Source organism: Tinamus guttatus, unplaced genomic scaffold (assembly GCF_059628265.1).
Source record: "Tinamus guttatus ecotype Peru unplaced genomic scaffold, ASM5962826v1 Tinamus_guttatus_pri_ptg000389l, whole genome shotgun sequence".
Taxonomy (NCBI): Eukaryota; Metazoa; Chordata; class Aves; order Tinamiformes; family Tinamidae; genus Tinamus; species Tinamus guttatus.
In genome coordinates, this window is record NW_028288923.1 from 8,016,357 (window position 1) to 8,124,617 (window position 108,261).

At 39.8% G+C, this 108,261-nt stretch overlaps 1 protein-coding gene across 2 annotated transcripts; it reads right to left on the bottom strand.

Annotated features, from left to right (window-relative positions):
• Positions 1-23,730: 23,730 nt before the first annotated feature.
• On the bottom strand, positions 23,731-83,702 carry NFATC3 (nuclear factor of activated T cells 3). 2 transcript variants are annotated; one of them, XM_088530896.1, is made up of 11 exons: positions 83,513-83,701; positions 67,984-69,115; positions 58,948-59,110; positions 48,874-49,073; positions 47,473-47,645; positions 46,745-46,885; positions 44,646-44,701; positions 43,890-44,016; positions 41,357-42,409; positions 32,562-32,663; positions 23,731-24,917 (listed from the first exon to the last, which is right to left on the bottom strand). In XM_088530896.1, the coding sequence occupies exons 1-11, from the start codon at positions 83,610-83,612 to the stop codon at positions 24,793-24,795; spliced, it is 3,372 nt and encodes a 1,123-aa protein (XP_088387022.1). In that variant the 5' UTR covers positions 83,613-83,701; the 3' UTR covers positions 23,731-24,792. The 2 variants fall into 2 exon arrangements, with proteins under 2 accessions (XP_088387022.1, XP_088387023.1); XM_088530897.1 differs by lacking the exon at positions 32,562-32,663 and having other exon boundaries at positions 83,513-83,702.
• Between the last annotated feature and the right edge of the window lie 24,559 nt (positions 83,703-108,261).

The following is a 108,261-nucleotide window of genomic DNA, read 5'->3' on the forward strand; positions in this document are numbered from 1 at the left end:
CTTGCTCTCCAGCTACACAAAACATCACAGACTTGAAGCACGTGGGGGAAGAGAAAAGCAGCGAGGTGTCACATTCACCCCTTTCCTCCACTGTTCACCTCTCAGAGGCAAAATGCCTCCTCCCAGGCCTGGCTCAGCACTTCCCGCTCAGAGCGGTCCATGCTTTCAGCCCAGGCACACATCTGCCCACAACAGTTTTGGGACACTAGGCTTGGAAAAGCCACCAGCTCACAGGCCAGCAAGTACTAAACTAACCCCTGGAAAGCTGGTTTGGTACAGAGTGAGCCTCTGTAGGCTCCAGCTCCAGAAACCCAGCTTTGCTACACACGCGGTTTTCCCTTCAGCCATGGGTTTACATTCTTCAGGCTCTTCAGGAACAGCCGGGAAGTTCCTATCACAAGTACAGCAAGAGCATGTGCTGTGTTTGAGGGTTCCCACGTTAGGGAGAAGGGAGCTGCGGTGAAGCTGAAGGCCAGATCTGCCATATAAGGATGCAGCGAGGAAGGGCTGCATGGAAAGGGGTTGCTCTTCTAAAACAGACGTTTCAGTGTTTCAGTGAAAATTAGTCTTACACAATAAGAAAGGGAAGCTTTCATGTATGCTTCTGTCATTTACCATCTTCGGAAATACAGACAAGCCGCCAGGCCTCTCCTGCTTTCCAGCAAGCAGGCCAGACCTCAGTGCAAAAGAAGAAAAAAAAAAAAACAGCCTCTAAACAGCTGTCGCTATTTAAGTCCATCAAGTCCCAGTCAGCAACAACATTCCTTTGATCCTGATTTTCCATCTCATTCTTTACTAAAATACCTCATGACAGCCTTGACATTAATACCTGAGCGCATTGAATTACTGTGCTCGATCCAATATATAAAGCATGATAAAACAGAGTTCACAGCTCAAGAGAGAAGCCCCTCTTGGAAAACAAGCCTGCCCAAGCCAGTTCCACTGAGGGCTCATGGAGGCAGGACAAGGTAGCCCTGAGCCAGCTGCCGTGGGGCTTGGGAGCAGCTGAGCTGCATCAGCATCAACTGCTCCAGCTGAGCAGGACCCCGGGTAAGAACCTTGTCTGGAGCCCAGAAAGATGTTTGCCTGGTGTGGCATGGAAGTGAACTTTGGCTCTGCAGCTTACTGTGCTTTTCACTGCAGAACTCATGGCCTTGCTTAAGCCCCAGGATATCTCATGGGTTCAGCTATGTCCATATGCCCTGAACTGCAAGGTCAACACCCTGATTTACCTGCTGATTTCTAGCAAAAGCATTAGTTGTCCTTAGTGCTTAAATGGGAGGCCAGCTTTTAAGTAACAAGTTCAAAATAAAACAAAAGCTACACTAGAAGCAAAGACACATGCAGCATATGAAGATATTTCCTTCCCCCACCCTTTTACTTTAAATTCCTTTCACCCCTACCACCCCAAGTCCTGTTGCACTGATGTGCTACCCTGCTTAGGAATCTCCTTAGAGCTCTCCTGGTATGAGTATTACAGCTCTTAACTGCTCCAACAAGCAATCCCTTCCCTCATGTGCTGCTGCTGCTGTCCAGTGCCATCTCCAGCTGATGGGGACACCCTCAGTGCTCCCCAACTGCAGCTCCCCTGGGCACAGGGGTGACAGGGAAGGTGGCCCAAAGTACCAGGGAGCAACAGGGAAACAGGATGCTGGCAAGTCCTTTGGACAGAGGTAGGAAAAAAAGGATAATAATCAACCATGGGTGGAAGAAGTTTCAATGATCTCAAGGGAAAAAGAGAAAGTAACAAGCATGATAGCTCATCCCAAGCATCCTGGGAAAGAGAAACACTTTAAGGACAATATATACAAATATAGAAGCAGTGTTAGAGGTATCCTTTTATACTTCTTATATCTTACACTCTTAGCTTTTGCCCTGTATATCCTTGGACATTTCACACACTACCCACCATGCATGTCAGCAGCAAGTCTATACATAGAACAACCTCATAGTGCCAGTTGGAAAAGTCTGTTCAAAACTTTCCTTAATAAAATGACAACTACTGAGCTTGCTTCCTGTCAGGTTCCCATACTTGCCTTCAATATTTTGTTTTTTTTTTCCTCCCCACAGTCTTAAAACTTTTTTGGCAAATTCAGATTACAGAATCTAGTAATTACAAAGTGGAAGTTCTGGCTAATGCTATGTCTGCTTACCTAATGACCATTGATAAGGACTGCTTTTTCAGAAACCTTAAGTTTCTGAAATTCTTGTAACTTCAAGACGTGCCTTTGTGGCATAATTTCCTAAACACAGAACAAACCGAAAGATCCTGACAAGTACATCAGTAGCACTGTGTCAGACCACACATTATCATGCAAAGCCACCTCCCTCTTAGAAGAGCTGACCTTGGCAGAACAGCTAGCCGGGACTGTTTAACCCCAGGGTTCAGCTGGCTCCTTTGATAAGGCAGATCTCTTCCTCCTCAAAGCTCGCGGGCTGTTTTCCTGGAAGACAAACCAGAAGCCTTTGAACAGCATGTACAGACTTGAGCAAACAGCTTCCCCTGCCTCAAAACACCCTGCGGCGCCGCGCACGGGGGATCCCTGCTCCCTGTCGCGCTGCTGCTCCCGTTCAACCTGCATCCCTGCCCCAGGGCCCGTGCGAGCTGGTGCCCCCCAGCCCCTGCTCCCAACAGCCTCTTTTTCTGGCAGGGTTTTGAGCCCCTGCTCCCAACAGCCTCTTTTTCTGGCAGGGTTTTGTCCACTAACTGCTGATATTCTCATCTTGTTCAGAAGCAGCAAGCAGTTTTAAGAGGAGAGGTTTTCAAACATACACTGAATATTTCATTTTTCCTGCTGCTCACATTTTCAACGTGAAAGTTAAGAGACAGAGAGCACTTTATTTTCTTCTGATCACGGCACACCAGTGAAAGATTTTCACCAACACTCTCTGCTGAAAACACAGCCGTTCTTGAAACACTTCCTAGGTGGGAGCACAGCCTTGGCCAGGCTCACAGCCCAGAGCCGCAGCCTCTATCTAAAGGCACTCTGCCAGCCCTGGCAAAGTGACTCCAGAAGGCAGCACAGATATCTCCTAAGTTATTACATATTCTGCTGTATAGAATAGTTTAGTATAGCTACCATTCCCACAACACATGTAATTTAAGCATCAGTTCAAAACGCTTAATGAGAAAGTAGCAAATATAGTTTGCCCATGGTGATACTCGGGAAGATTTTAAGCAGCAAGCATGCCATGTACTCAGCAACATCAAACAACAAGCAGCTGCTAACAGAACCACTCCTGAGCCTCACATTATCCAAGCTCTGTGTATTTCTACAGAAATGCTTTCTTAGTAGCTACAAGAATTTCCCACTTGACATTAATCTGAAGTCACGAAGATCCAAATACAGAGAATCCTTCTGTTAAAAAATATGCAAAATATTCTTTGTACTGTAGTAAGAAGATTAATTTACCTTTAAAATTTACCTTTAAAACTAGCTAGGTAAGAAAGCCACTCAAGTACCCTGTCATTCAGAAGTGACAAGGTATGCGGTGCCCCTTTACAACAGCTCTGAACGTGATGTGGGGAACCCACACAGCTCTTCCTCATGCTGACTGAGCAGAGTGGAGAAGTCAGAGTTGACATAAGACTTACAACTTTCCCTTGTTTACCTTAAGGCTCTTTGGAGCAGGTTACCTTGTTAGGAAAATGCGGTGGAGACCAAATCCATGTTCCCCTGTGCAAGATGCAACGGCTCGAGCTTGGCACGGGACGCCCCCGGCATCAGCAGAGCCCTGAAGGATCGGCCTGCGCTCCCGCAGCTCACGTGCCACGGGCTGCCGCTCGGCAGCGAGGCCGTGGCTGCTCCTCGCGTGGGATGAGGTCTGTGAGAGCCTTCCCTGCAGGGCCTCCCGCCGGGGACCTCGCGGGGCGTGGGGTGCTCCGTGCTCCGCATCCGGTGGACGCTCCCTCTTGTGGCAGCTGCTTGTGTGACTTAGCGCCGTCCGCTCGCCAACACCAGAGGCCTTCTGCATCCTTCTGGTTGTGCAGCTTTAGGAACAGGTGCTCATCATCACTGACTAATTTAGGTTGGAAGGGATTCCTGAAGGGATTTCAACTAATCCAGTCACCTGGTCCATGGGGACCAAACTGCAGAGTCCGATCAGGTTGCTCAGGACCTTGCCCAGGGCAATGTCTGCATGTGTCCAAGAGAAGGGACATAGGGTCTCTGGGCCCTTATCCTTTTGCTGAGAAGGTTTAAACTAACTGCAGCTCCTAGTCATACAGATGTCAACAGGACACAGTGGGATGCGGTTAGGTGCTGAGACTGCTTTTTACATTAGAAAAACTTGGTCCAGTAGCAGGACAGCTTCACTACTTTCAGCAAGGTAATTCATACTTAGGTGATATCTCTAGTGTTTTTGCTACCATGGATTTAGCTGTGATGTTACTATGTTCCAAGTGATACAGCTTTGCAGATACAGACACCTATTATAGCAGCTATTTTTAACCAAAAGTTGATTTCTCTGCAATATCTTTGTACTCCACCAGCCCACAGCATCATCTTCCCTTCGTACAAGCACTCCAGCCCTTGGCACAAATAAATGTGTTTCTGTGTGTGGGTCAGTTTTAAAACCTCACAGCAGTGAAATGACCTCAGGAGAAGTTAAGAGGTTAACATAGTATTATAAATGCTGCTTAATTAGTATCCGAGCTGTTCCTTCCAAGATTGCAATCTCCCAGACTGCCAGCTGGCATCTTTTGCACACCATCACCAGTGTTATAATTAGAAACTGTAACAACATTTTAGAATGAGGAAATCCCAAGGTATCAAGATTTCTGTCTGCATAAAAATAGCAATACTGGCACCCCTGACTATTGCAAAATATATTTCACTTGTTTCCTCTACTGGTCTCAGTATTAGTTTCAGGTCCCAAAGCAAAGTGTATTCACATTTGGAAGAGCATGAAACTCTTTGACTCGGCCTTGATTTGGTGGGTGGCCGAAATTGCCACAGCTTCGTGACCCTACTCAACCAACCTCCCTTGAAAAAGTTCTGCTGATGACAAATCTCCTTGGGATACAAAAATACAGAACCACTCTCACTAATAGTAACTAATAAACACAAAAAGAAAAAAAAAAAAGAGAGAAAGGAGAGGGGGGAAAAAGTTTCTCACCACAGATTTTGGTTTTATCTTCTCCGGTTCTGGAAAGAGAAGAGTCAACACAAAACACTTGAAGACGTCACAGGAGTTTGCAGTCTTTTTCACAAAACTGGAACTAAAAGTTTCCTACAGCTGAAAGGAAGCGTCACCACAGGGAGTGCAGACACCCTACAGGGACAGCACAGAGGAGGATGACATTGGTACCTCTCATCCAACCATTTTTGATGCAAGTAGCAAAATCCTCGTGGGTTCTCCTGGTAAATACTGCACTTCCATTCAAGTGATTTCTGCAACACACCAAAAGGCCAGATGGAGCAAGCAACTGCTGGGGGAAAAAAAAATATCAGCAGTAAGCTGAATTACAAAGAGTAGAATTATGCTCATTTTAGAAAGTTATTTAAAAATCTCACTTTAAAAAGTATGAGAAATTGCTCCATTACAAAATTACTGTGTTACAAATGGTAGTGCTCAAATACTCAAGCAAACCCAAGCATCAAGTCTAGTCTCCCAGCTTTCTGATTGTTTACCATCAGCCTACAAAAGTCTGAGACCTTATGTTTTCTTTGTATATGTGTATACACGAAAATTTAGAATTCTTTCTTGTAACTTTTGTTTTTAATCATATAGTATCTTACACACACATACAGAAATGTATCTTTTTATATATATTAAAATATATAAAGTTAAATTAAGTATATATAAAGTTGCCACAAGGTGGCAGGAGCTTCCCAATAAAAAAAATAAAATAAAATAAAAAAACAGATCTTTTGACACAGATTGCCCGAGGAGGTATGTGCTAAGATATAGCAGACTGAAAACACCCCTTAGTTTCACAGGGCTTTTTTTAAAAAATCAGTTTTCCAATGAACAATAATATATATATATTTGCATCATAAAATCACAGCAATTCATTTCTCTTCAACCTGCCACTGCATTTCTGGCAAACTCTGCCAAATTAGTCATTCAAAGCCTGTCAGCTGCTTTCACGGAAATAGGACTAACTCAGATCAAAGAGGGCTGAAACGCACTGCAAGTATTAAATAAGTCAGTGGCCTCAAAAATCTGTTGTGAAACACAAGCACGTTACCTAAAACATTGAGAGTTATGTGTAAATAAGATCTTATACATGTGATATTACAATGTCTGCAGTACTGCTGTTAAGGCTTGGACACAGCCTTCATGTTAAGAGACTTTAAAGCAGTTTTTTGATGGGACAATGACTTTGATCTGACAAAATTTGTGGACTTAGAATCTGTTTTTTTCTGAGGTATTTTATCATCTGTGCAAAATATTGTGATGCTTAAGAACAAGTTTCTTCATTGAGGAATGTGGCCATCTTGCAAATAAGGCAGCTGAGAGCTGCAAACAGCTCCCCTGCAGTTATCAGAGAAAGTCACTGTGGAAACATTTCTGCTAAGGTGACATTTAAGCACAGCATGACCACTTATATCTCTCTTTTTACAACAAGCAGTGTTTTGGCAGTACAGTCTGGAAGGAGAAATTAAAAGAGCTATTTGCACAGTAAGGGACCAGGACTTACTTGGGAGAATTGTTGCAGAAATTTGTTCACACCTCCGAGCTGGCCAAGCGGCCGCCTGCATCTTGTTACAGAAGGGGAGATGTTAGAAGTTGAATGGGGCAGGAGATGCTCAGGGCAGGATAGGAGCATCCACCTGTGGCAGATCCCATCATACAGAGGCAGCCCCTTAGGCTCTGTGTGGGGATTTGAGTCTGCTGCGCATGGAGTCATACAAACATTTCACATTTGAGGACCTTAAATCCAGACTTTCTTCTTTGTGAGGCCGAAACCATGAGGTTCCCATGGAAATAATTTGTTGCCATTGCTAGAAAAGCGGAGCCCATGGGACTCTGCTGTTCACTGAGTGCCCTGCTGAAGGTGAAAGAAAAATTTCACTGAATTACAAATTTCATTTCTTTCTGTGAATAGTTCTTCACTGCAGCAAAAGTTTAGCACTGATTGTTTTAACAAAAGCTTATTCTCAAGTTATTGGGAAGTAGCAGCAATGATTCCCCAACAAAAAGAAACAGCTATTAAAGACTTCAGCCTACCAACACAAGCAGCTGAACAGCATAGAGAAGGATGCAGGATTTATGTTATTGAAACAATTGTTTTAAATTACATGATTGTTTAAATAAAAGAAAAAAAAAGATAGCTTTAAATAATATGCAATTATAAGAGACTTAATCAGTTTTGGCATTGTAATTATTGCTCAACCTTCCCTGACAGAAGGGAAGGGGAAGGAAGATTCACTGCTCAGTGAATCTCAAAAATATACCTCAGTACAAGTCTTAAATTGTCTACTTCTTCCCACTGAAGAGCTTGAAGCAGAAATAACTGAAGACAACGTTAAGCTTAAAAAGCCTTTTTTTTTCTTTCCCTTTTTATAAAGGGCACACTCAGCATACAAGTTCCTGAAACTTCAGCCATTTACCAGAACATACATTTAAAGCTTAATAGACCATAGGCTTTGGTACTTTGAGAGAAAATGCTTTATCTTAATCAATATGAAACAAAACCTCACAAGATAGAAGTGCTCCATAAAGAGATCATCACTTCATTTCACTTAGGTTGAAGCATTTGTTGTCTTTATCAGGAAACAATGCAAAGATTCTAAAGAATAATAGTATTTTTAAAGCCAAAATATTTCACATACCTCAATCCATATTGCATTTTTTGTTCCTAAATTTCAGGTTAAACACTCTGGTTTCAGAGTATCACACGCCATGTGGCTTCTCCCAGCAAGTTAGACATCACACCATCTGTTCCTAAAAGAAAAATAAAAGCGACCAACTCCTGCATCTGGGCTTTCTGGATAAAAGGAGTTGCAGAAATCAAGCTGTGTTTCAAGTTCTTCTAAAATACTGGGGAGGTAGCAGGGTGTGATGAGAAGTTCTCACAAATGCTCGTGCCACCCAAACAGCAATGCTGCTCGTGGCAAGTGCTTTGCGCCACGACAGCCGTTCTCTCCCCACTGTGTTTGGGCAGCAAATTCATGAGAACAGAATCTTTGCGAAAAATGCATCTCTTAAAGCAGTTGAAAAGCTGCAGAAAGAGAGGAAATAGGGAGGGCTTTTTAAAATAAATATATATATATTATTCAATCCTTGAATACCTCAGCAAGCCTGGTTTCAGGCTAAGTTTTCAACAAAACAGGCATGTAGCACGGCGAATGATTTCTTCTGGAGTAAAACCAGCCAGTTTCCATCTGCAGTCAGACGAGCAGCAGCACAGGTCTTTATTGAAAACAAGCTGAATTTTTGCACCCATCCTGGAACAGACCAGCACCACTTCAACCTCAGACTATTCCTGTTCTGCTTCCTATTCCTCCAGTCAAAACACTGTTACTGAATCTGAAAATATGGGAGCCCTCCAATGATGTTATTGGAGGTAAATGGAGCAAAATGCTGAAGATAGACTAAGAGCTAAGAACACTCCTTCCTCAAGGGATTTAGGAGATAGGTGTTTAGATTTGGGGGAAAAGAGATTCCAAAGTGTAAAATCTCTCTTGCCCCCTCACCAGAATTTGACTGCCCTTTATTTTCTGGGTTTCAGGTGACATACAATCTTGCCCAAGCTCTGTTCGTTCTGCAGCATTCACAGTGCCAAGCGCTCCGGCACAGCGCACGGGGCAGCCACACCACGGTGCATGGGGAGAGGTGCTGTGGGATACACAGTGCAACCTCAAATCTGGAAACGGGTGCTCATCTGTGCAGGGCACGGTCCCGCATGAGACCGCTGCGTGTAGGTACAGGTAGTATTTGCCTAAGCTTTGTTCCCTCTTATTGCTTGCAGGGTTCACAGAATCCCTTACCGAATACATGGAAACAGACCATTAAATGCAAGTTGCTTAGTGCTTTCTAAAACATACAAGCTCTTTATTCAAGCAAGTATCATGAGTAATAACTAAACCATAACTAAGCCATTAAAACTTAATAAAAACAAATAATTTTTTAAAAAACTCTATCCCTCCACAGGCAGAGAAGATTGCATCAGCTCATCAACGTACCAAGACTGAACATTTTTCTGCCCAGATGCTCCTGGCATTGCTGGGCTGAACCCAGAGCTTCTGTAGGGCCGTGTCAATGAGAACCAAGAGCTACTAAGGAATTTGGGAAGACATCCAAGAACTGGCAGGAGCCAGCTGCCAAGCCGAGGGCTTTCGGGCAAAAACACCACATCCAGACTCTTTGAGCTCTACTGCGAGCACTTTAAAGAAAAAATCCTTCTTTTCAGACAAAAAGCAAGTTTTAGCCTTTTCCCCCCTCCACACAGCTGGTAACAAAGATTTTTCTCCCAGCGCTGCACAAGTTCTCACTCCAGCAAGGGCTGTTCGATCCATGCCCTCAGATGAGAACTTGCTTTTCTGCCTCCTCTCCTCCCCACCCCACGAGCACAGGGCTGGCACAGAGCTGGCCAGAGCTCCGGTCCCGCCGAGCTCCTGCTCTGGCTGCTGCAGCTCGAGCAGAGCTGGGGAAGCAGAGGCCAGAGCTCAACAACAGGGACCCAGGTGGGAGGGCAGATGGGGATGAGGGGCATTGGGCAGCTGGGCTGCAGCCCCCTGGGCTCTGCTGCAGGCTCCCAGTGCTGCTTCATCCTCAGCCTTTCTGCCCCAGGCTCTCCTCTGTCACAAGAGCCCTTCCAACAGCATCTGCTGCTGCCAAACCTGCAGTTGTGCCTTGGAAAAGATACATTCCCCAGAACCCTTGTCCCCGGCTCCTGGGAGAACCCACTCAAGTCAACCTACAAAGGCTTGGAAGAGTTATCTGAAAGAAAGAAAGAGCTCCCCAAAGCAAAGGCACAGGCCACCAGCAGTCATCCTCTGGACACCACCAACACTGCTCTTCTAGGGAAATAATTATGTGTTTTTCACTTCAAATCAAGAAAGTGAGGTATAACTATTGAGTTAAACTAGTAAAGCTGTAAACCTTAAGTTGAAATGAGATCTAAGACTTCATCAATCAAATTTTGACTTCATTGCTTCTCTGCTGCTTGTACAGAATTCCCTTTATAAGAAGGATAGCTACCTAGTCACAAATTGCTGTATTCATTCAAATAACAGAATTCTTATATGTTCTTGACATATACGCTCCTGTCTCCAGAAAGCAGCTCTACAGCAGCACTCCCAGCAAAAAGCTTCATCCACATTGGTTGGTATCTCCTTCCTGAGGGACTGCAGACACCCCAGCTTCACCAGGAGCTCTTGTTGTCCATATTCCTCAGCCCCAGCCCTTCCCCACCAGCCAAAACAAAGCACTAAATTTCATGCCAAAGTAAGTAAAACTGTCCATAGCACCTAGCTTGCTTCCAAACCGTGACTCCCTGCAGAGCCCAGCAGCAAACACCCTCTACCCCTCTCTGACGGCTTAATGAAGTGGCTCCCATCCCTCGTTATCCTTCCTGGGCTACAGCTGTGGGGGGCATCACATCTGGGGCTGGCCAGCTGCTTCCCGGGGCTGCTTCCACCACTTAGCAGGTGACTTGAAGCATCACTGTTCTGGAAAAACATCACCTTATTTCCCAATCCACCTAGTGCTCCAGGGCTCCCATGGCAAGAGCTGTGAGGGGGTGAATTCCACTATCCCACAGCAGTGGCCTGTAGTTATTTGCAACAGCCCTAATATTCCTCGTTATTTCTGCTGTTGTGTGTAAGATGGCTAGCACTATTGCTATGCCCTCTCTTATTGTTTGAGGTTTTCTGGGCACTGACTCCATTGTCTGTAGAATTAGTGTCTGAGTTTCCTCAAAGTCAGGAAAGCTTCTTGTTCTAGGGAGAAAGGTAATTTTTTGATATCCTCATTAATACAGTCACAAATTGTCCACCTGGCAGCAGGCAGGGTTACCTGGATCATGTTCCAAAAGAGGAAGCCAAATTCCTTCTCGAGTCCTGTGGCCATTTAACACATAACCTAGTCTCTCACAGCCTGCCCAGACGGTTCTGCTCGTGCTGCTGTGTTCTGCTCTCCCGGCCTCCCCACCGCATCATCACCATGTGGGCAGAGTTGGGGGAACGACACCTCCTCAACCTTCCGCATCATCTCTCGTTGCTTGGCCTACGGCAACTCTTGCATCAATCTCATCATTTACGCCTTCCTCTCGGAGACCTTCCGCAGGGCCTGCCGGCAAGTCTGCGCCTGCAGGTGATTCCTACCACTGCTTCCTGCTGAGAGACGGGTGTGAATGCGCGTGGCGAACGTGTCCAGCGCGCGCTCGACAGCTAACGGGGAAAGCAGGCTCACGAGTGGACATACATTTCGGGAAGAAGAAGGGGAAAGAGAGATATCTGTGGAGAAGTTACACAGGTGCACTTCAGGGAGTGGGTCTTTTTTAAGAGGCACTTTCCAAAATCAAAAGCAATACAACATGTTATTGTTCATGTTTTTGCTCATTATGCAACAAGAGATGAATTTCCTTGAACAAGAGGCAAAAACACCTGCTGAATGGTCTTGGTTTTTGACACAAGATAAGTACCATTCTCACAACACTAGTTTTTTTCTACTGGTTTATGCTCAGCCTTGCTAGTCTTCTCTTGATTGCCTCTGTTATTAACCATTCGTCTGTATTTTCTGCTCCTACAACATTTTTGTTTTACTCAAATATCTCACCCTGAGGCAGAGACAGTGAGGTTTAAGTGTGTGAACTAGGCTGAAGGAATCAAGAAATGAGTCTGTGCACTGCTCTGAAAGCTGCAGCAGTCATTTTCACGGGCCCTACAGCTTCTGCAAGGAAAATGATAGGCAGGTAATTAAAAGGCCTGCGGAGAAGACCCAAGAATGGTCTCTTCTTATCCATTATTTCTGCTTGATTTTGTGGAGACATTTAACTTGAATTCAAACTGGAGTGAAAGCCTTCCTGTACAGTGTGCTTCTCTGTCATAATTCAGATATTACACAGACTACCTAGCTAAATAATGCAACTAGTTTTAATTCACACAGACTCTGGAGGTTTGTTTGGTTTGCTTGAAAGAGCTAAAACAGCCATGACAGTATAGTCTGAATTGCAGCACACCAGGTTTTAATACGACATGTATACACAACACAATAAAAAATAGTTCTTTCAGCCATATACTTGTTAAGTATGAAGTAATACGCACTTTCTAATTCACAAACCACAACCTTAAATTCAGTAGGAGCGCAATAACGTTCAGGAGCACTAAGACATTCTAATCCTCAAGTGCACAGATACAGAGCCACAAACTGCAGATATCCACATCATTGACCCTATGTCAGGTAAAGGATTTTACTGCCCAATTTACTGTCCAACACTGTAGCAAAGTTCTAAAAATGTCAGAGGCCCCCATCAAATGTACTGAGCTAAAGTAAATGTAGATCATATATGCTAAAACTCTGGCAAAACTTTTAAGAAACAAAGACATATTTAAAGACTTGGTAAATAGGCTTTTCCCAATCTGCTGTGTTTGTGCTCTCTAAATGTTGCACCACTCATAGTCCACATCCTAATGAGAGTTTCAATGTAATGAGTTGTGTGCATGTTTGCAGGGGTGTATGTGTTCATTTCCTCCTGTTATTAGAGCTTAATTTTCTGTTATGGGAGAAGAAAGCAAAGCTCATGCTGTGGGTCAGTCATCCACGTGCATTCTGTTCGAAAATAATTTAGAATGTTTGAAATTCACTTAACTGTACCTTTCGTTTGAGATGAACATGCTGAGATGAAGACTTGTTTTAAAAAGAAGTTCGGGCAAAAAGCTGCCAAGTCTTCACTGTGAATGTTTTAAAAAGAATGACATTAAAAATTTGCAAAGCAAAATGGAGCTTCTTATCACTACGTACAAAACGCCCATGACTGGAGGTGAGAGAGTTCTGTGTCAGCATGAAGCACCTCTGTCACCGAGCGTAAATGAAGGGTGACCTCTAGAGCCAGCGCACAGAATTGTTCAAGTGGGAAGGACACAGGCCCAGGAAGAGCTTTTCTTACTCCTGCATCTCGGTTGTCTTCCCTGGGAAACAGCACTTACATGGCGAGAAGAAACCACATAATATTTATATTGATATTGCTGTAAAAACACCTTGATTTGTTTCCAGTATAATTACGGCACTGGTAACAAACCAAGCACCTTGGATTTAAGATCTCTTAAATTTGTAACCATGGCTTGAGTCAGAAACTCTTTAGAAAAGCAATTACTGAATTAATGAATAATTTTTGAATTCTATTTAGCAAGCACAGCATGTCTCTCCAGAAATTCTTCTCATTCCTACATATTACTAGTAGTGATTTCAAAAATACTCAGACTCATATTAGCTACAGATAGAAAAGCTTATGAAGCTTATGGAGCTTTGTGAAGCTTATGAAAAAAATACGGTTGCTATTTAACTATACTTTACGGATCAAGCTCTACAAGCTCTTTGTGCAAGAGGACTTGCATTTTTTTTTTTTCTGAATGTTAAAACCACTGTCTCCCCCCTCCTTTCTGGCCCTGACACTTGAATGTTTTTCTCTATTGTTCAGTGAACACAGGAAAACTAAGACTCTGTGGTTTGTCATTCATTTTTCTTTTTTATCCACATAAACCATAGGATGTTTTTGAATTTTCATATTAAAAACATTCCATCCCCAAACCCCCAAATCTGGAGAGCATTGATATCTAGGGGATTAGTTGCTCAGTAACTCCTTGGTGTAAGGAAGAAATGATGCCAAACAGATCTATACTGTTTAAATGCTGAGAGCATTTTGAGTGCGCAGCCATGCTACTTGAGCAGCAACTAGTATGGAAATTTGTTTCAGTGGAACATACAGTGTTAGAGAGAATACCAATTATCCCTTCTTAAACGTCTTCTGCTAATTTCTTTGGAAATTGTAGAAGGCTTCATGCTTGCTGTCCTTGAGTTACTAGAAATTTCATAGGTTTGTAAGTATGTAACAAGAGTTGTGAATGGCAAACCCTATTTTATTTTATTTTATTTTGAAAATGAACATAGGAGTTTATACCAAGGGTAGTAAAATATCATGAAAGGAAAACTGCACTTCATATTTTAGTGTCTCACACTTCTCTGGACTGTTCTTTGTATATTCCCTATGTAGAATAGATCTCACTTCTGTGTGTTAGGGAAATTACCACCTCTGAATAGCAAGCAGTTTTATATGCGGCTATCAACAGCATGATTTTCTTGGAAATGTCTCTGAATGCACTGCACCCACATGCTAGCCCAGCCACTCATCCAAACCTACAGTTAACACTGCCTTGATTTCTTATGATAATCCCTAAATCTAAGTTTCATCATGAGAGTAGATTAGCACATTTTGGCTTTAGATGTCAATATGTTTAGGCATTAAATTAAGATTTACTTCAAAATTACCTGGGTTCACATGCTCTGTTGTCACACAGTCTCCCAGCATGGAATAAGATCACTGACTTGTGATTTCTCTCTTTGGTTGTTTTTTTTTTTCTAGTCTTCCCTTCTCCCTTTCTCCCCCATTTGTTCAGAACTTTCATTTACAAGAACAAGAAAATTGCTTTTAAAAAAGGCTGTTTTTCTAGGTGAGTACAGTAAATGAAGTCCGTTTCAAAGGCACCCAAACCACATGTATAGCCCTTTGACTCAACTGTATTGAAGATAATGTTCTGCTGATAATGCTTCATGATGGGAAAACGTTATTGTGTCTTAAGAAGTGCCTTTGCGTTTATTTTACCGTAGCCTTCACTAAAATATGGCTAATGCGGAGCTCTGGAAATAATCCTTTGTGCATTGCTGTGAGAGAGGTTTAACGGCCGCGTCTGGGCGGCCGCGCTGACGGGAAGATGTTCACAGGGGGCGTCACGGGAGGCCTCGGGCGCGCGGCGGTGCCGGGCTTGGCGCTCGGGCCGTTCCCTGGCCCCCGGTTGGTGCTGGGGAAGGTTCTGGCTGCCGTGGGCCGCTCCGGCCCACCCAGCCCGCGCCGAGGAGCCCTCGGGCTGCTGTAACCACGGCTCCAGCTGCGGGAAGCCACTGCAGCGGCCACGGAGTTGCTGGAAGGCCAAGCGAGGCCAGCCCCAATTAGGGAGACTTCTTGGAGAAACTAATTTAAATGTTCCCCACGCTGAGCAAACAAAGGCTTCCCCTTAACCCTCCTCTAGCAGGAAGGCTGCGTCCTGAAGGGTTAGAGGGTTTTTTTCCTTTCAGAATGACTCCTTTTCCTGAAAGTCCTCACTGAAGCAGGAGCCTTACCTGGGTCTGCCTCTGAATCGAGCCACTTTTGCTGAATCTCCCTTTCTTACAAAGGAGATTTCTCCATGCAAAATTTTGCACTACTTTTTAAACAAATAAGACTGTACTGGTTCTGTTGTCTCATTTTCTTTCTGACATACGTTGTGGTAAACGTTGCGATACCAGGAAATCTGTTGTGAAAGGTTTAACACCGCCGTTCAGGCACCTTCATGTGTTCTTTTCTCTAATTATGTGTTTGTTTTGCAGAAACAAGAAATTGTATAATACTATACTTCAGCTAGCCCCTTTCCTTGGTTGTTTAGCATGCTCAGAGTTTGGGTGAGTTGTTTCATGTGCGTGGATGGTTCTGTAGTGTTGTAGGCACAACAGGAGGGACATTCAATTAATTGGCTGTACATACATTATTGATTAGCTTTAAACGAATGGACTTGACAAGAGAAACAAGCATTATGAATTTGTAGGGCTTATCAACCACCATCTTAAGCGAATTTCATGGGGCATAAATAAGGTGTTAGATCAACGTAAATATTCTCTAGTAACAGCAAAATTCTTGGGCTGAAAAGGAAGACTGTGAAAGGTGCACCCTGTAACCGATAAGATTCTAGAACGCCTTGTACACGTGACTTGAAAGGTCGACCAAAAAGTATTGAGTTCTTGGAAGTAGAGCTACAGTTCTGAGCAGTGATGGAAGTCAAGCAATGATTGTTTGATAACTGCTTCAGGAAAACATATTTACCTTAGTGGACTGCACAAACTCTAGATCATTATGCAATAACCTACTTAAAAGTCATCTCTATGTCAGTTAGCTATGATATTTCTTCATTTCATGACCTCCTATGGCTAATATATATATATATATATTTCCTTTTTTTGCTTTCCATTTGAGTGGTCGTTGTCTCCTTGGTGGCTAACATGACTTTTTTTTTTTCATTTATTTGAGATATTTCGTAATGGAAAGTGACTAAAAATCAGAGTTATTGATTTTTGATTTTGGTTAGTCAAAGCTACCGTCCTCAGTGACCCTTCTGCATGTGAAGTGTCATTTTCTGTTCCTGCTCTTCATGCTTGGTGGGGGTTATCATACTGAGAATAAAGTGACTCCGAACGCACCAACTGGGAGAAATTACTAGAATTGTAAGTGACCCCAAGCATCCCTTGCGGCTGCACCAAAAAAGCTAAAGCCTTTGGAAAGCTCACAAAGCATAAGGGGCTCCAGGCACGGGCTTCACGAGCGCTCCTCCTTCGCTAGGCCAACAGCTCTCTGCAGCAGCAGAACGTTTGTAGGCTTTTTTCATAACCTTGACTTTTCTTGGAGGTAATCAGAACAGCAACAGTAAAGATGGGATCTCTAAGCAGATTAAATATTTTAGCTTTCTTTCCAAAGCTGTAATTTGCCTCTACTTGAAAAACAAACTAATCCTAAAAAGGTCAGCGTGCTGTTGAGAGGAGAAATGCGTTACTCCTGATTCTTGTATCTTCTTGTAACCATTCTTCTCAACAGGATACAAACACTGTAAGAAAGCGTGAAGGTGGTCACTCATTTAAGCAAATGTGGGGGCTTGAGAAACCCTTTCGGAACAGCTCAGCAAACTGACCCCCGCACTTCCCATAGTGTGACACTCTCAGAACAAACTAGTGAACAAGAAATGAATATTTTAATAATTTTCATGATGCATACGATATCATTTTCTGATCCTGGTTGTTTGGGCCCATCTGCAGTGGAACTCTGTTGTTTGCATAGGGCCTTCTATGGTGCATAAGCTGCTCCAAGTGCATCCTAAGATGAAAAAAAAGAGACAATGTAGCTTAAAAACCTCATCTCACAAACTGTACGGACAGAGCCTATTTGCTGTTTCAATTTAATTCTTAGCACTTCGTTTATGAAAGACTTAGTCACTTAAATGCTCAGTGTCACCCACTGTTATACTGTACTGACAGTCCTTCCAACTGAACAGGGTTTTGTTGTATTGAAAGGCCGTGTTTGTTTGTTTGTTTCCTGGCCTTTTTCCAGCTAGTCCAAATGTTGTTTGAACCATTAAGAGTTCATGTACTGGGGGGAAAATTTGAGCATAGTACAATACATGGGGCAGTGATGCAGAGTGATGAAGGAAGAGCCCTTCTGTGGGGTCCAGAATGTAGGGCAAAAATGGCAAAGAAAAACTGAGCAATAAATGTAGGAACATATCTGACTTGGCCAGTGATATGTTTAGTTCTTGCTCATCTAGGAGTTGTTCTGCACAGTTTAACTGCTATCTTGAGAAAGCATCGCTGAAGTCTTTGAGAGGTTTTTCTGCTTTCTTCCAAGCTTAGGAGTTGAGGTTAACCTTCTGTAGGAACAGAAGGCTGCAATTGCAGAAAGACCTGTTCAGGAACCAAAACCTCCCATCTTCCATGGACTGTGTGCTTCTTCCTAGCCACAGAATTCTCCCTGGTTTCAGTGTCACTTTGGCAGCTGGATTAGTTCCAAAGGGCTCAGGCAAGCAGCATTTGGGATTCTCAGTGAAACTCTGCTGACAGCCACAAACTGGGGGCCTCGCTCTGCTTCTCCAAACCACCATGTCCCTGAGCCCAGGCCTCGGCCAGGGTTGGGATGCTCCTTTCCTGCATTGCTCATGCAACTCTTCCATTACAACTTCTGCCAGTGGTCAGGTCAGATGGCAACCATGACGTTCTTGGCATAGCTCCTTTTTTCATATCCTTAAAAAATAATCCCATAGTAGCACTTAATTCAGTTTCAGCATTGCCTTATTTGTCCTATTGGCCTGATCACTTGTGTTCCTCTTCCAGCTACTGTGACTTCAGCCAGGCAAATGCCACAAGTCCATGGCATTTGCAGTTACTTGATCAAATGTTATCCTCTTGTGTTCGGATTTTTAAAGCAAGTTATTCTTCCTGGGAAGAGAAGAAGTGGTGGGAATAGGGATTTGCAGAAATTCATACATCAGACAGTTAAGTGCACCAATTAGTGCAACAAGAGACAGAAATATTTGTAAGAACTTAAAGAGGATGACACAGCACAGAACAGCAACTGTTTTGGGTAACAGGCAATGTAAGAACAGCTTATGAGCCACTAGTGCACTTAAATGTGTTTTATGTCAGTGCTTTTATATGCTGAAGTAATGTCAGTTAAGCTGGAAGGCTGCACATCTATGAACTGAAACTACAGCTCAGATTCATAAACGGTTGCATGCTTTTATGACGTACTACTTATAATGCCAGACTTTAAATCTAAAACATAATTCATGAAACTGTAGGAAACTAGTGCTCTGGTGCAGAGCTGTGCAGCAATTTTCAAGGCTTTTGTTTGAATGACAGAAATCTGGCAAAGTCTATTCTTACATCATACTTGCAGAATTTCTTACTTGAAAGGAACGACATACTGACTTTTAGAAGCTTGTCTTGTCCTTTTCCAAAACATTGCAAGAAAGACTTGGCTGACAGATAAACCTAGGAGTACTTGGAGTATTTACAAACAGCTCCTTTTACGGGAGCGAGGATGACTTCACGGTGCAGGTAAGAGAAGCGGGCAGACCCGCAGCTATTGCGTTCCACGTATTTCTTGTGGTGCTGCTGCTGGCTTGGCAGAAAGAAACCACCATGGCTTTTGTACGAAGCTGTATTAATTTAGAAGGCAACCCTGAGCTTTCCTGGCATGTCTTAACGGGTGGTTTGATACCAGAATAAAACCTGTCCTCTGCTGTTAAGGCCAGCACTCTGCCGGCTTCGCTCGTGCCAGTGCCAGCCAGGCCTGCAGAAGCCCTGGGATGCTGAGAATGTTGCTTGGGAACTTGGACGTTTGGCAGTTTGGAACTTGGAGGTTGCAGTTGTTACGGTGCAGCGTGCTCACTGCTCGTTTAAAAGTACTTGCTGCTTAGAAATAATGACTTTCCCAACTGACAGGATTTCCCACAGGGTGTTTCCTTGTGTTCCTCGCTTTGTGCCAAAGGGACCTGTCCAAGTCATTAGCATTGCTCCTTCTCCTGCTTATATGATAGCATTGGTTATGCAGCACTGCACTCCCAAACTATTTTTTTTTTTTTTTTGGAATTGCTGAGTACCTTTGGGGTGTATAAACTTGATTTCTTTTTGTAGATGGTTAAGAGTACAGAAAAGAAGAAGCTGCCAGTAGCTTTTCTTGTGTGCTAAAGGTAACAGGAAAGATTATGAGTGGGAGGATGGAACTGCAGTGATACAACCATAAACAAACCAGGAGCCTAGTTACTAAGATCACAAAAACAGCACCAGGATACAAATACTCATTGTGAATTAGCTGGTTTTAGTAGGCAGAAGCAGCTACACAGCTACCAGACAAGCCCATGCACAGAACTATACATGAATTTAAATATGGCAGATTTTGCTTTCTTTTCCATGTTTTGTACTTGATAAGACTCTTTGATCTCTCAGGTAGCTTAATGATAAAGACCACAGCAGTGGCTAGTTCCTGAACGTTATTGCTGTTATTGAATTAAAACTAAGGAAGGAAAGGGAGGAGGAGGGAATACGTGGAAAGGAACTCCACTGCAATGAATCAGGTGAGGACTGAGGAAGCTTGAGAAAGTTTCTGAAGTGAAAGCACACAGCGATACTGGAATTAGGCAGAGAGAGGGACAGAAGTCCCCAGACAAGCAGAGGGATGGACATAGCAGAAGTATCACTTGGTAACATCACAAGAAGGCAGTAGCTGCAAATAGGAGAATTGAGAGGCCTTGATTTCTTGCAACACTTCCTCCTGATTTAGATTCTAAAATAACAGTACCTTCCACTTACTCCCCTAAAGGAATTGACTTTAACAGGATATTCCTTCTTTCTATTTACCTGAAAGAAAACAACGATGCTTTACAAGCTACAAGTGGTATCTTCACAATGCCTGGAATAAAAAGACCACCGACCTTCTGTGCAGTGCACCACACGTCACTGCCAGCGCCAGCGCTTGGGGCTAACCGTGCTCAGCTCTAAATGCCTTAGGTGCGTGCCCTGTATCTGTCCTGCGTGCCCTGTATCTGTCCTGCGCTTTCAGTCTCACTCGGTCAGACTCCAGCCGAGCTGCATCTGAAAGAAAACTTGAATGGGCTGTAAAGTATCTGCAGTCAATCCATGGACTATTTTACTGGTATGTTATAGGCTAATTACATAGCTGCTAATTATACTAGAAAACACGTGGAATAGCTTCCAGACTCCTAGCGCTACATTTAGCAAACCTCACGTATAATTACTTTACATGCAATTACTGGCACTGTTGCTGCCCCTTTCTGATATATTTAGAGCTGGAAACCATCAGTGAAGGTAATCGGTCAGGACATACATTCCGAGTAAGACACTAATCCCAAAGTGGCCCCCGGTGTCCCTGCGCAACGGGAACGCAGATGGCTGTGATCTGTGTCCTTTGCCTCGCTCGGCAGGCCCAGCCTTTCCTGAGCTCTCACCTCAAATTAGAATTTGAAGCATTTGTACTGCTGACTAAACTCCAAGATTTCCCAGATATCTCAATTACAGAGTCTTCTACCTGCGAGGCAGAGAACAGTCTTTTCAGTGATCAATCACCCCAATTTCAATTTCAAGGTTTAAATTTCAAGGTCTGAACTCACACTAGTGCTCCTGAAGGCACTGCCGGATAATGTGACTGTTGGCAGGAGGAATTCTACATCTACCCCTGAAACAGTTTGATTGTGGTATGCCTGTGACTACGCCCTTTCAAGAGCTGAGATTGCTGTTTATGATGCTGTCCTGTGTAATAATAATAATTGACGCAATCGTGACAGTTCAGTTGAAACCATCTCATTTACAAACAGAAAATCAGCAGTATTGGTGCAGATCGATATTGTCGTTACTGCTTATCACTCATTAAATACGTACAGGCTTAATGCTGTTGGCTCACAGTTGAGCCCCGATCTTTTATAATATTGGTTCAAAAGCAGCACTCACAGGGCGAATCTTCAGCATCCTACATTTCATGCAGGACATTTCAGGCTGTCCTACCTCGGCAGAGCTGTTTACCACTGTATCACAATGAGCGTTTCTTCCCACTCTGCATTTGGGGCTGTACAATCAACAAACAACAACAAATTTACATTTGTTTTATTTATTTCAACACTATGATTTTAAGAGCCTAAAAATGCAAGTTCTTCCCTTTATTTCTGCAAGTAGCACTGCAATCATAACTTACAAAAAAGTTTAAAATACAAAATGTACATGAAATTACAATACAAGGCTCTGTAAACATCTAGAACTTAATCTTTATTGTCCCATATTTTTAAATATAAAACTTCAATTTGCATGATTTCCAAACCTCAAGGAATGACATCCATTGTGAGTATCAAAAATAGACTTTTCAAAGCTTTGTTTGTATCAGAACAAAATGGTCATGTTCTTTTCATTCTTTGGTTTAAAAAAGATGGCAGTTCCACTGATAACATATGAAAGCTTTACTACAGAAATTCAGATTGGTAGGTCATGGTAACTTCAGAAATTAAAACTTTTTTTTTTTCCCCGCTCCATGGATTACCATACTACCCATTAATTTTTGTTTTTAACATTGATCTTTGATCACGCCTTATAGAGGAGCTACTTCATCATTAAGGCTTTCTTTCAAGTTTAGAATCTAAATTAGTAGCAAGTTTTGGAAGAGGGCTCAGGGAGGAGAAAGAACTTAAGGGCAAGAAAGTGGATGCCAACAAAATATCAACCACCGAAGGGTCCTGTTGTTGAATTAAATTTGCATAGTCCAATAGAGATTGTGTGCTTTTTATACCACTAAAATTATACAAGATTAACAGTCTTTCACCTACATTATCACACAAGCTAAAATAAAATTAAGACCCTTGTACTGAAGCTTTTACAAGGCAAATACAAAACTGCTTTAGTATCCAAAGCTATATTTTTTTTTAATTTCATTTTTAAATAGGAAAGCATCTCTATGTCTACAGGCATCAAGGTATTTAAAGGCATCAGAAAATTTAGTGCATAGCAACTCTGGATTGTTTGGGCTCCTATATTTCAGGTACAGTATGAATTCCAGCTACTTACTTGGAGAACTTGCAAGGAGAAGTCTGTACCAGTAGGATAAGGAGCATAAATCCCATACAGTATGAACAGCTTTGAAGTTAGAATTCTCCTACAAACAACAGTTAATGCAAAAGACCTGGTACACGAATGAAAACTGGGACACACCTTGCCACCACCACACAGTCTGAAACAATTACATATCTTACAGTGCTTTTTTTTTTTTTTTTTTAAACCTTTTTTGTTTTGCCTTTTTTTTTTGTAAAGAAGTGTTTAAAAACATAAGTACATGTATTTCTGAACATGTCAACCCTTTTATAGGATAATTAATGTAAATGAGTAGAAGACAGAGTAAAGCACCATCACTAAGAGACAGTTAAAATAATCACTTTTCAGGTTACAGCCCTGCTACGCTTTTTTTTTTTTTTCTCCTTTCAAATTAACAGATTTGCACCATTGAACTGTACATTCACAAAAGGGATGCTTAGATTCCCAGCATACACATAGTGGCCTAGCATTAAATTGTTTGAAATAGGTTGCACTCTCAAAAGGAATTAATAAAATGTTCTAATTTCACCCACTTACTGTATGGCTATTTTCAAAGGCAATGATTCGACTATTACAGAAGTGTGCCTAGATCTACTTTAATGGTATTGCTTGGACTGTGACTTAAGTTTAGGTGTAACATTTTGTGTACAAGAAGCTCAAGGTAAAGCCTCCCCTGATTGTCTGCCAAAATGCCGCATAGAAATATATATTTACTTCGTTTTTTTTTCATTAATGGAACCAACTTTAAGATGTCCTGCTGTGATTTTTAAGAGTCTGTGGTATTTTTCTACAGACTAGAGGTACATCTTCCCCATGTGTTCAGCTAGTAAAATGTCCACAGTTATCTGAGCTAATCTGGATGCAACTACCCTATTCTTCGATAATTCTGAATGTGTTTGCTCTCTTGTGCTGAATGTGTTTTGAGAGAGCATCATGACTCACCCAAATGAGAGCTAAAAAAAGTCTTAAGTATTTGAGGTTCGGCGTATTTCTGATCTTACTTTGTGATTGTTGTTTTACCCTGTACGAACCATTATCAGAGAGCTTCGTAAACTACCATTTCTTTAGGGAACAGGAGGGCATTGGAGTGGTGTTGGTCGTGGGTGTTTCTGGCCTAAACGGGCAGTTTCAGATCCTCTCCTAGGTTCCTAATCATAGAGGCCTGAGATTTCTTGATAACTGTGTAAACATTATCAGATTATGTGGGAAAGGGAAATACATCCTTTAAACACAGCACAAAGTAAACTGCTGTCATGAATCCTGTGCATTTCTTTGGTAACTTCTGCCTCACGCATTTACAATTAAAAAAAAATGGGCAAATTATGCTACTTAAACATTAATTCACAGTAAATTATGTTGTATCAGACTAAAGCTTATAAACGGTTTAAATTTAAGGAACTGTAATTGTCACCTCCTTAGGACTTCAGAGTGGCATGGTTCAGGCATACAGTATGTAAGAGGGACATGACCAAATGGTTTATTGCATGGAGAATTTGAAGCCACCAAATCGGTAATTTCAAAACAGCTTTTGTAGTGATAACAGGAACACCCAGATCCTCAGCAAATATTAAATTTCTTCTGTATCTAACATGGCTTTGAATTTGCAGTTCTTTACTCTAAAATCCTAGTTCTCAAATTTGATTACAAATGTAACTTTCTAAGAAAAAGCTATTTCAAGAAGGAGCCTGTGCTAACAAAGTACAGGAAGATTATCCACAAAGTTATAAAAGTTAATTTTGGAATGTCATTTCTATCCCAACACTTCCAAGATGGAATGGTCTTTTTGCAGCCTATCAAGTAACATTTTCAGTTTATAAACAAGTGCAGATCTACATTTGGCTTTGCTTCCTATGAATCTAAGAGAGAAAACACTATAAAGTATTTGTATACACACTGACTTCCACGGCATTGGCTTCAGATGACAAGTATGATTTGCCTCTGGAAGATCTTACTAAAAAAATTTAAACAATATAAGCTTAAAGGCTTTCCAAAATGACCAAAAGGTGTTACAAATCATCAGTTACAATTATGCTATCTCTAAGGGAAAGCAGCACACTGAAGAGGTGTATTAAATCTTTCTCCACGTTCAGTACTGTGAATATTATAAGAGCAAACTAACATCTTCACACGTTTGAAGCACTTACAATATAAAAGTATTCTATTTAAATGCAAAAAAAGCAAAGCTTGTTTGCAACTTTTGAACAGTTAAAATATCTGGTGTAGATTCTGTGTGTCCATTTTAAGAAGTCACTTTACAGCATCTGAGGAACTATCATTATAAATGCTCTGTCTCTACATCAAAAATGAAACCCACTAAAAGGGCTATGCAAGGATCCACTGTTCCAGTTCATAAAGGCCACAGAGTTGGAAGCACAGTAAGTCTAAAGAGGAAGAGGATGAAGTAATATTCAGAGAAATTGTGAAGCTTTCAAGGATGCTCAGTTGTAAGCTTATCTGTTACTGGATTCCATCAGATATTCCTGTCTCCAGAGACCCAGGGCATGTTTGCGGAGACTGGCTGGCCACTGCTGTTCCATGTGACACCGAGATCTGAGACATATCTCTTCCTATGATCTCATTCACTACAAAAAAAAAAAAAGTCTGTTTTAATGCTTACCAAAATGCAGCACTTACCAATACATCTCTTTAAAATAAGTATTTTGGTGCTCAGGATGAAAAAGAAAACTAACTCCATAAGTTATGCAAGAAAAAAAACAAAATGTTCTAGCTTCTTAGTTTTGCACTTCATACTTACCATAATCCATGATGGAGGATCCCTGAAACACTTAAGGAATGCGAGCAAACAATTAAATGTACATTCATGAAACCCAGGTGACCGACAGGCACAGCACAGGCACGTTCAGCAAAGACTTCCCCAGAGAACTCGGCCATGCAGGAATGTAACGGGAACAAGCACCACTGCTGTGGGAATCTTGGCCATATCAGGCTATCACAGAACTTCCTCAACTTGGATTTGGGCTAATACAGTATTTTTGTAATACGTACCTAACTAGCTAGTCTTCTGAAAATTTGTATTTCTGAAATTGCAGTAACTTTTAAAACTCAGAATCAGAAAACTTTTTCTATCAAAAAGAATTGAGACTGACTAATGTGAGGGCTGAATTGTGTGTGCGTGTGTGTGTGTGTGTGTGTGTGTGTGAGATAATTTATCAGACGAGTCAATTATTACTACTTACAAATGGTCAATTATTGCTATTAACAAATGAGGGACACCCCCATAAATACAAGAGATTAGTGCAGAAGTCATCAACAAATGGAAGTTTCACTGTTACTCTAAAGCCTAGACAAAAATGCAAGTATTATTTAATTTGGGAGATGACAGAAATCATTTTAATGGTTGAGCTTAAGTGCACTGATGTGAATTATCCCCACTTTAAAAAGAAAGCAATGACAAGTTAACTGAGAAAAATGAATGGGTAATATTCTAGGGTGGGGAAGAAAAACATTATATTTAATATAGGAAAAAACAGACCAACAAAAACACATAGGATCCTAGACACAGCAATTATGGTAAATGTTTTTCACATAGTATCAATAAATATTGAATCTCTTAATTTTAAGACATTTGAAAATGCCAAATTATTACAATTAAGAAAACCTCTAACTCAAACTTCTTAGAGATTTTATAAGCTTTTATAAAAACTGTCTACATTTTTAACAAAAATAAATGTTTAATGCCAGAATGGTATAACCCTGTCATTCCTTACATTTTCCTTTAGAAGAACTTGGCAGCAGGGGTATACTTTTAATCTGAGGCTAGTACAGATTTACATGGCTTATATGGATTCACATTAGAAACGTGTACAATTTCTAACTGAAACATAGTGCCAATAATTCCTCCCCTTCTGTCTTTGCAACACACAAATTTAGTGCAACAATAGAACTTGTGCTCATGCTTGTGCTAGGACTGTTACATTTTAAACCAAAGCTGTAATCAGGTACCCCAGTTTTTTGGCAGGGTTGTTATAAGCAGTGTCTCAAGAAGTTCTTCCTGACAAAGATGCAAACCTGAACCCTCCTTCTGCCATGTCTCTGCCACACTGAGTGGCTTTTCACTTTCACCTCGCCCATAACCGCCTGCTCAACACATTTTATTTTATGCTTTCTAAGAGTCAAGAGTGCCCCTTTCACATAGCAGCTGTCTAAATCTAAGCAACAATTGTACAAGGGGAAGCCTGCAGAATTAGAAAGCTAAAGGACAGTATTTGAATATACAATACATCACCTTCCTCCACACAGAGTCATTACACACTAGAGCATGCAGCGGTCTGTGGTTATATCTCAATGTTTAACTCACAAACATAACCATGGATTTTTTTTCATCAATATTGCTTAGCAAAATCCAGCAAGCAATTAGATACCAGGAAAGCAAGATCTACTTAGTCAATTTAGTACAGGCACTTGTATTTTATAAAATTTCCTTTCGGCCTTCAGCACATGTTCCTTGGTGTTATGGTGGCCTAGTTAATATTTAGTACTGATTTATTACTTATTCATCACTTGAAAATTGTTTTGAGCTATCGGCAACAACTAAGCAGATAACATTAAAAGAGCCAACAAAGGTTTTATGTGCTAATAATCAAAGCTGCTAATCTTGAAGTAATGACTAGGTCAGAAGCAGGATTCATGACAAGATCAGTACTGAACAGGAATAAAATCAAAATGAGATACGTCTGGCACATGCTATAATCTCTAAAAATATGGCACATCCCTCACCCATAAAGGTGAATACAGCATTTGAAAACTTGATTGTGGGATAAGGCATGAATCAAAATGCAATGCAAATTTGTTTCTCTCCCTCTCCGTCTGTAAAACAAAAATAAATTTTTATGACTATCCTGTGTCTATTTAATTGACCTCTTTGGCAGTTATCCCAGATTTCAGAATTTCAATTCTTGCTTTCTTTGCAATAGATTCACCTTTTTCTTCCTCAGTATTTATACAAAATGTAAACTAGCAGCTAGATTTATACTAATAGTTAAAAATAGATTGTGCAGAACAGAATTTAGGTTGGTGGGAAAAAACACTTCGCTGCAGACTGAGATGGAGCTCTCAGTACTGACATTACTACTGTGTACTGCATTTTTTTCTCTCTGCACAGCATCTAACAAAACATGAAGATGATCTGGAGGGCCCTCTTTTTTTTTTTTTTTTTTTTTTTTTTAATGCTAACAAACTCTCACCAATACCAGTAGGACAGAGATGAAGATAACCAGTTCTAACTTCTGGATTTGCTGTGAGGCTTGTAAAAAGAGCAAGCACATACTTGCTCTATTCATGGACTGTTCCCACTGTTTTGACTTCACATAGTGTTCTGTTTGCTTTTAAGTCCCTGCTGACTGGCACATGAAAGACAGGGAGCTGCTGAGATGGATACAGAATATGGGCCAGAGCTCCTTAGAGGCCCGTTTTTTTTTTTTTTTTTTTTCCCCTCCTCTCTCTCTCTTTCTTTTCCTTTTAACTCTTATGCCGGGTGCTTTGCTTCCTGATCACTGAAGCCTTGCCCTGGGACAGCTGATAAAGCTGTTAGGGGCAGGAACAGCCAGATCGCTCATGAAAATTTTCAACACTGCTCTAATTTGCAATCCAGAGTTTAGGAAAAACTAAATTAGGAATAACAGCTCAGCCATCTGCGCAGTGAGACACAGAGCTAGGGATAATAATCTCATCAGCTGTTCCAGTAAACGGAACTGGTGCTTTGACACTTCAGTAAGGTGTATTTTTCCTTCCATTGCTTTGTTTTTCGTCAGGTTTACAACGGCACTCTCCGAGTGTGAGAGTAATCCATATGACTTGCCATACCTGTAGCATCTGACATATTTGCAGCAAATATTTTATATTAGACTAAAAACGCATTCAGATATAACATAAACTCTGAGGTAGATACTTGAAGTGATAACAAGAGAAGCAAATGATCTTTTTCAATCAAATGCCAACAAAATACTAGTATGTTTCTACACTAGTCCGTGCTTCGGCTCCTGCAAGTCTCTGTAAATACCAACAGAAAAACACTGGAGCATGAATTAATTCCTGATCTTTCTGGGAACAGCATTAAGCAACCTTTTTTTCCCCATGCAGAAAGCTAGTAATCTGTAATTGGCACCTATACTTTCTACAGAATAAAATGATCTCTCTCATAAGCAATTACTGAGCATTTTAAGTTTTCATAGGTGAAAAAGCACTACTTCCATGGAGGACAACAAGAAAATCAGCTTGGATTGCACCCCATTTGGTAGATGTCAGTAGATACACAGGCAAACACAGAGTGATCCTTCTGCCACGTCTGTCAGCCTCCAAAACACCTCTGGCTTAGAGAATTCCTGAGCCAGAGCTAGTGTCTTTTGGGCTAAGAGAATTTGCATTCTCTCTTTCTCCCCATGAGTCTTTTTGATCCACCCGAACTCTGGCATGCACATCACTCTGTGTTAACCTTGCTACGTAATTACTTCATTTGCTCAATGCTGCTTGTTGCCTTACTTTAAAAGGCATTTCCACTATCTCTTCCATGCCACCCATTAGTTTTATTGATCTTAGTCATATTCCTCTCCTTCATTTTCTTTTCTAGACTGAAGAGTCCTATCCCATTCAACATAATTTCCCTTCGAAACCTTAGTCAGGCTAGCTATTCTCATTGAAAACAAAATAAATAAATAAATAAAAACCCTAAACACACACAAAAAAGAACAAACCTATATGAATCTAATTCTGGTTTGACATCATCGAACAGAAGGAAGCAATAATCAAGATGTGGGCCTGGGTGTTTTGTTCTGTGCTGCTTTTCCAATTATCCTAGCATTTTATTTGCCCCTTTTTGAACAATACTGAGCTTAAGTTTTCTAAGAATTATTCCTTCAAATTCAAGATTACTCAAGATTATTTTAAATGGCAATAGTTCAGGCACTTTGTTCACCCTACGCATGGGATGAGTGTATTCTGCCCCCCTCCCCTTTCTTTATCTTCATTTCTACTTCTTTATTGTTGCTGACTACTTTTTTCTTTGCTCATTTTAAATTGTTAGGTTTTTCCTCTAGATATTTCCAGGCATTTTTTGTTATTTATTACTCTGAATAGCTGAGCAGCAGCAGTGTCACATTAACCAAGTCCTCTGCCTCCAAGTCAGATTTAAGCAAGAGGTTAGATTCTGCAGTTGATAGTTCAAATGCTTCTTATTCTTTTGGAATTCTCATACGGCACATCATCTAGTTGGGAACTGTAACTGTTTTGTTCTATTTGTTCTAAAAACTTTTTATTTATACTTAAACTTGTAACACATTCCTTTTTAAAAGAATTCCGGTAAAGGAATTTCAAGTTCCTTGACTGTGAACATCAATGCAAAAAACTTTCCAGGGTCACTTGGTCTTCTGCATCTCTTTTAGTAGCTACTATTTTGTCATTTATTGGTCCTGGCAGCACTCTGATAGGCCACAAGCCTCTAGTTTGTTGGGCCCTAAGAACTCTCCCCTGGGCCCTAAGAACTCTCCCCTGGGCCCTAAGAACTCTCCCCTGGGCCCTAAGAACTCTCCCCTGGGCCCTAAGAACTCTCCCCTGGGCCCTAAGAACTCTCCCCTGGGCCCTAAGAACTCTCCCCTGGGCCCTAAGAACTCTCCCCTGGGCCCTAAGAACTCTCCCCTGGGCCCTAAGAACTCTCCCCTGGGCCCTAAGAACTCTCCCCTGGGCCCTAAGAACTCTCCCCTGGGCCCTAAGAACTCTCCCCTGGGCCCTAAGAACTCTCCCCTGGGCCCTAAGAACTCTCCCCTGGGCCCTAAGAACTCTCCCCTGGGCCCTAAGAACTCTCCCCTGGGCCCTAAGAACTCTCCCCTGGGCCCTAAGAACTCTCCCCTGGGCCCTAAGAACTCTCCCCTGGGCCCTAAGAACTCTCCCCTGGGCCCTAAGAACTCTCCCCTGGGCCCTAAGAACTCTCCCCTGGGCCCTAAGAACTCTCCCCTGGGCCCTAAGAACTCTCCCCTGGGCCCTAAGAACTCTCCCCTGGGCCCTAAGAACTCTCCCCTGGGCCCTAAGAACTCTCCCCTGGGCCCTAAGAACTCTCCCCTGGGCCCTAAGAACTCTCCCCTGGGCCCTAAGAACTCTCCCCTGGGCCCTAAGAACTCTCCCCTGGGCCCTAAGAACTCTCCCCTGGGCCCTAAGAACTCTCCCCTGGGCCCTAAGAACTCTCCCCTGGGCCCTAAGAACTCTCCCCTGGGCCCTAAGAACTCTCCCAAGAACATCTCGATCCAGAATTTCTTGCTCTCTCTCACCAGATTTCACATTTAACCTGATTATTTTCATGTTCGTTTCAGTTTTCTACATTTAAAAGCAAGGTCTAGTCTTTGTCACTGGGAAGTTTAATTATAAGTTTAGTCTGAACCTGCACTGACCGTCTACAGGCTGTTTGCAATCATTTTACTCCCCAAAAAGTCATAAAAAGGGTAAGTCGCATTATTTTCCCATAGTTCCCCTTCTGAAGCACTACTAAAATTTACCACAGCTTGCAATGCTGAAACTGCAGAAGAACTCTTTAAAAGCAAGACGTTTGAACCAGTTCCTGTGCGTTTCTTGGGACCAAATAAAGCGATGTTTCCCCTTGTGGGTTCTTCTCATGACTTAGTGCTCCATGAAGCAGTCATGAAACTTGCCCGTTCTACAAAGGGTGACTCAGTTATTCCACTCTTGTGCTTCCTGCCTTTGCAGCTCGTCCGCTCTCCCACAGCACAGCAACAGTTGCTGTCCTGTTCTGTATTATAATCCAGACATTCTACTTCTATTTTAGGCCAGGGAGTTAACTTTTTACCACTGGTTGATATATAGATAACTTGCTGATCTGACATTAAGTGTTCTTTAAGGTATAAAACCATTTCTTTGCCTTTCCTGTGTAAACACAGGCCTTGCATTAGGTTCTTGCCAAATACCTGAAATGCTCTATTTTAAGTACTTTTTCCCCCATGTTCTCCAACCTATTTCTTAGATATTAGCATTTGTGCATAAGCATGTTTCTGTCTGCATATGGTGTTTTCTTTGAGCGCTTTTGTTATAGAGGGTCTGGTTTGCATTTCCTCAAGTCTGTCCAACCTTCTACCTGAGGGTACTGGTGTTTGGGAGGGAGGAGTTACTATTAAAATGACTCCATCATGCAAGGACTCATGCTCTTCAACAACGAGCTAAGCCATAGCCGGTATGTGTCTAATCCATATGCAGTTTCAACATACAAAAATATATGTTAATTTACCAAGTCCATTGTTCTGGTTCCAAATTACAGCTACTTACCTTACTGACATCATTTTGTTATGTAAAAGCAAAGAACAACTAACCCAAAATGTTGAAAGATGGTAAAACAGCATTGTAATTTCTTTTAAACAATTTTGTGAGCAAACTTTAATATCAGTCTACACACCAATTGTGTAAAAGTTTTAATAAGGCTTTAGTAAAGCTAGGTCACTTAACTTTGAATAATCCCAAACTCACTGTACGTAGTATTCCTGTTTAAAAATTCATGTGGAATGTAATTGTGCCTTATAAAAAAGAGACAGGATATTTCTTTGGCATCTAGGGATGTTTGTAAAAGTGAAAAACCTTTGAGAAGGAACATAACAAACAACCAACACACTGTTTTGCCAACTTCTAATATAGTTACTACTTGAGACATTTGTAATACATAATTATCTTGCTTATCTGTGAAATAAAGAAGCTGAAAGCATCTTACAGCAAACCCAGACGACATTTTTCCCCAGTTGTACAAGATACGCAGCTAGAAACCTGTTTATGAAATCCCTATTCCTGATACTTGAGATTGGTACTGCATGCCACCGCGTTCTGCCTAGTTAAATTAACATCGCTTTGTCTTTTTAAAAGCAGGAGAACCATCCCAAGTTTCTCACAGCTAACTCGCATCTGGTCACTGTGCAGCCTTGGCTGTACTTGGTTCATGATTTACAAAGCCTCTGCTATTATTTTACTAGATCCTACAGCACTCAGGAAGTTCTGTGGCAGCTATACATACGTTAAGTGGAGGTTTTTACTGAATAAGCTCACACCTGGCTCGCAGCTTCTGGATTTTCCAACTATTACAGAGTAGGCAGGTGTCCAATTATAGCAATACTTGAGTATTAAATACCACTTTTCATTTGTAGATGTTATGACTATTAAAACACTTTCCGCTTTTCTCTGTGCTCCAATTTCAAACATTGAAGCATGTCAGTAAGCAGACTCACCCTCTAGATTTTCCACATAGGAGTTGGACATGAGTGCTGAATGTTGAGTCCATTTCTCTGTTGAACCTGATGGCTGGTATTCCAGGTCAGAGATAAAACTGTCTGTGTCAGAGAAGAAGACAGACATAACTACTGGCTGGACTAAACCAAGAAGTTACAGTTCACTCAACCAGGAAGTGATTTTCAGTTTTCTTTTAATAGCACTGACTTCAAGTACCCAGTTTCATTCACCACTACTACATATTTTGATATAAGTAACTATTTATAGATTGTCAGTATGTTTCTAAAAAACAGTACCATTTAGTTCTGTTTAATTACTTTTCAGTTATCATCCAGAGCCATAAAAGAATTAAAAATTTCAGATCCTTATCTAATCATCATGAATTTTATACTATATAAATCTCATTTTAATAATTATGTTAGTTTAGAACATTCACTTGTACAATTTTCTCCAATCTGCTTTACTTAATAAGGTCAAATTATAAGTGCTCATGCCACTGGATAGCACCTCCACTGATCAAGGTAGGCAAAAGAGTGCTAGTAAATAAAACTTCTATTTTCAGTCTTCTGTCCTTTAAATAGGGCAAACTGTTGCTGTAAACAGTTAACTCCCCCTTTACTTGCTAAAATATCTGCATGTTTTCCCCAAGGTGCTGATCTGCACTAAGTCAGGCTATAGTGGAAAGCCTCAGAAAACTTAGTATGATTGTGGTATAAGCAGCTCTGTCAGACAAAGCCCATGCGAGACTACCAAGGAGGAGCTGGGAAAAAAAATATATACTCCACTGACCTGTTTCCTGGAAAGAAAAATGAAGGTGGAATATTGTATTTATTACATTAACAAGAGTATGCTTGTACAGCTGAGGACTCATTGCAAATTTAATCAACTGTGTTTTAAAAAGTTAGCAGAATTACTCTAGAAACTGGCTGATTTCTGCCTTCTGGATAGAGCTACACATGCTTTGCCAATATGATTTGCAAGGTGGCTCCTGAGAGCATGAAAAAGTCTATTCTGACTTCCTCCTGAAATTCAGATACTTCATATTACTTCTTTGGATGACCTCTTAAGATTGCTTAATGTGTAAAATTAAATGTATTTAAATTGGACATATCTGGAAAGGCAGTACCTTGGGTTTGATAAAATGTCCACTGCCACTTTGAAGGAACTAAGGAGACAAAGAAAATTCTGGTCAAATAAAAAGTGGTTAAGAAAAGAATACTATAACCACCATGATAGAGCAGGAATGACCAGCAGGAAAGTCATATTTAAGGAATCTAGGGTGATAGGCAGCAAAATATTTTGAGATGAAATAAACCAACCTTCGTGGACAATTCTCTTTCAAGCTCAGGCCTTCAAAGGAGTAGACAACATACTGACAAAGGTCAGTGGAGTTAATTCATCCTTTTAAGCAGAAGTGTCTGCACTATGAAGTCTACATAGGGTTATAATACAGTAAGGGTTATTTGTTTCTTTAGCAAAGAAATATGATTCTGATTTTTTTATTATTATTAGTTTCATATATGAAGGGATTCTGAGTTACTTGCAGTATCCTAACAAAGCTGATGACAGTGGCATGCTTTTACTTCTACACACTTCTGAAACTATGTTGTATTTAACACAGGTAACATGTCTTCTGTCACCAGCTTCTGGAATGAAGTGTGCAATTGGTTAGGACATACAGTGCTTGTCACTTGAGAAACAAAGCAAATAAAGCAGCAGTCTATTAAAGCACATAGTATAGCATAAGGATTTTGTAGTACAAGGCACAGAGAAGTTAAATAGATGAAAACAACATTTCTTTATGTGATCATTTCATACACATGTGAGAAATGTTCCTTTTTAACTTCAATTTTCTGGACCAGATTTGGGTCAAATGAGTCAGATAAAAATTAGAGTACTATTAAAAATAGACAGAATAAAGAGCTACTGGACTCCCACCATTTAGAATTAACTTGTTCTTTTGCAGCACAAGCTGCCTAAAAATTCACCTTGAACATCCTTTCATACTTAGACATAGAAAATACTAACAGAAAAAAACAAGAGGGCAATTTCCCTTATATCAGAAAATGTGCTGGTTTAAGAACAGTGGATCCCACACTGGAAAATTCTTCATTCCTTGCACATACTCCTATAGTAAGTAGTACAGGGTAGGTTGTGGGGGGCAGTTGTTTTGTTTTAGTTCTTAGCAATAGGCTGCCGAAAAGCTATGTGAATTTTCCTGTATCTGCTCTCTAGCTTGGATAGTTTTACTGTGCCTATCTAGGAATTATTGTTATTTTTTACAGGCCAGCTGACTAAATCGCTGTATTTTACAGATGCACTTAAGATTAGTAAATCTCAAAGAGCATTATGAACAGACTGCAGCACAGGCTTCTCTGGATATATGTCTTCTTTTGCCCCTCACAGAGGGAGCTCTATCAGCTGTATTTATATCAAGAATCCCTGCAGCTGCATTACGTTTGTTAGTGCAGTAAATCTAGCTTGGTTTTCAACTCCATGCAACCAGCAAGTGATGTAGGGTCAGCTTTCACCACAAAAAGGAGGCCAGGCTATAGGTGATCCTCAGCCTCCTGTGCTGGGGAGCAGCCAGCTGCACTGCAGTGGGTTGGGGTCACCAGGCACCCGGCAGCGCGGGGCTGCCACGGCCAGCGGTCGAGGACACAGGGTGCTGCTGTGCGAGGCACCTCACACCACCACTGAAGCCCTAAGACAGGCTCAGCATTAGCAATTTCAGGTTTTATGCCAACTTTACTAAAAAAGTACCTTTCAGAAAACTGTTAAAATAAACATTTGTTAAGAGTATATTTTCACTGGGCACATAATGTCTGCAGATACACAGACATGAGTGACTGTGCGTGGGCAGCACTCGTCCTGTGGGTATTGAGGGCAGTAACAAAAGTCCCTGTTCATGCCATGGCTACAGTGCATGTCCTATACTGACCTATCACGGTGGAACCAATTCATTGCTAGTCCTGTGTATACTTCTCTCTCATATACAGAAATGGCCTTAACCAAGGAAGTACTAAGTCCTGGAGCCATGGGGCACATGCTGTGCAGGGGGAAGCAGTGCAGAAGTGTCCAAGCACCTTTGGCCACGCGTTGCAATGAGGTGCCTACCTCCTCGCAGCTTTGCTCCTACTGCAAGCATCTTCACCACGACATACACAGGCCACCTGCACTCCTAGAGCACATTTCTCATCTGTTCTGGTTTTTAAATTTGAATCTTTTTGGGGTTATGTAGCTGGGTGTCCTTATTTTGAATTAGTTAAAGGGTGTTCTAAGATGAAATCCTCACAGAGCTAAATAGTAGGATTCATACATTAGCTCCTCAGATACCTGCAGATTTATCCAAAGTTCTTAAAGCATCAAAAATCTCTAAATGGCCCTCTTCTCCACAGCTGTTTTTCCAAACTTGATTGCACAAACACAATGAATGACCCCACTAGAAGATATGACCATAGGAACCATTAACTGTTGGCTATTCAAAATAGAAAAGTCTTTTCTCCTCACTGTTCCACAACCTTTTCCCATTAACCTCCTATGCAGTGTCTGGACCTTTCCGTATCTTGCTCATAATTAGTATCAATCCGTATCTAAAAAAGCAGACTCCCATTATCTTTCAAAACATTTTAGGTTCTGCCTCATCACCTCACTCAACCTCAAGCTCTCACTGCAGGTGGCCACAAATTTAAGAGAAGAATTAGAACCAAATACTGCTTTGTACTGCAGGGTTTGTACTGGTTGATATATATTTAAGTACACTGAAGACTATGAAAGGAAGAGTTTGAACACAGTTCGACTAAACAATTTAGTATTATTTTCTGCATCCTTTTAGCAAGACTATTCAGAGAGTTCAGCATACAACATTGGCTGAAGTTCTTGTGCATGGTATGACATTTTATCCCGTGCTTAGGAACAAGGTCAGAATATGGTCTGAGAGATGCTGGAAGAAGCTGCCCCTCAATACTAAAGACAGATGCCAGCATAGGTTGTGTTCCTGCAGACCCTCCCTGCTTTGTCTGGAAGAAGGCTGTGTTTAAGAATGATTTGGGAATGGCTGAAATTCTGGGTATGTAGAGAGAATACAAGGTATAGTCACTCACTTGCATTATGTACTACCATGACAGAAGCCTAAAAAAAATAAATTTCCACAAATCTTCTAACAAAGAACAGAATCATCTCTGAGTTTCAAGCTAGAGAATCTGTCCCCTAGAGAGATCACAGAACAACTAAAAATGGATACAAATGGCTCCAAACTCTACATGGAATGAGTCTGACAAAGCAGACATAGCTTTATATATACAACCTGTTAAAGGATTTCTAGTTATGATTTTACTAAATCCACACATTGGATTTTCTAATCTCCCTCTTTACTTAACACAGATGCACTGAGTAACAAAATGAAAGGGGATTAGCAGATCATCCTTATTTGCTGAATATAGCCCTTATTATATTCTTATATTCTCTCTATATATTGTACTCATATTATTTTTATATCAATATAACATTCATATAATACCTTAAAAATGGTTAAGTACAGTCATAATGTTAGAAATCTCTCCACTGTAGGAAGTCCTGAGTGCCAATGTAAACTCACTCCTAATGGCAAAATTCAAGAGCTTAAGTTTTTAAACAGATTTAAATCAAAACTTGACAGTAGGGCAGGCAAGCCACCATACTAGGATCACTTTTCAAAAACAGGGCCTTATCTTTCAAGCGAATATATCCAGTCTAACTTCGTCTAGCTCTTTTTCAAGTGGGGAAAAGCACTCTTGTTTTCTGGGCATTTCAGGCTTCCTGCTTGCTCCCCATCGCAGCCCTAAGTGTTCCCTTGGCTCTACAGGTAAATGTCAGCCTGGGGAGCTGGGCTGAGGACAGACCTGTAGGGAAGACTGTAAAGGAAAGAGAAGGTCTAAAATAGGAGACACGGGGGGAGGAAGATGAAGGGAGGGGACAAATGAAGAGGCTGTTTTTATGCAGTTCCAATCCAAACATTCAGCAGCCTGCACAGACTACCCAAAGCCCTAAGCAGAAAGAACACTGTTTTCAAATTTTCAAGTACCTTTTCCTTTTAAGGGCTATTCCACAACTTGATTTGAAATTGTGTCATGTTTCAGTAGTTTTCTGTACTATTATTCTAATTTTGTATCTATGTTCTCACACATTTTGTTTCCTTGTTTCTTCAAGGGATTTAGGAAACGTTCTTGTAGGAAGCATGGGGGGTGAGGAAGAACCAAACAAAAACCGCTCTGCTTAGTAACAGGCAAACGAATAGAAATTATGTAAAAATGATATTCTGGTCAGGGGCAAGCATATTTGTTGTTGAAGAGAAGGCATAGCTATAAATGGTGTATCTAGATGTCATGCCTTTCAAGAGATGCTGGAACAGCAGCTAGTTCCACTTGGGCCAAGATGATGCAGTTTTGTATTTCTGTATCAAATGGCAGATCTGTTTTTTTTTTTTTCCTCCTCCTCTTTTTTTTTTTTTGTTTCTTGCTCTGTTTTGTTTTTTGGTACATTTTGAAGAAAGTCTGAATGTTAGCTGAAGAGATACTAAAATTAGCTTTAAGGGTCTTGCTCAAAAGAACGCATGCCATTTGGAAACATTTCCTTTGCAGAAACAGCAGTCTGCAGTCTGCAAACTGCATTAAGAAGATTGTAAGGTTCCATGCTTTAACAAAGCAACTCTTTATACCTACATGTTATCATTACTATTTGTACCATTTGTCCTACCCAGGACTATTAACGAACTCCATAGATGACATCCATGCCAGTGAGGAACTGTCCTTGTGCCTTTACAGCTTCGGAGGGGCTTTCAGTACTGGGAGCTTGAACTAAATGGATGGTTGGGACAGTATTCATTGAAAAATGAGAATTATCGCTGCTAAGGACAGTTTAAACAGCTGCTTACAGATCACTATTCAGTGCAAGAAATATCACCTAAATTTACACAATTTGAAAGACACAAAGCTTAAACACAAATGCCCTCCCCCAATAATTTACTTACTTTATATGGACTAGACAGCATCCGGCAACATTGAAACCCCAAGCTAACCATCTGGCTAGCAAATAATAGTTCTAATTAACTTACAGGGTTTTTCTTTGGGACTGTGCATAGTGAGGGGAGGCGGGGAGGGGCAGTTATTCTAGTCCCTAGCTTATATTGTTTTGCAACACTACACAGGCTTACGGAACACAAGTTTGCAAGTTCTCCCACCCTTTTAGAAATATCACTTATATAACTTTCTGACAGTTTCTGTTTCTAGAAAGAGCTTACTTAAGTACTAGAATGACTCTTTATTAATTTTTAAGAAAGTTAACGCATTATCTGGCAGGCTAAGCAATAATTTCAGGACTAAAATTTTGTCGTGAGGAATTTCTGTATTATAGTCAAATTTTACTCAAAGGTTTTATTTTGCTGGGAAACAATGTCTACTAAGCTGATTTTGAAATAGTGCACTTTAAAAGTTTTGATGATATCAGAGTTTCTTGTTTTTGAACTGCTCACTTATATTTCAGTGGCACATGATTTATAAATCATTTAATTGGATTTGCCTTTGTATTGTTTTGAGAGAAGACTGTATTCCTTAATTGGTAACCTTTATAAAACTACTTTGCAATTAAATATAGTTTTCACCATCTACTATATTAGCTGGGAGCAATGCATCATTACTATTATAATTATGTATTTAGGCATGCAGTTATATTTGGATGTTTTAGTCTTCTTTTTTTAAATGTAGATTTGCTATTTCTGTTTAGTTCTATTTGCATGGAAACTGAAATTCAATTATATACAAAAGCTATTTTTCAAATATGCTAGATAACTAAGAGAAAAGTATTCCTGTCTAACCTCATTTGTATTAAGCAGAAAAGGATTTATTCACAGGGAGAAAATTAAACTGTTTATGGGCACTATGCCCTTCGAGATTTGTAGTACAGTAGATTCCAGCCTAGACAGCTAATTTGGATTTGCAGATTGAAGAAGCAGAAATAAGATTTCCAGATTCTCAGATTCCAAGTTTTGAATGAACCAATCATTGAATGATGGCAATATTAAACTGTAACTGAGATAATTTCTGTGCTTGCGAATGTCCAGCTGTTTACCAAGTGCTTTTTTATTGTTATCAGACTTTCTTTAAACTTCTTTAGAAAGTGTTATTTAAAAGAATTCATTATTTATAAAGCCTTTGGCAAGTGCTCCACATATTGATTATGCTTCACTATATTATTAGCAAGTGACAACTCCAAATTTTCCAATGTTGTCGTCACAGCTTTTCTTGCAATTTGAGGTATAGTGTGCACAGAAACAGCTCGGTCATTTTGTTACCTTAAGCCAAGACAACAGTTTCTAAAAACAAGTAATAGTTGTGATACAGAAAACAAACTTTGGCTTTCTTTAAACTGTGAATTCATTTTAACTTCTGAACAAGCAAAAGCAAAATGACCACCTACTCATAAATGCTGAACACTTGATTATATTACTACAATTCTGCTACAGTGCTTAGTTGTATTTGCTTATTTCTATGACTTTGTAGGTGCGGAGGGAAATGGGATGAAAAAACGATAGGGTCTAACACTACTCTCTTGAAACATTATATTTCTTACTCTCATGAGAGTGGAAAATCTTTTCCCTATTGTTGAACTGTTTTATAAAGTCTTCTCTTTCTCCCCTCACCCCCTGCACTTTGGAGGAATCAGTTTCTTTCCTCCTTTCTAGAGTAAGTAATTTGAGTTATAAACAATATTTCTAAAACACAATATTATTTAACAGGGCTGATCACGTTATTAAAAAACAACCATATTATCATTTTCACTCATTTTTAACCTAGTATGCTGTTTATTTAAAAGCATTTTTTTCTCTAAATTTTCTTACTAGTGACATGAGATGAAAACAGCACAGGTCCATTTATGATTAAAAAAGACAGTTATGGTTTCTGTAGAAAATAAGTGCAGGTCAGCTCCCCACCATCACTAGCACCCACTTCTGACATACCCGTTTAAGGCCAAGCCCTCTGTTTTTTCAGCCTTTTTCACTAGACATGCTCCTTAAATTGCTTCTCATTTATACCTCAAACACACTGACTTCATGTTGTGGTATCTCTTATTTTTCACTCAGAAGTTTCTCAAACTGCCTCTTTCCTAGTATTTTACACAGAGAACATTATAGCCTGAATTCCAAAACTCTATACCACTAGAATTTCGTCCACCATTTCCCTTGCTTTGTTTTTGTTAAATAAGGGGGTTGCTCAAAAAGCTAGCCAGAATGGCAAGGAGAAAGCGACTGATTGCTGTGAGCAGAGGTGTTGAACGATGGCAGCATTTCCAGAGAATGCCTGAGAGAAGAGCCTAAGACAGCATCAAATACAGGTGATTGGGGGGTAGTGAAAGCAAGACTAGCTTGCCCTTCAAAAGTAGGGCAACTCTAGGAAAACTCCAAAGTACATTTCTCTAATTCAGATCTATTCTTATGACTTCATATGACTTCCATTGAAACATACCAACAGAATCATAAGTTTCAAACTAATTCCTTGTAGAGAAATAAGGTGTCAGTATGGAGGAGTTAATCCTCGAGCCCTGTTCTATAACTTGTATAAACAAATCGCATCAAAATGTCTGAACTGTGTAACTATTAATTTACATCTCATTAGTTTAAGTAACTCGCTTTGGACACAAAAATGACTGCATTTTGAAGATACAAGCTTACTTCTGTAGAGAGGGTGTTCTTTAAATAAAATTCAACCCCGTGGCTTACTGTAGCTCATATCCCCGTGCTAAAAACGCTGAAAGCACTTACCATCATCAAGCGTGATGTCCTGTAGTCCTATCGTTTGAAAATTCAATTCTCCATCTTCAGGTTCTGGCTTAACGTTCACAGCTGCCCCGTCTGGTGCAAACGGAGATGAGTCGCGCACGCTGTGGCGCGCCAGGGCCGCCGCGGCCGCGCGGCCGCCCAGCGCCGGGCTGTGCGCCTGCGGGGAGTGCTGGCCCGAGCGACCCACAGCGGGCGGCGGGGGAGAGGAGGCAGGTCCTGAGCTGGGAGACTGGTAAGGCATAGGTTGGAGCTGGGGGGAAGATGGTCCAGACAGTGGGGAATGGACCAAAGGATGGGAAGCTGTAGGGGATGGGGATGAAGCAGATGCTGGGTTTGAAGAATGGTATGAGACTTGCTGCAGCTGGGGAGAAGATTGCCCAAGGGATCGACTCATTGTGGAAGAGATGGAGCCCTGCCCAGAGCTCGGGCAGTGGTATCCGATCGATGGCAGGCGAGAAGATGACTGTCCTGAATGAGCTGGGTGTCCTAACGGGTGCCCGGCTGTGCTCGATGTTGACAAAGACCCTGGATTTGACGAATGGAACTGCATTGGTGGGAGAGCTTGGCAGCTAAGATTTATCAAAGGAGGTACAGGTGCATCTTGCTGAAATGAAATACCATCAAATCCTTGGCTGGAGGCAGAGTTCATAGGAAGACCAGAGTGTCCATTATATACGTCATTAGACTGCATAGACTGGTAGGAAGGGCTCACAGGAGGTGCTGATGTTACCTGAAAAGACTGAACCACAGCAGGAGGCAAAACATGACACTCTTCACTGGGACTAAGGTTTCTACCTTGCATATGTGAGAGGTGGGACACTGCCGAGGTCACCATTGCTGTGTAAGGTGGCTGAACTGGACAAACAAGGCTCCTGGGTGATGTAGACAGCAAACCATCATGTGGATGCCCTTGATCTGGGGACGGTAATGGACTTCGGATAGAATGTAGGCCCTGAACGTTGCCTGTGTGAGGCAGGGTCAAAGATGGGACAGCAGACAAATCCACCTCATCTCTGTGCTCTTGTTTCATTATAACTAGAAAGAAACACATTACAATTCCTTATTTTGACCCTGCAGTAAATACAAATGAACTGCTGATTAATAGCCACAATAGTATTGTTAACATAAATGCTGCAATTTCCCTTTCCTTTTTACTCTGCCTTCATTTTCTTGCCTTTATTTGCCAAACTAACTGTTAAAACCCAGAAGAATCTTCCTTCAAAGACAGTTGTTTTGCCTTCTAAATAACCCTCCTAATGCACTCTTGTTTTTAAAAGAAAGTCCAGAACATCACTAAAGTATATACCTCACTAAATACAAAGGGGGTCACTAAAGTATATAGCTTATTAAATATAAAGAGGGTGTTCATTGCTGCTGGGTGACAAATGAAATTCTTAGTATTTAAACTGTCATGCCCCAATAAAAATGACAACTGAACTTCAGCAACACAATTATGCTGTTTTGATGAGTCTGTTAATTACAACAGTTGTTAACAACATTTAAGTGATGGCAACACCTCTTCTTGTAAAGTGAAGAATTATGAATTCTTCAGACCAGGCACATCTAGCAGTTATGGCAGCTGTAGTCACACTTAATCTCATGAAATTGTGCTGATTTTTAAGCATTAACATTAGAAAAATGCAAAAATTTTCAACTCAACAGTAACAACTTTACTACTCTAACATCCTTACAATCCTTCACACTTAATGTACAACAGGTAACTAGACACTTCTGTGCTTCGTTTAAGCAACGTTATACCATGTGTTATTTTAGAGTACAACAAGCAAGCAAAACCTACGTAATCAGTGTAGTTTAATGGCAGCTGATTTTCTTTTGTCAGTACACAAACTAGCTTTAAAAATATATACATATTAATATGCATATCTGTCTTTAAATGTCAAGTTCTCCAAAGAATACTAAAGAGTCAAGCTCCATCATTAATATTTCATGAAGTGTGTGCATTTTTTAATAGGAAATAGGTGGCAGGCAAAGGAGTGGGCACTGGATATCTAGTAGTATCTATTTCCTCATATCAAATAAACTTATTAATTAAAATCTGTACAGTATGTGTTTGTGGCTAAATTCCAATCTACGCTCTCTCAACATGCTGCCATGTGTCCAGAGCAAAACTATTGTTGTCCTCGTATCTAAAATTACTTTATGAGGGAAGGAAGGTAGTAGTCAGTGGGGAATAAAGTATGTAATACTCCATAATAACCATTCTTTTATGAACTTGCTGTCATCCACATCCTCATTTGTAATTCACTATCATTCCCACAGGAAGGCAAATTATTTCATAAAACATGTACCCAAAGAATACCTGGCTATGTTCATAACAGTATATATTATTCTAAAATTTAAGTTTTTTCTTTAGATAAATGTACAGATTTACTGGACAAATGTACAAATAACTCAAAGATAGTCTTACCTACCTGTCAAAGTTATAAGATCATTTGAATTACTTTTGAAAGACTATTTAAAAAAAAAAATCAGGAATTTGATATTAATTTAATACCTGGTGTGTAAGTAAAACGTTGAGACTGGCTTTTTTTCCTCTTGCCATTGCAGAGATAAAACTGCACCTGAACTGCAGCTGTAATAGTTTTGTTATGGTATGGAGGAACCTCAAGAACGATGTTTGCCTACATGAAGGTTGAAACAAAGAAAGCTTTACATATTAAATATAAGTGAAACCACTATTAATTACAGGAACATTAAAACACTTCCTGCAAGACTAAGGCAAACTGATACTTTGAAAAAGATAAGCTTCAAGTTTATGTATATATTACTTAAACAATACTACAACAAACATCTATTTGGAGACTTTTTTTTTTTTTTAAGCAAAACAAAACAAAAAACAACAACAACAAAAACCACAAGTGTTCTAGGAGTAATGCTTTTAATTAAACCAGTCTTTTAGATGCATCTATTTCCCACAGCATACATAAACTCTAGAAGTCCAAGAATTGCATTTCAAAACATTAATATTGTAAGAATAATTCTAATGCACTGGTAATTATTTCTCATCTTAGCAAAATTATCTTCATTTTTCTGCTTATAGCAGAGTGTACACTATTTGCAGTTTCTTCAAAGCATCATTTTAGTGGCTGCTTTATAGTATTAATTCAATTAAGAAGTCTCCATTTGTCTGTCTAAATTTGCCAATGATCTGCTTTGCTAAATAATATCTAAGCTTTAGAACAATAAAGATGACTAGTTTCTCACTTTAAAACATAAAGCTTTCTAAAGAAAGAAAAATTAAGTTTCTCACCCCTTGACACTTTTCCCTAATTATTTTCCCTTCTACCTCCCACTGAGGTCGTCCATCTGTTGAGAGAAATTTACAAATAAATCAGGCAAAAAGTATTTTCTGAAATACTTAAATATCTAAAACTGCATTTAATTTCAGTCATAAAGTAATAGCTGTGGGGAAAGATTCTGCATTTTAACAGATTACATACAGTTAGACTTAACTCCAGAGGAAATACCATATAGTACAAAATATTTGGATGGATTTTTTTTTTCTTTTTTTTCTCTAAGGCTACTAATACTTGTTTATTGAAACAAATATGCTGAAGATTTACAAGTCAGCAAGCAAGAGCTAACAGCTTCATGTACGGAGCTATACATTATATATTTAAACACCACCCTCCCCCTTGAATCCTGAACCCAAACACCCTGCAGCAAGTTGCAGCTGCAGTGCAAGCTGCCTGTGCTGGGAGGAAAGCGAGGTTCCCGCGCGGAGAAGCCTCTGACCTGGCGTGATCCCAAATCCAGGTTGGCTTTTGTGCAAGTTAACCCGGGAACATATTGTCTAGCTCCAGCACTTCTTCACAAGAGGGTCAAGTTACGTGTAGCAAAATATATTATATAAAAAACAATAAAGCATTTCATGGAGGAATAATGCACACATCTGCTCTACTTCAACTACTTTACACATAGCACATGTAACTAACATGGGTCATGCTGGTCAACTTGACAGTTAAGTTGCTTTGGCTATCTAAGTGGCATCTGTAATGATCTTATATTATCAACTTACTTATTCCTGTATGCAGAGAAGAGCCTTAATTTCTCACATAACCCTCTCCAGATTTTGTTTTTAATATATTCTGTCTAGGGTCTGTCTCATCTATGAGGCTTTTTGTTAAGCACTTTAAAATTTGCTTTGCTTCATTTTATAAAAGAAAAAGGTTATACACAACCAAGAAGGTTTTGGAAAAACAAGTGTAGCAAAGGCTACAAACTATTTTCATAGTTACTATAGTTTTTCATATATACTGTTGACTTCCTGTTAAAGATGTTATTGTTTAAATGAAGATTTTTACTCTTAAGCCATGTAGTTGATATCTGCTGAAACATCAGCTAATTCAAGGCAATTCAAAATTCTCAAGCTGAATTTCAAGAAAAATGGTTAAGGTAGAAATAAATGCTAAGTATTAATCAAGATACTTATCCAAAAGAGCTACAGAACTAGGAAGTAGTACTGAACAACTGAATATCTTTAAATAATACTTGAAGGGATGTGTATGTGTGTAAGCTTATTACAAAATCATGACAAAAACATATGTGCAAAACACTTGACTGGATTCAGTTATAATACATGAAAAGTTAAAAATATTTTTGGCTATTTAATTCTCCAGGGTAGAACATGACAGAAGAGAGCAAAAACACAATTTAAGGAAAATAAACAAAAATCTAAGAAGGCCAAACCCTTCTAACTGCACTTAGATTTAAAAAAAAGGCTGCTTTTGAAGTATTCAGCCAAAGTCTGCAAACTGCTTGCACACTTCTACTTCCTAGACATTAAGCTGAAAGTTTCATCTACTATCCTCCCAAAATCAAATGTTTTTCACCTCATGAGATCAGTAGGAAACAGATTCTTCTGAAAATACGAATGCAAAAAATGTCTGCTGCATACCTTAAGTGAAAGGCACCCCTGCAATTTTATATATACATATATACACACACACATATATATATATTTAAATTTTGATATAGAAGGGTGAACCTGCTGCAGTTCTTATCTATGACTGAATGACATCCAAAATACTGAAGCTGGTCAACTGGCATTCCTGATTACTTAGTGTTCGAACGCATGCATGGCTCAAAGCATGTGTTTAACTAGAATTTATTTCACTAGCTTAGGACTAAGTTGGTTCTTTTACAACACTGTCATTAGTTAACATATTAATTTTTAATTTTCCGTCAACCATAACCATCAACCAGTACACAGATCTGTGCTCACACTGAACTTTCAGACCACTACTTGCAGTATTTTCATTTTTTAAACATCTTCAAATTCATGTAGTTTTTCTTTCTGTTTGGTTGGGGTTTTTTGTTGTTTTTAAGGGAAAAAAGTAAAGTATTTACCTTGCCCTTTTTCAAAGAAGATAATTTTTGATTCTGGAAGAAAATTGGATCCTGTTACTACCATTTCATGGCCTCCATTTACTGAGCAACTGTTGATACTGTACTTCTCAATCTGAGGAAGTTCTTGAGCCGATCGCTGAGCTTTAAGAAAAAAGTTTTAAGAAAGAATAATTATTCATGATTTTAGGCCATAGTGACATGACTGGAAGAATCATATGTAAAACTAAAAGAGTCATCTATTTGCCGATATAAACCATACTTGCATGCTGATTATTTTGGGAGTTAATTTTAAAAAAGAATAACAAGAAGCCATGAAACATAGGGAGAGGAAAAAAAAAATCTTGATTTAAAAGTCACTGTACTATTTCAAAGACACAACAAGCTCTAGGAGAAGTTATTTAAGACTGTGTTTTCATTCTTTACTGCCGGTATTTAATAAACCCTGCAAATAAAATTTATTTTTCACTAAGATCTATCAGCTACGTCTCCTCATCTACAGGAAAATACAGAAGTGTTACATATTAGGTTTATTTATATTAGCTTTGTAGCCTAGAGAATTACATAGCTCCTCCCAATTTACATGTTATCACTTGGCAAGTACCAACTTGAGTTTTTTGGTAATTTAGCTTTTAACTTTTTACTTACAAAAATATTTTACAGAGACACCAGGGAAACAACATTAAAATACTACACGTCTAAATTAATATGTATAGTTAAAGCCATCTTACAGCATTCAACAGGTATGGAAGCAGTCTGAAGAGACAAGACTTTTCCACTAGGTTGTGGGATGTGAACACGAAACACCAGGCGCACTCTAGTATTCTTGCGTCCAATATCTGTCTCTCCTTTACGGAGCTCTATGTCGGAATTGCGAAGCTTCAGAATACCTGCACAATCGATACTGGCGATGGGGGAGGAAGGATGGATAAGAGGAGAGATGGGAGGGAAAAAAAAGTTATCTATAGAAGATATGCTATAAAGTCTGTCTTTGTTAAAGAAGCAAGAGCAGTCCATTCTCCTCTGTGCACTGCTATTTTAAATGTCTGAAGCCAGGAGATGTCAGCCTCAAAAATGGCAGCAACTTCTTTGCTGAAACAGTTTGCCTTGTAAACATCTAGCTGCTCCTTTTTTGAACCTTGAAAAGATTATGTATTACTGCACTTAATTACCTGCTGCTAAACATTTGGACTAAGTTAGTTAATGGAGTAAACAAAGTCCAAGAAACAAGAGATCTATATTCCGTTCTCGTTAGGATAGGCTACAGGATGTAAAAGCTGCAACTGTCAAATCTTCCCTATGATTCTGGAATGCCAGGGCCACACGGTCACAGGTTACTGGTAGAAGCCACACAAACTTTAATGAATTAACATGGACAAACTTCTGGAGTGCATGTCACTGTCAGCTTACACATTCAGGAGAACTAGCACCAAGTCTGTAACTGTAGGGAAGTCTAAACTGGCTTCATGAGAAGGTTGCAGTAGGAAATAAGTGAGCACAGTCAACTTCATAGTTATGCTTTACATGGTTTACCAGTCCCCTGGGCATAACTGAGCAGTTTCATTGTTTCTGTAGGGCACATCATACTATTTTTCAGCATATTCTATCTGGCAAAACCTAAATGTCAGAATAATGCAACTGCTGCTAAAAATAAAAAAAAAGAAAGAAAAAAAAAATCAAATAAAATGAAAAGGCTTCCTGTCAGGATGCAAGAAATGAAGACAACCACATTCAATAAAGAGTTAAGCAACAAGCAATTAAAACTACATGACTACACACACAAGTCATATGTCACTGTAAAAATGAACAAAATCCTCCCCTTAACCAGCCAGTAAAAACCCACATGGAGCTCCGGAACTGTGGCAGAAAAAGGTTTCACCCAAAGGCCTCGTCCATCCCCCTTAAGTAATAAGGGCTCCCACATCTCTCCCACAAGCTCTCCTGTGCTGTGCATTGCCCTGGACTGATTCTGAACACTGGCATGTTTAAAGGGAAGGGCCTAACATAATCCTGAGTTATACTGGGGAAAAAGCTGAAAAAAGTCAAAGTCATCAATTATCTTCATCCACATGGGAATCAAGACAGATGTCAGGGAATTAAACAGCTCATTTAAGCTTTATGTTGCAATGTACCTGGCTGACATGTTATTTTCAGGAAGAAGTGGAATTTCCAAGACTTTTGTGCTAGCAATTATTATCTCTTGACTAGCAGTAGCAACTGTTTTTCCAGTGATTCGGTGCACCTGGTAAAACGCATGAGGCCGCAAGTAGCGATCATCTGCTGTTCCAATGAACATCTGTAGGTTTACTGGCTTTTCATTGTAGCCTAGGAGCTGATGAAAAAGTAGACATAACATTAAAATATTAGCTGATTTTTACTGCACTTACATGGGCCATAATATAAACATACAACTACTGCAAGCACTGAAGAGTGAAAGAATCATATCAAATCACATCAAACTTGTCCAATTCCTTATGTTTCCTTCAAAGCTGAGGCAGAACAGGCACAGACATCTATCCTCCAAGACAGATTATCAGCAACAACATTCATCAGAACTAATCAATGTCAAAGCATCTTTATTCCTTTTGAATTTTTCATAGAGAAAAGAATCCTTCTACTCTCCGAATTTTTATGTTAAGGCTATGCTGCATTTTTATTTGTTTTGCTTCAAAGCAGACTTACCTATTTTTGTAAGTACCACCTAACTTCCAAGGTTAGTTTTTCTATTATGGCATGCCTAACTTGAGGGGTCTTGTGAATGCAAAAATATTTTGTTAGGACAAGAAAAAATTAAACTGTATCTAGAAAATCAACTACAGCTTATTTCTGGTAAAGAAAACATTTTAAGGAGGAAAAAAAAAAAAAAAAAAAACACACCCACACACACCAATAACTGTAACATTAATGCACAGAACTTTCCTTTTCTCAAGTGCATGGCTACCTAATTCCCTATGCTCAGTTTGTCTCAAAATCCCCCCAAAAAAAGAAAATCTGAGAACCTGTTGCAATACTTGAACTAACATTAAGTAGTTCTAGACATGAAACAAATCAGTATATAGGAAAACAATAAGTTTAAATAAGCTCCAGAAGGTCAGGCAAGATTTACTATGGCGCATCAGTAAGATAATTACCCAGAGAATTTAAGGAAGCAAATCTAACCAATACTAACACACACACTTCCCTTAGTCTCTGCTACATCTGAGGCCTATATAACATGAAGCATTAATTCCCCTTCCTGACATTTACAGACGAATGCATGCATACCACAAGCTATATAATCTCTAAAAGTAATGCAACAAATCTACACATCACCTGTTTTGACTTATAAGCATATAAACATTGCCTTATATTAGAACTGTAGGAAGGACCAGAAAGTCATTCCTCAAACTTTTTTTTTTTTTCTTTTTTAAATCTTGTCTTCAATATTTCTTTCACCATGTATTTGGTCACACAGCAACATTATCTAAGCTCTTCACAGAACTAATGCTTAAGGAAATAAACAAGCAAAAGCCCTGTTAAGTTTAACGAGGTTGCAAGAATAACATGAGTGGTCAAAAAGCCACCAGTCAGCTGTACAACAACTGCCCCTGTGCAAATGGGCATCAAAAGCACACCTAGATTTTGATGGAAATACGTTTTTTGTACACCAAAAGCATATCTCTTTCCCATTTTTAAGTTATGGCTCCAAGAGCACCTATCAGTCTCGCCAAGAGCAGCAGTTGGGATTCTGCCTGACGCCTTTAAAGAGCCAGGGTGCTCCCTAGGCTCTCCACTGCGCTCTGGAATTACATTTTTCCCAAAGATGCACTGCTCATGGATTTGTCTATCTAGCTACACCAACCCGGTCACACTGTCTTTCCCTTCATTTCAGGTACCGCTTTCTTCTTTCACTGCTGTTAAATGTTATTGAGAAGCAGAATAGCAAAATCACTCAAGACTATCAAAATTGAATTTGCCAAAAATAAATAAAACTTCTCCCATCATGCCTCCATATCCTACACATGGACAACTTAAAACAATTCCCAGATAAAACCTCCAGAAGAGCTGCAACTGCATAGATATAACTGTTATTGGGCACCAACCTACTTAGCTTGAACAGCTGAGACAAAACCATGCTTGATCTAATATATTGTTTCTGTTACAATTACAGCATTGGAATTCACTCCAAAATAAATCTCCCATTTTTCTACTCTTTTAGAGTAAGAAGCTCTTCGAAGTCACACAGGCATCATATTCTTGAAGTTTTTTACAGCAGTGGACTGAAAGGCAAGAAATCAGCTGTTTGCCTCTCTCTATATATATATCTTAGCATTGCCCCGTCAGTAGGGCAGCCTGCACTGCCTGTTGGGGTCCGTGACCGTGCCCAGCACTAGGCTTGCTCCAAGTGTTCCTACACCGCAATCTGCTTCTGTTGTTCTTGATTAAAGAGTAACCCTTTACACTCCCTCGTTCTAGCAAAGTCAGAGCATAACAGAGGAGAGAGGTGGCATCACCATAAAGCGTAGCTGGGTTTTAACTGCATTTCTAGATTATTGGTGGCCATGGTCTAACATTCGGATTATAAAGATATCAGCTACCGAGCTATAATTATAGCTGAGAGCTGTTTTGCATGAAAAGCATAAGTTTCCTTTTATTAAGGACTAAAAATATGACTTCTCTTTCTTATTTTTAGGCTTACAGCATGGTTCGGGAAAACACCCGGGCAATCTGCATGTGTGCTGCAGGCCAGGTGCCTCCCCCTGTCACCCCTTGCGTTCAGGAAGGACAGTCGGCTCAAAAGGCAGCTGCAAGCAAGGACCAGGGTCAGGCATGTCAACTGCTCTTCCTGCCCCAAGAGCTGGTATAAACCAAGAGTTTTTGGACTTGACTACCGCCACCAGCTTTCTAAAGGATTTTCCTGCTTTGAAGCCACAAAACAGTCTCAGCAATAAATCAGCACAGCAGAATCACCCCAATAAAGTCTTGTTTACAACACAGTGCTGCACTAGCAGCCTGCATGTGGCTCAGGCATCAGCCCTTGAAGCAGTAACTGAAGGGTGCTGCTTGAGTGCAGGTCTATTTCCACATATACCTGGCAACATTATTCCAGTAGTACATTGAGCATCTCAGAGCTGCACGCCACATTTTTAAATGATGTTTTTCTTTAAAGCAATCCCACTTTCCCAAGAGCGGCAAGCGCCGCTGCGCCCTGTCACTACTGACCTCCAGAAACCCTCCTCTGTAACAGAATCCTGACACACCACCCACTGCCTTGCAGAGGAAACTCCGCCAAGTTGTTTTTGTGTTTCTATATCGTTTCCATAGCAAAGGTCAGTGCATGCGTAAGTTAAACTAAAGCTGGAAGGCTGAAGACTGAAGGTCACTACAGGATAAGCCAGAAGAGCCGCACGCCAGGCGGTCCCAGCATTACTACAACACTAACTCGTGCACAGCAATACTGAACTTACAACTTCTACCAAGGAACTACAAAGACTCTAAGCTAATATAAAAGCATCTTGTATCAACAAGTAGATAACTTACATTACAAAAACTACATTCCCAATGAACTTATGGAAAAACCTTAAGGAAAAAAAGTTTAACACTAGAGACTCTAATTTGACTACTCAAGAGAGTGGCATTTTAACTGGGGTGTTGGTGGTGGCAATGAGAAACTTGCTTTCTTTCTCAGGAAAGGAAGTAGGTCACATTAAATAAGAGACCTTAACCTGGAAAAAAAAAGTTACTGTTTTTCCACAGGTTGCATGCAGATTTTATTGGGGCCCCATCTTGCTCACATGTCATCATTTCCACACTCTGATCTCTGATAAAGGAAGCCTTGCAACACCCGACAAGCCTCTCAGAAGGCTTTTTTTAGTCATTCATATTTAGAAGTTTTACTTCCTATTCCTTTTTTCAACTGAGAAGGTTCATGTGTGTTGCTGTATGCCAAAAATCTTTTCAAATCTAGACGGTATTTATTCACAAGATGTGATTTTGTAAGAGCTATAGCTTCAGATGAATATATAACAGGAAAACACATTTCATAGAAAATAGGTGAAATACTTATCAGAGAGTAAACATACTTTGAAGTAGCCTATTTTTCTGAAAAAACAAACAGTATGTTATAAAAGTCATTCTTTAACAATTCAGACAGTGCCAAAAAGTATTTGATTGTATTTGAAAAGTAATTTTCCTGAAAGCTTTCCAGCAATCATTAAGAAATTGCCATTTTTAAACTGGACTTTTACTTGTTTTAACATTTGCGTTTTATCTTTCATACTTTGCTGCTAACTGAAGACAAAGATTCTTCTGACACTGAAGTGCTCCTCCCTCTCCCCCACTAAGTCACTGCTACAGCAATCCCGGCCTCCTAAATTGGGCTGACCAGGGGAACAAAAAAAGGGGCTCTGACTTGAAATAAAAGACCTGTCGGAAAAAAAAAAAAAAAGTGATAACTTAAATGAGAAGACGACCAAATTAACAGTTTGGAGATTCATCAAATGCATCAGTAACCATGTGTGTGTGTGTGCGTGCAAAACTCCGTTCAGGCACAGAAAGGGAAGAAATATATAAAGACTGGAGGAATGCAAGCACTTCAAATATAGTTTTCCCACTTTTTTTTTTCTTTTTTTTTTTAATTTTTAACATTTTGACCAGAAAAGCATGTAACGACATTCCTACAGGGAAAAACAAAAAATCACTATTAAGTTTTTAGTCCACTTTTAAACAGGTCTTTAGCAAATCAACTTTTTAAATCTAACAAAAGTAATATGATAAATGAAGGAAAAAAAACCCTTTGAGGGTTTTGACACACTTTGACACACTGCAAATGTGACCCACAAACACCTAATCTTGTGCCCAAGAGGAACCTGTGCCTGGCTTTAAAGAACCCAGATTCTTTCTTCAGACATTTCTGCTGAAGTACTTGACTTCTGAGTGGTTTGCAGCGACTTTCTTACCACGTTGCAAAGAGTGTTCTTCAAAAACGTAAGGGATTGCTCCACCAAGTGGAACAGCACACCTACCACAAAGCCTGGGGGATAAAACGAGCAATATGCAAGATGTAGAGGCCTGGAGCTAGATGTAAACCGAAACAAGAAAAGCAGCACATGGTGACTAACACCAGTGTTGCAATTTACCATAAAGTAATCAGCAGGGGCAGTTTGGAAAGGGAAGCTTCAGCTAAAACAAGAAATGAGAATTCAGGGAAGTTAGAGACAGACTGACCACAGTCATCCCAATGGCTTTACTGAGGTGCAATGAGTGCTGGCCTGTGACCTCCCATGAATGAATCCAAGAGAGGCTGGAGAAATCAATGGAAGAAAACTCCCCGCAGCCCTACTGGGCTCCACAGCTTCCGTGCCTGGGATTTGCTTTTATTTCAATTCCACAAAGGTTTTAATATTACAAAATCTCAAAAACTCTAATTTAAAATAAAGATGTTAAAACAAGCAAAAAACCCCCATGTATTTCTCATCCTGAAGTGCGGTACTGTCTTTAGCCTCTCTTGATTATCTGATGCAGCTTTTCATCTTGAAATGAGAAGAAAAAGTATCTACATTACAAAGTATCCCTCCTCTTTTGCTATTAAGCTTACTGAGTAAAGTATCTTGACCATAAAATGGACCTTTGTAAATCCAAAGTAGAAACAAAAGAAGTGAAATATAAAATAAATGTTAATGAACTATTAGACACAGTGGCACAAGCCCAATTGCGAAATCCTTTTAAAGGTCATCTTGAAGACAAATAGATCCTGAAAAGGACCAAAGCAAACAAAAAATTGCCAATACCAGTGCATCACTGGTCACGATTCCATATGGTTATTCTGAGCCTGGATTTCTATTTCTGAAATCTCTCTCTCATAGCCATGCTCACTTCCTGCAGACAAATTTGAAAATTAATGCTAATTTCAGGTATATTTTAAAGAGTGCCTTAAGCTTAAAGTCCCATCTTATTCTACTCTACCCCAAAATATCAACACGTACCTAAGTTAGTACTATTCTACTCATACTGTAACTTCGGACTATTGCAGTATTGTAGGTTGTATCTAACCATCAACATATAGCATCCACTGGCAGTTTGTTCCACACTATCCAAAAGACCTTTTACTCCTGAAATCCCAAACCCTCATGGCCAGATTAAGCTGTGGACAGTTTACTGTGATTACTTTCCAGAAGACCTGTGTACGTTACCAAAAATCTAGAAATAGTTTTACTCTGCAAGAAAACCTGCCTTTTCCGCCATTTGGTGACATGATGATACAAAAAGCAAAACAGTGTCACTCCAGATTCAGTGTGCCATTTTTCTCACATCAGCTACAGCATTTTTTAGATTCCATATTTTACATGATGACATTTAATATGAGCTATACCATCTATTTTTGGCATTCTAGAGCAGAGGTTCAAATAATCAAATTGTTTCTTTACAAGATGTATTTTTAGAATCTTGTTAAAAAGCCAACATTTTGTCCCATATAGTCCATCCCTTGGCTCACATAGGCCAAGATTTACTTGAATTTACTGAAATGCCTTCAACATTTATTTGTGAATTGCTATCATCAAGCCACAATAGGCAGTGAGAGCTGACCCTGGCTGTTTTCTGTGTGAGAAGATGAACAAATTCAGCAAAAAACAAACAAACAAACAAAAAAACACTTTTTTTGTGTGTGTGTGTTGGGGGGGGAGGAATAATAGAAAGAATCATGAAACACAGAACAGACATGCTGGTCACTGCATTCAAAGAGGAACAAGGAGAACCCTGGTGTTTTATACGCGTTAAATACTTAAACAAATTGGCTGCAGGGATTACTTGGAAAAGAAGTGACAGTCACAGTATTTCAGGCCAGGAAACTGACAACCACTTAATAAACTTTCATTAATTTATTTCTCTCCGTCCATCTCTGACACTGCTCAGTCAGATCCTATCTTGTTGGTCAGAGCTTCTTGGGCCAGAACTCAAGCAGAGTTTGTCAGGTTGTTTGAAGACACAGTCCCTTTTCAGAATTTGCTAAGTAGCTCAAAATCAGCTTACTTGAAAAAGAAAATTAATTTTGAGTTTCATCCATTGCCATCATCTTCAGTCATGACATCAAGTTCTGCTATCAGCTTAAATAGAGCTGCCATTCAATCCCTCTTTCAGGGGCCTCCAAGAATCCTTCCCGCACGGGAGGTTACTGCTTGTTTGTTGATGACCAGAAGTACATAAGCTTGCAAAGAAAACAATCTTCGTTTTTATTTTTAACTGTACACTTTTCCTCATATACAGTGATTACGAGTTGTCCTTATTGATTCTATGGTGCTTCATCTTTTCTGTTACTGCAGAATCAATTACTGCAATCACTTTGCACATGGCAAACTGGTGAGTGATTCTATCCTCAGACCCTTCATATGACAAGACAACATTAAGGCCACAGGCAAATCCCTAAATCCAAAGGGTCTTACACACACAGGACGCCCTTCACAATGGGATCTATACGACGTCTGTTGTAGACGCACCACCAATTTTAAAATAAATTACCCTTTGCATGGTTCACCTCTGGAACCGAGTCCCATCGTGGTACACGGCCATGTTTGGCTGACAAATGGGTTTGGGTGCCAGAAAGTCAAAACGGTACCTTTCGCCATGCTAATAAGTTATCTTTTCATTCCCTACGAAAACTGTCAGTGTTATCTTATAGACTTTCTACCAAGGTAAAATAAATCATTTTAGATTATGCAGATTAGCTGGAACATACCCCAAAGCCAGTAGAGATTAAAAAGGCAGATATGTGCTATTTAAAAGATTTTACCATTAGAACAGCTGAAGACGAGATAATGTAATTATAGAATTTGCTTCCTTAGAGTCTGTGGACTTAAAAAACAAAGCACAATGATCAACTCATTTCATTTCCTCACATTTGGGAATAAGCTGATTAAACACACTCACAATAGATCCTGCCAAATTTGTCAGAAGCTTAGTTTCCTAGCAACAGGTACAGCACAGTATTAGCAATAGATTAATGATTTGCACTATCTTACAACCTTTAAAGAGCACATCAACTTCATAGTGAATCAACAGGGGTTTTCTAGTTCAGAAATTTATTATAAATATTCTAACTTTCTACAAATCACTGTTCAAGAACAAAATCCATTTTATCACAGACAAGGGCACACAGGCGCTCAGGCACCCAAGTCCTTTCTTAACTCTGACCCTGGTTGCCTACAGTTATTTTACCCAAGAAAAGGCTAAACGTGCATTATTGCAATGATCTCACCCGTGGAAGTAACTGGCATAAAGCCAAAAATACTGAAAAGAAAACCTCAGGACAGGTAAAAATAAAAATGCATATCCTCAACTGTGTGTGTGCAAGAAGCCTCAGCAAGTGCCTGGAAAGAGGGCACCTAGGTGAATAAGTACTTTACATTCGCTCGCAGCTATCAGAATTTTCTTTTCACTAAATTTGACCTATAGCATACTATTTCCCCTTGCAGCAAGTAAAAAGTTAATAAGAATCAATGTTTTGTTTCTTAACAACTTCCTCTCTCCCATCAAGCACAACAATTAAATTCTAATCCAGCTAGAAGAGACCAAATTGCAAAACTGAATATTGATTTGCATTTCTATTCATTTTAATTTAGTGAGGCAGGGTACGATTCCTGAGTATATACACAGGACTGGGAAACACAGACATAAACACCAACCCCCATTTTCCATAAAAAATTTTTATCATACCAAGATATTTCACAATTCTAATGTAAACACACAGCTCTTAAAACATCAGTATAATGCACATACAGATATGTTGCTTCTGATCTGCAGCTAGTAACATCTCACTCTAAGTAAAAGCAACCCTAAATTTATTTGCCAAATCTTATAAACATCAGCAAAACAAGCTCCTGTAATGCAAATACTAGGACCAGAGCAAAAAAAAAAAAAAAACCCAAAACAAACCAACAAACACACAAAATATGCTGGTAACAAACGTTTAGCAGGGTCCACCTGGCTAAAGCAACACAATGTTGCACATGAAATGTACTCCACTGACTACTTTCAGCTGCCAGCCTAACTCAGGCATCCTCACTTTTATGCTGGTGCATCTTGATTGACAGGTGTTGTGCTAAGATGGCATGTGCTTATCTTGGTAAGTGGAACAGACATTGTATTTGTTAAGAATATGGTCTGGGCTGCCCTCCTGGATGTGGAAGGAATCTATTTCATGTTCAGGTGCTAAATTCTCTGTCTAAACTCCTAGAAAGCTTTGCAGGACAAAGTAGCCATAACCGCTGCAACGTCACTGGCAGCTGGCAGTCATATGGGAGCAGTCACAGCTTGTGAACAGAAACACCCAGCCACAATAGCTGTTTACCAAACCCAAGCTTTTTTTTTTTTAATAAAAGAACCCAGCATGAGCAGGTGTTAGCGGCAGTTATCAGGAGCGAAAGCAAGCAGTACTACCACTGCTCTTAGTCAGATGAGATGCACTGCTGCATTTTCTTCAGTCCTTGAAACTGATCTAAATCTTCTGAGAGACAAAATAAAGCCCAACTGATTTTGTTAATGCAACAGAAATGATGACAAAAAAGGAGAGAAAGGAATGAGTCTTACTTTCCCTTACAGATTAACAGCCCACAGCTAAATAAACGAGGTGATGCCTCATTTTATAAGGAGATAGCTACAAATAAACTGTCAGTAATGACCTTGGGGTCTTGCTGAAGAAAGAAAAGTCAAGGTTAATTTACTTCAAATAGTTATGTTCAACACATCAATGGAAAATATTTTGCAGAAATAACCAAATAAAAAACAAATGAACAACAGCTAACAAACTCTTTCAATTGAGGCACCTATAGCGCTTAGCAGCTTACAATAAATACCAAAAGAAAGATGATAAATGGTTCAAATGAAGCTATGTCATATTCAACTATACCCACAATTAATCTATTACTGCAAGTTTATTCCCCCCATCCTCCTTTCCCATCTCAAATTCAATACATACCTAACATATTACTCAACAGCAAATTCCTTAGCAAACATAAAATGAACTGTTACATACTCTGTAATTGTAGCAAGCAGTAAATTCTTAAACATACAAATCTCAACTGCTACACTGAACAAGATATACTTAGGAGAGAAATCTTGCAGGTGGAGGAACACAGGCTCCACAGAACGTAACAATCTATAGTACTGTAAATACCAGCGAGCAGAATCAATAGTAAAATTTACCTTCTGTTCAAGAAAACCAGACTTCCTACCTTCACTACTGGGTGTCCTCCAGTAGATGCTTTTACTGCTCCTCTGCTTCCTTCTGTTTCATAGTGAGCTCTATGATGAGTTTTGGGCTGGACTTCTATCTTCAGTTCACACTGCCCATAATGGCTTGGTAAAGGCCAGTCAAGAGGTGGCAAAGAAGATGTGCTGCAATCAGGATATGCACACTATGGTTACATCAACTATGCCATTTAGCCAGAGTACAATGAATATAACTTTAAAATACACACAAATAATACTGCTTACCTACCATATGACTGTCAAATAAGAATAGTTATTAGTCTAACACAGTCGCTTGAAAATTCCAACATTTGGCTGATACATTAAAATCTTTAATTGGAATATTTCTTCTGGAGTTGTTGAGCGCTGTATTTCTTCCTTCTGATACCTGATTAAAAGGCATGACTCCATGTCCCACATTACCAGTGCTATTCCATACCTGCTCTTAGATTATTTTTTATCCTCAAGTAAACTAGCAAGCAAGTTTAAACTGTGTTAAAGGGACCAGTTAACTTCAACAGGATCTAAAGCAAGCCTGCCTGGTCTGTGAGTCATTACATTTTAACAGTCTGCATCATTATCTTAAAGTTAGCACTACATTTTGCTAAATATCATTAAACACTTTATGATGATCCACATTTTTAAAAGACTAGTAGCCCACCTAAGCATGAAGACTTTGTACACCAGGCAACAAAGTCAAAGACATCTGAAGTACTCACTTAGCTTACCCACACTATACCCTGACACAGCTCCTCTCCATGTGATGCCTCTCCATGGAAGGAGGAAAAAATGCATTACTAGCAGCAATATGGAAGAATCTCAGAAGGAAATAAGCCACACATTTTCACCAGTCTTTTTTATACCTACCCTTTGACCTGCATAAATTCAGACTTACAACTCCAGTAAGATGAACAGCCAGATTCAAGTCAGTAATTATCCAGTAGACCAAATGAATACAAAGTAAAAAAGAAGCATTTATCCTGAATGTTTATACCGCTGGGTACAGCACAAGAACATTTGCATTCCTGTAAAGTGCTTTTCAACACCATACTTAGACCAATTGGGAAAACAAGTCTGGCTTTAAGGAGGCAGCCAAATAATGGTTTGTACCATCTTCTGCAAATGCTCAAATCCATTCCTTTCCTCTTTACAGGAAGTGGAGAAAAAAAAAAAAAAACACCATCCAAAACCATGCGAATTTGCATAAACACTAGCAGCTCCCAACCCCTCACTTAAAACTGCTGGAGAATTCAATCCAGACCTGTAAAGCATGTGCACTGCTGCCACAGAATGTTAGGACTGAATGAAAAAGAAAGTCCTGCCTTTAGTGAGTATGTGGATGGGCTTGGGATCAGCCTGCAGCACCATACATAAAAATATTAAGAACAGTTTAGAAAGACAAGTAGCAAACAAGAAATTTCTAAGTCTAAAGACTCTCCCCCTGCCCCCATTTTGTCAAATATGTCAAAACAGTTTGTGTGCACAGTGACTAGTCCCTAAGAGGACTTGGTATAACATGTGAACCACAGACTAGATATTGGAAACTAAAAAGTATTACTGAATATTATATATTAAAATCATTAAAGAAAATATTTGTTGATTATGGTTACTCTCCATCAAATTTCAGAGAGGTTTACTCTTTCTGCAATCAACCATTAAAACATGGCATAAGCTATATTAGACAGCTCTATCAATTCTCATTATCTCCTATAATAATATTTGCAATACTAGAACAAACATGGAGACAGGAAAGAAACCAAGTCTCAAGATTTTTTTATTCTTTGAAAACAAATAGAAAATATCAGCAGGAGAGCAAGCACACACGCATGTGCAGATGCCTAAAATATTAAAAGTTTGGAAATATTTCAAAATGTAGTTTTCCTAACTGTTGATTTTCAGGCTGTGCTGTATTGAACTGTTACTTTCTAGATGCAGCAGGCTACAGATTTGCAGTAGTTTCCATTTAGAGGACAGGAAAAAAAAGAAAAAAAAAAAAAAGATGCTGGATATCCTGGATATCTAGGCCACAAATGTTTCTCTTTTAATGTTTTTCTTGTTGTTTCTACCATTACAATCTTAAATTTTTTTATGGTATGGTTCTGTGTAGGTTTTTTTCCTAAGGGGATATCAATTTTATGGAGTTAGTGTATCAGTTTAATACAAAGCATTAAAAAAAAAAAAAAAAGTAATATGATGGTTCCCCATCCCCATCATTTGTGTTTTTCTGAATCTTTTGAGGCTACACACTGACCTGGATCACTGATCTGTGGTTTCATTTAGTTTTGAAAAGAAAATTTTTGACTATGATAAATTTATCAGAGCTCCAGCTTCTTCAAATAGAACGAAGGAGAACAGCTTGGAGTGGCACCTTCTCCAAGTCACATGGAAACCATCCCGCAGGCTGACACTAAATGAACAATTAACTAACAGATCCCAATACAAAATGCACACTCTATTTTTCCACTCCATGCAGAAACTGACATAAAAACAAAACAAAATCAGAAGAATCACTCAGTGTTTTGGGGCAGGGGGAACATTTTTGTACACATCAAACATTTCTTCATGTGAAGTCACACAATACCTGACACTGGAGTGGGAAAATATGTCTGAAGCCCCTATAGCCTTATTGCATTTATGTATAAGTCTTGTTCTAAATGAACTATTAGGGGAGGATCAGCACTAAATTGAAGTCTTCCCCGTAGACTCATCATTGTTTTATCAGTGGTAAAATGTGTATTTAACTAAGGTATGTTTTAGATTACATAAATATCATTAGACTAAAAAATTTTAGTGCTGCTTCACTCTCAGAAGACCTAGAACATGTTCAAGAGTAGGAGAATCAGTTGCTTAAGAAACTTGCTGGTGCTGTAGAAAGATTTCAACCTCTTCCACCTCACTTAGCAAGATGACACTTGCGTTAAAATGATAAAGCCATTTTATTTTCCATTCAGAACACAGAATCGAGATCAACTGTTCACTTTTTTTTTTTTTAAAGTCATTTCAGATCATAATATTAAAAGAAACATGATCTTATATTGTTAAAAATCAGTCATTTCTGAACTTTGATGGGAGGAGGAACACATTTGTAGCCATTTACACATGTTTATTAGGAAAAGACGGCCTGGTTCATTACCAAAGTAGTTACAATAGCTTGTGGCTTCAGATAAAAAAAAAAAAAAAAAAAAAAAAAAAAGCCTTAAAAGCCTTAACAGCCAACTAGTAAAGCCGCAAATGCTTCATCAGGAAACAGGAATAACCAGTGACAGCCATCCTACATGATTCATTAAACCAAGTTTTAACATGTTGGTGATACAGCACCCATCTATAAATCTACAAATGTTCTTTCAGTAATACCAAGAGTTTTATAATCCGATTAATGCAAGTCTCCAAAAGCTCCTATCACATCAAGATTAAAGGCTTTGGAGAACAGCTGCTATTAAAGGAAACTCGGAAGGAAGCCCTCAGTAGCATCCTCAGCACAAGACACAGTATTTAAAATTACCCCTTCAGCATTCACAAAATGCATTTAATCCACAGTATCCTCACCTGCATCCATCATGTGTGAACCAGAATTGACTCAGGTTGCCCAAAACAGACAAGGACACATGTGACATTCAGCATACAGGCAGTCAAACGAATCCACTTCTCCGATTTCACTTCTCTGTGGGCCTGGGCATTGACTCTGCCCCTCTTGCAGAAGAAGAAACAAATCCCAGATGCTCTGGAGCATCCTGCAGGGATCAGATACTGGGCAGTAGATGTGGCTTTGCACCAGACTAAGGCTCTTCTCTGCTCTGCCCACATTCATTGCAGTGGCCAACGAGGGCCACTAAAAACCATTGGTTAAAACTCTAAAATGGGCATTTTCCATTAGGAGCACTAAGACTGTGTGGTTCATTGGACAGACAGTTGTGACATGAGAGGGTCCTTGTGCTGGTAGAACCTGCTTGTGCTGCTACCTTGACCGAAGTGTTTGCAGAATTAGCTCTGTTTTAGTCTAATGCCTTCCTGGATTCCTCATTTCGAAAGAAGGGGAGCTGATGCAAGAACTCCTTTTAGCCACCCTGAATGAACATGCTTCTACCTCCTTGTAGGCACTAGTTCTAAGAAAGACCTTTTGAAGATATCCACAAGGACTTGAAAATGCTACTGAAAGTTATTTCCTTGGCCAGTTAAAATTCACAGGTAGTCTAGAATGACCAGCTGATCATTTCTCAGTTGCAGCAGAAATAACACTTTCCACGTACATCTCTCCCAATACATCAAAATTTGACTGCAGGAAAGGCTTGTTGACCATATGATGGATATTTCACATCTTTTTCTCATCCTGAGTTTTAACAGGGAATAACCAACAGCCACGGTTACCCTGTGACAAGTGAATGTTAAGACACAGCAAACCTTGTGCATCTTGTATCCTAACTGCAGCCCCTTTCAAGAACACTTTTAGAGCCAAAACACTGCGGGGATTGTGCTGCACTGCACAGAGGAACATTTCCTTAGGTGGAGCAATTCAGGAATTAATAATTTTGGGGACATTCCACCTGCCACAGTGGGTTATCAGCAGTTTTTTTTTTTTTTTGTAATAGTATGTACATCCAAAATATAACCGTTTCACTATCAAACCTGCAGTTAAATATACTTCCAGAGTACTGATAAAGCATATTGCCAAGTAAAATCTGTATTCTATCATGTCAGAACAAAGCAGAAAACTTAAATCTTACCTGTAGCACAGAGGTCCTGTATTAAAGCACTATCTGAACTTCTTTAGATTCATTAATAATGTGTAAACATTACAGCAATAGCCTAGCTTATTAAAGCCCTAAGAGGTTCAAAGTTCTCTTGCTTGTCTCACTTAAGTGGGTACTTATCTTCAAAGTCAGCGATTTGCAAATATTTTCACTTGAAAGTTTTGCTAACACAGCATAACTGCTGTTATTTCTATTTAACAGAAAACAGATGGATAGATACGTAGCAAATAAGCTTGTTCATAGTCCACTCACACTGAATGGTTTGCTCTTAAAATTAGGACTGACAGTCCAGCAGTTATGTTAAAAACTGAACATAATTCTGTTCTCCCGGCTTCCAAATTGTCCTGAATCCTTAGGGATTCAGACAAGAAAGATAACTATTCCAGTTCTTGCCTATCTAGCTCTACTTTATCCTCACAAAGCAACATCAGCAGCAGTCCCAGCTGCCAGGAACAACTGCCAGACAAGAGCAAGAAAGATGCTCTCACACTGCCATTTATCATCATTATTGAAGAGATTCCTGAACTGTAAATACATCACCAAAGCCTGTTTGCTCTTCACCACCACAGCATAAAGAAACTCTTCAATATCCTATTACTTCAACATGTTTTAGAGTTAAATTTGCAACGCTGTGTTCTTAAGACAAACATCAGTTCTTATAGTAGTTTTATATTAACTCTTCCCAACACTGAAAATACTATAATGTAAAGTCAACTTACAGCTAAGAATTCCATGAGAGAAGCAACAGTTAAAGAAAAATATTTTTTATTTCAATATTTTTTCCCATTAATAAATACTGCCACTGTTATCCAGTGGATATAAAAGCACAATTTGCTGCTGTCAAAGACTTGCTGCAAGGGTTGAAGAAACAAAACACACCAGCCCCCTGAATTAAGTGTACTAGCCTAAAAAAATGTTTATTTGCCACATGATTTAGACTCTCAGGAGCTAATATGCAAAACTCTTAGCCTACTGTCCCACCACCCATTCCTATCACAAGACATAAATTAAAAAGCAACAACTCCGCAAAGGCACCAATAACAGAACCAAGCACCACTTGCAATTTCCCCATCACATCCACTCATCTAATGCAACCACAGAACGTCGCCTCAGTCGGCGCTGCCCAAGTGTCTGTCATCGCTGAAGAATTTTACTTCTAGTGATATGCCTCCACCCTAAGTATCATTATATTTTTTCCCTCATCAGAGGTTTCAGGGTCATCCCCATACTCATTTTTTCCCTTTTTCACTGAAGTTTTTAAAAAAGAAAAAAAACACCCACAACCAACTTTTGCACTTTTTGCACTTCCTGGAAATTTTGCAGCTGTAAGCCTGTATCAGGGAGGGAGAAGAACCATCAGCATCAGATTTACAGAACTATGAACATCAATTTGTGTAAAACGAGCATATGTATCTCTTCAAAATGACATTTACTACTCATCTTTCTAATATAGCAGCTTTGTAATCAAGGAGACTGACTGAAGCATAAGCAATAAAATTTTATTAAAAGAGAGCGGAGTATGTAGCACTAAATGGATATTCCCATAGTAACGAGTACTTCCACTAAACAGGAATTCCACCAAGTTACAAAGAACACAATTCAGAGCTTTCACAGCAAATTGACTTTTCAGATGGCGCCTCAGCATGAATATGAGGATCAAATTTAGCTATTTGAATATGAATAGCCACTAGGAAGAAACACTTTTTTTCTGGTATTCTCCCAGACTATTTATAGCCTACACTGAAACAGGCTGTCTAAATAAGTGAACTCGAATCATCTATGTTTCTTTTTTTTTTTAAACAGCTAACACAAAATTTAGGAAAAGGAAGAAAGAATCCAATTAATGAAAGAGTCTGAAATCACTCTATGCAACAGCCTAGAAACATGGCTTGAGAGAGACTGGCGGGAGGGGAGAGAGAGTTTTGATGGTAAAATTCAAGCTCTCAAATGGTCCCAAACAATCCCAAACTCAACATCCTCCACGAAACAACGGGGCGATAAGCAAAAAGGGAAGTCAGACACACTACTTGAGGAGGGAAACACAAGACACAAATCCAATACTTACCCCTCACCTGGGGGTGGGAAGATCAAGTGTATTAAACAAGAGCAGCAAGAATGAAAATGCAATAAAATGATCAGATAACCTCACTGCTGAGTATTAGATTTGGTAAATGACAGCACTGGCAGAGAGTCTGAGGCTAATACACTACTCAGAGCTTCAGTATCCCTAGACGTACCAAGAACTATCCAGTTCCTCAATGCCCATTTTATAGGAATTGTTGCAATAGTTCTGTCCTAACCACTCATATGCACTTACCTTACTAGGAAACAGGAATGTGACTCAGGGCGGATAATGCACATATATTTTTCACATACAACAGACTGGCAAATTATGTATTTGTATCTTAGATAACAATTTGTTATTTGCATACTTAGCCACAGTATGGCCACACTTGGCCCCTCAGTATGAATGCGAGTAAAAAGCTGTTTAAAAAGCAGCGGATCTTCTTGCAATTCATTGCTAAAACATAAAAGCAAGCTGCTCTACTACATAAATTTTAAAATTAAAATATTACATGACAGAATGAAATGGCTGAACATACTGAAGATGCTTTCACTGCATCTGTGGAACAGTCTACAAGCGTCAAGTTCTCTGTTACACTATGAACACAGCTGCTAATGCAACCATTGCCACTAACTCAATGATCAGATTAAAAAAAAAAAAAAAAGCAAATGTATATTGCTTAATAATTTTGTTCACTTGTGAATAGGTACAGTCCTTATTGTCTTCTTTCTTCTCACTTTTGCAATTAGAGAACTCAGCTACCTTTCCGAATACCTTTCCAAAGAGAAACTAAAACTTGTGATTTAAAATTATCCAAAACTGAAAAAATGACCAAGGGAGTGCTGTTTAAATATATTTAGAGACAAATAACCTATTTCTTACAGCACTCTGCTTTAAAATTAACAGAGCAGATTTGGTATTAACAAAAGTGAGCCTTCCAGGCAACACTGATCTAATCAACATGCATGTCAAACAGTGAAACACAAATTCAATGTTAGATGAACACTGAAGTCTGTTTTGCAGCACCTATTAAAAGGTATCCTTCTGCAAGCTCTTCAAACTATGATTCACTTTACTTCCATTGACTCTAGGAATGTTTCATTGAGTCCCAAAAGTATCGGTAAGGGTTTCACTCAGCTCTGTCTGTATAGCCAAAGATGAGTCCTTGCCTTTACTTCACCAACTAAATAAACTGTATATGGAAAGCATCAACTATAGAAGTCTTCAAAAGAGGGGTAAATATATAATCTTGCTCCACTGCTCTAAATTCTACAAGACCCAAACCGCCAAGAACTGTCATATGCTCAACTGAGAAATGGAAAAGGTATTCTGAAAACAGGCTTGTTTATCAGACAAGCCATCAGGAAGTGATGCATCAAGATGTTAAAATGATGCAAGACTGATAACTAAATTTGGAAAAAGTCACTAGAAAGGGGAATTACTGCTGATATGCTAGCATATTGAGAAGTGGACACTGGCTTTTTCTGAGAAAAAGTTGTGCTTTTGCAGGAGGTCCCTGGGAAGAAGTCTGCTTCAGAAAACTCGCGTTATTAGTTAATTCTAAACTTTGCTAAAAAGTTCTGCTTTCTGAGAGCAGACAAGGTCGGTGTCCTGTAGAACCTCCAAAGATTTAACAGAAATATTTTCTATTTTCCTTCAGTTACCACAATGGTAGAAGTATCTTTGGAACCACAGCCCACAAATGACTTGGTTCTATATGGATTTCAGTATAACATGCAAACTTACTTTCTCTCCAGAATTAGAAACTGTAATCAGACCAAAGATGCACATGAAAACAAAAATAAAGAAAATCCACTGGTTTTAGGGTTTTTCAGTTTTATAAAAATCATGCAAGTCAAATTTATCTGTATTAAAGTTTTTACTACTTTTTTACTTAATGAAAACATGCATAAAAGCTGCACACATTTGATTCAGTTTAGCTCTGTGCATTCATACTGACAAACTTTATTAATGGAGTCAATTGCCTGCATTATACTGTGGCTACCGCAGTTTAAAAAGAAGAAACAGATGGGTATTTGCTGTACCAACTTGCTTTCCTCCAGTTATATAATTTAGCTGGATTACAATAACTTTTTTAGCGTGAATGCATCACTGAAATATAAGCATATTAATATAACTACGTAAGATGCAAAGAACAGGAAAGAGGGAAACCTTCTGAACAACTTACAGATTTTCTAACCACTTACCGAAATATAGGGGTATGGCCAGGCTTTGGTTTGTTCCAAGTAAAGTGCGAAGGAACAGAAAGAAATTGGTCTCCAGGCAAATCTTTTTTCAAGCTATGTTGAGATCCAGAGCAGTCATCTACTGCGGTCTCAAGGGATGACGATAAGTTTCCCTGCTCTTCGGGGCAGAGATCAATTTTTCCAGATAAAGTGGCTGTTTGATCCTCTGAGGTCTTCCTTGTTTTCAGAGGGATGTCAGTCTCTGTACAACACTGAAATGGTGAAAGGCTGGAATTAAGACCTTGTACATTGTGAATAGAAGTGTTTAACCATGTGTCTTCTGTTATGCTTCCTCTGGGGGAATGGCCAGGTGAGGGAGTTGGGGAATGGTGAGGAGAGAGAGAACCCGCGTAGCAAATCTCAGCACTGGAGTGTCGTCGTTTCCCACAGGGGGATGTGGGTCTTGAGGAGGGCCTTGATGTAGGTCTGGGGCTCAGCCAATTTTCATCTGTGATACTAGTTCTAGGAGAATGACAGGGAGATTGTCTGGGTGACAAGGCATGCCCAAATCCATATGGTTGTTGCCAAGATTCATCACTGGGACCTCTTGGAGAGCCACCAGGAGATGCCAAAGGAGAGCCAAGGGTAAAACGCGCAGCCGCTTCATTGAGTTCTGAGTCTACATCATCATAAACATGGGAAATGGATTCACAGGAGGAAGCATCTGAAAACCAGCTTCTGGAGGAAATGCTGCTGGCAGGGCTCGGGCTAAGGGATGATTCCCTGTATGATGGCTCAAGAGGAAGATAGAGATGGTCCCGCGACGGCCTTTCCATATACTCATTTTCAGTGCCATTTGTGTGCAATTCATCTTCATTGGCTTCAATCCCTTGATGACAGTTAGGTGAAATAGATGTAATCTGAATACTAGGGCACTCGAAAGGCTTGGGTCCACCTAGTGGACTATATTTGGATTCCGGTACCTCACAAGTCCCCTCATAGTTCTTATGACTTTGAAGTCTGGTAGGTGGTGACAAAGGAGAGGAGTGAGACTGCAGTCCATGGCAAGGAATACAAATTGGCTGATTTACAGATGAAGATGGTTGGTCTACATTAAAGATGTATATGGATGCACAGTCATCTGACTCAAGATCTGAAAGAGGAATAAAAATAAAAATAAGTAAAGAGAGTCAGAGTGTAACACTAAAAATGCCCCTAAACAAAACCCTTTGTGTGTGCCCATTCTCTACATCCCAGATTTCCTACATTGCTGTTTAGACTAGCAACACACCACAAAACTCATCTCTATTTTTTTAATTGACACTTACAGCTGCCCAAGATGGCAGCCTAGGTTTCTACTGTAAATCTTGTTTCTGACCAGATTTCAGCAGTTTACGCACATCTTTAATGGATGAAAACATAACGTACATAGAAAATGGGTTTAAATTCTTTAAAATTAAACTTCTGAACTGAAGCAATCAATTCAAAACACACCATTCATAACTACAATCCATTCTAGGCAGTTCATAAATTAAACCTAACTCATAAACATGTAATCTGCTTGACAGACACATGAACAAATACAGTTCCTTCTGCAATCTCACTAGTCAATACATTTCAGCATTAGGATACCGTAGGAATAGTATTTACATCCTTTAAAAACAAAAAGCATCTTACAGTGACCCAGTCTTCAGTGAAGATTATAAACAATTAAACATTCATCATAAGAGGCCTGACAAGAAACATTATTAAAGACATTATAAAGAATCTCATACCAAAAAAGTGCTTTTTGGTTGCTTATAAAACTCCCAAGCATCCAACCCACAGCACAGCATTTTTCAAGGCTAGTCTCACCACATGTGAGTGCAAGTTGTTTATCCAGCATAAGAAAAGGCAAAACAAAACATTCTCAAATCTCTCAACTTACGCAAAATAGAGCAAGTATTCCAAAGAAAAACAAGCAATCAAGAGAGAGCACAAAGCCAGCAGTTCCATCTTGTAGAATAGAAGCAAATTTTCTTGTCTTGCTTCTCAATATTGAATTAACTGCCAATAAGAGACTTTTGTCTCTGAGACAAAATTTAAAATACAACTTTTTCCTTATTTTGTACCTCCTGTGCTCCCACTCTTGTTTTTTTCCCTTGTAGAATAAATCCTTTCCTATAGCAACATAAAAAGTAAGTTTGGCAGAGACCTCAGGTGGTTCCCTAGTCCATCCTCTCCTGTATGCACACATATGTGTATATATTTGTGTGTGTGTGTATATTTACTCTAGTACATGTTTTAATACCATCTCCTAATTGCTGCCTGCTGTTTGAAATAAGATTGGCATTTAAAATAAATCTATTCTCTCACATGACCAGGTAAAATATCCACATAGGATACTATATTTTAAGCCATTCCATGGTTAAAAAAAAGAAAGAAAAAAAAGAAAAAAAACACGCACACAACACGGGATGTTGAACAAACCGATCTTTCTATTAGTAATCATCTCAAAATTAACTTAAGTCCATTATTCTTAAAAATCTCAGAGACAACAAAAAAGCATTTTCAAACAAAATACACTGCTATCAAGGAACCGATTATGTTCCCCAGACCCTTAAAAAAATTGTTGAAGTTTAATAGGTAGAATGTCATTCATTAAAGGAGATATAAAATGCATTTAAGACTAGAATTAAGTAGTTTTGTGAGCATTACATAGCTTCAAGTACTATATGCATTTATCTGTATTACATAATTACATCCTTAACTAGTATTACATGCATTAAGAGCACAGGACACTGTCACGGACTAATTTCTAAATATGCATACACTAATAGGATCTAGTTACCCAGGAAGGGCTGTTCCGTGTATCATACAAATAATTAACACAAGCTTGCTATATTAAACAGTGTCAAAAAGGTATTCCCATATCTTTTGTCCAGGATAACAAAGTCATCTTTATTTCCAAACACCTTTTGAGCTGAAAAAATCATCTTTTTGTTTTTGCTGTTTGCAGACAGTTGCTAGTTACGTATTTTCCATATCTCCTGGTAAACTTGTAAGAAAGATCTCAGATATTTTTGCCTCTTAATCTATTACTAGTATTAGGTCTGTAGGTCAAGAAAGAAAAAAGGCAATCCTAACACAAGGATGATTGACAAAAGGTAGTAAGGAAATTTTAAAGTAATAATGAAAGTGTTATAGGAAAGCCAAAGTCAGAAAACTGAGTCCAACACAAAACCCATTTAGTGCCTTGAGCGGCTCTACGAACAGCAGCAGCAGATTCCTCGGGTTCAAATCTCACCATAGCAAAGTCTTATTTTCTTGCAGCAATAACCAAGAAATCTTTAGATACTTAAGGCAGTTTGTCAGCTCCGTGTCACTGGGGTTTGCCAAAGAGCAGCGGTGCATTCAAACTTTCAGTTGTGGGGAGCTGAGATGGAGAGACAAGATTATCAAAAACGTAACAAGGAGCAGGAGAAAACGGAACAGGACCACTCTGCAGCTCCGGCTCCTCTCCAGGACAAGCACATCCTGAGGAGTTTGGCCCCACTCTGCCCCTGTTCTCCCCAGCCACGCACACCCACGCACTCAAAAACAGGAAGGCAGAAACCTAGGCGAGCGCTAGGCATCTAACGCACCCCTAAACCCCGGAGCTCGCTTAGGGCTGCAGAAACCACGTCCTCTGGAATCTAATTCACCAAACACTGGGCATAATTACACTGATCACAAGCTGTTAGTTACTGGTATAAAGAACAGCAGCAACATCTTCACTGTCTCATTAATTCTACTAAACAGACTGCATTAACAAGTTCCTAAAATATACACCGATAATCATCTTTTGTCATAACAATGAATGTAGACATAATCCAAAATGGAATATCCCAATTACTAATTTGAAGTAACTAGTAAAACCTACAAGGTTGGAATATAATTTAGGTAAAAACAGTCATGAAAAAATATGGCTAATAAAATGATAAGGAGCAAGAACAGCTCTAAAAATATCTAGCACAGGATTTCAAGACAGCAGACACTAAATAAATTCTGGAAAGTCTCACAGAATGCAACTGAAAAGTGAGAGAGATGTCCAAGACAAACAAATAAATAAATAAATAATCTTATAGCTTAAAAGGAGAGCTATTACATCCAAACAAATGTATTGTTCTGAAAAGGAAAAGAGTATTGTCAGACGTGAAGTTGACCAAGACATGAGGTCTTCACTGACTTTAATATACAAAAAGACAATATTCAAGAAACAGAAACTAGGTCAGATCACTCAGGCAGGGCATAAAAACCACCACAGCACATGAAGGCAAAATGCGAAAAGCAAAGATGCTGGGTAGAACACACATGGCAAAAGCCAAAGACCAAGAAAAGCACTGCCAGTCACATCAAAAGCCTGACACGACCCTGAAACTACAGCTGTGTTAAATGTCTTTTCTTCAGTAACATCAACTGAGTGAATTGGTAACAAAATTAAAAGCAATGCAGAATGAAAAAAATGTAGACTAAATAAAAAGATAGTTAGTTCTGGAGAGTTATGAACACTTTTAGTTACATTTTTAGGAGTAATATTGATAGTTTATTTGGGCCAGTAAGCATTTAAAAACAATACAGAAGCAAAACAAGCCAATGTTTAGAACAAAACCATATCGACACATTTTGTTTTATGACTAAGATCTTGTGTATAGCACTGAAAGAAAGCCAGCTTTGCTTTAGCTTACTAAGGTATCTACCACTACCTTGCATGGAGAAGACGCTGAGTCTTTAGGAATCAGGTGAGGTCCTCTCTGCTCCCTGCTACAAACAGGTCTGCTACTGAGGGCTCACAAAAGTCAGAAGATGCCCTGTACTCACACAGTGCACTTTAGCTATATAAAGCTGCAGATTTCTATTTAAATTCTGCCTCAGCTGTCTGTGTCATCCTTTATCAATGAGAGCCTGCCTGTCACTTTGAGTGTCCATTTGCTACCATTTGGAAAACAGACTAGTTTCTAGGAGCTCCTGTGCAGCATTAAGACAACGCTGTTTCATTTCTCCCTAAGCTGCTAACTACCGCTTAACACAAGTTGTCTAACTGGGGAAGTAAGTTAAATAATATCCAGAACAACTGTTCCCAAAGTACATTTTGCCTGCTGTTTGCTGCATCAGGCTGCACATTCAGGACTAGTAGCGCTTGCCCACCAGTTGTTCACTCCTCAGCAATGTCCTGGCACACAGATACGTGCAGCTGTGCAAGCCAGATTTCTCCACAGAAGGAAGGTCAATTATTACCAAACATCTGAACACAAGCCCTGTGCCAAAATTATCCAAATCACTTGATTCTTCTAGGTTTGTAATCTTATAAACAAACAGGTTCTGACAATAAGATTTGTTATATGGTACTAACAAAGTGCAACGTGACCCAGGTTTCATAAAAATACTACTGTGAAAAACAGTATCGCTAGTCAAGTCCTTTAAATAGCCTAAGGAAAGACTTGAGCATTGCCACAGACATCATGTGTGTTCTGAGGCGAGTCATATAATCTGTGTCTCCATTCCCAAACCGTAAAAAGAGAACGACAACCTCTTCTATTTCTCAGGTCTCCTATGACAGTTACTATTTGCTCTATCCAGTCACGACGCTGCTACAAAGACTGCCACAGAAATTCCCATAAATAAGAACAAAAAGCGCAACTGGCTCCACATTTAATTCACCATTCTACTGATTTCCTACGAATGATGTTCATGCTTCTCAAGACAGGAGGGGAGTCTTAACCTCTGCAAAGAACCAAAATATCCAGTAGGAGCAGTTCTCTTTCTGTACAGTTACAATGCCAATTACCCAATCAACCTTCTTTCTAGCATTCTATCAATTGAGATCGATAATGAGATATTTGAGTCATTTTTGCAGTCCAATCTGAGTCTTCCAGAGAAGCTGCCTACTTTCCAGAGCAAACTTAAACGTCAGTTTTAGTGAGCAACTTAAAAACAATCAACCCCCCCCCAAAACAGAAGAGTTCAGTAGTGCATTAGTTTATATGGACCATGACTAACTAGCATGGGCTACTAAACACAGTATTAAAAATACAAACAACTAAGAAAAACAACTAGGAGAGGCATTTGGAAGGATGAGAGGAGGAGAAAACACATCCTTACTGCTAAGCTTAGCAGCACAAAAAACAGCAATTCAAGTTCAGGTTCCAAGAAAGGAAAACTTAAAACAAACCCCATTTTATGAAGGACTTCTCCTTGCTCAACAGCCTTGTGCTGCTTCATACTCGTATCGGATTACTTAAAAGGATAAAAATAAGTTTTACTCCTGTCAGTCAAGTATGCTAGAGGCAGCTCTGCCCATGAGAATTTCACTCCTTTTCTTATGTTCGGAAAGGATTCCGGAAATGGAAAAGAAAAACAATCTTCTCTACAGTAAAAAGTGAATCTTTTCCAAATTCTAGTCTGCATGAGAATTAATTATCCTCAGTCCAAACTGTGGAGAAGAAGCTGCACTAGTTCAAGCAGCTTAAGCAAGGGAATAATGCAGCATGCCAAATGTTTACAACTGGCACTGTATAAAATAAGAACAGACTGGCACCCAGGGTGCAACTACATATTATGTTTTTTCAGTAGCAACTACCCTCCCACACACACTGACACACAAAGCAGGAGTGGGAAAAACAAGCACCCCAACCACTTTGGCAGAATGACTTACAGCATGGTGGCATAAACACCTGGCTGTGTACGCAAGTGACAGGGAGACAAACTTTAGGACGCTGAGAGAAACAAGCAACCAGGAACTCCGGGTGGTTTCACTATGAACTAAAAATGCAACATGCAACTAACTCTCCATGTCCATCAAGTTCCAGCCTGAAGAAGCAGAATTAGGTTCCAAACAGAGAAATCACAGTCATAAAGTTTTATTTGACATGTGAGAAAAATAGACTAAACAAATATGAAAAGCAAAAGCATCTGCTCGAGCCATAAGCAAATTTTAGAATATGATGCACTTCAGTTGTTGCAAATAAGAGTTGATCTCGGTTGAGAAGTTTTTTTTTCCTATTTGTTTTTAATATACTTTTCCATGAACTTTTGTAGCAATGTGCTTCAAGATGTGCTGATAAACAGCGATATGCAAAGCTGGTAAAGAACCAAGCTTATAACAGTAAGTTTCTACACAATTAGTCATTCCAAGTTCAGTTACAAGAAGAGAAAATAGCAACCGGAGGTGCTAGGCAATGATTATACCCATGGCTTCTCTAACTCTCCCAGTACTTCCAATTATTACTGGAAGGTGACTCGAAATGAAAACTTCTCAGAGCTTGTGGTTCAGTATTTAAGAATAATTCATTAACATTCATAATGGGTTAAAAAAGAAAAATAACATTTTAAACAATCTGTATATTCTACAGTCTCTTCTAGGTTTTTTTTTTTGTTTGTGGGTACTGGTTGCCCTCCAGTTTGGTGAAGCCCCATCAGATATTCAGTGTGAGAAAGAGAGGCAGCTTAACACCACCCAGCAGTTCAGAGATATTCAAAGCCACATATTAAAGCCTTTGGGGATAATCTTACCAAAACTGACAGCGCAGTACCACCATGCACAGCTAGTCCACAGTTAGCAAAGCTTATTTGCCACTCTATGAAGATAAGGCACTTACATAACCAGATACTAGTACTTGTGAAAGGACTGCAGCCCTGCAAGCTCAGAGTAAATGGGGGACTGAGCACTCTAACTGCTCTGATGTGCCTCTAGTATAGGAAGGACAGGAAAGACAAATGAGGATGCCAGGCATCCTCACTCCAGTGACTCCACATCACACTCCAGTCTTCCAGAAACAAGCACTGAGCAGAAACTGAGCTTCCAAAATCAGAGTGCTGAGGTAGAACCTTGACAGACAAGGAGGAGACTAGAAAACAGATAAGCTATTTACAGAAGAGTATGTTGGCATGGGCTGGATCTTTGTGGAAACAGGTGGAAAAATAACGTAAAGGCAGAAAGGTTAAGTGAAGAGAGCTTAAGGTGTACAGCAAGAGGAGGACAGACTGAAATGGGAGTATGTCTTTATCAATACAGCACAACACAGAGGCTGAGAACTAGTAACAGTAGTGTGTGAGCAAACTAGTCTTCACCTTAACAAAACTTGCCTGTTCTCTGCAGCTGCCATGAACATGACACAGGACATATCCCTCTATTCTACAGCAGGCAATCCTACTCCAGCTTCAGCCAAGATGGAAACCAGGTAAGTGACTCAACAAGGTAATAAAGGTGCCATATAGTTAACTTAGTATCTCATACAAGTATTATTACAGACCTTGGCCATTATATTTTAGAATATAGCTTTAACTTAGACTTAATGTGAACAAAACAGTTCTGAGAGCTGATATTGCCAAACATGCCTGTTTCTTCAGGCGTTCACATCAATGTAAAATTAGCTGATTGAAACATAAGCAAAAGAGACAGAAAGAGGAATCCAACAGCCAAGCAAAAAAGGATAGGCTGAAATAGACCAAAAAAAAAAAAAACACTCTACAATGTTTCACATGCCAAGAGTCAAACAGAGCAAGAAAGAGGGTCTCTCCTAAAAAATACCGCAAGTGAGACCTTATTAACATGCCTCATGACTGCATGGCAGGCTAAGATTGAATCCTTGCTTCCCTTTAGAGACTCCTAAAGGACTTGTATTTATCCCAAGCAGAGTAGAGGCTTCACCAGATGCTGCAGAATATCAGTTTAGAACAAACAAAACCTGCTCCAAGAAAACAAACAAAAAAACCTATGAGATTTGAATAGTTGGGTTTGGTCCTCTAAAGCCTAAATCTGACAAGTTGCATTGATAAGATAGACACTTTGACCTAATTTAAAATGGCCATGCAAAATACAAAAAGGGTTGACAAATTTTAAGAGTTTCTTTGCATTAAACTGCACACACTCTCTTGTGGCCTTGTCACTTGAGAAGCTATCCCAAATGACACCACTAAAATCTTTTGTAATCACACTGTTATTCCATCTCCTCAGTTTGTTTTTAATCTTTGGTTAAGGAATAACTAATAGAAAATATTTCATTTAAGATGCATCTACATAGCTATAAATTACTGTAAATCATTACTATTGTCCATTTTCCAGTGACCAAAAGCAGTGAACCATTGTCACACAAACAGTCAATAAATGCAACCTGTATTTGTACTGACCTACAGTTCTGGTTTTGGCTTTTGTGTTCTTTTCTCATATAAAGACACAAAAGGTTAACACCTTGCAAAACAAATTTAGAGGTTAACAGTTCTGGTTGACATCCTAGCTAAAGCCACTTACAATGAGCATTCCCTCTCCAGCATAGTACAAATAACCATTATCACTGATTTACATTTAAGAGGTCTCCTTGTTTTCCCCATTAACCCAAACACTACAAAACAGTTTAAAAAAAAAATCAAGGATTAGAAAACCATTACTCACAGTCTTGGTTACAAAAAAAGAGAAAATTTACAGCCCTCGAAACACAAAGATTCTTGTCAAATTAGTGATTACAAAGATATCTGCCTCCTGCAATCCTTAAGAAGCTCATACTAAAGAAAACACAAAGATCTAAGTTTGAATCCAAAAGAGATTCCAAAGCGGAATTTTTGCAAGCTTTCATACATAACTCCCACAACCTGTTAAAAAAAATAAAATCTATTATTCTGCTATATTAAAAATGTTTCTCATTTTCAGACTAATCTTCAAGTGCAGTTCAAGGCATCATACTTGTGGCAAATATCAATACTGAGTTTAACAGCAGATATGAACAATGTGATTACACATTTTTCGGGTGATAAATATGTACCCACTCACATTTCCATCTACAAAACATCTTGTATGCAGCTTCATATGAAGTTTTTGTTCTCTTAAAAAAAAAAAAAAAAAAAAAACCACCACACTCCAAATCAGATGTCACTTTTATGAACACACTGTTCATAAAATTGTTAGTCTGTAGCCAGATTCCCAGAAAACTGATTTTACTTCCCTTACGCCAAGCACATAAAAAAAAAGAGAATGGACCTTCCAAATAAAACTGACAAAAATATCTTCTCTTCTATTGCACCTATCCTTCTTTGTCTGAAGAGTAACCAGAAATATTCAACGCCATGGAAACATTTAATCGGAACAGGCACCTAAATGATTAAGTTCAGCTGTTCTGTTAACTCACAAGATGCGTAGCTCACAACACAGACCAAAATCCCACTTACTGCTCAGTTCTGCAGGTCTGCACACTTAAACCAACCTTCCCTAAATGACTTAAACAATTCTATAGAATTTTCTATGTCCTATTTTTGCCAGCATTACACAAGAATACTTACATAGGTTCTAAAGGCAAAGGAATATGCTGACTTGTCAATAAGCTTGCTCCTGCTTTCCAATTTTACTTAGCCTTACTGATCATTTCACTCATCTTAAATTCCACTGTCATTTGAACCCCACATGGCATGCCTGGACAAATGCAAGGACTTGGATGTTGTTTTACAGGCTGGGCTTGCTGCCAAGTCTGTTCCATGCACTTCCCTGGCCCACTAGGGCAACAGTTCCCTTATTTACGTTATTGCTGCGAACAGCCGAACTGGTGCTTACTACCGAGGGAGGCACAATTCACTCTTATTTCTCACCCATTCAACGACAACATTACTTATTTGTAGGTGGGACACAAACACCCATTTGCAACTGTGGAACATGAACAAAATGAGAACGACCATTTTTTAAGCATGGAATTTCTTTTTCCCCCTAAAGAAAAACACAGTTTATTCTTTTTTTTCCAGAAGTCCATAAGAGGGAATCATCTGCATAAATACCTTGAATCTTGCCTGTCTCCCACATCCCAATTTTCAGCATGTCTTTTCATGCTACTGGTGTGCACATTTCTCAGGAAAAAATTCATTTAGGTAGCCTAACAGGAAAGAATATAAGACATTTTGAACATGTCCACTTCCCAGGATTACCAGCTTCAGCTACATGACCTTTCAGGCCAGGCAACTCCAACGTTAGTGGTAACAGACTTACTTTAGCACACATTTTCCTTTGGTTCTCCCTCAGCACCTCTGTAAGTTTTCCTGAAGTCACAAGGTTCTTGTCACAGACCCTCTATTTTTGGTCAGATGCAGCTGTTTGATTTTTTCCCCTCTCCCCTCCACAAGCAGATAATATAACCCCAGCCTATTACTGATTTGCATCATCTTCCTCTCTGTCATTCTTTAGTGCACAATGATATGCATACTTCTATCAGACCTTAAAATAAAAGCAGTGATAGCTAAGTTTGTTCAGGTAATGGCTCCTATTATATTTAATGCTTACTACAAAAACATAAGAAAAAAAAATCCTTGTTTAAGTATCCTTTGTTTCTAGAAGAACAAAAAGAATCAAGCAACTTTTTCATTCATTACTTACAATCATACCAGTAGATTTTAGTCTTAACGTGCAGACATTCTTGTGCAGGCACTCTTGTTCGTGTAGCAAATGTTTACAGGCCATCAAGGACAGATGTGTATGTATATGTGTATGTGTGTGTTAACATATATACACATATATGGATGGCTCAAATATATATACTAACCACAAAGTTCTCATTTGAGTGACTTCTTCCCTACAGATTTATATAGACAATCAAATAGAGACAGAAAAAGATGACCTCAAAAAGGAAAAACTTCAGCTAAACCGTACAAGTGTGCAGATCGGTCTCAAAAAAGGCATTCAGAAGTTCACATGTCATTTTTGCTCTTTTTAGATAAGGAGAACAAACTCTGGAGCAGTTATGGATCAGAAGTACATGATAGTAATGATTTTTGGTGAGAGCAACCCTCAGTCAGCTCACACCTTGTGTGCACCAGTTAGTGCCAGCATCCAGCCCTAAATTTTCCACTCAGTCTAGTTATGAGACTTTCTTCTCTACCACAACTTCCTTACTTCTGCCTCATTCACCATCTTATGAAAGAACTAAAAGTTCAATCATTCACTGCCGACTTTTGCAAATAGTTTAGCCCCTTTTCTACTCTTTACCAAGAAGGCTGACAGCAAAGACCTTATGAATGCAGATTTAAGAGGAGGAATACTTCAGATATTAACCATCAAGGCAAGACTGAATACTAATATTATGGTGGCATTTCAGTGCACACCAATTTCTAAACTCTTAGTACACATCTATATTAAATGACACACATACAGCGCAAATTTTGCTCCTGCGAACTCTGCCTAGTCACTGAGGAAAAATTCAGTGCTCTCCATCCCTTCAAAGCACTTCACACATAGACAGGGGGAAACTGCTGAGCAGCCCAAGTATCTCGCAGATGCTAACAGAGAAAGAAGGTCAGACCCTGAAACTTTCAAAAGAAAAGCTCAGGTATCACTTTGATGGACTGATGGACACAAGTAAAACACACATTTCAATCTAGACATTGAGCAATGACCTTGAATCTGTAAGCTCATGAACAGAAGTGAGGAGAGGGGAGAGAAAAAAAAAAAAAAAAACCTTCAAAAGAGGAAAAAAACTTCAAAAGAGATTTTTCCCCCCCTCCAAGCAAACTGTAATTTCAAATTCAGATATATACTCTTTATTCAGAACAAGGCTGTAGCTTGCAAAGATGTTTTGAATTGTCACTAAATTCATCCCAGATTCCAGATTCCTTTTCAGGAGATAAGAAGGATTGAGAGAAAGAAATCATCAGTAGAAAGGTTGCTACCTAGTATTACTTAGCCAGATATTAAGTCACAGGAAATATCCAAAACCTCTTTTCACCTTAAGTTTCATAGTTTCCAAGTAAATGCAGAAGACTTTATGAACAAGAACTCCAAGGAGAATAATTTCACACTTGCCAAAGTATATATATCATAAAATGAACTTTTATAGCACTAATATTTTGGGAAAACAAAACAACAAATATGATTACTTAAATTGAAAGCAAAAATATTAACATCTCCCGCCTTAGCTCATAGTCAAAGAATAATTGTTGCACTTGTGAACAGTATGCCACAGCAGGGATTTTAACAGTTACAGTTGTGAGGGCAATAGGACAATTCACTTGCTTTTTCCCCAGATTACACTGAAGAGTACTGCAAAATGGCCGTGGGGCAAGGGGGAAATTCAGAGCCATGAAGGCCACAGTTGCTTTGCAAGAGAAGGCAGCAGCTCCACACTACACGGAACTACTCCACCTGTTCTGGGCACGGAGGGACAAGAACACCAAATTACTGGAGCACGAGAGATCTTTGGCCCAGTTCTGTGCAGATATTTTAAATGCTAAGCCAGATATTATCAAAAGCTGTGCAGTGCCTACCTTCCATTTAAAACCACCTGAAGACCTTTCAACAATTTCATGTTTAGAGACCATGTGAGCAAATTCTTGTTTCATTTGAAACGCTACATTAAACGGGCAATCCCTTTGATGTTACCTGGGGTATGCTGCAAAGGCCGTAGTATTAGACTAGGGACTTGTAACCACCTTACACTGTAGTCCTCCTCACCAGCAACTACATTGTTTGCATCAAGCACACAAGCATTACAGTCAAACACTAGTCTCAATTCCTGCCGCTTAGACTATACTATGCGAGTAGTTTGAGTACCTTATAAACAACAGAGAGAGTGCTCTGTGTAATAAAAGTTGCGTTTATTTCTCTGATTGTCTCTTTTTAAAGACACAAAAGGGCCACCATCTACAGATTTGGATTAGAAAAAAAAACTTTTAAAAATCAAAAAAACATGTATTTATGTAGGCATATTCATAAAAGAATAACATCCTTACAACAGTACAGTAGTCCTGGCCAGGTAAAAATAAAGCGTTATTGCCATGTTATTTCCACAGTAAGTTAGTTAGTACTGGGCACTTCTTTCACATGCAGAGCGATCCTCATCTCAGATATCTATAGAGATATAGCACGAAGCATATGAGCTTGTCTTCAAAGATCATGGAAAATGTGGTAACTTAAAATATAGATAGTAGGGAAAGTTACTTAATTTGAAGTAAATAATATTTATTATCAGCATATGCAAGGAAAACAAAAACAAACTCCTGCATTTACTTTGCTGCACAACTGACAATAGCAACAAGTTGGAGGAATTACAAAAATTGCTGTAGGGAGATGCAATAATTTTAGTTCATCAAACTGATATACTTGAATGAGGAAAAAAACAGAAGATTTTCAGCACAAGTCCCCTCTCACACAGTGTCTAGGTCCTGATAAGTAAAACACAAAGGCAGAATTACCAACTAATCTGTGGCACACTCTTTAAGAGAGCAGCACTTGGAAGGAGAGACACATTCAAACCTTCCCACCTCAAGGCCTCTTCTTTGCATAGCAGGACAGATCACCTTGACTATTTCACAAAACAGTGAAATTACTGAGTTATACAGATGAATGCAGGGTTAAATTCTTATCCAAAGCCACAGCAAATGGATCAGTTCCTGATCTGAATAGAATATTTACAAATGTAAATGTAAAAAACCAAAAACTTAACAAGCATGAGAATTTGCCTCTAGTCAGAGTAATGTCTGAACTATTTGTTGAGAGTAGGAATGGTTAATACACAAAGCTACCACAACGCAAGTGTTATGTATGTAAATTGAGTAGTATTTCTAGTTTTCTAAGCAACTTGTTTTCCCATTTTCATCTGTCACTGCCCAAGTAGCCTAGTTTAGATTACTAGCATTATGTGAAAAGAATCACAAGTAGAAGTGACTGCAATTATTCTTGTCGTAATTTATTAACACTCCCCAGTGTTTCTTCTCCGACTCATACACATCTTGTTCACATTGCACCACGATACCTTTATTTTGGCTAGCAGAAGTCAGGCCCCTTTCCGAAAAGCATCATCTATTTTCCTAGTACTCCCATTTGCCTACTCCACTAACTTGGAAAATCATAAAGGAAAATTCCGCCTTCTTCAGAGAAATCTGCAAGCTGAAAAGACTCTTGGATCTCAGAAGTCAACGACGTTTTTAGACACCAATCTGCACATTCACTCTACATTATGAACCGACTGTGTCCAACTATTTTTTCCCCGATCCCCTTTGCACTCCACAAGTAGGAGCACAAAACAATATGGCTGCATCTTTTAGCCTGGATACGGGCACGTTTCAGACCTATCCTACCAGCCCGCCGTTAACGTTAAGGCAGAGAGTATATCCAAGTAAAACTTATTTCCAGCAGGTTAGGAAAAGAATAAGTTTCTATTTCAGCAGCGTGACACGGAGCTCCCGCGGCCCAGCAGCCCCTCGCGATTTGCAGGGAACACTTTTACTCCCTGCTCCTTAAGGGAAAACCATTTTTTCCCCGACACGACGAAACGGGATAGCAGGGGCACACCGAGACCCGTCAGCGAGCGGCAGGGAGCCGCGCAGGGCCGCGCGCCCACGGGAGTTCGCAAAACCCCTCCGGCCACGACGAGCTCGGCGGGACCCTGGGGGCCGCGGCACGGAGCCCAAATAAGCGCCGCGTTCGTGACCTTGTTCCACCAGCAGCGCGGCCTGCGCCCCCCCCTCCGCCTCCCTAGGAAGAAAACAGGAAGCCGAGGCCCCCCCCCGCGCCGCTGGCACGGGAAACGGCGCGACCCGGGGCGGGGGGCGGAGAACGACGCACCTGCAGGCCCCAGCGGCGGCCCGGGCCCCGGCTGCGCGTCCTCGCCGAAGATGAGCCTGAAGTCGAACTCGTCGGTGGCGCCGCAGTTTGCCGTAGTCATGGGTTTGGCCGGCGGAGCCCAGCGGAGACTCCGCGTCGCGTCGCCCCGCCGGGCTCCCCGCCGCCCCTCAGGGCCGCCTCATAACAAGCGGGGCGCAGGCGGGGGGCGCGCGCGGGCGGCGGGAGCGGCGGCGGCCGCGGCGCGAGCTCCCTGCGCGGCCGCTCTGTCACGCAGGGGGGAGGGCGGCGCCGCGGGCGCCCCGGCCCCGCCCCTCCAGCCCCGCCCCGCGCGCGGGCTCCTCACGCGCCCGCTGACGTCACGGCACCAACGGCCCAGCGAGGCGCGCGCGCTGCCGGGAGCTGTAGTTGGAGGCGGCGCGGGGCGGGGCCGGGCGCGAGCGCCCAATAGGAGGGAGCCAGCTGGTCACAAGGGGCGGGGCGGCGCGCGCGCCCGCCACGTGTCACCCGCCCCGCCCGCCCTCGGCGGGTCCGTTACGCGGCGGCGGCCCGGTCCGTTACGCGGCGGTTACGCGCGGGCCCGTCTGTAACGCGCTCCCTGCCGCGCGGCTTTCTACCTGCGAGGAGATAAAGGGACAAACGTTCCTTATGAGCGTCTTAAAAAAGTGCGCGCAAGCAAATGGTGGCTTGTTGGAATAGTAACAGTTAATAAGCAAAGTAATTAGATTGGTATCAGCTGAGGGATATAACTTGCACAATAAACGCGGGCTGAAGTATTCTGAAGTGTTGGCTGTTTACCTTGTGGACTCCTTGGAAACGGGAGAGGTGAAGCAACCTTAATGAGGCTAATTAAAATACTTCTTGCCATGCACAGCCATGGGTAAGGAGAACCGAGTAGTCATTAAGAAGAGCACAGGAATTTAGGAGGGCTCTGCCCAATAAATGGTGTAGCTTTACCTCACATGGCAGTTGAAAGCAAGACAAGAGAACAAAAGAAAATTCACAACTTGGCTCATCCTCCTCATGCTCATCCATGCAATGGACAACACCAGCAAAACTCATTGCAGAGAGTTTGGAGCTTGCAGAATAAGAAATCCCACAGCAACCTCATGCATCCCTTACGCTGTGCAGATAAGTAAAGAAACTTGCTTCCGTGCACAGAGTCTTTTATTGCTGGGGTTTTTTTGGCCATGTTTATTGTTATTACTGCTGTTTAGATGTTTCCATGTCTTCGTAGCCAGATGTTCTCTTTGAAGCCCTGTGACTGAAAGCAAGAAAGGAAAGCCAGCAAGAAGAGCAGTGGGTTACAGTGTAAAATCCTCATTCCTGGAGGCTCCTTAGCGTCTAGTTAATTCCATCGATCCCTGTGCCCAGAAGGGAGACTGATGCTGCAGAAAGCAACTGTGAGTGAAAGCTACTTTATGCCCTCACAAATCTGATGGAAACAAAGCACCATATTAGAAAAGAGAGAACTCGAGGAGGAGTTTGTCCAAGCAAAAACGTGCTTCTGGTGCACCAAAGAGCAGCTGTGCTTCCATAGTTTGCTTAATATTGTAATGCATAGTGCTTTTTATTGCCACTTCCTGCATGACTAGCTAGTCCTTCACCTAAACATACAGGAGCAACTACAGGTTGCCTGTTCCTGCAAGACTCTGATGAGAAGGCTGATGCTTTTGCCAGGGTAGCCAGTTCCCTCCTCTCCTGAGGGAAGCCCAAATCTTTAAGACAAGCTCACACCCAGCTGGCCTGTAACCTCTTGTTGCCTCTAAATCCAAGGTCATGCAGTCAGACAAGCTGGAAAAGAGTGTATAATTGGATTAACTAAGGCTTAAAAAAAAAAGTTTTCTTGAATTAAAACAACTCTACAATGAACATTTCATTATACTATATTTTCTAGAGTGTGGCTCTTAACATCTGTTTTTTGACTGAAATCTTTCAGGCAATCTTTTAAGTTTTCAAAGCAGAAATATTAGATTGGTCTTATTGTTAGATAATTGTTGTGTCAAATTACAGCACGTGGAGTAACCATAGCAGTTTCCTGTTCTGCTTTACCAGTAGATTATTCATTATGTATGTCCCTGGAGGAAAATACAGGCTTGTTCTCTCTACAAGTGGCACTGAAACACAAACAAGCATTTGAACCAGGTGCTTTGGTCTGGTGCTCACAGTATATTTCTAATCAGTGTGCTGAATTAATATTTTGCACCTCGTTGTCTCGTTCCTTTCCCTTGTTGTAAGACAGATCTTCCTTGCTTGAGCCAGGTATTGGTTCAGAAATCCATGAAACGTGAAAGGTCTTTAGGCAGTGTTCTAGGTCCTACCTAAATTTCAACAGCTCTCAGTTAAAAGGGAAAAAAGATTTATAGCCTAAGATAGAGCAATTGATCACATCACGGCCTTCTAGCTAACAACGTAAGAATCTACAGGATATGTAGAAGTCAAAGTCAAAACTGTAAGCAATTTGTGGTTGTTTACAGTAAATGTTATTTTTATTTCAAAATCAAATCTGTCCAACTGTCTTCAAGTCCAGCAACTCCTGTTCCTGCCTTCACTACATTTTCATTCTACTCTCTCTCTCCTTGTGCACCAAAATGGGCATCCTTTTTGCATTTAAATTTGCAAGAGGAAAAACGCCTTCAAAGCCGTCACGGAGAGCTGCAGGGCAAGCGGGGCGTGACGGAGCGCGAGCTGGCAGGAGCCCGGCCCGGGCTGACGTGGGCTGACATCAATTTCGGGGCTTAGGTCAACCGCTGATGTCAAGCCACGTCAGCCCGGGCCGGGCTCCTGCCAGCTCGCGCTCCGTCACGCCCCGCTTGCCTGCAGCTCTCCGTGACACTTGTTTTGCTGGCGTTTGTGGCAGAAGGGCGTTTGTTTACTTCACGTGCATAGAGGTTGCTGTCCTTGCTGCTTTTAGACTTGTGTTATTACATCCAGATGGAGATACACCTTGATCCAGGAGTTCCTGTATGTGCCTCAAGAAGGAAAGAACACTCTTCCTGTGGTATTTGAATCCTTTCCAAACTGGGGCTATTTTCTAAGCATGTTGTGATGTTTGGTTCCAAAAACCTGAGGGCTACATTATGCTGTGTTTTATTTTCCACACATCATCCTATGCTGGATAGCAAGGAATTCTGGAGCTGCAGCCACATCCCAGCTCTGTATTTGTCTTGGAGTAATAGGGATTCCTCCCCCTTCCTATGGGCAGCAAATCAAACCCAGCTGTGCAATTGTAGCCAGAATAGGCTTTGGAAGAAGCATGGTCAGGCATTCGTTCTGCATGATTCAATAAACCAAACAGCCCCAAATTAAGAATGTAAGGCACAAGGTTGTATTTCATAGGCTTGATCTCATTCCCTTGTGTGGTTGAGTCTGGACTCATGCAGAAGCCACAGACACCAGCGTGCCATAGAAAGGGCAGATGAGAAAGTATAGAGAAAAAGACTGTCAACAGGTAACGTCCTTTGATTGCAACCACCATTACTCTTTTGACAGCTACCATTGAAAAAAAGCATAAATACAACAAGGGAGTTCTTTTTAAATAAAGAAATTCAGCAATTTGCGTTCCTAAAACGTGTTTATTTTCCAGACTGAATATATGCAATGTCCACAAACACATTTTAAGATGGCATGCAAACCAAGTATCACCACACATTTCTCACAGTTACCAAGGCAAATCAACTTTTCAAGTATGAAGAATGATGTTAAGTAGGAAAAAGATATTATTTCAGTATAGAGTGTAAGTTAAATCCAACAGTCCTGTAGGAAAGGAGCTTGCATTTTGCACACAAGCTCATAGATTATTTATATTTAATGCGTGACATCTGGCATTTTGAATAATTTCCTTGGCTAATTACCAATGCCTGGGTGAAACGTGAAACTTTTGTCACTGGGGAATTAAAAAGAAAATTCAAACAAAAGTAGATTGCATAGGAAAGTTTTGTAGGAAACTCAGGACTTGCCCTATTTCAGACATCAGAATGCATGGTAACAAGATAAAGTAAAAAGGAGTGATTTGAGTGGGCTTAGATTAATTTTAAGTTTTCAAGGAAATATTTCAGACATCCTTTTAAGACTCCCTATACTATGACTGATATTTACAACACTCCTACCTAGAGATTCCATTCAGCATTTCATCAATGCAGCATTTTTAATAACAAGATTTTTTTTTTTTTTTTAAAAAAAGCTTGCCTACAAGGTTTGTGTTGACAAACTCATACCCTACATAAAAGCTTTATGAGGTCACAAAGTCTCATTTAACCATTTTACAGTTTTCCCCAGGAAGTTTCCTTGTCCCTCTAAACTTACTTACTGAAATTATATTAGTACACATTGCTGTATTTTTCAAACATATCAGTCAAATTAGATGACAATGAAGATTACAACCTGAAAAAGAACAAACTCCTTTAATACACAGTGATGTTTATATAAGATAAATATTTGTGGGAACTTGAATAAAGCTTCATCAAAACTCCTAAGTATGATACAGAGAATAATGTGGCTAGTTAAGATTTCTCCCCCAACTTATTTTTTCACTTAAGACAGGAGACAGTCCTCCTGTTAAGGTACAGGCTTGGGACATAGAAAATATAGGTTCTGTTTCCAGCCCAAATTTCATGTGCTCTTGTACCTTGACATAGGTGAAGTCATGTAAAATGGTGCCTTAGTTTCCGTCTCACGTGAGAAGAATAAAACTTCTGTTTTCCCTCTTTTCACTCAGATTGCAAATGCCTCTGAGAAAGGGCTGGGCAATTTGGGCTAATATTTTCCTTTGTGCTGGAAAAGGAAGAGCATCACACAAATATAAAAACAAACTGCAAGTGCAATGTCTCATCATCTAGCTATAGGATCTAGACGTACAACAGTGACGTGTGTGATCTGGCTTTAGTCTTCAACTGTAATTATGTGCAGTTTAAGATGTTCCGGTTTTTCTGCTTAACTCAGACATAACTAATTCCACGTGCTTACAGCATGCTTTACATTACTCTATACTGTAACTTAATCATAAACAGCATTCACTTATCAATAAGTTAAGATTTCTTTTTTCAAGTTTATCAGTAAATTCATTGTCTCAAAAGATAACAGGAAACATTTTTTCCTCCATTACAACTTTTCACCATAATTCATAATAAACAACAGGAGAACAGGTATAACTTCGTGCTGTCCCTTGGGCAAGTGACTGCTTTGTCCTTGTCTCAGGTTAGACTAAGTCAACAAGAAGAACAAGAAAACAAAAGGCTCTGCAGCAGCACAACCCTTTAAAGGCTCCCTGGAAGTCTGGAGTTTGGATTTCCACCTTTTCTCTTTGTGGAACTGGATCCCTTTTGCAGGCATTAGATCATGTACACTGGCACCAAATGCTTACTGTGCATCTACAGAGCTTTCTGACCCATCTTAATTTGGACACAACCGTTTCAGCTGAGGGGTGACAGGTGTTGGACAACTGCTCTGTGGCAGGTGCTTGTGGGTCTTTTTTTGCTGTGCTCCATTTCAGTACAAAGCTAAACAGGCTGCACAGGTGGTTTACTTTTTTATATATATGCCTTTTTTTTTTTCTTTCCCTCTCCTCTCCTTTGCAGTGTATGAGGAGCAGCACTGACCTCATCAGCAGCAGTTTTCAGTAACAGCTCTGCCCCTCAGCTTTGAGTTGATTGAGTTTCTGCCTCGCTTGCTCTCCAGATTGCATGGAAGAGCGTTGGTTCTTCTCTGACACAGCAAGGGCCGGGAGGTTTAACTATTTGATTTGGTCACAGAATCGATCTTCACTATAATCTGTTATCCAGTACTATGCCACTAGCCCTGGTACCTTTTCTGCTCAGCTTTTCCCCAGGAATAAGGTTATCTGTGTCCTCTGGCTCCTTAAATATCAGACTGGATTATGTGACAAAGATACTGCCAAGTAAAGACTTATGGAAAGCAACGACCAATACAGAAAGAAAGGAATGATAATACACAGACTATCTTAGTACTGTTCCATGTTGGAGAATGCACTGTTCATTTAACTAAAAGATCCCAGTGAGTCCTGGCAGACTACTCAATAAAGATGCATTCTTCTAAATTAATTTACTTTTGCAGTATTTGAATGCTCAATATATTCATTTCTTAGAGCATTATGCTAGATCAAGACCGCAGGAGTTACTAGTGCAAAATGGGATCTTATTAATTTTTCTTCTTACTTAATGTGCTCTTTTATAAAGCACTTGCTGATACTAAGATTCACAATCTGCTGATTGATTAGAAAGCAGACACCAATTGCAAAAACATCTCATTAGAAAATTGCTAAGTGTGCTGGCTATTCTCTGTGATGTTTTAAATAACACCTAGTTAGTGATATAAGAGTTTAAATCTATAACAGTAGTAACAATCAAAAGACAGAATATAATTCAGTGGAAACTGGGTGTCTGTATTAAAAGACCAAGTAATTGGTTATAAATAGTTTATTATCAGTATTATCAGTGTATTATCAGTTTAATATCACTACACCAAAGTTAAAAGCTACTTTGAAGAAGTGGAAGATTAAAAAAAATAAGGCATTAAAAAAACATGTACATTCTGAGGACATCCAGGAGAAAAGAGACCATGTATACTTGACCAGCAAGGTCTAAAGCCCAAAAGCAGGACACAAATGGAATTGAACATTTTAGTATGAGTGAGCAAAAACACAGCAAAATGGCAGCAACCACCGTCCAGAAAATGAACAGATGCCACACAGTTCTGCAAACTGTCTTAAGGCCTTATCACAGATGGAAGACTCAAAGAAACCTGAGTTTTAGGAAGGACTCCTATGAAATAAACATATTGAGAGAGAGAGAAAAAAATACCCCTCCATCCCAACCCTCCCCTAAGATACAAAGAAACTTGGAACTATTGCATGCCGCAGACTTTGATAGGGACCTAATGAAGTTTTAAAGATGTGGTTCTTGACAAACATAATACAGTAGAGGAAAAGTCAGAAAAGAGAATTTAAAATGATCATTTGCAGAAGGTGGAAAAAAAAAAAAAAACAGGAAGGATATTCCAACTGGGAATTCATCTAATTACAAGGGGAAAAAAATGCTTAAAATTGTTTTCCCTATTTGCCTCCCTTTATTTTTATAGACTAAAAGCCAAACAAAACATTATTAAAAAGATGGATCATTTTTCCAGCTCAAATATCTACTACTGATGTGGAATCTAACTTTTTTATCCTACTGTAAACAAAGAAATGGGCAGAAATAAGGGTTTTAATGTAAAGTCAGAATAAAGAGTCTAAAAGAGAAAAATGTTACAACAGAAGAATAAAGTAGAGATGAGTGAACACCCTTGTGTTTAGGTGCCACAGACTGTCCTGCACACAACTAGGACAAGTAAACTAAGGAAAAACAGAAGCCTTATAGACAGGCTCCATTTTGTCAGCCACTGATACAGCAGGAATAGAAGGTACCAAAATGAAATCCACACTAGGACAAGGAGGGATGTGTTTTCAGATTACAGTAGTATGGTTGCAATGCTGTTACTGCAAATAGACATTCATGACACACCAGCTGGTGATAATAGATATCAAGATGATATCAGCCTATTTCCTATTTAAATAAAAACAGACATGTCTTTTTTTCATCTTGTTCAGTCTACACCCAAATAGTCCAAAATGTTTCCTGAATCATGTAAAGAATAACATTTTAATCAAGGGGAGAATCCTGAGGAGTAATCTGTATTTTAGCAATATAGTAGCAATATGCTATGGTTAAGTTTCTCTTAGAAGAGGAGCTTAAGGACTGAAGCAATTAAAGAGAAGATACTCTATAAATACAGTCGAAAAAAGGAACTAAGCAACCCATAAAGTCACCAGAATGACAGATTTCTAAACAAATGGATGGGAATAAGTTACTTTAATATTTATAAACTAATATATAAAATTATGAAATAGAGGGAAGTGCCAGTTCTTTCATGAACATTTCTTCATTAGCTTACAATAAATATCCTTCTGCTGAACTAAATGTACTCACAGACAAGAAAAGGCAAAGTCTCTGGAATCTGCCAGTTAGTTTTCCATTTGAATTAAAACATACGCATCTTCTCCAGTTTTCCTCAATTAAAAGACAAGAAACAATCAATCAGCTATGAAGTGGTTTCTGCTGGGCAGGGATTCAGCAGGAAGCAGTCAGCAGGACTGTATGTAGCCACAATCACTCCAACGCACGACTTTTTTAGCATGCACTAGCATTAAGCTGTGCCGATGGCTCTGACATGCTTTTGCTCAGCCAAAAATGCTGAAGGGAGCAACAGCTGCCCTTCTTGGTGCCCTCCCGCAGGCAGACTCTAATCCTCAGGGTTTATACAGTTGCTCAAGAAACAGATTAAAGGGAAAAGCCTTATGGAACACCAGAGGCGCCAAATGGGAAACTGCCTGAGCAATAACTTACCTATCTTAAGAAATTTTACAGTAGCGCCCTCCAAAAATGGTCCGTCACAGAGTACTGTTTCATATTTATTATCACAAAGGGAGGGGTGTGTCTGCTCTAGTATGACCATAAACTGTAAAGGAGCCTTTTCCAGTCAAGACAGTACATGAAAGTCACGCGCCTGGCAGCTCCCGAAGTTGTAAACCCAGTTCAACTGGCTACGAGGCTCTGACTGCGCTTGGTGCAAAACGATTGGTATGTAGCAGGGAATCAGACAAAAGATCAAACTAAAAATAGTTTCAAAGTTGGTATTTATATACCTTCAGAGTATTAAAAACAGTCTTACTGGATTTTGTGCCCTGACAAATTGAGCTGAGGCTGTTGTAAAATTGACAGTAAAAGTTTAAAATTGAGCCTCTGTATGATTTAGAGTAGAAAACTGTTCTAAAGCAAGAAGTGATACTGTTATAGTAAATCCTGAAAGAAATCTGAATCTGTTACAGCATAGAACTTCGTATAGTTTAAGCAATATTAACTCTTTCCTATCTATTAGTAGGAAAATAAGTTGGATGATTTTTTCCTGGTATCCTGATAAATATGAATTTAACCTGGTATCATAAACTCTATCAATACAGCAGGTCACCTCAAATATTTAACATTATTAGTATACAGTGTTCCCAGTGTCAGTAACTCTGTGAGATATCTAAAACTCTTTGGTTAATTAAACATTAATATCACTTTACCATTTGATACTTCAAATTAGGAAATAATAGCTATATGTTGCTTACGTTTCTAGAGGAATCACAAATAGAAAGGATCCTGAAAGAAAAGGAATGGTTGCCAGTAAACCGCACCAGATTAAAAGTTAAGTAACTCTCAGAACATGATGTTATGGGTTGAACTAATTAAAGGGAAAAATACCCCTTCCATACCCTTTAGAAGATGAACCCACAAAATCATCCGAATGACTGATCTTTAAACAAAAGGGTGGAAATAATTTCTTTTTGTGAAACCAACTTCAACATTTTTAAAGTAACATGTCCAAATATGATTTGATATTTAATACTAATTAATATTTGTAGTATTTAAACTTAATTGTATTTAATATTTCTCCATTTCCCAGTAACGGTTGCACTGAGAAATGCCAGGCTTGAATACTCAGTATTGTTAAATAGAAACTATTATGGTTTTTTTCTGTTCCAGCTTGGGATGTGGTTCTAAGGTCAGTACCTGAAACCAACCTAATTCACAGCTGCCGTGGTCTGACCCCCTCTCCACCCTGAGCTGCCCAGTGCTGATTTGAGCACTGTGCAGTAAATCAGGTCAGGGATTTGAACCAGTTAAAAAACAGCTCTCAAAAAAAAAAAAAAAAAAAAGAGCACTTTTTTGTCTCAGTTCCCTGATTTGTCTCATGATACAGTAACATATGGCACAAGGGAGGGACCTCAGCTACCCCAACGTAGTGCAAATTTGATAGAAGGTACTAGAGAAGCACCCTTAGGACCATCAGCTGTTCAGCCATCAGCGCCAGCCATCCTTACATAAGCACCGTGCACAGTTCACGGCCTAAACAGTGACTTCAACTGCAATTTAGCTTCAGGCTACACTATTATGGCAGCTAGTACATTAAACAAATGGAACTTTACTCAGTCTGATACCTCTAAGAAAGGAATGGTAACATCTTTCAGCTGGTTAAGTCTCAAATCACCCAGCCTGATTTATTAAAGATGGTTAGAACCAGGAGAAGAAAGGTGCAATGAGACAGATGCTCCAATCTAAGACTTCCTGCTGCACAAGGGAGGGTTTCTGTGTGCTCCTTGCCTCATATAAATCTTGGATACCAGGAAAAAAAAAAAAAATTTCACTGGTTTCACTGTTGCATTTGCAACGGTCCCATTAGCAGGACCTCTGTTGCTGTTTTAAACATGTGTCTTTACTGAGCCAGAAATGTTTCACTATTTTTTCTGTGTTTTCTGCCAGAGGCAGGATAAGTGAAGTGGTGGGATGGGAATCATTCTGCTTGGGAAGCACCAGTGTGTTGTTGGGCCTTTCCTGCCTCCGAGGGGAAGGGGACGTGTGATTGCTGAGGAAGCCCCTCTCACAGCCAGCTGCAGAGCCTGCAGGAGCGCTACAGTGATCCCTTCCTTTCCTCCTACAGTTAAAATGAGCCACATTAGCCCGAACAGCTGAAACAGCCGGTCTTTCTCAACTTACTTGGGCTGCATATCTACACAGAACATCAGGAAGGGACCTCTAACTTACTTAGTAACTTCTCCACCTTAGTCATCTTCACCAACAACCGACATGCAAAGCCAGTCCCCTGAGGTATCCTTAGTGTCTAAGCGCTGCTGCTCTCCTGTTCTGCACCTGACTTGCAAGGAAGCCGAGCCAAGGAACCTGTGAAGGATGGAAGGGCTTTCACGACAGCCCTTCTGCACCTCTTCCATGAAAACACTCATTGGTACCCACTGAGCTTACCCTGCTTGAAAAAAAAGAAACAAAGATTAGGCTGAACCTGCTGCTGCATCTGGAATTTTCAAATAAAACTTCAAACTTGTTGCATCTCCAGGTGGGACCAAAGAATAATCTATGGAGAATGAATGCCAGGTATCAAATATTGCCAGGCTAACAAATTGCCAGGCTGCAAACGCCAGCACAAACTGGACAGTACAGAAATCCCTGGAATTGGTTCAGTTTGAATGAATCTAGGGAATAGGGTCAGACCTAACCCCATTTGCAGGACCTTTGTTACTGCTTTAAACATGTATCTGTACTGAACCAGATAACAAGCCAAATATGATACTAATTTAGCAATTAAAGAATAATTAACAAACCTTTGAACAGCACTAGTCAGTCAGATGGCCATTAATGCCAGCTGGATACTCTAAGTATACAGCTTTCCCCAAAATCATTTTAATCAATTTAAATAAAGGCATTTAGACTACATGATAAAGTATAAGATTAATCCTCTCAAACCTCTTTCTTTATCCTTTTATACATAATATCAGCAATTGAGTTATTAAAGATATTAGGAGGAACAACAAGTATTAGGAAATAAACTTAGTATGTACATCTGTTTGTACTTTGAGACTAATAAGAATATGGTGTTAGGCAATACCAGCTTAGTGGTTCCTTCCTTCCCTCTGCACCGTAGGAGCCACTCAGCTGCTTTGTGAGACCACCCTCAGAGCCAGATCAGGAGCTGGACCCAGCTTAATTCCTTATTTTTGCAGGGTTTTTTTGTTGCTGTTGTTTTTAAGGTCAGAAAGTCCCTGATCCGTATCACGGCATGGCCCACAAAAAGCTGTTTTGGGGTGGTGCAGTGACTGGAATAAGCAAAGCAGACCAAAGATATCTTAGGTTAGTGCTGCTGCCAAGTGCTTTGTGTGTGAAACAAAAGCTCCAGAGCAGTCCTAAGAACAGGGCATGCCCAGCAGGGCCAAGAGGAACATTCCACTGCCTGGTATCCCCGTTCTTGACAAATGCTAGTAAAACACACTGTGAACAAGTCTGCAAACGAACTGATGGTATCTCAAGGATAAATGCTGCGATTACATTGCTGTAAAGTGACTTCAGAAGAAAACCTTTGCGAAGCCTGATCAATAGTGAAATTAGGAATAAGCAAGTCTGAAAAAGTAAATAATGTGGTTTGTTGCAAGTGATAGATAGGACAACTGAATTATTTGCAATAGGATTTTTTCTTGTTTAGCTTACCTAGTTTTAGGTTAACATTCTGCATTCAGCAAATAGAAAGATAAATAAATCTCTCCAAAGCATCGTTCTCAGAAATAAGCAATATGCAATAGCAAATCATCAGGAAAAGTGTACTGGAGCTTAGGTGATCATTCACGGACAAACTTGTATTCCCTTCGAGCCAGTCCGTAAAGCACTTAGCCAGCAATACATGGGTTGATGTCCCTCCCCACAATTCACACCAGTAACTGTGAAAACAAACAGCCAATCCTCAAGGGAGGACTGTTGTTTGAAGCTGTAGCCCTGATGAGTATTTTCTGGTCTTGGATATAAGTAAGAGCCACAAAAGGTTAAAAAATCTGAGTATAGTTCAGATAAACATCTAAAAGTTTGGATATTCATCTGAATGCTTTGTGTCAAAAAATGTGCTGCAAGTCTCATGAGAAAAAGATTTACTTTGTGAGGTTGCTGAATCTTTTCTTTCTGTTCTCAGCTGGAATATGATGAGAGCAGTCCATTTCTCACATAGTGTTTTGTCTTTTAAAGTTGGGGGGAAAAGTTCAGTTCTAAAAATAGAAGATTATGGTGAGATTCTTATCCTATGTAAACTGACTTTGCTGCTTGTTACTGAAAAAGACAAGGGAATGGTTAAAGCAAAATTTGGTGAAAACCGAGAAGTTGTATGCAGTCCAGAACACTTACCAGGAGCTGTCATTATTTAAAAAGGCAAAGGGAATTATTTTAAAATAATAAGACTGAAGTGACAACTGAGTCACTATAATCTTTCCTCAAGAAACTGAGTCTATAATGTTTTCTCAAGAAAAATAAAAAGATTCCACATCAAAGACTATTTCTGAGTTTTAATTACAATGCGCTAATTCCCGAATGCTCTTCCTAATTAACCTGAACATAACTCTGACAACCACCAGGGTTTACAGCATTACCTTGAAATGAAGCTTGTTATTTACAGCTCATTGTAGGATTGCAGCCTTAGCTACCAAGTAACATTGTCTAAAATATATACATTATTTCAAAAATAAATTTCTTTTCCAAAATACCTTATAAATTTATGACAGGGATGTGTCTGCTAGTTTTCTAAGCAGTTAAAGAATAATTCTTGGAAAGCTGTTCAAGAAGCAGTCAAACTCTACCAAACTGAAACCATGGGGATTCCATTTAAATAGTCTGAGTAGAAACCAGCTTGCAAATATATAATTTTGATTTCTTGTTTGCAAATTCATACTTATTAAGTGTGCAAAACTCAGCTTTTACATGACTTGTACAGATGTTCTTGTTAAAACCGATTTTTTAAATATCATTTAAATCCTTTAAAAAGGATAAATTTTTCTCTGTTAGGTATTCAGAAGTCCTAGTGAAATCATTTAGAATTCTGGCTCTGCACACATCCCATGATATTGGCCTTTTCTTCCCAAAAGAACTTCTACCTGTATTTCAGGCACGTTATGAAAGTTATGGGAACCAAGGAGTCACCCACTTAAAAAGTTCACACATATTTGAGGTGCATTATTACAATAAACTCATTCTGCTTGGCCTTCGGGGGGTCTCTCCTCCTCCCTCCCACCCCAGATGCTGTTGCAGTTGTTCTCTGCTTTTGCATGAACCAACTTTTTGTTACAGACTCTTACAGTTTATTGGAAAATGAAAAATTAAAATATGCAGACTACTTTATAACCACACATAAATTTGCACGATCTGGTATGCTTGCCTATCCCCAAACGAGATTACACAATACAAGCATTTGTAAGAGGGGGAAAAAAAAAAATCATAGACAGGTTTTTAAAGGCTGTATAACACTCAGAAAATAACTGTTAAGCAGCTGCTCATTCTCCACTTTTATGAACGCTGGGTTAAGTTATTACTCCCTACAATATAGTACTTGTATTGGCATAAGGTAGGAGGTAATCCCTAACTCCTAGTCTGTTTACAGGTCTCATTTGCCTCCCCAGTGATACTGCCAAAGCCTGGCAAATTTTCTGAAGGGTAGCAGGACTTCAGAGTTAATACCTTTCACATAGTAAATCCAGATGCACTCAAAGAGATTTCAAAGAACATGCTTTTGTTTTAGCAGGGAGGCATTTTTGTTTTTATTCCTCCTGCCCAATTTTTCCCTTTAAAAATTCCTCTTGGCAATCCTTTTTGTTTGGGTTTTTTCTATTCTATAGACAAATGTATGCAGCCAGGAGTCAAATGAAAACTAAAATGCATAAATCCTTTTAAAGAAATTATCAACGCTTATTTAGATGTGATAGGAACACAAGAGACTGCAGCCAACCAATTCTTTTTTTCTCTCCAAACATTAGAGTTAATGTCAAAAAAAAAAGTTTCTATGCTTTCACAGCTATGTTATATGCTCCACAGATTGCAATGTCCAGTTTGCCACCCATCTCAGCAGCTCTAAGAAGGACTTGGATTCTTTAGGAGGACATGCTTGAGAAGTTATCATCACCTCCTTCAGTTTGGGAAATTCTTTCCCCTGAACCTTTGCCTTTTCTCTACACTTTTCCGTCTCTCATGCACTTTGGGACCAGTCCAGGGCAGAGATCTCGCCACAAGCCCTGGTAAATTAAAGGATCAACTCATTCTCCCATCTAAAGCAATCAGAACTTGACAATTATTGCTCAGAAATCACATTGATCATAAATGGAATATTTCTTTGCCCTCTTCTATTTGGAAAGCAGAACAGGCATCACAAGTGATCTTCAGAAAGGAAATTCTGCCTCCCTTGATTTGAAGGGAGAGGGAACAGAGAAGGACACGGTCAGGTGTCTGCAGCTGCTCTGTACTAAGGCCCCAACTCCTTCACAAGGCCCAGGTCCCCTCAGATGGGCCAGTCTGACTGGACATGGAGCCACTTCCTAACCTGGTTCTGTCAAAACAATCTGATTTCTGGGGCAAGTGATCAGCAAACCACAGGAAAAGAATGAAAGAAGAGTATTTCTTTTTGTTGGCTCCTGTTACTCTAGAGACTGGACAAGGTTTTCACTGACAGTTGGTTACCATGGCTATTAATACCCTGAAACAAAATGAACGAATACCATGATTTAGCTAAAGAAGGAAGGAATAAAATTTCACTAGGAGCCCCTAAGAACAGGGGACAGGCAACTGTAGGCTGATTCTTTAAAGAGAGAAGCTAATGACCATTTGGAAAAAGTCTTTACATTTTAATGATCTGTAAAGCTTAGCATCTGGCAGATACATTTTAAAATAGTCTTTTACAATTAAAAACAGTTAACTCTACAACGGCTGCAAGATCAAACATATCTGATCTTTGTCCTTGTTTTGAGTTGCCCCAACTTCAGTTTATTGCAGACTAACCCCCTCCAAAAATGGTAAATCTGGTTGTCTAACGTGTATACAGAGCAGGCAAAGCACCTGAGTTACACAGTCAAGAAACAACCCTGCCTTACTGCCAGGAAAGGCAACTCGCTTCGTACCGGAATGTTATTCATCTGTTAGCAGGCAAGTATCTACCTAGCTCCTATTTCAGCTCTTTTGTAGTTGCCAATATCTACCTTTTAAATACTTACAGCTGCTACTTCTGTACAGGGAAAAAAAAAGTATTTATTTTCATTTCATTTAAGAGCAAGATGCTGTCCAAAGCATCTGGTAATGTGAGCTGTGGGGCCATGGATAGCCCGGGAACTATTGATTCTGCACACAGCCTGGTTCAGCGTCATCCTAGATGAAAATGAGTTCAGTTTTATGACCATTTCTTTTGGTAGCAGCAGCTCCTGTTCATTAAAAAACTCCTCCCAACGAGTTCACTGTATGTTGCTATGTTAATTTTAAGCTGCTTCAGTTCCTCAGCCAAGTTAGCCAAACAGCTGTACACATGGTTGCCCATGAAGAACTGAGAAGGTGCCGCAGGCTCAGGACTAGCCAGGGCTACCAGGCTCCGTAAGACACACTTGTAAAACAAGGGCTGTGTTATATCTAAACCATAAGCAGAGGACTTCAGCCTACAGATCTTCATCCAAACCTTTTCCGTGGGACTAAATTCCCTAAAAATACATTTACAAGTGTGCTGTGGATTCAGTAATTATTTCAAAATATTCTTCCTTTTCAGGATGCACTAAGTGAAGGACAAAAGGGAAAAAAACAAGGTATTTATTTTGGATTCTGCACTTAACCATGATCCCTACTGTGAACCAACAAGAAGCAATAAAATGTCTAACATTTAAATTGTAGTGTTTCCTAGAATCACAATCCACCCTCAAAAATAGAGATTTGCACCACATACTGGGATTGCTGTTGTATTTATCAAAATGGATTGGTACTCTATACCAATAGTATGACATCTACTCTGCAGTCAAATAACACAGATACATTCCCAACAGTTTTTCCCACCATGACAGGGAGTCCATGTGCACTACAGGCATTTTCAGGGGTTCCATTCACACAGGCACAGCCGGCACTGCTTTAAAGCAGCTACACCAGCTCCTGCTAGCAGAACGCTTGCAGGTCTTTGCAGGGGGGCATAACATCCTATAAAATTGAATCCTCCAGCAGTTTAGCCAGCTCTGACATCTGCTTTGGCCTGGCTGTTCTGCCAGCTAGTCATTTTAACCAGTATCTTAACAATACAGCTTAAGTTCCATGGAAAAAACATTTGTCCTGGCTGCTCTCAGAAACTCGCAGAGTAAACTGTTTCCCAGCAAACAGTGGTTTTTATTCTAGAGACCTCCCTTTCTAGTATTCTTTACATTTGTAAAGATAATTTGACACAGAATTACAACTCTGAGGTTACTAATGTCAACCCTGCATATATAAGCAAGCTCTACAGATGCACAGGTTGGATGAGAAGGGATATTTCTGTAGGCTTGACGCTCATGAGGCTGTGGCTGTACTGACCTTTTCTGTGTGAGGAATGCTGGCTTCAGCAGCCCATGTTTCCCCTCCTTAGGCACCCTGCATTCCCACATACCCGTTCTTGCCTAAGAACCATGCTTGCTGTTATGCCACCACTGTTGCTTGAGTAGCCCAGAGTGAATCAGATCAGGGAAAGGATTCCATGGAAAAATATGAACAGCCACAGCCACGCAGCTGCACTGACACACTGGAGGAGGCCACACGCAATGGGAGATTGCACCGAGAAGCAGGAGGCAAGGACAGCATAAGACAAATGGATTTGAACCACAGCCTATTAGTGAGCCTTGACAACATACTACATGTCTATGCTGCCAAAATAACTGAAACTACAGAGATTAAACTACTGGTGAGGTTCAGGAAGTCAAAGCAAGTGCTCAGAATAGATTCTGATAGATGTTAGACCTGCATCCTTTTAATTTCAAGACAGAAATTGTGGTTGTGTTTGTTCCGATTAAAAGCCACAGCATTGGGAATCTCAGAGACGTCTGTGTTACTTGTTTCATGAATGATTCCCAGGTATATCCTGGCAGCACAGATGCCGTCATCCTAGTACACCTATTGCAATCAGGGACAGATGGCATCTTCCTTAGGTGATGGTCATTTAATACCCACTTTTTGGCATCTTCATCTCAGCACAACAGAAGCTTATGTTTCACAAACAATCTCACGCAGTCCTCACAAAGTACTAAATACCAGTTCCTTCCTTTAAAGTATATAATTCTAAAATTTTGAGCATAAAAAGGCTTGGGGCAAAATTCCAACCTTAAATAGCTTTTAAGTTTGTGAGAATGAAGATCCAAAATACATTAATCCATCTAATTTATCCAGCATCAAAGCTTTAGAATCAGCTAGCAAAGACTTGAAGCAATGCTTATCTCCATTTTAAACAATCTGTTGCGAGGAATCAAATACAAGAAAATGTGTCATTGTTTCCAATATGTGAAGTGGGTGATCCTAACTGGAAGGCTACTGTACATCAAGTTGGTGATCCACATAACAGTCAACTAGAGAGGGCACGGGCCTGTCCCATGCTACATGTATAGCTCAGTCTTCAAGCCTGTGCTATCCCTTGGCTGCAGGTTAAGTTTAACCAGGTAACTATAATAGAGGAACCTCTTCCCACTTGCTACTTGTGATTTTACCACCTGCATGTCCTTCTCCTTATCTTAAAGCAGCAACTTCTCATGCAAACATCCTTTTGACTGACAGTAGAAATAATAGATTTGTTTTCTTCTAAAAAAAAGCCTGCAAGTGCTCCAAAGACTAAACCCCTGGTGAGGCTCTCTGCAGACAGGATGTGCGCTGATCACCAGTGTAAGCACTTGGGGAGACGGTAAATAATCTTACCTCACGACACTGGCTTCTTGGTATCCCATTTCCAGATCCCTGACTCCTTTAACTCCTCACCTTTTCACCCAACAACACATTCTTTAAGCTGCTATACATAAAACCTGTCTTTCTCTTGTGTCATTATTATGACCCGAGTCCACTCTTTGAATCTCTCCTCCACCTTTCCAACATCCAGCTTCTCGTGTCGCAGGGAGCACGACAACCCTCCTAGATGCGCTCCAGCCCTGCCTCTGCTCTTGTGCAAAGTGGGTCATTCAGCTTTGTACTCCTCCCCACCTTCCCACCCTTTGTACATTGTATATCCTCTTGCCTTAGCTTTCACGTTTGTACTCTTACACAATAAATTTTTCATAGCAGTTGCTCTGTACACCCTTAACACTTCGCTTATTTAAGGTGTTGCTATAATGTAGATATTAAAACTGTATTTTATAGAGTCCTGAACTTCGTTTCATGACAAAAACAAACCCTGTGCATAATTGTTAATGTTTTTAAGCCATAAAAACCATGCTAGAATCTATTTTTAGATACTGGTCTTAAGTTTCACTCACTCTTGATAATCTCTATTTTCCTTTTGTGGACTTTTGTTTTGTTTATAGTTTAGAAACTGTATGTTAGATTTCATATGATGACCTTTAAAATAAACCAAGCTTGACATCTTGATATCCACAACAGCGTAGGAGTCTGAAGATGTGGTTGAAGATACTTGTTTCTCGTTAGGAGGAAACTAATGACAGATCATGCCACTTCCTTGCTCATCAAGGAAGATCCTCTTGGTGCTAGCTTTATGCAAAACGACAAGAGTTCACAATGTACTGTGGGTGTGTTTACAATATATACACAAGCTGTTGACAGAGCTCGGTACTGTTTATTGTTCATTAATGAACTAATCTATGCACATAAACAACAATAACAACAGATAGCTTTTACGTGCAAGGGTTATAAATTGCATGGATTATAAGACATGCAAGGGTTATAAATTCGACCACAAAAGACTGAGCAGTCATTATACAGAATATGTATTAGAGAGGATTTATATTAAATATAGAGAGGATTTATATTAAATATAGAGAGGATTTATATTAAATAGAAGTATACTGCACATTTCCTAGATCCTTTTCTGAAATTGCAAGAAAGCATATCAGACCACACTATCCAGTTAGTTTGTACCTTCTTGTCTCACTAATGACTGCGCTAAATTGCTTAAAAATGTCCAAGAATGAAAATGCTTAACTCTGCATGTATTATGATAAGGGTAGATGTCAGAGCCAAAGGCTCCCTATCCCATTTCAGTTTTCCATTTTTCTAATTCATCTGAAATTCTTGCTACACTGCTGCTACAGCCCATCCTTACATATCAGGGAAGTCACTTTCAAATCTTGACTAACATTTTCTGGCAGATTTTGTTGGGACCAACAAGGGCAGTGGCCACTCTCTGCTCCATTCTCCTGCCAGGTGCCTCTGTTGCAGGGCAATGTGCTTGCTCTTGAGCACCCCAGTTATAGCACAGTAAAAAAACAAAAAGCTGCACTGACACCTCTAGAATGCTACAGATATTGTGCGTAACAGAAGCCAAGGAAGAGATATTTGTGCTGCTTATTGATCCCTACTATGGGAGCAGTCGTCACCAAGAAAAGGCAGATAATCAGCAGATAGTGTAACTCACTGTTTCATGATGCTTCTCTAGAATGGACCAACGCACGATACTGTTCTGGTAACTGAAGGCATGAGAGTTCAACACAACCTATGTCACCTAGGGATGCAAGACAGTCTTGTAATGCAAGTTTGGGGACTAACAAGATGACTGTTAGTTTATGTTCAGATATAAGGATTGTTCAACTTGAGATGGCTGCTCTGAATATTGAGGTAAATTGAAAGGATGCTATTTACAAAAGCTAACTTCAGCTCAGTGAGGCTACCTCTCTAAGCCTCCCTCAAAAAAACAACTCAGAGCAGAAACGGTTCTGAAACATCCTCTGAAGACCCTCTTTTCCCACCCTCACAACTGATCTGACAGAAAAGTAGGCTGAGTAAGAGCAGCCTTTTTTCAATATTCCAAAGTTTGTTAGAAAGACACAGAAGATTCCTTCTCTAAGTTCTGAGCTGTATTCAGATAAAATCAGTCAAGTCACAGTTGCAAAAAAAAAAAAAAAAAAAAAAAAAGCAAAGCTTCTAAACATAAAATGGAATAGTTACCAATTATCTGTGAGTTTGTTTGGTAGAGGATCTAAGAACTGTAAAAAACAGAATATGGTTGCATTCTAAACGGAGTAATACTCCTTTTCTTAACAGTACCTTTATCATGGGTTTGCCTCGAAAACACATCAGAGAGGACAGTAAGAGCAGCCCATACACAGACTATAGAAAAAAATGCAACTAGTAGTAACAAACTACAGACTTAAGTGCAAGTTCTGCGCTTTGAACTGAAGCATTTTCCACTGGCCCTAGGTATCTAATTTGCAAGAATATAATTAGGGGATTAGAATGTCCTAAAACAAGAAAGTTACTCTGTTACCTTTCTCATTCTGCCAGAGGGGAAGATTTCATGTCTTGAAGATCAGGTTTGGCTCCCATAAAACCTGTGAAATTTATTAAGAAGAGTTTTCACTTTGCATACATATGTTCATACAGAAACATCTTTTTTTTTTTTTTTTGTCCTGTTGGCCCAAATCGGATCTCAGTATGTGGGGTTTTAAAGCACAGGGGAAGTGAAAAGAGTGTGAATTGTGTGGGCGAAATGTTCTCCTCGACCAGGTGATCTGCTGAATTTACAGCTAGGCCTAGAAGGCACAAGACTAATGGTAACCTAGTTGTGATAGGTGAAGACGCAAGATGTTTTCAGCAGGATGAGGTTAGCTCTTCCTTTCATGGAAACACAACAACCTTTTCTGGGAAAACTCCTTTTCATCTACTTTTTTTTTTTTTCTGAAATAGATGAAAAATGAGCAATGTATAGGTAGAGTTTATCTGTTTGCCTTTAGTGTATCTATCTCTGCAAGAAGAAATGGAAACTCTGTCCATCAAACTTTAAGCTGCTTCCATTTGCTTCTGTTGTACATGAGCATACAGCATCATTTGAAATAAATTTACTCAGCATGTCTCTAACAAAGAATGAAAAATTCTTGTACTATTCTCACAGCAGGTTAAATATTGTATATGAACATTGTTTATTGTATAGGAACATTAGGAAAAGGGCTTACCATGACTTTGAAGTTAATCACAAGTAAATGCTAACCAATACTACTGTGCAACAGAAAGTCAGTGATTAGTTTTCACTCTTTGCTGTACTCAGTCCTTTCCCCAGCCTCGCTGCCATCACAGGGTACGCACACAGCTCAGGTTGCACTGCATAGTCTTCACACAAATCTTTATACCTGTACTGATAGCAAACTACCACTGATGTCAGAATTTACATTGTAGCATTTTACCTGATGAGAAAATAAATGATTAAATCTGTTAATGTAGTATTAATCATGCACTATTTATACAGCCTGTAGGCTATAGTCACTGCAACAACTACAACCACTTTCCATGCTAAGGTAGTATGTCGTACAGAGAAAATAAATGTAATTAGCCTATACTTTTGCTGAAGTGAAACTGTCCCACATTGTTTTTAAAACTCTTGACATCTCATGGGTTTTGTGGTTCATAAAGGTAGCTTTACCCAGACACGTTTGTGTTCTGCCTGGTGTCCAGGATTTGGCTCTACTTCACTGAAATGAGAAGAAAACAACAACAATAGCTTCAACTTCGTAATTTGTTTGCCTTGAACCTACATGAATAATTGAAGATACACAGATGGTCAAGCAATCTGCTTAAAATCTTGTAATAATTTAGAGAGCTAGTGAAAGTCAAGTACTAAATGATACCCACGTCTTCTTGAAAAAACTTTAAGAAAATTGCAGTAGTTATTTTTTCCTAAATATATAAGCATGCACTGAATCAAACCACAAAGTCACCGAGAAGCTTCCTAATCATCAGATACTACTTTTTCTGATCAGATGCTACTTCTTCTTCTAGCTCAAAAAGAGAATGTTTTCCAAAACTATTTTTTTTTTTTAAAAAAAGGTAGCAAATATCCAGGCATGCACAGGCCTCATCCTAACAGTGGATAGGTCATCTTATACATTGACAAAATGCTTTTAAAGGAAAGGTTCAATGTTTATATGATTCTTAAAAAAGGCTTAAAAATACAGATTTAAGATCTATACACAAAATCCTGTTTTGCCAGCTATATCTATTAGAATACCAATCAGATATTCATGTTCTTGATTATAGAAGAATTATATCCATGGTAGTTACAAAAAACAAGCAAGAATTTTTAAAGGACAAGAATTTTTAAACAGGAAGCTCATTTCACACATCAAACACAATGTCAAGCTGAAGTATTAAAAAAAATGCATCGAGTGTAACAAAGCAAATTAAGTCAAAACAAGTAAAATGTCAAATTTGTACTACGGTGCTTTGTAAACTGTAGTATTTGTCAGACAAAAACATTAAAAAAAGGAAAACAGAGACTCTCCTACCATGCCAGAGCAAGACAGAAGTATTTATTAATTTATCTAATGTATATTTAACACAGCATATTCCCAATAACTCCTATGGCACATGATATTTTGATATATATGATATGATATTTTCATTCTGGAGCTAAGTGAACACAACAAATGCCATGTATTTTTTTCAGCCTCCTCTCAGAGAGGGAGGTTAATACTCATTTGAGTAAGGATGACTGGACTGGCTCCCTCTGGAGCTCATCAATTCTTCTCCTTAGTTGACCCAGGCAACGGCGGTTTAACAATACACCAGGCGCTCCCTCCTCACCCAGGGCTTTGCATGTTGCTTTTCATGGTTTTCATCAGCTTTGTCATCAGAGACTGAGCAAAGGCCTCCAACATGAGCCTCCTGCACTGCGCTGCAGATGGAAACTTAAGCCTTACAGGCCGTCTCATCAACGTAGCTTCTGTTTCTGAGTCCCAATAGAAGCAGGATCCAGTTTAATTAGGCCTCAAGTACGTTGAGCTTGCAGCTTTGATTAAAGAAAGAGCACTAAAATGCTTTTGTGAATGAAAGTTTCTTTCAAGCTAGCACCTGTTTGGGGCCTCTTACCATCTTGCTAGTTGAAGTGTTTGAATTTGCTCCTCTGCAGGTCACAACGGGTAGGTAAAAACCCAACCCAAACAAAAACCATCCTCCCTCCACCCGCCGCGACCCAAGGTGCGCTCGCGCGTGGGATCGGAGAGCAGCTGAGCTGCCATGTGGTTCCCTCACCCGCTCTCTAAAGTGCAGTACTGGGCAACTCTTACGAGTTTGATCCCCAGGCTGTGTGTTTGCACCACCAACACCGAACCTCGCATTCCAGGGCAGGGTTGGGCTCCGAGCCTGGGACATTCCAAAAGGCATTCCGGGCAGCCAGCCCCGAGGTAGCCCCGCAGCAAGCGCATCCCCGCAGGCAGCTAGCAAAAATATCCCGGCCTTCCCATTCCCACTTATTATAAGTAGAACACATGACGGCTGCACAGAGAAGACGTTACAGGCACCTCCTATAAACAGGGATCACACTTTGGCAGGTATCATTATCAATGGCTTCGGTGGCATCAACATCAAGAATCAAACACAGCTGCTTTTGTTGCTCATTCATTTTAGCCTTGTGGCAGAACAGTTGCTCCCCCAAATTCCATAGGATTAATACTGAAACACTTTCACCACAAAAATACCTAAAATAGAGCATGGCTTTGGTTAGTGTTGACCAAGTAGCACATTCACATCACATTAAAATAATAATAAAAAAAAAATCTGAGACTAAATCAGCCCCAAGCCAACCGTGGTCTCAGTTGCCACCCTATGCAAGAAGGCAGAAGTGCAATGACTGCACTGTTACATACAGACGTCAGCATGTCTGTATGCAAAAACATCTGCCACCTTCTGCTTAGGAAAGGTAGAGCAGAAAACAAGCAGATGACAAAGTGCCACACAGATGAGTAGAGTCTGCTGCTGTTAAACCCATGTGCAGAAAAACGCCTAGAAGGAAAGTGCTATGCTCAGCAACTCATTGCTTTAAAACAAGTAGTGGTGAAGGAACATACCCCATAAATAAAAAAATCTCCTAGCTGTAGAACTAGTTAGGATGAATTGAAGGGCAGAAGTGGTCTAAGTAACATATGAATTGTAATAGGATTAAGAGGAATGAAGGCAAGTTACAGAAAATACTATTAAGGCAAAACATTCACACAGAACACTGCAACTTTTCCTTAGTTCTTTGGAGCCCAGGCAAAGGTGTCAAAGCCTTGCTGCGCTTTCTGGCCAGATACCACTACTTACAGCATTTCTGTGTTTATCAGCAAATGCTCATTCCAACACAGTGACTCTACATTCTCATTTACAGGTGCTGCAACTATTAGCACTAGCGATACCCACCCATAATTATAGCAATTATGCCCCAGC

Bases quoted from the DNA above. Each gene is read 5' to 3' on its own strand.
- NFATC3 (XM_088530896.1), bottom strand. From the start codon at position 83,612: ATGACTACGGCAAACTGCGGCGCCACCGACGAGTTCGACTTCAGGCTC. The intron at 49,074-58,947 runs GTAGGAAGTCTG...CTTTTTCATCAG, and splicing joins GAGGACACCCAGTAGTGAAG to CTCCTAGGCTACAATGAAAA. The intron at 47,646-48,873 runs GTACATTGCAAC...CCCCATCGCCAG, and splicing joins GAAAATAACATGTCAGCCAG to TATCGATTGTGCAGGTATTC.